The sequence below is a fragment of the Neofelis nebulosa genome, chromosome 1 (assembly GCF_028018385.1).
Source record: "Neofelis nebulosa isolate mNeoNeb1 chromosome 1, mNeoNeb1.pri, whole genome shotgun sequence".
Classification (NCBI taxonomy): Eukaryota; Metazoa; Chordata; class Mammalia; order Carnivora; family Felidae; genus Neofelis; species Neofelis nebulosa.
This window is the reverse complement of record NC_080782.1, coordinates 160,279,362-160,422,317: the sequence shown is the minus strand read 5'-3', so window position 1 is coordinate 160,422,317 and position 142,956 is coordinate 160,279,362. Positions and strand designations below refer to the sequence as shown.

The 142,956-nt window shown below is 48.7% G+C and overlaps 2 protein-coding genes across 4 annotated transcripts; one reads left to right on the top strand and one right to left on the bottom strand.

Moving 5' to 3' along the window:
• Positions 1–39,843: 39,843 nt before the first annotated feature.
• LOC131506651 (cytosolic 10-formyltetrahydrofolate dehydrogenase-like) lies at positions 39,844–79,017 on the bottom strand. 3 transcript variants are annotated; one of them, XR_009259099.1, is made up of 6 exons: positions 78,894–79,017; positions 65,232–65,362; positions 61,810–61,956; positions 56,313–56,420; positions 48,539–48,644; positions 39,844–42,252 (listed from the first exon to the last, which is right to left on the bottom strand). XR_009259099.1 is itself a non-coding variant. In XM_058720499.1 (3 exons), the coding sequence occupies exons 1-3, from the start codon at positions 51,839–51,841 to the stop codon at positions 42,181–42,183; spliced, it is 288 nt and encodes a 95-aa protein (XP_058576482.1). In that variant the 5' UTR covers positions 51,842–51,957; the 3' UTR covers positions 39,844–42,180. The 3 variants fall into 3 exon arrangements, 1 of the variants encoding a protein (XP_058576482.1); XR_009259109.1 differs by lacking the exons at positions 61,810–61,956; positions 65,232–65,362; positions 78,894–79,017 and adding an exon at positions 56,755–56,965; XM_058720499.1 differs by lacking the exons at positions 56,313–56,420; positions 61,810–61,956; positions 65,232–65,362; positions 78,894–79,017 and adding an exon at positions 51,732–51,957.
• A 2,951-nt stretch (positions 79,018–81,968) lies between these two features.
• On the top strand, positions 81,969–142,614 carry LOC131488423 (nuclear pore membrane glycoprotein 210-like). The gene is given in 33 exon segments (XM_058690292.1): positions 81,969–81,978; positions 82,156–82,262; positions 84,030–84,134; positions 84,217–84,318; positions 92,447–92,507; positions 92,510–92,574; positions 93,656–93,783; positions 93,873–94,008; positions 95,609–95,671; positions 95,839–96,018; positions 99,077–99,157; positions 100,231–100,362; positions 101,473–101,631; positions 104,698–104,789; positions 106,405–106,579; positions 107,999–108,174; positions 110,157–110,377; positions 111,603–111,739; positions 114,516–114,633; positions 115,656–115,802; positions 117,359–117,609; positions 118,597–118,813; positions 120,587–120,786; positions 129,412–129,437; positions 132,554–132,785; positions 132,817–133,013; positions 134,118–134,239; positions 134,450–134,535; positions 134,638–134,710; positions 138,533–138,598; positions 140,768–140,952; positions 142,119–142,167; positions 142,532–142,614. Coding segments are annotated over 33 exon segments (4,182 nt in total).
• The last annotated feature ends 342 nt before the right edge of the window (positions 142,615–142,956 follow it).

Below are 142,956 nucleotides of genomic sequence, written 5' to 3'. Positions count from 1 at the left end.
ATAAAAACCAAAGCACCAGAACCCTGTAAATCTATGGATTTTTTTTTTTTGAGCCATAAGAGAAAACATTTCACATTGCAAAATGAAATCCTAGGAGGTGCTCTAACCCTAAAATATTCACTTTAGGATGTGTGAAGTGTTTGCTTTAACCATGGAACTAAACCCCACTTGTTGCCAATGACAGGCAAAGAAGTCAGACTAGGGGATGATTGTGTAGTGCTCAAAGAGCAGGCAGGTCCAATACAATCAAAGGGATGCATGAATTCACGTAGATTAACTGATTTTTAAAAACAAAGTTGGCTAGATTTGTGTGTAGGGAGACATGTTTTAAAAATACATGCAGCCATCTTCTACAATCCAATTAATGGCAACAGCTTTATGCAAGGACGCTGAAGAGTAGGCTGGAAATATAAATGTCCCAAGAAGGAGGGCTCTGCAAACAGGGCTGCCTCAAGACAGCTTTGCTATATTCTCTCGGATCCAAAAAGGGAAGTTTTGTCAGGTCCTTCCCTCCATACACACACATCATTTGATTTGGATGTCACACGTATGATTACATTTAACTGGGAGGACCAGTGGAAAACCATAGCATTAACAACATAGTTTTTTGAGGAGAGATTCTTTCTGCCAAGTGCAAAGGAGATAATTCTGAAAGTGGTGAGCTAAGAACTGCTTTCAGCATTTTTTAAAATCTAGAGGTACCAAGATAAAAAATCTCTGCTCATTATGGCACTGCTTCTTAATAACCAAATCCGGGGAGTGACCTGGGTTTTCATCATTTGGGCTCCTGGTGGAAAAAAAATCATAGCCCATATAGAAGAGATTATCTGTTTACATAACTTATAGAAGTTAATGTCTGTGTGTGTCCATGTGCCCAGTTTCTGGAAGGTTACAGAAGAAGTAAACAGAAGTCATCTCTGGAGAATAGAACAGATTGGGGAAGGAATGTCTTTCCCTCTCCAGTTTACACCCTTTTGTCCTAGCTGAAATTTTATGCTAAGTATTACTTTTATAGTAGAAAAACTAGCCATGAACATATGTTTAAAAATCACTTTAAGAGCCCAGAGGCCAGGAATCCCAGAAAGCTCAGTCTCAGCCCTGCTCAGTCACCAGGAAGCTATAAAGCTAGAAACGCTCTACAGCTGTAACACTCCCTACAGTTTCCAGGGCCTACACTGCCTCCCTTTATTCCTGTAACACTGTCATAGGTGTCAAGACAAGACACTACTCTGATTTCACGCATAAAGAAATGGAGGTTCTGAAGACTAAATGTCCTGCCTGGGGCCATGGGGGCTACAGCTGGGGAAGCTGCACTTGAACCCAGGCCGACTGCCTCATTGCCATCCTGCCTTCATTCTGGAAACCTTGTGCAGGTCACGTCTGGGTCTTGGACCACCCATCAATAAAATGGAGACATTATCATAGGCATCCTTTCAACAAATAAGTAAATAGTAGCTTATTTTCCTAAAGACAAAACTGAACTCAGGTCAAGTAACTTCTTGTCCAGGGACAGACAGCACTTGAACCCAGAAGCCCTCTCACTCCGTTTCCTGGCTGCTATTCCAGACATCTCTCCCAATTGTCCCTTCCACCTAAAACAGGGCTGGTTTCAGGCGCCCAGATGTTCACAACAGTCTTGATTTTCAAAAATACGTGTCCTAGTACATTCATGGCAGGGACAAGGGCTGATAACCCATCCACAGAGTCACCCACTGTTAAAGCATTTGCCTAAAATCTGCTCCGTGCCCCAGAAGACCTCAAGCAATCTCAAGGATTCCAAGCTGCTCTGCAGGAAGGAAAAAATAAACTTCAGCTCTGCATAACACTGACAATTAGGGCAGAAACTTCCAAGGAAAGATTCTCAGGACTTTTCCCCAAAGTTGGAGCCTGCACATTCCTCCAGGAGATGCTGGGAGAATGATGGTCTCCCCCATTCCCCTGCCTGAGCTATGCCCTGATCTCCAGTGCCCACTCCAGCTGTGCAGAAACAGACTTGCCAGCCCTACCTGCCCTTCCCCACAGTGTGACAGGGAGAGAAGAGAAGTCCCTCCTAAGATATGGACTAGACGTGATCCGCGCAGGGATGGGAGACAGGCACTACAGTCGTACGGGCTCACTTTTAGCACATGCCATGAGAACAGCTATCAATGTGTGAAAAATACAGTATAAATGTAATTCCTCCTGCCCAGGAAAAGCAAAACCCCATCCAGAAGAGCCGGGAGGAGGAGTCCAACAGAATGGCCAATGCAGAGGGAAGTAGCTCCATCTGTAACCCTAACACACAGGGAGCTCACCCCAGGAACCTTTCACACTTGAGGCCTAGCTCCCTTGGGGCATCAGCCACTGGCCACAGCTCAGGAGCCTGTAATGGGCCTGGGGCCCTCACCCACACCCTGGGGCCAGCCGAGGGTCATCCCTGCAGGGCCCTCAGAGTCCTCTCCCAAGTGCCCTGCAATTGCTCTACAGTTTCCAATCAGTGCAAACTCAGTGTCCAGTTAATCTCTACAAAATCAAAATCTCTACTTGGCTCTATTCATGAGCAATCTTGTAGGGAAGCCCCCACATGGCCAGCTGAAATGCTGTGAACACACACAATGACCACGCACAATGTCTGGCTACACCAGTGACAGTGAATACCTAAGACTGGGACTAAGACATTCACTTGTATATGTGAGTTGTTTTGTTTCATTTCGTTTTGTTGTCCCCCCACTAAGATTTAAAGCCCAGATAGCCAAATAGTTTTGTGGAGACTGGTCATTGCTCCACATTCCTGTGGCATGTGGTTTCTGTCCAGGTCTGGAGTAGCAAATGGCAAACCTTTAGATTTCCAAATGGTGGCCAGCTTTATTAACAATATCCAAGTCCTTCTGAAGGAAGCCTGCTTTCCTCCACACAGGTTGGCCCTGCCAGGGCCAGCGACAGAAGCCAGAGATACCCAGGAACCCGTGAACTCAGAGGTGCCACATGAAGACTTCAGAAGAAAGTGCAGTGCAGGCTCCAAAGGGGCAGGTGGAATCTTGAACTCTAACTCACCAGGCACTTTCCATTCACTTTCCTCCTCATCATTTTCCTCCATTTGTGGATAGGTCCCCAGGGTCAGAGAGTTGCTGAGAATTAGGCTGGTTTTGGGGGTAATGCAGGAAAAGAAAAATGCCCACCAAAATATCAAGGTGAGGAAAGGCATTTGGGAAAAGGCGATCAATGACTTTTTATCCCACAACAGAAATTTTCCAAGCATCATTTTCCCCCCATCATTGAATGCAAATCCCCAAGACGTCTTTGTATTCTTGGAGCCCAGCTCTTTTAGGAGGACCCAACACCACAGAGTAGCCCTCCCAACGAAGAAATCCTCAGAATCCCACAGCCTCAGATCGCTGTGTGACTTACACTGTCAGGGCAAAGCTGTTGCATTAACTCCCACATGTCCCTTCCCAGCTTCTACATAGTCATGTACAACGTGACAGCCACACCATGAAAGCTGGAATCTGCTCTCCACAGAGGAGTAACTGCATCCCCACAAAATACAAAGGAAGTAGGCGAGACATGTCACCAAAGAAGAGAACCCCTTCTAACATAGCCATTTATTCTTTACACGTTAAAAAAAAAATGCTTATTTTTGTTTTTTTTTCTTTCCACAGAAAAACGCCATTTCCCTGAGCCAGCCAGACCTGACACATTAGTTTTTTTTTGAAATAACTCAAAAATCCAATGGAAGGCAGGAAAATGCCCCTGCAGAGGCCATGGCATAAAGATGCACAGAGCTCCAGAGGTCCTGGAGCTACCACTAAGCATCTTAGTCTTTGGTTCACATGCACAGCGCCACGCAGCCCTGGATAGACTCAGAAAAGCCACTTAGGATTCAATCTTGTTCCTTGCAACACTAGAGTGGGCGATTAAGAAGACACACATCAGAGCCAGAGGGAAGGGCTCTGTTCAGATCTTGATGCTGCCTCTTACTCTGTGATCTAGTTACTCCAACACACTGGGCCTCAGTTTCCTCAACTATAGAAATGGGGATGATAAGAGCATCTACCCCACAATATTGAAATGATTAGATAAATTTATAGAACATAGTTAATATACTTCTTGAGATATAGCAAGCATGATGTAAGTGTTGCTTATTATTTTTTTTAAATTAATGTTTATTTACTTTTGAGAGAGAGAGAGAGGCAGAGCATGAGTTGGGGGAGAGGGGACAGAGAAAGAGCGGGAGACACAGAATCCGAAACAGGCCGCAGTCTCTGAGCTGCATTGGCACAGAGCCCGATGTGGGGTTCGAACTCCCAAACCATGAGATCATGACCTGAGACGAAGTCAGATGCTCAACAGACTGAGCCACCCAGGTGCCCTAAGCACTGGCCATTATTAGCTAGAATTGCTTAATGCACTGAGGGCCTACTAAGGACTGAGAATACAAAAGCTTCTAAATTGCAATAATAACTCTATTCATAAATTTCTGACTCGGGTACTTGAAGGTTATTGGTGCTATGCATTATCAAAATATACTAGTGAGGCCTGCAAATTCTGTCGATTCGAAATGTGTACACCTAGATATTTTTTAAGGTGTACACCTAGACTTCCAGATGTGCTCACCCTTTGTTTTTCAGGATGTAAAACAAAATTCAAACACAGCATGTCTTATACGTGGATTGGCTTGATTCTGTGGTTTGGTCTCTTCTGGCAGATGCTGCATAGAGAAGGTGGGCATGTTCAAATGCCAGCTGCAGTCCCTGAAATCTTGAAAGACCTGTTCCAAGCCCTTAGGATCTAGCTCTCACTTACTGATCCATGAGACTGTGACAAATTGTGCTTCTTGATAGAACTGTATTCAAACCACCATAGTCCTTTGCATCTAGCCAGAACCTACATAACCAACAAATACACCGCTGCATTCATTTTCCTAGAGACCTGATATTTACTGTGCACCTACTATGAATGAGACGCCGTGCTAGACACTGATATACGTACACTCTCTGCCCCCACATAGCCATCCAGGCCGATTTTTTTAATCATGAAAATACACATAAAAGTATAAATTGAGATAAATGTATGAAGATAAAAACAGGGTTATGAAAGTTTATATGGAAGAGACATAATGGACACTGGCCTTAGCCAGTTCTCTGCTGGAGAAATGACATCCAAAGTGAGACCTCCAGTTTCTGGTAATGGTAGACTAGGTAATGGTAGTTGGGCCAACTGTACCACCAAAAATAATGAGCAGATTAAAAAAAATGTCAGATAAAATTATTCTTTAAACCACTGAAAAGTATAGGTGTGCCTGGGTGGCTCAATCAGGTAAGCATCCAACTCTTGATTTTCACTCAGGTCATGATCTCGTGGTCCATGAGATTGAGCCTGCATCGTCCGGCACTGTGCTGACAGCATGGAGCCTGCTTGGGATTCTGTCTCTCCCTCTCTCTTTGCCCCTACCCTGTTTGTGTGAGCAAGCGCTCTCTCTCTCTGTCTTTCTCTCTCTCAAAATAAATAAATATTTGAGACAAAAAATAAATAAATAAAGCATCAAAGTGTAGATGAGATAGTAGTGAAGAACTAGGGAAATTTCAGAGAAATAGGAACACAAGGAGCCACTTTTGCCCTGAGGGTATTTGCCAATTCTGAAAAATTTGTTGTTTACAAGCCACTCAATCTATGGTATTTTGTTATAGCAGCCCAAACAAACTAAGACAGAAATAGCAGACTTGATGGGATAAGACAGAGACTCCAGCCCTAAACTTGGCTTAAGTTGGCTCTGGATACGAGGCATTAAGCAGAAACAAATACTAGAGGAAGGCACCTTCGTAACAGGTCCCAAATACAAATCAGCACAAAAACCAAAGATAACTAAGTCCACAAGGAAAGAAGCACCATGAGTAAGAACTAGTTGAAAATAAAAATAATAAAAACAGAACTACAAAAACTTCAAGTATTGGAACTGTCAGACCATAAACTCTGCTTACAACATGGGAAGATTTTATTTTTTTTTTTTTAAATTTTTTTTTTCAACGTTTTTTATTTTATTTTTGGGACAGAGAGAGACAGAGCATGAACGGGGGAGGGGCAGAGAGAGAGGGAGACACAGAATCGGAAACAGGCTCCAGGCTCCGAGCCATCAGCCCAGAGCCTGACGCGGGGCTCGAACTCACGGACCGCGAGATCGTGACCTGGCTGAAGTCGGACGCTTAACCGACTGCGCCACCCAGGCGCCCAACATGGGAAGATTTTAAAAAGACCACTTGGAAAATATGTACCAGGAATAGGAAAACCAGTGACCTAAAAGATTTAAAGAAGAACCGAATAGAAATCTAGAAATTAATATAGTACCAACAATTCAAAACTCAAGATTTTAATACCAAAATAGATACAGTTGGGGAGAGATTTGAAAAATCAGACGAAATTATCCAGAGTACACCATTTAAAGCCAGAAAGGATGGAAAATACAGAAGACAGGATAGAGAATGCAGAGGAAGAGAAAATGAAGTGTTCTGTAATCAAGACCTCAGAAAGAGAAAAGGGGATGCCGTAGAGGTAATATGTGAAGAGATAAAGGCTGATCATTTTCCAGAATTTTTGTTTCTTTTTTTTAATCACAAAAATTTTTTTTACATTTATTTTTGAAAGTCAGAGCACAAGTCCGGGAGGGGCAGAGAGAGAAGCAGACACAGAATACAAAGCAGGCCCCAGGCTCTGAGCCATCAGCAAAGAGCGTGACGTGGGGCTTGAACTCACAAACCGTGAGATCATGACCTGAGCTGAAGTTGGACAATTAACCCACTGAGGTACCCACGTGCTCCTTTTTTAATTTTTTTAATATTTACTTTTTAATATAATTTTTGTCAAATTGGCTAACATACAGCGTGTAAAGTGTGCTCTTGGCTTTTAGGGTAGATTCCTGCAGTTCATCGCTTACATACAACAGCCAGTGCTCATCCCAACAAGTGCTCTCCTCAATGCCCATAACCCATTTTCCCCTCTCCACCACCACCCCCATCCAAGCAACCCTCAGTTTTTTCTCGGCATTTAAGAGTCTCTTTTTATTTTTGAGAGACAGAGCGTGAGCGGGGGAGGGGCAGAGAGAGAGGGAGACACAGAATCCAAAGAGCTGTCAGCACAGAGCCTGACACAGAGCTCGAAACTTGAGATCATGACCTGAGCCAAAGTCAGATGCCCAGCAGACTGAGCCACCCAAGTGCCCCTCCAGAGCTTTTGAAAGACATTAATAGGTAACTTTAAAACCTCATTCAGTTCTAAGAAGGAAAAATGAAAAGCCAAACCTTAACATAATACGATTAAAATGTACACCACTAAAGATAAGGAGAAAAATCTTAAAGGCATTCTGAAATAACGCCAAACATATTACCTTCAATAGTGACAGCCTGACGGGTATCCTCTCAGTGAGGACAATGCACGATAGTGGAATTTTTCCTTTAATGTGCCAAAAGAAAATAACTCCCTACCTAGAATTCTATACCAACGAAAGCAACAAAATCATCCAAGGATAAAGGTAATCAAAATATTTTTTTTAAAAACCAAGAGTGTTTGCCATCAGCATACTGAAATGTGAATTGTAAGGGCAATTTTAAAGGACGTACTTTAGGCAGAAGTATCCTAAATGATAGACTTGAAGTATAAGAAGGAACAAATGGCAAAGAAAGTGGTAAATATGCGGTACTATCAACAAAATATTGGCTATGTAAAACAATAACAATAATGTTTTATAGTCTCCTTTAATTAAAATTTTTATCATCAATAAATAGCATGTAAGATGAGCATGGGGAAAATAAATGTAATTATTCTAAGAGCCGTGTATTATCTGAAAAGAGGGTAAAAGTTTGATTAAACTTTAAAGTTTGAAAGTTTGAAAAATTAACTGTTAATTTCCAAGGTAATTACTAAGAGAAAAAGACATTTTGGAGTCATGCTCACATGTATCCCAAATGCAACTCCTTATCATCCTCACCACCATGATCCAGGCCACACCATTCCACTGCTGGCCTGACTCATGACTCTGGTTCTGCCTTTGCTCCTCTGCTTTCCACTCGTGCACGGCAGCCAGAAGGATCCTGTTAAAACCCAGATCACCTCTCCTCTGCTCAGAACATTCCAGGCTCCCCACGCTCCCCCCACCTTTCTTCAGGGCAAAGGCAAGAGTCCCAACTGTGATCTGCAAAGCCCTATGTAAGCTGACTCTCTGCTGCCCTCCGACCTTGCTTTTTATCCTTTGCCTCTTTATTCTCTCTGCTCCAGTCACACAGGCTCCCTTACAGTCTTTCCCTTGCTGTTCTCTCTGCCCAGAATGTTCTTCTTCCATTTCCGCAGAACTCATCCCCTGATTTCCTTCAGGAATGTACCCAAAGATCTCCCTGGTCCCCTAACATCTCAGGGTCTGCCACCCCCTAAAATTCATATCCCACTTTCTTAATGTTTTCTCCTTAGCAGTTACAATTAGGTAATGATCCCTCATCTTGTTCGTGGTCTGTCTCCCCCACCAGAATGTAAGTGCTTGAGGGCAGTGATTTTGTGTTTTGTCCAGGGTCCAGCCCCAGGGTCTACTACAGTGCCTGGAATAAGGTAGGTGGTCAAAACATCTGTGTAACAAGGGAAGGAGTTCTGCGGGTCACTGGTCTGGCTGGTCCAAGGTCTTCTGGTGGCCCCTTCTCCACTTGGTCACCAGACCCAGACAGCAAACATCTCAGGCCTAAGGGGACAATTCCAGCAAGGCATGATAAAGGCCCATCCCCATAGCTTGGGCACGGTCTTGGGAGGGGACTGCACAGACGTCCGCTCCTCACAAATGCCCCAGCTTCCACAGCTGCTGCTGTGCACCCTCATCTCTGCAAAGGAAAATACCCCCTGGGATGTCTTTAAAAACCAAGTCCCATGTAAACCCTTCAGCTGTTTACCTGAATTCCTTTTAATCTCCTATAGAGATGCCACTAAATAACCAGCTCTCAAGGACTCAGAGGGGGTGGGGAACACCAACTCCTCCTCAGAAAATGTTTTTATCACCCTGCTGCTGAGAAAACAGGATTTAATTTCCATCAAGAGAAGTACAAAGCAATAGAGAAATTATTCATATTTTTCCTCAGTGCTGGATTATCTAACCAGGGGTCTCAAAGCATTTAATCTCCAACAGGTAAAGGGTTTTACCCAGGCAAATGGACCTTCAGACAAAGATCTCGAGCCCCACTTGCAGGCTTGTGTGTGAACCTGCTGGACCTTCCATTTGACCTCATCGTGGAGGTCATGAAATACTCTCAAAGGCAGAGCCATTCACAAATGAGAACTTTCTCTTTTGGGGTAGGAGGTGGGGGGCAGAGAGGGTCTCTTCCATCTCTGTGGTTCATGGGATGTCTGCTGTCTCATTCCACATCCAATGGCATTACCTCTGAGAGGAGCAGGACACCCCAGTGGATCTCAAGACAAGAAGCACCTGGAAGGCCCTGAGGCACTCTACTCTCTGAGAAGTCCCTTGTACAATGTCCCAGACAACCGGGACCCCAGGTCCACTGTTTTCCCAAATGCTTCTGGGGATAGGACATTCACTCCCCGTCTTCTGGAAAGCCTGTTCTTCCTAAGTGCCATTGGTCCCCCCGGATTACTCTTTTCAAAGATCCTGGGTCTTTGTAATCACTGAGTGTTCACACTGTGCCCAGCACTTTACATAAGTTACCTCATTTAATTACTCTAGTCTGAGGAGAGAATTGCCATCCCCATTTTCAGATGGGGAAACGGAGGCTTCCACTACTTCCATCCCTTCCTAGTCGCTCTCCTTGTGACGTGGATTCTAATGCGGCATTTTATTTTAGGAACGCTGCAACCATGACTGTAATCTCTTTACCTCTTATTCTAGAAACACAGGCTAGCACATGTAAACACACTAAAGTCTTCAAAGACAGGGAGAAAAAAAAAAAAAAAAAAAAACCACAGCATGCTTAGCCTAAACACCAAGAAAGAATCTGAAGAAACTCAGGTTCATCACAATATCAAATAATGTGGCAGGTCAGCCTCTTAGCTGATATGACTCAAAATTAGATGCTGACCCTGTGCACCTTAAGTTCACCAAGGCCCTCTATCGTCTTTGAAATAGCTTTTAGAGTACTTTTAGTTTTATGGGAAAATTAAACAGGAAGTACAAAGTTCCGAAATACCCCCTGTCCCCAGAAACACAGTTTCCTCTCTTATTTACATCTTGTCTTAGTGTGGTACATTTGTTATAACTGATGAACCGATATTGATACATTAGCATCTACAGCTTCCTTTAGGGGTCACTCTGTATTATGTTCTATGGGTTTGGACAAATATATAGTGACACGTGTGCATCATTACTGTATACAAAAGAGTCCACCGCCCTAAAAACCCCCTGTGCTCTACCTGCTCATTCCTCCCTACCACCCCCCTCCACAACTCCACCCTCTGGGAACCGCTGATCCCAAATGACAAGAAACCCTGGAACTAATAAGCAATTAGAGCAAGGTTGCCTAATACAAGCAATTGCTTTCCTATATCCTAGCCATGAACGATTGGAACTTGAAATTAAAAACACATTAGCAAAAAACAAACAAAAACCAAAAAAATGCTCAGGTATAAACAGATATGAAGCTAACAAAATATTAACATGATGCATAGGAGGAAAACTATGAGCCTCTGATGAAAGAAATCAAAGATTTTCGTAAATGGCTATTCCTTCGTTGAACTTGAAGAGCAAATCCTCCAATCCCCTCTGTTACCCCGATCTCAAATTGTAGCAATAGTTAACAGACAAAATCTCCAAGCAGAGGTAGCCCCATGGATGTGCTGCTACAAAGTTCAGGCCCTCTGCCTACTGTGGGCTGTGGCAGGGAAAGAGGTGCCCAACGGCGAAGGCATGTAAAATACAAATAAGTTCTTAGTATGCATACGTCCCAAACATTGCATGGAACATATTGACACTAAAAAATTAGAAGGTAACTGTTAGTGTCAGGCGTTGTGCGGGGTAAAGATAGGAGTGAGAGTCAAAAACAATTTTTGCAGTATAAGGCCTTATTGGGAACTAAGGTTCCAGGCGAGGTTCCATGACTCAAGGAGGGAATCAGGGAAGTCTCACCCAGGTATGGTGGGGTAGGGTTTTTAAGCTGTAGCAGTTCCGGGTTTAGGCTCAGGTGGGTCTTTCTCTCCTGCCAGGTTGTGCTGTTGCTCGGTAATTGGTTGACCTTCAGTTGTTCTGGAGAGCCGCTGGGAGCTCTCTGTTGGGTTGTGCTGGCGCTCGGTGATTGGTTGCCCTTCAGTTTCTTCTGGCCCGCTGGCGATGTTTCTTCCTGTGTGCTGGCGAGAGGGCCGTCCCCCTCCAGGGACATCCTAACAGTAACTTGTACTAAAGCTAAATTTAAAATTTACCTGGGGCTCCCGTATGTTTATTTGCAGTATCTTGCAACCCTACTCCAAGGCCTCACTGAAGCCAGACTGGGGGTGGGAGGAAGGAAGACAAGGCAAAGTAACAAACCTGTTATTGTACCCAGTGCTTCATATTTTTCAAAGCTTTTTCAACTCTGTTTCTCCAGATTTGCTACATGTCTGAGAGGAAAACAAGACAACAATCTCCACCCTCATTAACCAGAGGAGAGGGGGAAGACAAGCACCAAGCAATGGAGCCAAGACTGTGAGAGTCAAGAACACAGCTGGCTCTCATTATGCCTTAGCGCACCTGTTCAATTAGTCCAGTGGTTGAAACGTGGGATCACCTGGCGAGCTGCCAAAAGCCCCTGAGGCTTGGGCCCCACTCCTAATGCCTGGGGATCTTTTAAAAAAACTTCATGATAGGGGTACCTGGATGGCTCAGTCCGTTGAATGTCTGAGTTTGGCTCAGGTTATGATCTCACAGTTCGTGGACTGGAGCCCCGCATCGGGCTCTGTGCTGACAGCCTAGAGCCTGCTTCGGATTCTGTGTCTCCCTCTCTCTCTGCCCCTCCCCTGCTCATGCTCTGTCTCTCTCCCTCAAAAATAAATAAACATTAAAAAAAAAAAAACTAAAACACTTCGTGGAGGAACTGCTTTTTTGGTTTTTAAAAATGTTTAGTTGAGGGGCGCCTGGGTGGCGCAGTCGGTTAAGCGTCCGACTTCAGCCAGGTCACGATCTCACGGTCCGTGAGTTCGAGCCCCGCGTCGGGCTCTGGGCTGATGGCTCAGAGCCTGGAGCCTGTTTCCAATTCTGTGTCTCCCTCTCTCTCTGTCCCTCCCCCGTTCATGCTCTGTCTCTCTCTGTCCCAAAAAATAAAATAAACGTTGAAAAAAAAAATCTTTAAAAAAAATAAAAAATAAAAAAAAAATAAAAATGTTTAGTTGATTTCAATCAAAAAGTCACAGGCAGCTGGTGGCTATATATTGAATACCACAGATCAATAATCTCACCCATTTCTCCCCACCACCATGTTTTTCATTTTTAAGTTTTTATTGAAATTCCAGTTAGTTAACATACTACCATGTTGTTTTAAAGCAAATCCCAAACATATTATTTAATCCATGTACCAGTATCTTTTAAAGCTTTCCAGATGATTTAACTGTGAAACCACGGTTGGAAACCAATCACTAGTCTATCAAATACTCAAAACTGTAACACTTCGTTTACTTAGGGGACTTTCAGCAACTTCACAACCTTGACAACCTGGTTCTATCCTTGAGTGCATATCCCATCACCTGATGAGCCCAGACTCCACTCCCAGAGATCTGGATTTGGGGAGATAACTTTTTCTCTCCCTCCTCCTCTTGCTCCTTCCCCATTTTCCCACAAGCTCGTTATGTGATTCTAATGTTCAGTCTGAATTGAGAAGCACTGCTTAAAAGTCTTTCTATATAAAGCATCTTCCACAGACCAGCCTCACCTGGAAGCTGGTTGAAAACAGCAGAATGTCGGGGCCAAACCCAGACCTTCTGAATCAGAATTTACATTTTAACAAGCTTCCCCAGATGCACACTGAACATGCACACTGAAGTTTAAGGAGTACTACTCTAAAGCAGTGGTTCTCAGAGTGTGGTCCCCTGACCAGGACCCTTGGGCTGCAAACTTGTTAACGGTATAAGTTCTGGAGCCTCATCCCAAGCCTACAGAATCAGAAACGCTGGGGGGCAGGCAGAGCAAGCTTTATTTGTACTTTCACCAGCCCTCCTGGTGATGCTGAGGCACATTCTAGTTCAAGACCCACTGCTCTGGAGTCTAGAACTTGGCTGTATTGCCCAAGCAGCAAGTACTGCTTACAAAAACAACACTTCACTTCAAAAGAGAAGCTGAAGCCATCCTTGGGCTTCTACACAAACAATTCTACATAAATTAAGATATCTCTTTTTAACTCTTTGACCTATGAAAACAAGGAGTGCAATTAAAAACAAAGCAACCTGGGATCCTTAGGAAAGTATAGGCCAATAACTGATGTTCCTAAAAGCATCCAAGATACTAAACATGTCGGTGATGTTCCATACATTCTCCTTGAGAAGGCACCCAAGTTTACATTTTAGAAATAGTTCTATTACAATGTTGTACATTTCTTCCAAGCAAAAAAGAATTGCTTAGAATAGTCTATTGTGTCACATAGTTCATTCCTAAAATGGAGACGTGGGGAGGGGCACAAGAAGAAAAGTCCTTCTAGGATGGCATGGGAGGACCCAACACCACTCTCCGGAGAAGCTCCTGTTAAGCTTTTTGAGGTCTTGAATTCTTCTGAGAATTGGAGCAAAAACCTTCTGCCTTTAAAATGCGTGTCCATGGGGCGCCTGGGTGGCGCAGTCGGTTAAGCGTCCGACTTCAGCCAGGTCACGATCTCGCGGTCCGTGAGTTCGAGCCCCGCGTCAGGCTCTGGGGTAGGCTGATGGCCCAGAGCCTGGAGCCCGTTTCCGATTCTGTGTCTCCCTCTCTCTCTGACCCTTCCCCGTTCATGCTATGTCTCTCTCTGTCCCAAAAATAAATAAAAAAAAAATAAAAAAAAAAAAAAAAAAAAAAAAATAAAATGCGTGTCCAGAATGTACATAAAATTTTTCACACAGTGTCAGAGGAGTCAAGGCCCCTAGGCCAATGGGTATGATGCTGAGGATGCCTATTCCGGTACAGAAAGCAGGCAGAGAGAAGAGAATGCAGCTGTCTCCGGGGGAGAACCATCAGACCCCTGCCAAATCCTAGCTTATTCTCTCACCAGCTAAACAACAATCAGAGATTCATATTCCACTGAAAAAGTGGGTGCAAGAAGGCCGGTTTTACTGCTGCCATCTACGAGTAAGGAAACTGAAATCCAGAACAGTGAGAGGCTAGTCTAGGTGGGCCAGTGACAGTCAAACTCGGGCTTTCCACTGGCCCATCTCCTGCATACTAGGATGCATGAACTCTGCCTTCCTCACAGCTCCAGGACTGCCAGGCACACCGGTCTCTCTCTCTTTACTGCCCACCTTTTAGAGCCCATCTCCCACACACAGTCACAGCCTGCCATCCATTACCCTTTGTCCCCTCCTGACCAGGGAAAGCCAATTTCTGCCTCCAAGCCTCTATTCCAAGCTGGGTAGGGTTGGCCAGCCCATCCTTGAAGCCTCAATGAATCCTGAACAGGAAGAAGTCTTAAATCAATGACACTCTGGTGCTGACTGTTGTAATGCCTTTTCCCACAACTAAAAGCATGAGATCCTTGCGAGTAGAGTCATGTGCCTCATCTCTGCATCCCCAGAGTTGGTCAATGAGCACTCAACCAACCGATGAGGCAGGGAGGTCAGACACCACTCCAGACTGTGGAGATGAATAATGGAGAAGACTTCAGGCCTTTGCAAGTGTTAGTTTACCCTGGTATTGTGTTTGCAGACAAGGCTGCCTCCAGGACTAAACTTTAATCCCCTGAGGACGCAGGTGAGTTTCCTACCTTTATGTGAGAAGTACCAAGGGCCATGTTGTATAGGTGTTATATATAGAGCGGGTGGCCTTAAGACCCTCCATTTTCCTGAAGAGTCAAGTTCTTCCAAACAAAGTAGCCATAGGGTCTAGGCTGAATGCTAATGAGATATCAGGAAATGGGGAGCCTAATCCTACACACCCGCCTTTCAGGAACCCCAAACACACATTAATGGGACAAACTGCAGGTCCGGCCGCCCTCTCCCACAGCCTCACAGCTCCTCAAACCACACACGCTGTCCCCAACTTCTCTCTTCTCCTCCAGCAGAGCCCCAGCAGGCTGCTCTTTGCAAAACTGTTCTCATCCATCACGCTCTGACCTGGGGTGGGAGGGTGCCTGTGTTTCCAGCACCAATGTTGCTTCTGAAGAGCTTGCGGAGGACATGGCATCTGGCAAGCTTGGAGCCCAGGGGCACACCACACAGGTGACTGTGAATGCATGTGAATGTGTGTGTACGTGAATGTGCACAAGCATGTACAAGCACAATTCTTGGGAGCTGGAACACAGTTGACTTTAGTAACTGGCTGCCTGCCCTGAGTCCTAGCAGCAAGCAAAGCCCTGGGTATTGCGCCCTTATTCCTATCACCTGTAAGGGGATGAGGTAGTATACGTTTCCCAGCACAGCAGCCCTTGGGAATGGGCCTCAGAGGTTGTGACTCAAGTTCAGCTCCAGGAGCACAGACAGCCCAAAACGCCAGGCAAAGAGATCCTTGCCCCTCAGGCTGCAACTTGATGTCTCCTCGTACAGTGTCACTTTCTCTCCTGACAGTCTATTTGAAGAGCAGTGATAACCGTGAAATAAGGCAGAGAACAACCTAAGAGAGGCCTAATGTATTGGTAAGCTGTGCAGTCAGAGAGTTCTGTGGGGCTTCAGAAATGAGGCCAAGCTGCACCTTGCGGAGGGGTCCCGGGGTGCTATGGCGGGGGCGGGGTGTGAAACTTGCAAATGTGACGGAGGAGGTAGTAGTCATGTATGCTAGGAGACAACATGGTGAGGAGTGCAGATGAGCAGATTACAAATATATTCTCAAGATAAAAAGGACATGGGGGCAGGAAAGAGTCCTTTTGCTCCCATTCCAACTTGTCAGAGGTAAAATTTTGTGTGTGTACACATACATGTCCAGCACATACATGTGTGTGTGTTTCTTTTTGCACGATCATACCATATCTATGATTTCAACTTACTTACTTTACTCAACCATTAGTTTTGAACATCTCTCCCTGTTAATATATAAAAATCAGCCTGAAAACTTGTAATGGTTGCTTATTCCATTACAGGAGGGTACGGAATGCCCCTTAGCTGTAGGATTTTTGTTTGTTTCCAATATTCTGCTATTTCAAATCCAGCAACTTGTCTTTGCCAGTGGGATAACCCTACAGAAGAATTTCTGGGTCAGGGGCAACTCCAAGTACATTCTTACCAACAGTTCAAATGGCACTTACTGAGCATTTGCTATGTGTACACAAGTGGTAAAATAAAACGGCTTTTAATGGCACTGAAAGTGAACTGATCCTGAGCTACTGACCCCAACAAGGAGGAGACCATTTATTGAGGGATGAGTTCAGGGCCTTTCTACTCTTTGTATATATTTTTCTATTGCATGCACATATATATTTTATTATAAATATTAAATGTGCATTCTAACATGTGAGTTATGAAACATCAGTGCATATCAGGTAATTACATGGCATATTTACCCCAATCTAGTACACATCATAAATTCTTTTCACTGTCTTCAGCACAACCCAGTGTGAGATTAAATTATGTGCAAAAAAAAATTTTAACCTTCACTTTTTTAGAATTCTCTCCCAGGGGTTTCAAGAATTGCCTGTGGGTGAGAACCAAATTAGTCTGTAGCCTCAAACCCACTCCCACCCCTCATACCACCCCAGCATGAAGGAACATTAACATCAGGCAATAGTTCAGCTTGCTGATTTTCCAGCTGGAAAACCAGTGAGTAGGAAGCAGGGCTCCGTACTTGGGTTCTGATTTCCTACAAAGCCAAATTTTCATTGCTCTCCCCACGCAGACCCTTTCTCTGCACCCACCCTTTGATCAAAAGTGAAAGTCACTGCCACAGCACACAAGCCTTGGCCTCAAAGATCCGTGTTACTCACTGGTTCCCAGAAAAGCACTTGTCTGGGACACGGCTTAAGGAGCAGCCAAGAAGAGTTCATTGATCTCTGTCTCCAGGGCTCAGTGGCTTTGGCACCAAGAGGGGCCAAGACTTTCCAGATGTTCCACGGAATGGCTGGACCAGCTCCAGGAAAGCCCTGCAGACCTACAAAGGGACGCCTGTTCCCCAAGTGTGCGCCATTCTAAATCACAAGCTCTCTATGGAGAGCGCCCTCCAAAGCAGGCAGGGCCTTCATAGAGAGGTCTGCAGGGTCCTCACTCCGTGTCCTGGGCCACCACCCAGCTCTGGAGCTCTGCCACTTCCATGACACCCCTCCCCCAGCATTCACATGCACAAACATTTCCCCCAAACTACCAGCTCTGGTTTCTATAGCAACAAAGCAAAAGCCAACAGGGTTTGAAAAAGCAGCACACTTGATGGCAACCATGCAGATGGGCAGAGAAAAAATCCTGGGAAACTCTGGCCTCTTCCTAGCAATCTGCCCTCAGAGGAGTGCCAGCCCACCAGGGGCCAGAGCTACAAATCTAAAAACTGAGCTCTCTGCTCCCAAGGGTGCAATTCCCTTCCTTTGGCTCCACCTACCCTCCCTGGAAGAAGAGGGCCAGAGAATACACCGAATAATGCCCTACACAAGTTGGAAAGTTATCTGAACAGGGAGAAAATCCTAAATACAGCATTGGGACGATCACACTGCGATGATACCATGACTGCTACGAATACCACTGGCTCAAACTCACTGCACATTTTTGAGCATGTAGTTTGTGCCAGGCACTAATCCAGATTGCCAGGAATGCAATGACAACCCAGCAAGATAAAATATTTGCCCTCTACAGCCTTTATGCTAGAAAAGCAAATAGATAACAAGTGAAAAAAAATGTCAATAATAATTTCAAAAGGCACCCAGTGCAATTAAAAAAAAAAAAGCAACTCAACAACAAAAAAGATTTCCAGAGAAGATGTTATGGTATAGAAATGAAGACTGTATGACAATGTAGAAAAAAGTACACTTTCCATCTATGTGTATGGTGCTTGACTTTCAAAGTGGGTTTTCATGCATATAAACCCCTCCCGCCGTCACTCTCTGTTAGTGAGTAGGATGGGAATGCATCAGGACGCTCACTTGATTGAGCAGAAACAGAAGCCCAACCGTGTGAAATGACATGTTCTAGGTCCACACGTTTCACTCCTAGGATCTCTATTTACCAGATGGCCATAGAGAGAATGTAAATATCAGCCTCATATAAACATTAGGGGAAGATATTGACAACAAATGTAACTGACTCTGAAGCTATAAGATTTAGAAAAAAGCTATGTAAAAGTTTAAAAAGTAACGAACAACTATCTTTCAGGAGTGATCAAAAACCTGTAGATACATAAAAAGTTTCTCAATATCACTAATAATCAGAGAAATACCAATTAAAACTCCGAGGAAGCATTCCCCACCATACTAGCAGAAATGTAAAAGTCTGATAATACCAACTATGAAGCTATAAAGCGATTGGAAACCGTAAACATATCTGGTGGTAGCAGCAACTGGCATGATAGTTTGAACAACAATTTATCATTACCTAGTAAAGTTGAACATACACAAAAATATTGAGCCATCATTTCCACACGAAAAGAAACCTAAAGAAACTGTAGAAGCAAGTATGCCCCAGAACACAGTATTGTCCCTGATAGCAAAAACTTAAAAACGACCCAGGTATCCTGAATAGAACACCTAAATGAATTTTAATATATTAATGTAATAGAATAAAAAATGAATGAACTACAGCCACCCACATCAATATGGATGAATCTCAAAAATATAACACTGCATGAACCACAAAAGAATTTACATAGGATGTTACCACTTAAATAAACCTTCAAAAGTAAGTAAAAACAGGGGTGCCTGGGTGGCTCAGTTGGTTAGGCGTCTGACTTCAGCTCAGGTCATGATTTCACGGCTCGTGAGTTTGAGCCCCACGTCGGGCTCTGTGCTGGCAACTCACAGCCTGGAGCCTGCTTCGGATTCTGTGTCTCCCTCTCTCTCTCTCCTCTTCCCCCACCACTCATGCTCTGTCTCTCTCTCTCAAAAATAAATAAACAGGAAAAAAAAAAAAAAAGAAAGAAAGAAATTTAAGTAGGTAAAAAAAAACACACAATGTATTATTTAAGGAAACATACATACAGGTGGTCAAATCATAAAGAAATGGGAGAAAACAACACACAATTCAGGACAGTAGTTACCTTTGGGGATAAATGGTGAAGACAAGATCAGCAAAGGGTCACAGGGGACTACAAAGGCACCAGAAATGTGCTTTTTCTCTATCTGGATCATAGGTACATATGACCCATGATATATAATATATAATTTCCAAATAAAAATAGTGGGAAGAGAGTAAAGGAGAGAGAGCGTGTAAGGCTGATTTAAATTAACCTCAAAGGAGAGATTGATACAAGGGAAACAGATCACAAGAGGGTCTTATTTCCTCCAGTCAAACCAAGAAATTATCATTTTTCATTTTCTAAGGCAAGACAGTCTGGTGAGGGCCTCGGGCAGTATGGGAAGGAAATTGAAAGTACTCTGGTTTGATTTATGTTCTAAAAAAATTAAAAATAAGAACAAAATAGGTCCTTCTGCAGTGCAAGCTAGGTCTTTCTAGTTCGCCTGGCAGTATAGTGGCTTCAAAGGCCATAATTACAGCCAGGGAGAAGTCCAGTGGCTAGACGGACATCTGTAATTAGGCAGGTGAAGTCTGCCTTACAGGCTCCAGGTGCTTGGCCGACAACCCTGCTGACCCCAAACCCACCTATGACAGGCAGTTCTCGGCATCCATACATTTCGCATTCTGACAACACACATGGATGCTCGGCTGACAGCTGGAAATCGCGTTTCACAGTGGTGTTCTCTGCCTGCCAAGCCACTGTGCCACCTTCAAGCCTTCACCATACTTTCCTGGACAACCGTCACTCATTAATTCATGCAACAAACATTTCCTAAGTATGCCTGGACTCTGGTGCTGTGTGAGGCCATGAAGGTAGAGCAGAGAACAAAACAGACATCGTCTCGGCCTCCATAGAACTTAGAGTCTAAAGAAAGTGATTTTGCAATTATCTTAATATTTTGCTGTTTCCTGCTTTTTTTGTTGTTAAATGAAAATAATAGTAAGAAAAAATGAGGATATTGGCCTTTGTGATAAGATACATCTTTTCTACTTCGGAGAATAGATTCTAATATAGCAAATCAGCAAAGGGTCCTCAGGGGGCTGCAAAGGGCCCTAGTTAGCCTCAGCTGGACCCTCCCAGCCTGTAAACAGGTCGACAGGTTGCCCAAATGACCAAGTGGGGAAGAATGCTGGAAATAGGATTAAAGACAGTATCTAAACAACAAGACACAATGAGAGCCATTTTATAATATATTTTTGTTCTCTGACATACGTAGAAAAATGCTGCTACAGACCACGTCAAAATAAATTACTGCCTATGCTTTGTTCTAATAGATTTATGGTTTTAGGTCTCAACATTTAGGTCTTTAATCCATTTGGAGTTTAGTGTTGTGCATGGTATAAGAAAATGGTCGAGTTTCTCCTGCATGTAGCTGTCCAGTTTTCCCAATATCATTCAAAAAATGATATTGAAAAGACTCTTTTCCCCACTACCTTCATCATAGATTAGTTGGCCATAAACATGTGAGTTTGTTTATGGGCTCTCTATTCTGTTCCATTGATCTCCATGTCTGTTTTTGTGCCAGCTCCGTATTGTTTTGATTACTACAGCTTTGTAATGTATCTTGATATCCGGGAGGGTGATACCTCCAGCTTTGTTCTTTCTCAAGATTGCTTTGGCTACTCAGGGTCTGCTGTGGTTTCATACAAAATTTAGGATTATTGGTTCTGATTCTGTGAAAAATGCTGTTGGCATCTTATAGGGATTGCACTGAACCTGCAGATTACTTTAGGTAGTGTGGACATTCTTTTTAATGTTTATTTATTTTTGAGAGAGAGAGAGAGAGAGAGAGAGAGAGAGAGAGAGAGAGAGAGAAATGGGGGACAGGCAGAGAGGGGGGGATACAGAGAATCCAAGGCAGACTCCAGGCTCTGAGCTGTCAGCACAGAGCCTGACACGGGGCTCAAACTCATGAACTGCAAGATCATGACCTGAGCAGAAGTCAGACCCTCAACCAGCTGAGCCACCCAGGTGCTCCAGTAGTGTGGATATTTTAACTGTATTAATTCTTCCAACCCATGAGCATGGAATATTTTTGCGTTTGTTTGTGTTGTGTTCAATTTCTCTCATCAGTGTTTACAGTTTTCAGAGTACAGAGCTATTATTTCCTGGTTAAAATAATTCCTAGGTATTTTATTCTTTTCAGTGCCACAGTAAATATTTTAACTCTCTGCAATGTAATCTCCCATTACAACATTAACTCAGTTATTCAAACTTTCACTATTTTCACCTCCAGACACCTTTTTAGAAGTGTGTACAAATTTAAGGACCTACCTACAAACATAGCTGTTGGTTCTCTGAGCATGAGGAAATTCAAGAGATACTTAGGATTTCATCTTTCTGTAAGGATTGGTCTTTTCTTTTCTTTTCCTTTTATTTCTTTATTTCCTTGTTTCTTTCTTTACTTCTTTCCTTTTATTTCTCTCTTTACTCCTCTATTTATTCCTTTCCTTACTTCTTTTTTTTAACAAAGGAATAGTTAGATATTCCATAAGTATCAAGAGGTTAAACCAGCAACACATGAAAGTTCTGAAGGTAAAATATCAAGCATTTAAAAATATATAGGTAAACGTTAAGGGGAAATGGGTCACGTGCCTTCCTGGTGCCTCAGCTCATACAGGCAATAAATTATTAATTGGAGTCTTCATACCAATACATCACAAACCATGGAGAGAATTTATCTACTCAAAATCAAACCATTTCTCAGGGCAAGAAGTTAAGTCAAGTCTAACCACAGGAACTTCCATTCTTCCTACATCTATAGCTCCTAGGCTTCTTAAATGTGAGGAGAAAGAAACTCTTTACTCACGGCACACATGAACTGATGCTGTTTCCCCAAAGCCTGAGGAGAAGATACCCTCAGCACGCATGAACTGATGATCTTTCCGCTGAGTCTAAGGAGAAACTCCTGATGCCCAGCACACATGATCTGGTGCTGTTTCCCTCAAGTCTGAGGAGAAACCCCTTACGCCAGCACAAATGAAATGACGCTGCTTCCCCTAAGTCCGAGAAGAAATTCCGTACCGGCAGCACCCATGAACTGATGCTGTTTCCCTCAAGTCTGAGGAGAAATTCATTACCCCCAGCACGCGTGAACTGATGCAGTTTCCCTTGAGTGTGAGGAGAAACTCCTTACCCCCAGCACACCTGACTTCCTACTATTTCCCTGACTCTGAGGAGAAACCCGTAGCCCAAGCACACAAACACTGAACCTGTTTCCCCTAAGTCTGAGGAGAAACTCCTTACCCCCACCACGCATGCACTGATGATCTTTCCCCTAAATCTGAGGGGAAACTCCATAATGCCCAGGACCTGTGTACTGATTCTGTTTTGCCTACGTCTGAGGAGAAACTCCTTACCCTCTGCCCACGTTAACTGATGCTTTTTCTATTAATTCTGAGGAGAAACTCCTGACCCATGGCACGCATGAACTGGTGCTCTTTCCCATAAGTCTGAGGCGAAACTCCTCACCCCAAGCACACATGAACGGATGCTATTTCACCTAAGTCTGAGGAGAAACTCTGCACTACTGGCTTCCTCAACTGATGCTGTCTCGCTTCTGTCTGAGGGGAATATCCTTACCCCAGGCACACTTGAACTGATGCTGTCTCACTCCATTCTGAGAAGAAATCCCTTACCCTCAGCACCCATGAAGTGATGCTGTTTCCCTTACGTCTGAGGAGCACGCATGACCTCATGCTGTATCCTTTATGTCTGAGGAGAAACTCCTTACCCCCAGCACCCATGAACTGATGCTCTTTCCCCGAAGTTTGAGGAGAATCTCCTTATACCCAGCACACATGCACACATGAACTGATTCTGTTTGCCTTAAGTGTGAGGAGAAATCCTTAGCCCCAACCACATGAACCGATGCTGTTTCCCCTAAGCATGAGGAGAAACTCCTTAACCCTGTACACATGAACTGGTTGCTTTCAGCCTTTCTTATTGCCAAGTAGCATTCCATTGTATATACAAACCAAATCTATTTTATCCATTCATTAGTGGATGCACATTTAGGCTCTTTCCATAATTTGGCTATTGCTGAATGTGCTTCTAGAAACCAAACCATGCCATCTGCAGCAAGATGGATGTAACTGAAGGGCATTATGCTCAGTGAAATAAGTCAGGCAGAGAAGGACCGATATCATATGTTTTCACTCATATGTGGATCTTGAGAAACTTAACAGAAAACCTTTGGGGACAGGAAGGGGGAAATGAGTTACTAACAGAGAACAGAGAAAAATTAAAGAATAAAAAAATAGTTTTAGACAGATTTCTTTTTCTTTGTATATAATACTATTTTGTTGTAAATGATAGGCACCCATAGATACACATTTAAGTAATCAATGATGAGGTTCTCCACCAGGGACACCTGTTATATTGATACATCCCTTCCTTATTTAAACCTAGCCCAGGAAAACTTTGTTTGCTGTTTTATTGTTGTTGTTTGTCTGTTTTCACAAGTGTAAGCCAAATATATTCAATAAACATGTTAAAATAATAGTTCTGTTTCCAAAAAACCATTGAAGTCAAAGTGTTTTAAATTAATTCTATTTGGATTTCAATCCATCTTTCTTTGTTTTTGAATCCAATTAATACTAATTTGTGTAAGGGGCCTGGTAAAACCAGAAATGCCCTTAACCCTTTCTATGTTGGGAAAACTTTGAAGTTTATGTCACTAAGACTGAGAGTCTTTAATTATAACACTGGGAAGTACAGGGGTTACACTGCAGTGATCAAGGCACTTGTCTTTCACCATCACCTTCTGTGCTCATGTAAGTACAGGGAGGGGAATTCTCATCCACCCACTGGGTCACACTCTGATTCCATATATTCAAGAAGGCAGGTATGCCAAGGGGAACCCTGAGGTGTGCTGTGTCCCAGAAATACACCTACCCTAACAATGTATTTTTCCCTCAGGGTTCCCATGCGCTAGATCTATGAAAAGAACAGAATCAGGGCCCAAGCCTGGCACAGAATGATTCAGTGAGAAGCCAAGACGTTCCCCATGCTGCCTCCAAGGCAATGATGGGGCTACAGAAGGGGAGTTTCAACTCAGTCCTACACACTGCCCACATACTTGGCCGGCCCCCGAGCCCAAGCTCTCAGCCTGAACTGCAACCTGAACCTCCCCTCATCTCAGGCATCCTGGGGAACCACTGCCTGCTGTTGCTTTGGATCATGTCTCCGCCCAGGACCTACCCTAACCAGAGCCTTGCCTCTGGCCTTAGGTGTCCCTCGTCCTAGCTCTGAGGAATCAATGGAATTGAGGCCCATGACCTCGCAAATCTTGTCAGGGAAGAAGGGGGAAGATCACCATGACATTTTCATGTATGGGATGGAGCTCCAGAAAGGGATCCCCAGCTAAAGCATAAGCCTTTCCCACAGGATCAACCAACGCCTGAACCCAAATCCTAAGGCTGACCGGCACCCTCACATTGCCCCCAACTCACCCTGCCCTGGAGATCACTGCACAGCTGGCTGTTTTCCCCTTGCCACCTCCGGGAACCGAACCCTAACCCCATGATGCCACTGCACATGCTCCTGCAGATAGGAAGAGAAAGACAAAGTCATTATTTCATCCCATGTAAATGTGAACTAAACACTTCTTTCAGATCCTCCATTCTTACTAAGGAGCTTCTATTACCATAGAGCAAAAGTCAAACTTATGAGATCTATTCAGAATTTAACCCAGAAATGACTTTCAGAAAATTTCTTTTCAGAAAGAGCTTTAAGCAGTAAAAGATAAATTCTAGATTCCTTTTGTCTATGTTCATGAATTTATTTCTTACTCAACTCTTTCCCTTACCATTTATGTAAAATGAGCTTTAGATTTCAAAAAAATGCAAAATTTTGATACCCAGTTGAAAAATACATTGATAATTAAAGACATCATAAATTAGTGCTTATAGGCACTGCATGAAAGGAAACTGGATAGTCAAACCTAATTCTGTAACCAGGCATAAACTGGTCACTTTGGGGAATAATGATTGAAAAAAAATGTCCTTTTATATTTCACTTTAATCCCCTATATTTTCAATGTTCTTAACATCAGCAAGTTGGCAATCCATAACCTGTATGCGTAAGTTCAAAGAGAGATGTCCTCCAGACATGGTCCCCTGTTTCACTGCTGGTCTAGAGAAGAAATAGGTGCAATAGCCAGAATACAGGATGAGTTGAGTGCTCAGAAAAAAATCACAGCATGGACATAGTAGGAGAAGGAAAGAACTCTTCTGACCTCTTACTCTAAAACATGATACAAATCCAGTTCCAGAATCAATTCCCTTAGTTAAAAGATGTACCGAAGGAACTGAGAATGTTGTAAGATGCTGTCCCATATTTGTAGGGCATTTCCTAAAATGATCCAATTAATATTAGCAGGGTCAGTTTATACTGAGAAGCTGGTGTCCTATACTGCATCCTGGCTTTGCACTTTCAGTCCAGGTAAAGTGGTCATGAAGCTTGTGGCCATGGTGTACTGGGAAACACATGTCTGGAACTTCATCACTGAAAACAGCTTAAGACAAAGTGCCCTCATTTCTCATCGACTGAGGCTACAGAACACCACCATGAGTTGGAGATATAAAGAAATTTAATATCTGAACTATCGAAGGGCCCATATAGTGGGAGAGGCAGATACATAAACAGATTGTTTTAAAAACACTGTGGTCAAAGGTAACACCCGAGAGTAAAAAGTTGCAAGGTAGCATAAGAAGTTGTTTTGAGAAATGACGAAATAACTCATGAAGCAGCAAAGGTTGAAAGTGGCTGCCTGTAGGAAAACATACTGTTGACTGTTGTAGACTGCTGACTGGTATTTTAAGGTTTGTGTACATGTAACTTTGATGACAAACACATAAAATTTGTTTCTTTTTCTTGGTTTCAACATCCCTGGGGGAAAAAAAAACACCCATCACCAACCCTTGATATACATTCTTTTATTTTTTTCTTCAAATTTCCTCAAAGGTGTTTTGTTCAATCCTTTGTGAAAACATACAGTGGCAACACAATGCACCCAATTTTTTAAAAATTTTTTTGAAATTTATTGTCAAATTGGTTCCCATACAACACCCAGTGCTCATCCCAAAAGATGCCCTCCTCAATACCCATCGCCCACCCTCCCCTCCCACCCACCCCCCATCAACCCTCAGTTTGTTCTCAGTTTTTAAGAGTCTCTTATGCTTTGGATCTCTCCCACTCTAACCTCTTTTTTTGTTTTATGTTTTCCTTCCCCTCCACCATGGGTTCCTGTTAAGTTTCTCAGGATCCACAGAAGAGTGAAAACATATGGTATCTGTCTTTCTCTGTATGGTTTATTTCACTTAGCATCAGACTCTCCAATTCCATCCATGTTGCTACAAAGGGCCATATTTCATTCCGTCTCATTGCCACGTAGTACTCCATTGTGTATATAAACCACAATTTCTTTATCCATTCATCAGTTGATGGACATTTAGGTTCTATCCATAATTTGGCTATTGTTGAGAGTGCTGCTATAAACATTGGGGTACAAGTGCCCCTATGCATCAGTACTCCTGTATCCCTTGGGTAAATTCCTAGCAGTGCTACTGCTGGGTCATAGGGTAGGTCTATTTTTAATTTTTTGAGGACCCTCCACACTGTTTTCCAGAGTGGCTGCACCTGTTTGCATTCCCACCAACAGTGCAAGAGGGTTCCCGTTTCTCCACATCCTCGCCAGCATCTATAGTTTCCTGATTTGTTCATTTTGGTATTCTGACTGGCGTCAGGTGGTATCTCAGTGTGGTTTTGATTTGTATTTCCCTGATGAGGAGTGACATTGAGCATCTTTTCATGTGCCTGTTGCCCATCTGGATGTCTTCTTTAGAGAAGTGTCTATTCATGTTTTCTGCCCATTTCTTCACTGGGTTATTTGTTCTTCGGGTGTGGAGTTTGGTGAGTTCTTTATAGATTTTGGATACTAGCCCTTTGTCCGATATGCCATTTTCAAACATCTTTTCCCATTCCGTTGGTTGTCTTTTAGTTTTGTTGGTTGCTTCCTTTGCTGTGCAGAAGCTTTTTTATCTTCATAAAGATAGTTCATTTTTGAACTATAAATGAACAGTAGTTCATTTTTGCTTTTTAATTCCCTTGCCTTTGGGGATGTGTCAAGTAAGAAATTTCTACGACTGAGGTCAGAGAGGTCTTTTCCTGCTTTCTCCTCTAGGGTTTTGATGGTTTCCTGTCTCACATTCAGGTCCTTTATCCATTTTGAGTTTATTTTTGTGAATGGTGTGAGAAAGTGGTCTAGTTTCAACCTTCTGCATGTTGCTGTCCAGTTCTCCCAGCACCATTTGTTAAAGAGACTGTCTTTTTTCCATTGGATGTTCTGTCCTTTGTCAAAGATTAGTTGGCCATACGTTTGTGGGTCTAGTTGTGGGGTATCTATTCTATTCCATTGGTCTGTGTGTCTCTTTTTGTGCCAATACCATGATGTCTTGATGATTACAGCTTTGTAGTAGAGGCTAAAGTCTGGGATTTTGATGCCTCCTGCTTTGGTCTTCTTCTTCAAAATTACTTTGGCTATTTGGGGCCTTTTGTGGTTCCATATGAATTTTAGGATGGCTTGTTCTAGTTTCGAGAAGAATGCTAGTGCAATTTTGATTGGGATTGCATTGAAAGTGTAGAGTGCTTTGGGTAGTATTGATATTTTGACAATATTTATTCTTCCAATCCATGAGTATGGAATATTTTTCCATTTCTTCATATCTGCTTCAATTTCCTTCATAAGCTTTCTATAGTTTTCAGCATACAGATCTTTTACATCTTTGGTTAGATTTATCCCTAGGTATTTTATGCTTCTTGGTGCAATTGTGAATGGGATCAGTTTCTTTATTTGTCTTTCTGTTGCTTCATTATTAGTGTATAAGAATTCAACTGATTTCTGTACATTGATTTTGTATCCTGCGACTTTGCTGAATTCATGTATCAGTTCTAGCAGACTTCTGGTAGAGTCTATCGGATTTTCCATGTATAATATCATGTCATCTGCAAAAAGTAAAGCTTGACTTCATCTTTACCAATTTTGATGCCTTTGATTTCCTTTTGTTGTCTGATTGCTGATGCTAGACCTTCCAACACTATGTTAAACAACAGCAGTGAGAGGGGACATCCCTGTCGTGTTCCTGATCTCAGGGAAAAAGCTCAGGGAAAAACATTGAGATAATGTTAGCTGTGGGCTTTTCATAAATGGCTTTTATGATGTTTAAGTATGTTCCTTGTACCCCGACTTTCTCGAGGGTTTTTTTAAAGAAATATTGCTGAATTTTGTCAAATGCCTTTTCTGCATCGATTGACAGGATCATATGGTTCTTATCTTTTCTTTTATTAATGTGATGTATCACTTTGATTGATTTGTGAATGTTGAACCAGCCCTGCATCCCAGGAATGAATCCCATTTGATCATGGTGAATAATTCTTTTTATATGCTGTTGAATTCGATTTGCTAGTATCTTATGGAGAATTGTTGCATCCATATTCATCAGGGATATTGGCCTGTAGTTCTCTTTTTTTACTCTGTCTCGTAAACGGTCTCGTAACGGTCTCTGTCTTGTTTAGGAATCAAAGTAATACTAGCTTCATAGAATGAGTCTGGAAGTTTTCCTTCCCTTTCTGTTTTTTGGAATAGCTTGAGAAGGATAGGTGTTATCTCTGCTTTAAACATCTGGTAGAACTCCCCTGGGAAGCCACCGGGTCCTGGACTCTTCTTTGTTGGGAGATTTTTGACAACTGATTCAATTTCTTCGCTGGTTATGGGTCTGTTCAAGCTTTCTATTTCCTCCTGATTGAGTTTTGCAAGTGTGTGGGTGTTTAGGAATTTGTCCATTTCTTCCCAGTTGTCCAGTTTGTTCGCATATAATTTTTCATAGTATTCCCTGATAATTACAATGCACCCAATTTACATGAATCAACACGTCAACAAATCGTCATACATGATTTTTGAACAAACAGTACTAAAGTAGCTCATATTCTGTTTAACTAAACTTATGGTGCTGCAACAAAGAAATAGCTAACATGAGAAAGAAGATTCCAGTTTCAATCTGAAGGAAGGTTATTTGTGACAAGTACCATGAAACAATGATTTTATCACATCACTATCTTAAAGAGTACCATTTTTCAGAAGTTACAAAGCACCAATACTCATGTAGAATAAGATCTTGAAAAGATATAAACTTAAGGCAAAAGGTCTCCATTTTTTGAAAATTAATTGTCTGAATGATTTGAATTTTTCTTTCAATAAATTAAAAGATCTTTCAACATGAAGGAAATATATACTATGTTCTGACACCTCAACTAATTCTGCAGACATTCAGCTCAGCTGAAAGCTTCTGTAGGACTACTTTCAAGACCAAAAAGTGGAAACCAACAATCAAAAGCCCTTTCAATACTCAAAGACAAGGACTCTGGATATGGGATCTAATGAATAAGAAAATTTAAGTATCACAATAAAATACTTTTTTAGAAAACAGAAAGGACTGGCAATATACAAGTTAGGAACAAAAGCATGTATATGTTTACCCCCACTCCCCAAATTGTTTAAATAAGCACTTGAATCCTATCAGCTAAAGTAACAAAGAAATTCTTTTTGGTGTGTGTGTGTGTGTGTGTGTGTGTGTGTGAGTGTGTGTGTGTAGTACTAGGTGGAAGATAAAACCACAATTCCGTTTAAGGAGTCAAGTTCTGTAATTCTAATTTGATCAAATGAGTCTGTTGTATTACGTGTTCATAATAAGAAAGTTATACATTAATTTGTACATTATATGATTTATTTTCTTCTTTTTCCTTGAAATCTATGATTAAAGGATAGCTTCAAATTATTTTGAAACTCACAGAGCAAAAATTATGTCAAATGGCTTTGTAGGAAAAAACAGCCCCTCTGAAAATAAGAGGTCTAAGTAATTATGTGCAAATAAAACTTCAAAATAAGGTAGCTGAAAATATATCCTTCTTAGAAGTGTCCCTTCTGTTGTCTCTATTTAGAATATAAATAATTTCAGTGGCCCAAACAGTAACTTTCTTTTTTTAAATATGAAGTTTATTGTCAAATTGGTTTCCAAACAACACCCAGAGCTCCTCCCAACAGGAGCCCTCCTCAATGCCCATCACCCAGCCTCCCCTCCTTCCAATCCCCCATCAATCCTCAGTTTGTTCTCAGTTTTTAAAAGTCCAAACAATAACTTTCACTTCACTTTTTCTTCTCCATGATGTTTACTCTTACAAGTAAGAGTAATTTTAGCATATGCTAAAAATAAAACTTATGATTCCTATATACTTATGCTATATTTCAGGTATGGAAGGCTGAACATAAGTAATTTCAACCTAGAACATTACTTGAACATCACAAAAGAAAAAAGAAGACAAAAAAGATTTCTCCTCACATCACTTGGACTACTAGACTATTCATAGAAAAAAAGCAAAATATAAAATATATAGTTTTCAGCAACATGTAATTATCCGGAAATAAAATTCACTAAATGAGATAAGACACCAGGATTATGAGTATGGAGTACTCAGAGTCGTTCAAAGCAGATGAGAAGACACTTTGGGGAAACGAAATCCATCCCAAACAATATAATTTTATCTCAACCCTCTAAACACCACAACTTCACCGCTTATACCATAAGCCTTCTCAACAGTTCCCATTTTCTTCTTCTCAAAAAAAAAAAAAAAAAAGGTTTTAGAGTCCTAATTTCCAAGTGACATTTCAACCCCCTTATTTTACCCTCATTCCATACTCCTGATTTATAAAAGACGCTAAAGTAATCATTTTCTTCACCTAAGCAGTTAGAAATGACCATGCATTGACTCAAAATTAAGGAATTAAAGTTAAAAAATCAACTGAAAATACACTTATTAACATTTATACTTTTATGTAGTAGGGACACCACATAATACCTCATTCTGATTAACCTCTGGCTCTTGAGATAGTGAGGTCAGAAAATTAAAATGAGTAATAGATATGTAAAATACTTGAAGTGTGCATCTATCTTGAATAGGATGAGTTAATAAAGTGACTGAAATTATGTGATTATAAATGTTTACTGTAAAACAGTACAAGATTGATGTTGTCAAATGGGGAAAAAAGAAAAATCTTTAACTTGACTAAATATCTTCAGTACTGTGGAAAAAGGTCTCAAGGTTGAATAGTAACTAGAGAACAACAGCCACAAAGGAAGACCCTTTCATGCATGCACACACATGAAATAACAAATAAGGAAACCCCAACTCAGTACAGTACATCAATGACTGATACTTAAATGATATTTTGATATCTAAAGAAAAGCTAAAATGTTGACTGCCATTGATAAAAAAGCATTTCACCAATTCATACAAATGATACTAAACATTTTTTAAAAGATGTCCTGTGAAAACCAAGCCACAATAAGTTACTGTTTTCCATTAAACATGCTGAATTATTTGACCCCATATTCCATACACTTTTATTGTGTTAAATCCTAACTGTTGTGACAGCATGCTTAGTAACTAGGGTACATTAGTTTACATCTTTTTATAGATAATCTAAGAGGGTTAATTTTTTGTGCTGACAACTCAGAGTCTGGAGCCTGCTTCAGAGTCTGTGTCTCCCTTTCTCTCACCTCTTCCCCACTCATCCACGCTCTCTCTCTCTTTTTCTCTGTCTCTGTGTCTATGTATCTCTCTCTCTCTCTGTCAAGAATAAACATAGGAAACTCAAAAAAGAAAAGAATGACTTTAACCAAGAAGATGAAGACCTCTGTACTTAAACCAAGAAATCAGTGGAGAAAGAATTTGGAGACAGAAATAAGCGGAAAGACATTCCATGCTAGTGGATCCCAAGAATTAAGATTGTCAAAATATTCACACTACTTAAAGCCATCTGCACATTCCCTAGGTACGATCCTTATCAAAGTTTAAGCACGTCTCCAAAACTAGAATAATCCTTCAATGTGGACAGAACCACAAAAGGCTCTGAATACCAAAGTCATTTTGAGAAGGAAGAACACAGTTGGATGCATCATGGTTTCTGATTTTAAACTAGATCTCAAAGCTACAATAACCCAAGCAGTACGGTATTGGGGTAAAAGCAGACACACAGATCATTGGAACAGAACTGAAGGGCCAGGAAGAAACCCACACATATGTAACCAATTAATTCACAACAAAAGAATCAAGAATATAACATGAGGAAAAGGCAATCTCCTCAATAGACGGTGTCAGAAACACTGGGCACAGAAAAACAACACGCACAGAAAAACAACTTGACGTCAATTTACACCACACACAGAAACAAATTCAAAATGTATTAAAGACTTAAGACCTAAAACCAGAAATATCCTGGATACAAACTTGGGCAGAAGGTGGGGTATCACACAACTACGTCCTACGTTAGGAGATTATAGGGAAGGCTTTGCAAAGCAGATCACTGCTCTCTGGCCTTGGTGCAAACAGCCAGCAGCAGTTCACTCACCTACTTGGTGTGTATCTGGGGGGCAGGCTAGACTTCACTGATCCAGTGGATGTGTATCTAGGGGTTGGGTTCTGCATGTGCTCACAAAGTCCTTAGAACATGTTGTCGCATGGAATATTTTATCCTATCTATATTTGGTTTTCACCATGTCTTCACTACGTTCTTTCCAATATGTGGCCCACTGACGTGTTGTACATTGTTTGTAGGCTTAATGAATATGGGAGCTTGAGAGCAGCTCACGGAGATGTCCCTTAAACTCCCTCTCTCTCTATGGGACGCCTGGGTGGCCCAGTCGGTCAAGCGTCCGACTTCAGCCAGGTCACGATCTCGCGGTCCATGAGGTCGAGCCCCGCGTCAGGCTCTGGGCTGATGGCTCGGAGCCTGGAGCCTGTTTCTGATTCTGTGTCTCCCTCTCTCTCTGCCCCTCCCCGGTTCATGCTCCGTCTCTCTCTGTCCCAAAAATAAATTAAAAACGTTGAAAAAAATAAATAAATAAACTCCCTCTCACCTCTCTTGACTTGCATGGAGTCTTAAGCAATCCTTTCTGCTCTCCTTGGCTCTGCTGGACAAACCCAAATGTCAAAACCACGAGGATGTTTTTCATCTCAGTCTAAACACTGAGTTTTTGGATTCGACACCAGAAGCCAAAGGTACGAAGGAAAAATAAAGAAGTGGGACTACATGAAACTAAATAAAAATGAGTTCTGCACAGCAAAAATATCTTCAAAGGAATGAAAAGGCAACATAGTTAATGGGAGAAAATACTTGCAAACTACATACATGGTAAAGGGATAATACACAAAAGATATGAAGAACTCCTATAGGACAACAATGCAAAAGCAAAGAGCAATGATGAAACTGGCAGAGTCCTCAAGAGGCATTTTTCCAATGAAGACATGCAGATGGCCACCACATACATGAAGAGATGTTCAATGTCACTCCACATTAGGGAAATGAAAAGCCAAAGCCAAAGAGATATCACCTGAAACCTGTCTGAATGATCTTATCAAAAAGACAAGAAATTACAAGGGTTGGGTAAACTGTGGAGGAAAGCGAATCATTGTGCTCTGTTGGTGGGATTGGAACTTGCTGCAGCAGCAGTCGAAAACAATATAAAGTTTCTTCAAAAAATTCAAACTAGAACATCCATATCATCCAGCAATTTCCCTCAATAACCCCCCTAGGTATTACTCAGAACACATGAAATCACTAACTCCCCAAAATACCTTCACACCTGTATTATGCCACATTGTTTTGAATGGCCTGGAGGGCATTATGCTAAGTGAAATACATCACACAGAGAAAGCCAAATACCAAATGCTCACACATATATGTAGAAACTGAAACAAAAATAAGAAAACAAAATACAAAAATCCTCAAAACATAATAAAACAAACTCATAAATACATAAAGATGATTGCAAAGGTGAGGGGCAGGAAGGAGGGAAATAGACAAAAGACATAAAGGGCAAAAGACATCAGCAAATAAAAAAAGACCATGTCAACAGGGAAATAGAGAGTAAATATGACTTCCATAGCTCAAATTCTAGCTTCCTCTATTTCAAAGACCTTAGTTCATTCCATTACATTCACCAGACCTACCTGAATAATAAGGAATTATGATGACTCAGAAGTTTTTGAAAGATGATTTCTTTACTTAGTATTTCATATCAAAGAGGACAGAGTGCTTAGATTACTAGCTATGTCAGATTTTCAATTATTTTTATGGTTTATTGAAGTATCATTATATCACAAAAATCTCCTTAGATCTAAGTGGACACTCTCATCAGTCAACATATGTACATACCACTAAAACAGTACAATAAAGGTAAGGTACATTGTCCATCACACAACAGTGAGTTTTTCCTCCTTGTTGTAGCGAGCATTTTGTGATGAAAACATTTCGGGTATCGAGCACATGTATCAAATTCCATGCGATGGGATATGAAGAATATAGCAATCATGGTAATCATGAAAATAACAATATTCAAGATAATCATAATCTCCTTAATTTCTGAGAGAGACAACTCACCCCCTGCCCCGCAAGGACAAAACAGATGCTTAGGAGCAGCTGCTGCTGAAAGTGGCCTACACCACACCATGTTACTGAAAACCTAAAGTACCAGTCATCTTGATATGTAAGTTTGTGAAAGCCTCTGCTCTTAGGCTTTTGCTTTCAGTGAGGTCATGGTGCTGCCTTCAGGATGTTTTCAACCTTTGAGACAATATTGGAACAGTCTATTGAAATGAGATATTCCCATGCAACAAAACAGTGTCTTTGGAAAGAACTGGGACCCTATCGTGGTCCAGACTACATACAGTCCACAGCACCACACACACACACACACACACACACACACACACACACCAACAACCTGGGAGAGGGAGAACCCATGGAATGAAAGAGCATTTTCTCAAGAGCTGATTTCAAAAGGAGGCTGAGAGGTAAGCAGTGCCTGCTGACATACACATGCACTGGTTTCTAGGACATGGTGGTCTCAGAGTCAATTCTCCCTCATGCTGCCTGGTGAGTCCCAGAGGAGATGTGATTCTTAAGGTATGAAACTCTTGGAACACGGGATGAATGCAAGAGAGGAGGTGCTCCACAGAAACATGAAGCACCACGCCTCCCAGATATGAAGAACAAAACCGACAAGTCTGCCTGGAACAAGGAGCTTTTCCACCCGCCTTCCTTGGGAGACTGCGAAGAAGACGTTCCCACCGAACATTTCCCAAAGATTATTTTGTGCTGAATCCCAAAAACCCAGTCCTCTCCAGCACACAACTCCAAGTACAAAAGAGTCTGGACACCCTCTAAAAGAACGAAGCTCCACTTGTTCATCGCCCATTTGCTTTGAGTTCAGTGATTGAATGCAAATTGCCTTCAGAAATGAAGAGCTCAAAGGGAGTTGCACAACCCCTAATTCAGACTCCATACCCCATAGTCCCATTAACTCCCATGTTAGAGGGCCGCCTTTAGCCAAAAGTGGGGTGGGATCTCCCTGCCCCATCAGAGGGTGCAACCTTGCTACCAGGGGTGGGGTGGGGCAGGGCAGGGGGTGTGGAGGGGGGAGGCAGGAGGCTTGTGTTGACCTGCCGCTTCCACTCTAAATGGCTTCAACAAGTTCCTTGGCCGGGCTCCAGCAACTCAAGCCCACCACCCTGACTCTCCCCGGAATGTTGCTCTGCAAACTGAGGTCCCTGCGCTTCATTTTCACAGGCAGGATTGTTTCATCCTGCTCATGACTGCGACTTCCCTGGCCCTGCCTTGACATTTTCTGACAACCGCAAGTCCACGCGTTCTTTCCGTTTGTTTGCACCTCCACCCTCCAGCCACCAACCCAGTCAGACCTCCAAGGGCACTCAGGGTGTCCCCTCTCTGTACCTGTGCTTCTCCCCACCACCGGAGCCTAACCCCCTACTCCATCTCGGACCCTCCTCCTCCAGGGAGCCAGGGTACAACCCATAAAGGTCACTCCTATGACCGCAGCCAGAAAGGAGCCCAAGAAGAACCCCGTAGCATGAGGGAGGGGGATGGGGATGAAAGGGGAAGACAGAGAGGGGCAGGGGGAAGGCCACATGGCACCTTGTCACTAGGATCCCTACCTTGGCAGCGCCGCGACTGAGGCAGGTCCTAGAGGGAGGCTGTGGGTCTCAGCTGCTCCACCTTTAGGCTTCTCCAGATGGTCTTTTGGGGGCACCTGGGGGCATTGCATCATGCTCAGCCCCTGGCAGTGTTGGTGCTCCAGGAGTGCAGCTGCAGCTGAGAGGCGCCTTTGGGAGCACGTCCTGGGACTTGGCCTCTGCCTCCAGGAGCAGCAGGAGCAGCAGGGCCACCACCCTCCGGGGCTGGAGGTTCATGGCTCCCAGTCCTCCCTGCAAGTGCCCCGCTACCGCTACCTCCACAGCTACCTGGACACAGGTGCCAGGCAGCAGCCATGTCCCTGGTGGGGGAGTGGGGTGGGCGAAAGCCCCTGGCTGGCAGAGAGACTTGGGAGCTTGGGGTGGCAGGTGGTCTGGGAGCCAGGATGCATAGCACAGCTGCACCCTCAGCCGCATCCCTCACCGGGCTCCGCCCCTGACCCATGCTCCTATGCGCACCCGTGGGCTCACTCCTGCACACCTCTTGGATCCAGGATCCAATTCCCTCCCCGCCTCCCCCACCCCCCGCGGGGGACACAGCTGCTGGGTGCCAGGGTCTGCAACACCGCACCTCTGTGCGCCCACCACGTGGTATGACTGCCTGCCCACCAGCCTGGCAGCCAGGAGCCAGAGAGAGGGCTCCAGAGACCAGGCTAGTGGGAGAGGGACTGTCAGGTGTCTCTTCCCCAGGTGGAGACCTCCCTGTCATCCCTGAAGAGACCCAGGAAGGTTTTGAAAAGCTGGTTTCACAGGGAGGTGGCTGTACATGAACTTAGCGCTCCCTCTTGCATCCTAGGCCTCTGTGTTTGTTCCTCAGTCTCCCTCAGGCTCCTGCTAACTGTGGACATCTGCAGCTGTGCACCCTCCCCACTCGTGACCCATGACTGAAAGGGCAGCCCTGAGGGACAGGGAGACACACTGGGAATACGAGACTCCTTCCACCTCCCTCCTCCTTGAAATGTCGGTGCTTTTCAGCTCTGCATGCCTTTCCCATGGCCCTACCTGGACTACACCACCATTGGTCCCACCCTCAAGTCCACTCTGCCATCGCTGACTTTGTCATGTCCTTCAACTCTGTGGAACTGCCTTTCCACCTCCACTACCTCCCAACCCCCATGTTTTCTTCACAGTGTGCCTCGGATCCCAACTCATCCGTGTGATTTTTCTTTTCTTTTTTTTTCAATTTCTTTTCAATGTTTATTTATTTTGGTGACAGAGAGAGACAGGGCATCCTACGTGCAATTTTTCAACAGGCATCTATTGAACGTGTAAGGTGTACCAGACCCTGATCTGGCGGGCCAGTGTGCAGAGGTGGGCAAGAAAACTTATGCCTGAGGTTTCAAGGGTAGCCACAGGACTACCATACAGGGTGAGGAGGAGTAGAGAGACCAAATAGTCAAGGGTTTATACGAAAGGAGCATCAAGGGCACGAACCTACGCAGCACTGGAAGGAGAGCAGGGAGTCATGGAAATATAGATCATTGAAGGCTAGTCCCAATCTCCAGCCTTCATCACATGTCCTCACCTGAGGACTTGCAAATAGGCACCCCCAGACTGGACCGGTTAGAAGCAGGACTTACAGGAAAAGCACAAAACTCGTCTGTGGACTTCATGGTCATGGTAAGGGCGCCATCACACAAGCCCACCAAGGGACTCTGGACTCTGGCAACTTGGACATACTGTGTACAATGAGGACCTGTTAGGACTCTTTCAAGTGCACCAGTGAAGAGAAAACTAAGCCACAAGCCTAGGAGAATAGAGATGCAAAACCTTTCTCCCCCCAGGGGCAATGTAAATGATCTCATGCTATACAAAAGCCAATGACCTCTGCTAGCATTAAAAACTTTACCAGTTTTCTGCCTCATTGATCAGTCTCATCCCAGAAGTGGACTCCTGCTTCATTGGCTCTATACACACCATTTGCCTGCATTCTCCTTGGAAGCAGCTTCCTACCTACCAGAACCCTGACGTGTGTCTCCATGTCATGGCACGTATTGAAATGTAAGTGAATGATGTTTCCATTTCATTTTGAACATTATGCTGATGCCTCCCTCCTGGCTCTGCATCTCCACTGAGAAGACTGTTTAGCTGAGTTTACTTTGTGTGTGTGTGTGTGTGTGTGTGTGTATACATATATATGTATATATGTTCTTTATCACTGTGTAGGGCTCCCTAGTGTGGATGGAATGCTTTGTTTATCCATTTGAGGGACATTTTGTTTGCTTTCAGTGGTTTGGCTATTACACATTACCCTGCAGTGAACATTTGTGCTCAGTGTTTTGTGGGATTTTAAGTTTCAATTCTCTGGGATAAATAAATGTCCAGGAACCTGACCGCTAGCTTGTAGGGTTTATGTTCAGCTATCAAACTGTCTTGCCAGAGTGGCTGTGCTATTTACATTCCCACCAGCAATGCATGAGAGAGCCGCCTCTTTCCAACATTTTATCTTTTCACTGTATTAGTTGAACTAGCTCTTCTAACAGGCAGGGAGTGATTACTCAGTCAGTTGTCATTTGTATTTACCTCATGGCTAGCGATGTAGAACATTTTCTCATGTGCTTATGCCACCTGTATGTTGTCTTTGCTGAAATGTTTCTTCATGTATTTTGTCCATTTCCCATTTGGAAAATGTTTTCCTTATTATTTTTTGTTATTTTTTGTTGCATTCTGAATTTTTTTATACTGTGTAGATACAAGTTCTTTTTGTCACATGTGTGGTTTGCAAACATGTTCGTCTAGTGTATAGCTTGCATTTTTATCATATTAACAGGATATTTTTTTAATGTTTACTAGTTTTTTTGAGAGAGAGACAGAGTGCAAGTGGGGGAGGGGCAGAAAGAGAGGGAGACACAGAACCTGAAGCAGGCTCCAGGCTCTGAGCTGTCAGCACAGAGACTGATGTAGGGTTCGAACACATGAACAAGGAGATCTTGACCTGAGTTAAAGTCGGACACTTAATGGACTGAGCCACTCAGGTGCCCCTACATTATTTTCAATATAATTTACATTATAGTATCATCATTATAATTATAATAATTATATTTATTATTTATATAATTAATAAAATTATAATATATGTTATATTGTTAGCTAACAAACAGGGTCTTTAAAAGAGCAAAATGTTCTCTCTCTCTGACCCTCCCCCGTTCATGTTCTGTCTCTCTCTGTCTCAAAAATAAATAAACGTTAAAAAAATTTTCAAAAATGGGGAACCTGGGTGACTCAGTCGGTTAAGCATCCGACTTCGGCTCAGGTCATGATCTTGCGGTTCTTGAGTTCAAGCCCCGGGTCGGGCTCTGTGCTGACAGCTCAGAGCCTGGAGCCTGTTTCAGATTCTGTGTCTCCATCTCTCTCTCTGACCCTCCCCCATTCATGTTCTGTCTCTCTCTGTCTCAAAAATAAATAAACGTTAAAAAAAATTAAAAAAAAGAGCAAAATGTTTAAATCTTGATAAAGTCCAATTCACCATGTATTTTAGTTTCTGAATCTTGCTTTATTGCAATGTGTAAAAATGCACTAAGTTTAAGCCAATGGATAAATATCCATAATGCACTTTCTTACAGTTTCTAGGGTAGAAATCCAACAAGGGCACCAGTGTGGTCACGTTCTGGGGAGACTCATCTTCTTGGCTTGCGGATGGCCACCTTCTGGCTTTGTGCTCACATGACCTCTCTCTGTATGTGTGCATGGAGAGAGTGTGCCAGCTCTCTGGCATCTCTCCTTGTAAGCATGCTAACCTCATCATGAGGGTCCTAAACTTGTGACCTAACATAACCTCATTATCTTCCAAGGCCCCACATGCAAGTTTATGGGGATAGAACTGGAAAATTGTGAATGGGGTGGGAGCATAGTGTAGTCCATAGCATGTTTCTTGGTGGACTTCTTGAGGTTTCAACTCTTTGGTATTTACGCATTTTCTTAGATCATTAGGTTCATATCTTTTGTCAAATTTGGCAAATCAGCCATGATTTCCTGAAACAATTTTTTTTTTATTTTTCTCTTGAAAAATATTTTTAGTCCCTACTTTTTTATATTTTCTCTTTCTGAGACTCCTGTGACATAAATATTAGTTTTATTCTTTGTGTTGTCTGTGTGTATGTTTGTATTTTAAAAATTGTAGTCATTATCCTTTTCAGTTGTAATTGTCCATTATGTACTTCTTTACACCTTTCTTCCTTTCCTGAGACTTATTCTCATTTGTTTCAAACACTTTTGTAATTGCTTGCCAAAGCATGTTTTTAATGATGTCTCCTTTCAAATCCATTGGGAATCCTAACTCTAGGTCATCATTGGCTTTGGGGGTCTGTGAATTGTGTGACATATTAAAGATGACATTTCTCTGGGGTTTATTTGGCGAGTGTTCTTAATTATTCACCTTTCATATTTAGGGTGTGTCATAAGACTCTGGATGTTCTTAAATCCGGTGTGTTAGCAAGTGGTGGGTCAATAAGACTGTGACTACCAAATGTAGCCCCAGTTCTGTGCCTAAACCAGAAGGAGCACAGTGAGCCCTGGCCAGACACAGCTGGGAAGATACAGGGCAGCAACCTGTGTGGAAAGTCACATCATCATGGCTTTCTTCTCTACAGGCAACGATGAGTGCATCGGGTAGCTAAAACACATTGTTTGCCAAATGTATTTCCAAAGATGGAAGGATAAGTACTTGTAAAGACCAAAAGTCTGGTTGACAGTGGGAATTATTGAGGAAAAGTGTGTTGTGTGTGTTGAGGGCATTTGAGAAGTTTAGTTTATTCTAGTAGAAGTAGGTAATGATGGGTTTTAATGGGATGGTTGTCGTTGATGTTGGGCTTGCTCAAAACTTACATCCAATTGGCTCCTCTTACTGGTGTCTTTAGCCTAAATATCATCCCTCCCAAGACCTGCCAAAGGGAGCCAGGTCAGATAGAGGAGTGAGCCCTGAACTGGTGTGCTGACTTGTATGAGACATGACACATCCACTCTAGCCACACTTCCTGAATGCCTGCTTGGGAATGAACTTTGCCTCATGCCCACACCACAGTGGAGTCACAGAGGAACATGCTGGTGGTCAGCTCATCTGGCAACCTCAAGGCCAGTCCCTCCCTCTCTCTGCATAAACTTGGGACAGGAGTGGGGTCCTCTGACATTCACCTTGGCACTCCATAGGAGATGTGGAACATTCACTATTAATCACAGGACCCGGGGTCTCATGTTCTTCCTTCAGGCATACACCCAAGACCATTCCCATCCCTAGTCCAGCCTTTTCTGGGGAGCATGCCCCATGTGCCTGTTTCCTGACAGGTTAATTCTTCCTCTCTTTAGGCAAAACCAGCATCTTCACTTACACTGGAGAACACAGCAACACAGAATGGCTGCAATAAGTTGACTTTTCAGATCACCCCAATTAGACAGGATGAGGGGAATATCCTTGTACCTCCCAATGTATGGATCAGTCATTTCAACCCAAATATCTCCCTACCAGAACTTTCCCCAATATTCCATCAGTCTGGCCCCAAAGATGGGGGAGCTCATTCATTATGGGCTAAGTAAAACATATCTTTGGGAAGTTTTTTTGTTTTTGTTTTTTGTTTTTTCCAAAATTAACCCTGACCCTTTCTTGCAAGGAGTCATTTTCCTGAAATGGAAGTGACGTCTATAACCACTTCTCAAAGTCAGATACTTCAGCTCCACATGGGAAACCTGAAGATGAGTTCAGCTTGTTCGTGCTGCACGCCCCTCGGTGTGGCAGCAATGGGAGGACCGGACTGCAGGGTGGAGGACCGGAGGGGCTGAGACAGGTACAGTTGAGCAATGGCCCCAATAGACTCACCAGAAACAGGGTTGTGAGTGTGTCACAGGACAGTGAAGCTGAAGGTGGACCATGATTGCATTGTAGAAACCTTTGTAGACATCTTCTTTCTTCTCTGAAAATGGAGAATGCACTGTGGAGTTATACAAATCCATAGAGATGTTCCCCTTCAGCAAATGGCTCACGAACCGTGAGATCATGACCTGAAGCCGACGTCGGACGCTTAACCGACAGAACCACCCAGGTGCCCCTAAAATGTAAACATCATTAATCACAATCCACTGTGATTCATTTTAGGAATGCATGGGTGGTTCACAATTCACAGGTAAAACAATTTTATAAATCATACTTAAAAAGATGAAGGGTAAATAGCATACGATCATCTCTATAGATGCAGACAAAGCATTTGACAAAATACATCATCTGTTCATTTTAACAACTCAACAAAGTGGGTTTAGAAAGTATATACCTTGGGGCACCTGGGTGGCTCAGTCAGTTAAGCATCCGACTTTGGCTCAGGTCATGATCTCACAGTTCGTGAGTTCGAGCCCCACATCAGGCTCTGTGCTGACAGCTCAGAGCCTGGAGCCTGCTTCACATTCTGTGTCTCCCTCTCTCTCGGCCCCTTCCCTGCTCATGTTCTCTCTCTGTCTCAAAAATAAATAAACATTAAAAAAATTAAAAAAAAAAGAAAGTATATACCTCAACATGAAAAAGGATAAAAATAAAACATGCTAACATACTCAATGGTGACAAAGTGAAAACCTTTCCTCTATGATCAGGAAGGAAGTACAGATATCAACTTTCACCATCTTTGTTCAACATAATACAAAAAGTGGTAAACATAGCAATAGGATAAGAAAAAAAAAAAAAAAGAAAAGTCATCCAACATGGTAAGGGAGAATGAAAACTTACTATTTGCAGATGATATGATACTATATACAAAACCTTAATTAATCTACCAAGAAACCACTGGAATTGAAAATTAATTCAATAAAGTTATACAATACACAATTATTATGCAGGAGTCTGTTCATTTCTATATTCGTGATGATGTAGCAAAAAGATAAAAAATCCCACCTACAATTGCTCCAAAAAGAAATTATAGCTGAAGACTTCCATAATCTGAGACATCCAAATCCAAAAGATATAGAGAACCCCATCAAATTCAACAAAACAAGCCAAAATCAAATACATATTGTAATACAATTTGTAAAATATAGAGATACTAAAAACATCTTGAAAGTAGAAGAAAAAAGAAATCCAAATTCTAAGGAAAGACAAATGATGTTAACAGCAGACGTCCCCCACAGAAACCAAGCCAGCCGAAAGGAGTGGCATGATATATTCAACACACTGAATGGGAGAAATGTGTAGCTGAGAATACTCTATACATGAAGGCTGTCATTCAGAATAGCAGAGATACATAGTTTCCCTGACAAACAACACTATATTCGTTCATGACCATTAAACCAGACCTTCAAGAAATAGTAAAAGGGAATTCTTTGAGTGAGAAAGACAAAAACAACAAAGACTAGAAGGAAAAAGAGAAAATCTCCGTAAGCAATGACAAAACAAACATGGCAGTAAATTAATAACTGTCAATAGTCACTCTGAATGTAGACTACATGCTCCAATCAAGAGACATAGGGTGTCAGAATGCATAAGGAAAACAACACCCGTGAATATGCTGCCTTTAAGAGAATCACTTTATACCTAAAGACACCTGCACACTGGAAGTGAAGGGATGGAGAGATATTTATCATGAAAATGGATGTCAAAAGAAAGCCAGAGGAGCAATACTTACATTAGAGAAACTAGATTTTAAACCAAAGGCTAACAAGAGATGAATAAGGTCGCTCTATCATAATAAAGAGGTCTAATTAACAAAAAGATCTAACAATTGTAAATATTTATGCCCAAATTGGAACACTCAAATACACAGAACAGTAACAAATACACAGGAAGTCATTAATAGTATTAACAGATGTTAATGCCACAATTACAGCTGTGGACAAATAATCTAAGCAGAAATCAACAAGGTAATACTTGCTATGAAAGACACACTGGACCAGATGGATTTAGCTGATATAGTCAGAACTATCCATATTAAAGAAGCAGACTACACAGTCTTTTCAAGTGCATATGGGACATTCTCCAGGGAGGATCACATACTAGGTCACAAATAAGGTCTCAATAAGTGCAAAAAGATTTAGATAATACTATGATTATTTTCTAACCACAATGCTATGAAACTGGAAGTCAGCCACAATATTTTTTTTGGAAAACCACAAATACGTGAATGTTAACATACTGCTAAAGAATAAATGGGCCAAATTAGAAATTTAAAAACATAATGAAAAATATATGGAAAGAAATAATAATGAGAACACAGCAGTCTAAAACCTTTGGGGGACACCTGGGTGGCTCAGTCGATTGAGCATCTGACTTCGGCTCAAGTCATGATCTCACAGTTCATGGGTTCGAGCCTCGCATCAGGCTCTGTGCTGACCACTTGCTCAGAGCCTGGAGCCTGCTTCAGATTCTGTGTCTCCTTGTCTCTCTGCCCCTCCCCCGCTCATGCTTTGGCTCACTCTGTTTCTCAAAAAAACTAAATAAATGTAAAAAAAAAATAAACCTTTGGGATGCAGCAAAAGCAGTCACAAGAATGAATGATGAGTTGAGGTGCCTGGGTGGCTCAGTTGGTTAAGAATCTGACTTCAGATCAGGTTGTGATCTTGCTGTTCATGAGTTTGAGCCCTGCATCTGGTTCTCTGCTGCCAAGCTCAGAGCCTGGAGTCTGCTTCAGATTCTACGTCTCCCTCTATCTCTGTCCCTCCCCTACTCACTCCTCTGTCTCTCTCTCAAAAGTAAATAAGCATTACATTTTTTTTTTAATTTTTTTTTTTAATTTTTTTTAACGTTTTTTATTTATTTTTGGGACAGAGAGAGACAGAGCATGAACGGGGGAGGGGCAGAGAGAGAGGGAGACACAGAATCGGAAACAGGCTCCAGGCTCCGAGCCATCAGCCCAGAGCCCGACGCGGGGCTCGAACTCACGGACCGCGAGATCGTGACCTGGCTGAAGTCGGACGCTTAACCGACTGCGCCACCCAGGCGCCCCGCATTACATTTTTTTTTAAAAAAGAATGAATGATGAGTGATTTTAGCATCTTTCCATGTGTTTGTTAGCTATCTCTATATCTTCTTCAGAAAATGGCTATTACTGCCTTGTGACCATTTTTAAGTTGATTATTTGTTTTTTGGTGTTCATTTTTATAGGTTTTTTTTTAATCCATTTTGGATACTAACCCTTTATCAGGTATGATGTTGGCAATGACTTCTCCCATTCTAAAGGTTGCCTTTTAGTTTTGTTGATAATTTAGTTCACTGCGCAGAAACATTTTATATACATGAATTCCCAATACTCTATTTTTTTTATTTCTCTAGCAAAAGAGACATGTCTATTATGACGTTGCTTCCAGAGGGGAAGATGGCGGTGTGGGAGGACACTGGGCTTACCACGTGCTGCTGATCGCTGAGATTCCACCCACATCTGCCTAAATAACCCAGAAACTGCCAAAAGACTAGCAGAACGGACTCTCCGGAGCCAAGTATAGACAAGAGGCCCACGGAAGAGGGTAGGAAGGGCAGAGAGGTGGTTCGCAATACACGGATTGGCGGGAGGGAGCCAGGGCAGTGGAGGGGCAGCCCGCCCTGCAAGGCAGAGCCCCCGAATTCTGGCTTGCAAAAGTGGAGGGGCTGGACTATGTGAGTTCTGACAGCCAGTGGGACTTAGCATCTGGAATGTTAAAAGTCAACAGCTCTGCTCTCAGAGAGGAGGGAGGGTGAGAGGACTCCAGGAGGGAGAGTTGTTGAGCCCAGGAAGACAGAGCTCAGCTCAGCAGGGAACAAAGGCACTGGCAAGTGCAATTTCCCTCTCCCATCCCCCAGCTGAAATTCCAAAGGGAACCAGTTTCCATCACTGAACTTGCTTGCAGCGGGCAAATGCCCAATGTTGTGCTTCTATGGATCCATCTCTCTCACTGGCCTGTCTCCCTCATGGTGCTCTAGGGCCCCTCCCACAGGGGACCACCGGTGGCAAAGCTAGCTAAGCCTGACCCTCCAGCCCCTGTGCACCTCGCAGATCCACCCCTTCTAATACGCCCTTGGCCAGTTCCCATCGAAGCAGCACCACAAGCCTGGCAGTGTGGATGTAGCCCAGACAAGGGCCACACTACTCCACAGTGAGTACTGCCCCTGGGAGAGGGGAAGATAAGATACACACAAGTCTGACTGTGGCCCAAGCAGTGGGCTGGGGGCAGACATCGGGTCTGACTGTGGCCCTGCCCACCAACACAAGTGACTCCAGACAGCACAGGGGAAGTGGCTGCAGTTTGGAGTCACCTCAGGGACTACCCAAAATGATGAAACGGAAGAATTCTTCTCAAAAGAAACCCCAGGAAGTAGCCACAGCTAATGAATTGATCAAAAGCGATTTAAGCAATATAACGAAAAAATAATTTAGAACAATAGTCATAAAATTAATCGCTGGCACTGAAAAAAGCATAGAGGACAGCAAAGAATCTATTGCTACAGAGATCAAGGGACTAAGAAATAGTCAGAAGGAGCTAAACAATACTATAAATGAGGTGCAAAATAAAATAGAGGTGGCCATAGCACGGATTGAAGAGGCAGAGGGGACAATAGGTGAATTAGAAGAGATAATTATGGAAAAAGAGAAAGCTGAGAAAAAGACAGATAAAAAAAATCCAGAAGTATGAGGGGAGAATTAGAGCACTAAGTGATGCAATCAAATGGAACAATATCCATATCAAAGGAATTCCAGAAGAAGAAGAAGAGAGCTACCCCAGGTAGCTTCCTCACAGCTCCAGGGGAAAGTGGGGAGTAAAGGTGCTCCCTCCTGTATCTTCTAGTGCCTTCTCCTAGCAGGCTCCAGGCCTGGCCCCTTCCTGAATGTTCATACCTACTTCACTCAGGGAGTGGAGTGATCCAGGACTGCCTGGAAGCACCTCAGTGCCAGGCAGTGCCAAGAGCTCCCTGATGGGTGTGAGATTCTAATTACCACCTCGTGGCTGGAGGCCGTTGCCCTCCTCAGCCCTGTGAGCAGTGGCTCCTCTTCTAACCCAGGTAATTTTCCTTGTAAAGGTTGGGTTGTGCCCCGCCACCCACGTGGTCTTAGGCTGAGCCACAAAATCTGTGGGGTGCTGGCCCTGGGAGGGCACGGGCCTACTACTGGGCCTTCTAGGGACAATTCCTGGATCTGTGCACAGCAAACCCCAATAATGCGAGAGGTTATGGGTCATCTCAGAGGGTTGTTGCCATGCTCAAATAAGCAAACGTGGGGCGCCTGGGTGGCTCAGTCGGTTAAGCGGCCGACTTCGGCTTAGGTCATGATCTGCCGGTCTGGAGTTCGAGCCCCGCGTTGGGCTCTGTGCTGACAGCTCAGAGCCTGGAGCCTGTTTCAGAGTCTGTGTCTCCCTCTCTCTGACCCTCCCCCGTTCATGCTCTGTCTCTCTCTGTCTCAAAAATAAATAAACATTAAAAAAAATCAAATAAGCAAACGTATGCAAACTTTTACTTTTCACGTAAGTTGTTATGGACTAAAATGCTGCCACAGGGTTAATACTGTAAATGCTAGCTGTCGCTATTGTTGGATTTTAAATTGTAATTTTCTTAGGTCCAAGTTGCCCCAAAGCAGCCAGAAGACCTCCTGAGCATGCTGTCCAGAGCCACATGATGGAGCATCTTGCCTTCAGTCCCTAACACCCCTGGGGGCAGGCAGGGGACAGGCTGTTACAGTCAGTATACAGGTGAAGAAGCTGAGGCTCGTGCAGGGGGTGTCCTCATCCCCAGGGGACGCTGCTCAGGCCCTTCCAGCCTGCCTGAGTGACCCTGACATCTACCTATGCAGCTTCTGTGTGAGGGGCTGGAGGGGGTGCAGGTGTACAAATCCCACCACTCCCTTGCTCCCTCCAGGACTTTCAGGCTCTGAAGCCAAATAAAGCACCAAAGCTCTCTCAGAGCCTGTGGCCTGGACAAGGGATACCAAACAGAGTTTCTCCTCTCCCAAATCCAGAGGGCTGGTGTCTATGGGAAAATCCCTAACTCTGCTCACCAAGTAGCTGCAGGTACACACACAGCTAACCTGACTCAGCCACCCCATGGTCGAGTGGACAGACACTGCATACAGCCCACACTGACCCCTGCTGCGTGCTGACTCTGCCACTGTGAGCGGAGCCCACGGAAGGCCAGCCCTCATCAGCAGTACCCTTCCTCCCTTGAGGAGGTACCAGTCCTGGGTGGGCAGAGGGCCCAACGGGGCACCTGTCTCCTCCTCTACAGTCCATAGGCCCCACCTGGAACACGCCCAGACCCACCTGGGCAGGCTTGATCGCCACTGTGTTCCCAGCAGCCAGGCAGTCAGCCGTCTTCCAGGAGAGCATCAGCAGGGGATAGTTCCAGGGTATGACGATGCCACAGACCCTGTGGTACAAAGAAGTGGGTCTTTGTCTCTCCATTCGGCCTGGGTGCCAGACTGCACCTGCCAGCTGCTTCGTCTCCCCAAGCCTGACCCCTTTTCCACTCCAAGCATCTTGATATGGTGCCCAAGGTCCCCCTGAGAGAGCTCATCCCTGGCCTTCCAGTCCCTGATGGGGCAGTATGTCCGGCGTGGCAATAGCCCCTCTTCCTGGCAGGGCACAATGCCAGGGAACATGGTTTCTCATTGCAACTGTCAGACCTGCCTAAGGACAGTCCAGTCGGGCATGACACCAGGCAGTGAGGGGTTGACAGCAGGCAGGGCCAGGGAGAAGGACAGGGATCACCCAGGTGGGCAGAGAGAATATGGGAGAGAGTTGGAAATGGGTGGGCCAGGAGGAAGTCAGCGAGAGTCCTCTTGGGTGAGGCCAGGGTGTAGTTCCATAGAGAAAAGGAAGCAGTCAGCTGAGAAGGCCTAACAAGGCTTGTCTGCTCTGCATTAAGAGATTGTACCCAGCATCTCTGTGCCCTCTTGGTCCCAGACAAAGCCTCTGGGTGAGCAATGTCTCCATCAAAGGGAAGCCCCTCATGGTCCTGGGGGGCCTAATGATGACACATGTGGTCCCAGCAGCCTGCTTTCCCCTGACTCCTGTAAAACACAGGGCACTGTCTTTATCAGTGTCAGACAATTAATGAGGCCATCCACACAGAATTGCTCAGGCTACCTAGCTTGATTTCTTCATCATATTAATGATCATAATCACCACAGAATGTTTCCCAAAAGATGACTTAGCTGAACCCAGGAAGGGGGAAGAGCGTGTGTGAAGGCTGAGGTTAGGACAATCTGGGGACCAGCACACCATCCTGGGAACAACAGGGTATACTCAGGGGTTTGGAGAGCCACTCCCCACCCCATGTACACCCAGCAGACCCAACAGGATGAGAAAGCAGAGGAAGCACGGTGAGAGTGTCTAGAGAAGAGGGTGAGGTCATCAGGATTGTGGGGGCTCCAAAGGAGAATGGACATAGGAAGTCCCACTGTCATGGCTGAACTGTACTCCCCAAAATTCACAGTTGAAATCCTAACTCCAGAACGTCCTTATTTGGAAATTAGGCCATCCCAGATGTAATTAGGTAAGACGAGGTCATACTGAAATAGGGTGTGTACCTAACCCAATAGGACTGATGTCCTTCAAAAAACAGCCATGTGAACAGACAGACATGCACAAGGAGGACACCAAGTGAACATGAGGGCAGAGATTGGGGAACACCCAAGACTGCCAGTAAGCCACCAGAAGCTGGGGGAGACGCCTGGAGCAGATTCTCCCACATACCCTCAGAAGAAACCAACACTCTGACACCTGAATCTGGAACTTCCAGCCCCAGAATGCTAAGGCAACAAATGTGTGTTGCTTGAGTCTCTTAGTTTCAGTACTTTGTTATGGCAACTCTAGCAGACACATAAACCCGCCCATATAGGGACAACTTTCCCAGTCCCCCAACTCCTGGGAGGTTCTGCATTAGTATCCTCCTCAGTCTGATGGGGACAGACTCCTCGGGAGGCATCTGCAAGAGCAGTGACCATGCATTTCCTGTGGCTGTCAGCCAGGTGGCCCCTGGTCCCCCTGCCCAGCCCTTCTCAGGCCTGCGCCCAAGGAAAGGGCTCCAAGCACATGGGCTATGCAGGGCTCTCACTCTACACTCTGACACCTGGGCAGGGGAGTTCCTTGTTGTGGGGCCTGTCCTGGTGCACTGTCTACATATTGTGTCCTCTGGGGGACAGGCTGGGTGGGGAGCCCTGCCCTGAGTCAGTGCCACATCCCACCCAGGCTGCCCCCTCTCTGGGAGCTACAGGACAGGGTTTTCCTGTATCCACAGCCCACTCTCCCAACAGGGGCTGCTCTCACCAGCAGACCTATCCTTCAGGACCTGGTGTGGTCATCTGTACTCATTTCTCTCAATGCAAATGACATCTGAACACATTCTCCTTCTGACACCCCCCCCACATTCCCAAAGAAGCTGAGTGCCCTTGAACACAATCCACAGGGATGTGAGGTCCCTGCTGGTGGATCCCAGAGGCCCCATGTTGTAAGGGGCACAGGGTAGGTGGGAATGCTTGCTGGGTGCTGACCACACTGGGCCTCTGGTGCACATTTGGTGATTTTAGAGGGCATTCGTCAGTGTGCTTCCCTCACACGAGTTTCTCCTGGAGCTGTTCCACGTGGTCCTCATAGCTCTCACTGTCCCATGCCTTCACACAGCCACACGCCATGCCCTGGTTAGGAGGCCGCAGAGTTCAGCATGGGTTGTGCAGGGGTTTGCTGTCAAGGCCCCAGAACAGCTTCTGTGAGTGCTTTTGGGTTTGTCTCCTTGAGCACCTGTGCCAGTGAGTCACCATAGTTGTGCCTGTGGCAGGGTACATTTGGAGACTGAAAAGTCACTGCCAAGTTGCCTTTCACAAAGGTGGACCCTCTGCTTCTCCCACCCCCCACAAGCAGTGTGAGGAGACTTCTCTCTCCCTAGGCCTTGGGACCATCTGATGGTGAGGCATAGCCCCTCACGTCTGGGTTTAACATCATTTCCCCAATTCCTACTTTTTTCTATGTTGATTGGGCAGGTGCCTGTCTACTGTTGAGCACTAGTTCCCATCCTTTGTCTATTTCTCTATTATTTTTACACTGCTCCTTGGTGCCCTGTAGTTCTTAATTTTATGCATATTCATTATTATAATCTTTGCACATAAAATTTTTCAGGTGTGCCCTCTGTTTCCCACTATGTCGCTGACTGATACACGGCTATTGTGGGGCTTAAGTAAAATTATACTCATAAGGTCATTGAAACAGTGCTTGGCACGGAGCAGGTACTTTAAATGTGAAAGCTGTCTTATTTGCTAGGATATAAGTCCCCCGAGGGCAGGCAATGCCATCAGTTTTGGTCATCGTTGTATATCCTGCGCCTGAAATGTATGGCATTTAGTAATCGGTGAATAAATAGTGTTTGATAGATGCGGAAAAAGGGGATGAACACTCACACTACAAATGGCGCAAAAAGTGCCTAGTGTGTGGTGAGTCTTTGCCTGGCGCTGTGATTCACCCAATAGGCTCCTTCCTGGTCAAGGCCAGGTTGTGGCTTGCTCTGGCCTGGTTGATGGGGATGGTGGAGCCCTGGAAGAAGCAAGGGGAGTCACTGGTAGGGGGCTCCATTGCTGCCTTCCCCTTTCCCCCTGGGCAGCCAGACTGTGCTTGGGGCTCAGAAAGGAACAGGGTCTTGTCTCCATCCTGAAATCTCCATGACCGAGACAGGTAGGAGACCCAAACCTTCCAGACAGAGGTATCTGAGGACTTCAGGTCCAGGTGGAGAAGGCAGCCATGAGGGGCAAGGTGCCTCCTGCACTGAGCCTGGCAAAATCCTCAGACAAGAAGCTGGTCTGGGTACAGGTAAGGCCTCTGGTTTTGAAACTGGTGCAGAGAAGGGAGGAGTTGGGGGGCCAAGCTGTCTCTGGAGGCTGTGCTGGCCCAGGAGGCCCCAGCTGGGGGTTGGCTCCAGCCAACAGTGATGCAGCAGCAGCAGGAGAAACAGATGTTAGGCCTGCCATAATACATGCACCTCTCAGCCCCATGGAGAGGATAAGAGGCATGGAGCCCATTCTGGCAGACCCCAGTGAACTTGTTGGTGATGGATATCTCTGGGGAAGGGTTGACCCATCCCTGCCTCTGGTGGGAAAACCTCTGAAAATGGCTCCCAAGGTCACATCCTGATCCCTAGTATCCAGGAGCTGTGGGCTACCCCTTCCGCAAACATGCAGAATGGCACAGTTGACCTGAGGATAGGGAGACGATGCAGATAACCCCAGCATGGCCTCAGGAGCCTCCATAAAGTCAGAGTTTTCTCCAGTTTAAGAGACTCAGAAGGACGCCAAACCTGAGAAAGGCAAGGGGATTGGGGGGCCAGAGCGAGGTCAGAGCAGGGCCTGCAATAGCCTCGGCCAGCAACCAGCAAGGACCTGGACCTTCAGTCGTACAACAACAGGAGCTGATTTCTGCCAACACCTGAACAGGCCTACAGGCAGGGTTTCCCCAGACCTCCAGATAAAGCCCAGCCTGGTTATACCTTGACACTGACCTTGTGAAATCCTGGCATGGAACCTAGCCAAGCCTGCCTGAATTTCCCATCTGCAGAAATGAGAGCTGATGGGTTGTTTTAAACCAATAAACTGGGGTCATCTGTTATGCAGCATGTAGGCTAACACACTGCCCTAGTTTCCTGCTGACCCCAGCCTGCCTGTGTGAGCTCTCACTTGGTGGGCAAGAGCTTCAGTCCCACGTGAATTTTGTCACACCAGCAAGCAAAGTAGTGGAAGGTCTGGATGGACATGACCAGGTGGGTCTTCAGGGCAAGTGTGTAGGCAGCATCTGCATCCAGAGCCTTGATGGTGGCCAGCTCTTCCTTATGCTCTTCCATGAGGTCCGCCAATGAGGTCAAGGGGTGGGGGAGGGGAGGGAGATTGGCTCAGGATGCGACCAGCCTTGCCTATTCTTTCAGGGCCCTTCGTCAATGAACAAGGGGCTCTGGCCTGCACAGCTAGCTCTGCCACACTCAGATGTGCTGACCTCAGTTTCCTGATCTATGAAATGGGACAGTAAGGTTTACTTTGCTGGATGGCTATGAGGATGATGCCCTTCTGTCCCTCTCTCCTCTCCTCTCTTTTCCTTTCTTCCTTTGTAAAATATGGATGGAGTAACTATTTTATAACGCACGTGATTCTGCAAAGCAGTCCCTCTGCCTCTGTAATAAGGAGGTCACCATCCAAAAAGGCCACCCTCTCTGTCTCTGGACAGCCTTGACCAGGGGACAGCATGTCCAGCTCAAGCACCAGCAGATCCAGTGGAGTGAGCCCCCAAGGATGGCATCTGTCGGGAGGTAGAGGGGGGATGATGGGAGAGATTCAAGGGAAGGTTCGTCTACACAGGCCTCCTGAAGTGTGAGCTCTATGAAATCCAGTTGCCCTCCTGTGATTCCGGTGGGTGTGCTTCTGTGGACAGCCTAGGAATTAGGACTGTGCCCCCTTCTCTGATATAACGGAGCCCAAAAAGCAGAGTGCCCAGGGGACAGGGTGTCCAGAGGAAGGTGGAGGCCACAGACCCAGAGCAGCTCTCAAACTTGTGCATGGGGGAGCTCTGGCCCAGAGATAAGTCTGGGACCAAAGACTGCTGACCAGCTCCTCTCTGCATTCAGCCATGGCATGGCCTAAACACCCCAAGTACACACTCACACTCCCTGGGAAGCCAACCCTAATTCCTGCCCACTCCTCACCAATAACATATCCCTCCAGTGTCCTGATAGCATCCTCTACCTTTCTTCAAACCTTGCATGACTGTTACAGATATTCACTTAGTTGAGCATTCCAGTATTATTTGCTTCTCCCTGAGGCCTGGGACAGGATTTGGTCCCCTGCTCCCTACTGGATCTGCTACACCCACGGGGCACACAGTCAGTATGTAGCATAAGGCTTGTGAGTGAAACTGTGGGCTGGACAGACACAAGCAATCTAGTGGCGTAGCCACACGGTTACCTCACACACAGTGACACACCCAGGTAATTTTCTAGTTAAGAATAGCAAAGGTGTAAATCACTTTTTGAGAAGCTTTATAGACCAAATAAGAAAAACACCATGTTGTGGCACTTCAAAGACCAGGGTTCTATCAACTAGAAAAACAGATGTGTCACAGGTATAAATCTGTATTATAAACAAGCCAAAGTTGGTCTTTGTGTATTGGCCTCTAGTTGTTCAAGTCTTCACTGCAGGGTGAGACCTGTCAGCTTAAATGCTTGCTGGATACCCATTTATGTCTCCAATTATTTTAAATGTAGTCCAAACAAGCAGACTTTAGCTGTTTAAAGTCTTCTTGCTTTGCATCACCCACTTGACAGCTATTATCGTTGGGAGAGATGGACTATGCATTTACAGCTGCTGCCTTCCCAGACCTCTGACCCAAAGATCACTGCTCTGCTGCTGAATAACTTTGCGAGGACTCGGGAGCCCGCCCTGTCTGATCACCCAACCTCCAAAAGTTCCTTTGCACCCTTCCCATTTTGAGTAGAGACCACCCCACTACCGTCTCTGGATGGTCTCCCACTAAGGGGATGTCGCATCCTGAAGCCTGTTGCGTGTTTCTACTTCTCATAGTCCTATCTTTTCCCTCGATCAGCCCCAAATACCTCCAATTCTTCCAGACAATGTCACTTGCACGTGATGTGGCCATCTCATAAAGCCCTGAAGTAACTATCACCTGAGCACACCATTCGGGAGGCTCAACGAGAACTGAGTAGGATTGTTCACTGTCAACTTTGTTGAGCTGTACCTTTGCCTCCAGCATCCTGTCTACAGAAAGCACCAGGGGGGAAGGCATTGAAGCAACCACCATCATCCCAGAGGTCCTCAGGACAGTCATGAGGAATGGCAAGTGTGGGGTGCCACACAGGCTCAGCCTCACTCCCATCAACCTGGGCCACCACCAGATTCTTGTCTGTGAACCTAAGGAAGTGTCTAAACAAAAGGTGACAGCTTCCTACAGACTCTGCCACCAGCTCTTGGTGGCCCCACTCTGGCAGCTGTGGACACTGGCCTCTAGGTTCCTGAGAGGATCTATCTTCTCCTTCAATGGTTCTTGGGGCCTGTCTCGTGACTTTCTCTAACCACTTTTCTGGATTTTTCTTCCTAGTATCTCTCACAATTGCATAATGTCTCAACCCTCTAATGTATTCTGTATTCCATAATATGTATCCATGGTGGTCTAGTTTCCTCATTGAACCAGGGGCTGCTCCCTTCTGAGCCAGCAATGGGCGAACCTCCACCATGGGGACTGGGAGGTCGAATGAGGCAGCAAGGCCAGCACCCTGCTTGTTACCACAGGCACGGTACACCCTCCCTGCCCAAGGGCCCAGCACCCAGGCAACCCTGTCCACACAGCTTCCCTTCAGGGATTCCCCAAACAGGCCTCAAAGTGGTAGCAGCTCATGTTTCTGCCTGACGATCCCCTTGTTTGTGTCCCCACACCCGGTCTACCCCTTTGTCAATTATTTTCTTTAAACTCCCTTCAACTGACCCATTTGAGCGTGCTGTTTTTTGCAGCCCCTGAGGGATGCTATACGTAGGGCAAAACGGAAAACTGAGTAGGCACCTGTAGGAGTAAGTGTTGTTTCAGGTAGGTGTGTGTTTGTGTGTGTGTGCGTGCGTGTGTGTGTGTGAGTATGATATGCGCATACTGGGTCATGACATGAAAAGGTCAAGGTCCAGAAAATCTGACAAACATGGGATTCAAGGAAGAGTTCCCAACAGTGGGGTGTCACATATTCAAGAAGGGAACGCCCATGCTGAGATTATTGTTGACACGTGGAGGGGGAAGGAATGGCTTCATTTCTTGCATGGGGATGTTAGCTCTGGTCCCAGTCTCTGAAGCAGGCTCCAGACCTTTGGAATCCTCCCTCCTCCCAGCTCCAGCTCCCCTCTGGGCCATTCCTGTGGAGGGAGTGTAAACTGACTGCAACCATTCTGTGTGCAAGTAGAGGCTCCCTAAGCCAGGATCCCAGACAACAAGTGGAGTAGATGAGAGAGGAGGCCTTGGAGGGGGAAGGTGGAGGGAGAGCAGGAGGGAGTGCAGGAAGTGTACTCACACATCCATCCGTTGGGTTGACGGTCTCCTAGGTCTTGGCACCCCAAACACATCCCCAGTGAAGAGCTGTGGGCATCTGGAGGGTCAGCTTTTTCACCACCTTTTCCACCTGGGAAGGGAATTTTTGCACAGATTCAGTGCAGTGTGGAGTCTTCACAAGGTGCATTAGTGACAGATATGAACCCACAGAGAGACACAGGAAACACAAACAGATATCCACTCATGCACACACGTGCACGCACACACACACACAGAGCCAAGGGGCCAGGGCTCAAGGCCCCTTGGCCTTGTCAGGTCTCTTTAGCCAAATCCAGTCCTGCTGCCCTCCTTATCCCAGGGAGATATTATGTAGGCAGCGGTGGCAGCTGAGCAATAAGAAGCGATGATGAGCATGGAATCTGAGGTCAGGCTGCTTGGGCTGCAACCCCTGTCCTGCCACTTACCCGCTGTGTGATCTCAGACTGGTTGCTAGGCATCTGCAAGTAGGAAGTGCCAGTTGGCAGACAGACACTTGTGAGTCACCAGACATGACACCAACTCCATCGCTCACTTCCCTGTAGACCTGAAATTCCAGACGGAATGGCATCCTCTGAAACACCATCTGTCTCCTGAAATCTGTTCATCAGTCATCTGACCACAATCCTAAGGCCAACCTGGTATCCATCCTGGCCACCTACACTTTCTTCATCAGCTTTTGATCCAAACAAACTATCCCAAATTTAATTCCTATAGCAGCTCGTAGCCTGCCAAGACACCTCAGGATGATTTTTCAAGAGTTTCTTTTAAAAATATGCTTGCAGGGGTGCTTGGGTGATCTCAAGATTCGGGAGTTCGCACCCTGCATTGGGCTCTCCACGGTCCACACAGAATCTACTTCAGATACTCTGCCACCTGCCTCTTTGTCCCTCCCCACATACTCTCTCTCTCTAAAAATTGAATACAACACTTAAAAATTAAAAATAAGTTTGCAATTATACCATCACACTTCCATATATGCAAGTTGAATGTATAAGATCACTTGTTTCCCTTATTGGGAAAATGTTCTCAATTACTCATTCTCTGTCTCTTTCTCTCCTTCTCTTTCCATATAGCTACCTCCCTCTCTCCCTTTCTCTCTTTCTTTTGACATTTCAACAAAAAGAATTTAATGCATGCAGTTGGTTGCACAGGTGATGAAAGAGCTGAGAAGCTATGAGTCAAACCAGAGATTAATAACAGCAGGAAGCCCCTGCCATTACTAGACTAAAAGGACAAATGGAGGAAGTGGTGGTCCCAGAACTAGGGTTTAGGGTCCGCCAGCAAAACTAGAATACTGGAAGGGTGATCTGGCGGAGGCTGGAGCCACAGCAGCAAGGAGGAAACTGCTTGGAAAAAACACCATAGGACACAGAGGGTAGGAAGTACTCTGTAAATGCCAGTTCTTAATATCCTACTCTCATATCTTTGGGGGTCAGACTTTGTCCCATAGACAACAATTTCCTCTGTTGCATTTGCCTAACTGTGCTGGCAGCCTCAGGCTATCAGAGTTACCAGGGAGAGTTTGGGATATTGAAGGTGGGCTCTTGAGTGCCCTGGATTCTGGGATGCTCAGTTTTTCCCCATGTGTCATTGAGATCACGGATGTGAGTGTTTGAGAGGTCTGCAGGGCCAAGCCCACGTGGAGGGGCCCAGGACTCACAGAGTCAATGATGCACTCGCTCTCTTTGTTGTCCCCTTGTAGCTTCCTCACTAATAGTTGGATGAAGTCCCCCAAAGGTTGTTGCCACATAAACATCCTCATTTTCTAATTCCAGTTCATAACACATCTCCTTCATTTCCTCAACCAGTCTGGAGAAAAGAAGATGGGAAAGTGGGTGCATGGAAGAGGCTTGGCAGACCTGCATCATTCTAGCGGCAGAGGTTATGGTGCCAAACATTTATCCAGAAGGAAACTTCATCTCCACAACCAAACTGTCGGTGTTAATCTTGAACTGGGGTTAAGAGCCCAGTCCATGGATTCACAAGGCCCTAGTTTCAACCTATGGCTCCACTACTTACTAATACATGACCTTGAACAAGTGGAAAACTCCGAGCTTTAGTTTCTTCACCTGCAAAACTGCAATAATAGCTCCTCTACTATTTTCTGATAAGTAAATGAGATAATCTACATTTTGAGAATAATCAATAGGAGATTAAGAATAGACACTGAAAGATATGTTAAAAGAATGAAAAGGTTGACACTCCTCAGCGGCTCAGGAGGTTAAGAGTTCAACTCTTGATTTAGGCTCAGGTCATGATCCCAGGGTCATGGCATAGAGCTCCACACTGAGTTCTGCACTGAGCGTGGAGCCTGCTTAAAATTCTGTTTCTCCCCCTCCACCCCTCTCCTCCAATCTCTCATTCTCTCACTCTCTAAAAAATAATAATAATAAAAAGAATGAAAAGGCAAACCACAGATTAGGGGAAAATATTTCCAAATAAAATACCTAATAAAGGAGTTTTACTCAGAATATATAAAGATGTCTCAACTTTCAATACTAAGAAAAAAACAAACAATCCAAGTAAAAATGGGCAAAAGATTGAACCGATCCTTTGCCAAAGAAGAAATGCAGATGGAAAAGGCATATGAAAATATGTTCAACATCACAAGTTATTAGGGAAATGCAAATTAAAATGACAATGGGATATGTCTACACAATTACCACAATATCTAAAATTAAAGTCTGACTATATGTATCACTGGTAAAGATACAGAGCAACTGATCTCTCACACACTTCTGGTGGGATTGTTTAAAATGGTACTTTGGGGGGCGCCTGGGTGGCTCAGTCGGTGAAGCCTCCGACTTCAGCTCAGGTCACGATCTCACTGTCCTTGAGTTCGAGCCCCGCGTCGGGCTCTGGGCTGATGGCTCAGAGCCTGGAGCCTGCTTCCGATTCTGTGTCTCCCTCTCTCTCTGCCCCTCCCCCGTTCATGCTCTGTCTCTCTCTGTCTCAAAAATAAATAAACCTTAAAAAAAAAATTTAAATGGTACTTTGGAAACCATGCTGTGGAGCAGTTTGGCAGTTTCCTAAAAATTAAACATGTACTTCCCATTTCACTCCCAGATATCTACTCAAGAGAAGTAAAAACCTACCTACAGAAAGAAAATGGTAGAGTAGGAAACTCCAAAGATCCATTCCTCCACATAAACAGGTATTGAACTGGCATAATTGTCCTGAATCAAATGTTCTGGAACTCTACGAGTAAGTCAAACATTTCAAACACCCAGGGAAGAAGATGATGAAGAGGCTGGTAAATGTTAGCAAATTTCAGCATTTGGTGGGGTGTTACTCCCCATCCTCCTGGTAGGAGGCATTGGGGGAAGCTGAACTTGCTCCTGGTACAGCTTTCTGGAGCCAGGGTGGGCAGTAAGGACCTTCCCCTCCCTACATCTAGATTGTGTGTTCTTCGGGCCGATGCTCCTTTTGATCACTGAGGGGCCAGCACAAAAACTGGCAGCCACAGTTTTAACCCTCAAAGACTGGAGAAGCTCCCAGGAGATTTAAAAAGGCAGTACTTTCCCCCTGCTCTTTTGGGAGTCTGACATTTAAGAAAACTGTTTTTAGGCCACTGGCTGATCACAGAGATAACAGAAAGTAAACTTCAATTACTACATACAATGAGGAATTGACACTTTACAAAAAAAGAAAAGAAAAGAAAAGAAAGAACAAGTTTGGAAAAGTCACAAATGGATAAACTCAACCCTTCACAAGCAAGACTTAGCAATCACCGAAGGCTGAGAGGATTACTTTTTCAGAATTACACGACACTCAAAATGTCCAGTTTTGAACAAAAAATAGTAAAACACACAAAGAAACAGGCAAATACAGCTGATTTTCAGGAAAAATGTAAGAATTTAGAAACAATCATCCTCTAGGAAGACTAAATATTAGACTTATTTGTCAAAGATGCTAAATCAACTCTCTTAAAGATGTACAATGAATTTAAAGGAAACCTTGGACAAAGAACTAAAGGGAATAAGGAAAATAATGTAAGAAAAACATGAGAATATCAATAAAGACATAGGAAATTTAATAATAAACCAAACAAATTCTCAAGCTGAGTACAATAGCTACAACTAAACACTCAGTAGAGAGGTTCAGTATCAGATTTGAGCAAGCAGAAGAAAGGATTGGTGAACTTGAAATTATCCAGTCTGAAGAGAAGAAGGAAAAAAAGGATGAATAAAAATGAACAGTCTGTGGGACATCATCAAAGTCATCAACATTCTCATTTTAGGAGTTCCAAAGAAGAGGAGAGATAGAAAGGGCAGATAAAATATTTGAAGAAATCACGTTCCAAAAGTTCTCAAGTCTGAGGAAATACATGAATGTATACATCCAAGAAGATCAATCAATTCCAAGGAGGATAAACTCGAAGAGATTTACACCATGACACATTTTACAGTCAACTTGTTGAAACCCAAAGAAGGAATTTAGAAAGCAGGAAGAGAAAACTAATTCATCACCTACAAAGGATCCTCCCTAAAATGAAGAGCTGATTTCCCTTGGGGTGCCTGGGTGGCTCAGACGCTTGAGCACTGAGTCTGGCCCAGGTCAGGATCTCATGGCTGTGGATTTGAGCCCCATATCAGGATCTGCATTGACAGTGTAGAGCCTGCTTGAGATTCTGTCTCTTTCCCTCTCTCTCTGCCCCTCTCCCACTACCAGTTTCTCTCAAAAATAAAATTTTAAGAACGTTTAAAAAGTTATTAATACAAAAAAAAAGGAGCACTAAAGAGAATTTCTTGGGCTAAAATGAAAGGACACTAAAGAGTATAACTCCAAGTCATAAGAAAAAAGGTAAGGTTACCATAAGAACACTGGTAAAGGTAACCACAGGGGTAAATATGAAAGCCAGTATTAGTGTACTTTTGGTATCGTTTGCAACTTCTCTCTTTTTCCTATATAATAGCCAAATGCAGAACACAATTATTTTAAATCAATATTAATGGCTATGAAATGCATAAAGATTAATCTGTGACAACACTAGTTGGGGTAGGAATAGAGACATACAGGATCAGAGTATACACTATTGAAACTAAATCAGCATTATGTAAATTACACTCTTATATGTTAATTGTAATAACTTTTAAAAAAAGGAATCAAAGTGGTATAGTACCCAGAAAAGGGAGGGCAGTAATAAAGAAACTGAGGAACAGAAAGCATAAAAGATGTACTAAAAACAAACAGGTAAAGAGAAGTAAATCCTTCTTTATTACCAAACTTGTTAAATGAAAATATAACCCTCTTATTAAAACATAAATTGAAATGTGGGATAAAATACATCCTCCATCCAGATGCTAGACATTCACTTTAGATGTAAGTACACACAACAAATTGAAAGTAAAAAGATGGAAAATGTATCTCATGCAAAGAGTAACCAAAAGACAGCTGGGTTTCTATATTACTATCAGAAAAAAATAGACTTTAGGGGCGCCTGGGTGGCTCAGTCGGTTGAGCATCTGACTTCGACTCACGTCATGCTCTCGGGATCCATGAGTTCGAGTCCCACTCGGGCTCTGTGCTGACAGCTCGGAGACTGGAGCTTGGAGCCTGGAGCCTGCTTCAGATTCTGTGTGTGTCTCTCTGCGCCCCTCCCCCACTCATGCTCGTGCTCTCTCTCTCTTTCTGTCAAAAATAAATAAATATTAAACATATTTTTAAAAAGGAAAAAGAAAAAAATAGACTCTAAATCAAAACAGGTTATGAGAAACAGAGACTATTAATAAAATGTTCAACACAACAAAAGGATATAACAATTATAAACATACAGGCACCAACAACACAGCCCCCAATATATATATATAGCAAAACCTGAAGGAGAAATAAACTTTTCTACAAGAGTAGTTGGAGACTAAAATTGCCTAACTTTCAATAATGGATGCAACAACCAGAGAGATGAGAAATAAAGAAACAGAGGAATTAAACAATGCTATAAACCAATTGTATACATACAGAACCAACATATACAGAATACTCAACCCAAGAAGAGAAGAATTCACATTCTTCTCAAGAAAACATGGAATATTCTCCAGGATACTATTTGTTAGGCTATACAATAAGTCTTTTTGCTGTGGTTTTTTTATTTGTTTGTTTATTTTTCTGAGAGAGAGAGAGAGAGAGAGAGAGAGAGAGAGAGCAGGGAAGGAGCAGAGAGAGAGACACACACAGAATCTGTAAAAGGCTCCAGGCTCTGAGCTGTCAGCACAGAGCCCGACATGGTGCTCAAAGCCACCAATCGAGTGATCATGACCTGAGCCAAAGTGACATGCCTAACCACCTGAACCACCCAGGTTCCCCAGGCTACACAATAAGTCTTAATACATTTTAAAAGATTCCAAACTTATACAACATCTTTTCTGATCTCAGTGGAACACAGCTAGAAATCAGTTGCCAAAGAAAAATTGGAAAATTCACAAATAGGTAGACATTGAATGGCACATGCTTAAACAACCAATGGGTGAAAGAAGAAATCACAAGGAAAATGAAAATGCCTTTAGTCAAAGACAAACAAAAACACAACATACCAAAACTCATGGGCTTAACAAAGGTAGTGCAGGGAAATCTGTATCTGTAAATGCATACACTGAAAAAGATCTCAAGTCAATACCGTAATTGTACATCTTAAGGAATTTTTTAAAAGGGTAACCTAAACTCAAAACTAGTAGAAGGAAGGAAATAATAAAGATTAGAGCAGATACAGATAAAAGAGAGAATAAGAGGACAATACAGAAAATCACTGAAACCAAAGTTGGTTCCTTGAAAAAAAAATCAACAAAACTGACAAACAGGACTGACCAAAAAAAGAAAAACAGAAAAATACTTAAATTACTAGAATCAGAAATGAAAGTGATTATACCAATTATACATAAATAAAAAGGATAAGAGAATACTGTGATAAATTATACACCAAAAATTTGATTACCTAGGTGAAATGGACAAATTGCTAGAAACATGCAATCAACATAAACTAACTCATGAAGAAGTAAAAAATCTGAATAGACCCATAAATAGTAAAGAGATTAAATCAATAATCACAAAACCCCCAACAAAGAAAAGCCTGGGGCTGAATGACTTCACCAATCCTTCTCAAAATCATCCCTCCCATAAAAACTCTTTGAAGAAGAATGAATATGTCCCGATTAATTCGATGAGGTCAAAAATACCCTGATACCAATGCCAGAAAAAGACACTATAAGGAAAGAAAACTCCAGGCCAATATTCCTGATGAATAAAAATGCAAAAAAACCTCCATAAAATACTAGCAAGCTGAATTCACTGTGAACAAGTGGAATTCTCAGTTGCAAGGATGGTTTACCTTATGGTCAACAGGGCAAGGTTTCAGTTATACATGATGAACAAGTTCTGGAGGTCTAATGTGCATCAGATTGACTATAGTTAATAATATTCTATCGCGTACTAGAAATTTGCCTTAAGAGTAGCTCTCAGGAGCCCCTGGGTGGCTAAGTCGATTAAGTGTCCGACTTCAGCTCAAGTCATGTTCTCTCAGTTCATGAGTTCAAGTCCCACATCGGGCTCAGAGCCTAGAGCTTGCTTCAGATTCATTTCCCTCTTTCTCTACCCCTCTCTTGCTTATGCTCTGTCTCTCTTTGTGTCTCAAAAATAAATAAATGGTAAAAAAATTTTAAAAAGAGTAGTTCTCAGATGCTCTCACTGCCAAAAAATAAAAGTAACTATGTGAGATGGACATGTTAATTGGTTTGATTGTAATAATCATTTAACTATATATATATGTATATATATATATGTAACTATATATATAACTATATATATAGCTATATATATTTATATATATATATAACATAACTATGTATGTATGTAAATATATCTCAAAGTATACTATTTTATACCTTAAATATTTACATTTTATTAAATAAAGTAAAAATAATAAAATGACTTTTAAGCTATGAAGCAAGAAAAGGCAGTAATGGAGGAAGAAAGACTTATTTGCTTACATAAGAAGCACAACTGGGTTCTGTCCTCAGTGCCTCTTGCATGGTCAGATAAAATTATCCCCAGGTTTTTGATTTAAGGTAGAAATCAGTTAGCTACAGCCTATTTTTATAAATAAAGTTTGATTGGAACACACACATGCAAAGATTTAACATCCTCCCCACTGCCCCCCCTCAAAAAAAAACCCCGGCATATTATATATTTAAAAAAGAAAAAAACTTGACATATTATTGGTGCTAAAAAGCAAACACCACAGTGTTTCAGGGTATAAAAGCAATATGTGAAAATCAGTAGCATTTCTATACAGTAGAAATGAACACTACAAAAATGGAATTAAGGAAACAATTTCACTTACAATCGCATCAAAAGGAATAAAATAGCAATAAAGTACCAAGGAGACAACAGAGTTGTGCACTGAGAACTATAATGTATTGCTGAAGGAAATTTTAAAAGGCCTGAATAAAATGAAAAAAAAAAATCTTCATTTCCCTCAATTAGAAGATTTAATATTGTTCGGACGAACCACTACGCAAAGTGATCTTCAGTTTCAACGATACCTCTATTAAAATCTGAACATGTTTGCTGGTTTTCTTTTGTTTTCCTTTGTTTTGTTTTTACGTACCCAGGCCCCCACTGATCCCCCAAGACAGCTCACAGAACTCATGAAATAGTCATAGTTGTCGCTAAGATTTATTACACGGAAAGGAAATAAGGGAAAAATAGCAAAAGAAGTAGGCATAAGATCAAAGCCAGGAGGAAGCCAGGTGCCAGGTGCCAAGGACTGTCTCCCAGTGGAGTCACAAAGGCCATGCTTACTTCTTCCAGCAATGAATTGTGACAACACAGGTCTTTACACCGTGTCCCCAGAGACTCAGCACCTTAAGGTGCCTTCTAGCCATCTAGACACCCGCTGCCTTGTACTTACCAAAACGACTCCCCAATGCAAGGCAAGTGCTCAGCATAAGCCACGTTGATTGCGTGATTTAGAGGCGATTGATTGTAGACTTCCAAATTTTGGTCCAGCATGTAAAGAGTTTGGAGGTCATCACTCCCATTCTCACAAAAAGAAAAAAAAAAAAAAAACTTGAAATCAAAACTCTTCTAGGATCCACAAGAGAATTGAGGTCACAGGGCAGAGTGCTGCCCCCAACACTGGAGTGGCACACAGAGAGAAACACAGCTTACTTGAGCAGAAAGACACAAGTAGGAGTTGCTGACAGGAACACTTTAAACCGTAATTCAAGAGTTGCTGGAGGCACCATGTGAACTAATTGGGAATTAAAATTATTGAGAACCAAATAAAAGTAAGTTGAGAACTAGTTGAGAATTAAAAACTCCTGGAGATCTGGTCTTATGGGGGACCCACACTTTTGTGAGTTTTACCTCCAGTAGTCGCAAATCAGGTTCTCATGTGAAAGATGGGAGGAAAATCCCTTACTGCTTCTGGCAAGTGGAGGGGAAAGTAACCATTATGAAATACCCCCCAACAGCGTTATGCTCTTAACAAAGCCTGCCCTCAAGAGAAACTATTTTATTGGAAGTTAACAAACCTGAGGGAAGGGTAATACCTATCTGTGGCCCTCTCCACATTTCCTGAAACCCCAGAATAGAGAACTGAAATAAAGATACTTGTGAAGGTCATATCCCAGGGGTACAGGCTAACTAAAAGACTGGCCTAATCATACAACTATCCAAGGTTTCCTTTCCCATCACATCTTAACACTGTATCAAGAGCACTCCTGCAAAATAATAGGGGGTTATTGTGAAAAGAAGGAAGCTTCTCTTTAATTAGTCTCTAGGAAGACCCAAAGACAACAGGGAACACAAAAACAAAGATGCCCCCACAGCATTCTGCTCTTAACAAGGCCTGCCCTCAAGAGAAACTTTTTTTTTGGAAGGCAACAAATGTGAGCGAAGGGTAATACCCACCTCTGGCCCTCTATACCTTCCCTGCAATACCAGAACAGAGAACTGAAAGACACTTGTGAAGGTCATATCCCAGGGGTACAGGCTCACTGAAAGACTGAGACCTAATCATACAACCACCCAAGGTTTCCTTTCCCACCACATCTTAACACTGTATGAAGAGCACTCGTGCAAAATAATAGGTGGTTATTGTGAAAAGAAGGCAGCTTCTCTTTAATTCGTCTCTAGGAAAACCCAAAGACAACAGAGAACACCAAAACAAAGATGCTGACAACAGAGAACACCAAAACAAAGATGCTAGAAGTTTTATTCTTTGACACCTACAGCTATAACACAGCCTAACCCCTAACCAGATAAACATAAAACTTCACACTAAAGGCCTATGTACTCTAGTTTCTATTACTCAATATTGTACATCCCCCTTTCAACAGAAAAATACAAGCCATGCTAAAAGTAAAAATAAACAGTCAGAAGGGACCAAGAAAGGATAAGACCCAGACTCAGATATGGCACATTTTGGGAATATTATATGGGGGAGTTAAAGATTAATATATGCAATATGATAAGGGCTTTAATGGGAAAAGTGGACAATGTGCAAGAAAGCAGTAGCAATGTAAGCAGGGAGATGGAAACTTTAAGAAAGAATTAAAAGGAAATGCTAGAAATAAAAAGTATAGTAACAAATGAGGAATGTCTTTAAGGGTTCATCAGTAGACTGGACAGAAGGAAGAAAAGGATCAGTAAGTGTGAAGGCAAGTCAACAGGAACTTCTAAAACCAAAACACAAAATGAAGAATGAATGAAAAAGAGCAGAATGTCCAAAACTGTAAGACAATTACTAAAGGAATAACATAAATATAATTAGAATATTGGAAGGAAAGGTGAGACAGGAATCACAGAAATATGTGAAGTAATAATTTCTGAGACTTTTCCAAAATCAAAGAGAGACACTAAATCACAGATACAGGAAGCTCAAGAAACACCAAATACTATTTAAAAAAAAAAACTCCATATATACATAAGCACATCATATTCAAAGTGTAGAAAATCAAAGATAAAGAGAAACTCTGGTAAGAAATGAGAGGAAGAAGTGTCTTACTTATAGAAGAACAGGGTGATATTTACATTGGACTTCTCTTCAGAAACCATGCCAGTAAGAAGAGAATGGAGTGAACTATCTAGCGTATTGAAAGAAGTTAACATAGGGGCGCCTGGGTGGCGCAGTCGGTTAAGCGTCCGACTTCAGCCAGGTCACGATCTCGCGGTCTGTGAGTTCGAGCCCCGCGTCGGGCTCTGGGCTGATGGCTCGGAGCCTGGAGCCTGTTTCCAATTCTGTGTCTCCCTCTCTCTGCCCCTCCCCCGTTCATGCTCTGTCTCTCTCTGTCCCAAAAATAAATAAAAAACGTTGAAAAAAATTTTTTTTAAAAAAAAGAAAGAAGTTAACATAGAATTCTGTATCCAGAAAAAAAATATTCTTTTTTTTAGATGTTTATTCATTTATTTTGAGACAAAGAGTTCACACATATGAGCAGGGGAGATGCAGAGAGAGAGAGAGAGAGAATCCCAAGCAGTCTCTGGACTATCAGTGTGAAGGCAGACATGGGGCTAAGTCTCATGAAACCATGAGATCATGATCTGAATCAAAATCAAGAGTCAGACGCTTAACCAAATGAGTCACCAGGCACCCTGACAGCAAAATTATTCTTAAAAAGAGAAAGAAGGGGTAAGTGAGTGGCTCAGTCAGTTAAGGTTCTGACTCTTGGTTTTGGCTCAGGTCATGATCTCATGCTTAGGAAGACTGAGCCCTGCAATGGGCTCTCTGCTCTCAGCATGGAGCCTGCTTTGGGATATTCATTCTCTCTCTCTCTCTCTCTCTCTCTCTCTCTCTCTCTCTCTCTCTCTCTGTCCCTGGCCAGTTATTGCTCTATCTCTCTCTCTCAAAATAAAAATTAAAAACAAAACTTTAAAAAATGCTTTTCAGGGGCGCCTGGGTGGCTCAGTCGGTTAAGCGGCCTACTTCGGCTCAGGTCATGATATCGCGGTCCGTGAGTTCGAGACCCGCGTCAGGCTCTGTGCTGACAGCTCAGAGCCTGGAGCCTGTTTCAGATTCTGTGTCTCCCTGTCTCTGACCCTCCCCCATTCATGCTCTGTCTATGTCTCAAAAATAAATGAACGTTAAAAAAAATTTAATAAAAGAAAAAAAAATGCTTTTAAGTGAAATAAAAATAGACTTTCTCAGAAAAACAAAAATTGAGGAAATTTGTTGACATTACTTGCTTTGTCTTGGAGCCCCTCACACCCTCACGACGATACACACAGATATACTAGATATAGAGGGGGGAATAAATATACATAAATGTGTGTGTGTGTGTGTGTGTATATATATATATATATACACATATATATATATGGATAGATAGATCCACATGGGTATATATACAGAGTGATAACTATAGATCTATTTTCTTCTCTGTCATCTGGGAGAGCCAAGAAACAAAAATACATGAGTAGAGAGGAGCACACTTTTCACCCATATCTTGGTTTCTAATTCCATTCTTCAATAAAAGGAAGCAAGGGTCCTAGGAGAAATGCCTGATTCCAGGGCTATGGCAGGGAATATACAAGAACATCTTGTAGTGTCACAAAGAAAGAAGAGCTTGGAAAAGGATGGGGGACATGTCAAAGGTATACAAGACACAACTGAAAGAGCTTTCACTAGACAAAGCTTAAACAATCTGAGGGGGGAAATCCATAAATTAGTATTGGATTTAAGCCAAGAATAAGACATATTTAGAGCTCCATACTGATATAAATAAATGACTTAATAAATGAATAAGTAAATGGGAGAAAAGAGACAACTCTCCATGTAGGAAATTTTTAAATAATTTAGGTAAATACTCTATTTTCAGGAGCCTTGAACATGGGCTGCAGAGAGTAGCTTCCTTCCAAAGAATACAGTATGGAAATGTGAGGAAAAGAGTCGGTTCACAGTAGAGACACCTTCCAAAGAATACAGTATGGAAATGTGAGGAAAAGAGTCAGTTCACAGTAGAGACACCGACAAGCATGAACTCAGCCAGGTGATTATGGTCACTATCAACAGTGATACATCGTGTTGATAGCATGCTCCCTTGATATGTGAGGAGAATGACACTTCATCTCTGTTATTTCCTCAAACCCATACCCCTTTCTAATTATGACGGAACACATCAGATAAATCTCCACTGAGGGATAGTTTTAAAGGGGGCCAAGATGGCTGAACAGCATGGATGTTCTCAGCTTCTGAAACGCAGCTACATCATCTCCAAACCATTTTGCATACCCAGGAAATTGATCTGAGGATTGACATTAACAATCTGCATAACTTGGCCTCAGAATTCAGCAGGAATGTGCTCTGGAGAGGTGAACTGGGAGAGAGAAGCCATGGAGGGTAAGGAGCTGTTTTTGCAGCAAGAGGACAGAGAAGGGGGGGGAGGGTGTGGTACAAAGGGAGAGTACAGGAAAAGCACTCCCCACAAAAGTAGCTGGACAGAAAGAGAAAGAGTAGAAACAGTCACAATGGACTGAACAAGAAATCTGTTCCCCAAAACCACTGACAGTGATAAAGGAGATGGTTTCAATACCGTTAGGACTCTATAAACAGGGGAGTGCAAAGTCAGAAATTCTGGAGCTCAATACCAGGTGGTTCTCTGGTGAGGAAGCAAGGCAAATCCTCAGAAGCACGCAGTGAGATCCAAGGGGTCCATAGGTCACATGGGGAGAAACCCTTCCCCTGCATGGAGGTCATTTTTTATTTTATTTTTTGAAGGTTTGATTTTTTATTTTTTTTAATATTTATTAATTTATTGTCAAATTGGTTTCCATACTACACCCAGTGCTCATCCCAGCAAGTGCCCTCCTCCCTGCCCATCACCCACTTTCCCCTCTCCCCCACACCCCCATCTACCCTTCGTGTGTTCTCAGTCCTTAAGAGTCTCTTATGGTCTTCCTCCCTTCCTCTCTGTTACTTTTTTTCCACTTCCCCTCCCCCATGTTCTTCTGTGAAGTTTCTCAAGATCCATATAGGAGTGAAAACATATGGCATCTGTCTTTCTTTACCTGGCTTATTTCACTTAGCAAAATACCCTCTAGTTTCATCCACATTGCTGCAAATGGCCAGATTTAATTCTTTCTCACTTCCAAGTCATATTCCATTGTATATATAAACCACATCTTCTTTGTCCATTCACCAGTGGTTGGACTAGGATCTTTCCATAATGTGGCTATTGTTGAAAGTGCTGCTATAAACATTGGGGTACAAGTGCCCCTATACATTAGCACTCCTGTATCCTTTGGGCAGATTCCTAGCAGTGTCATTGCTGGGCGATAGGGTAGTTCTATTTTTAATTTTTGGACTCAACTCCACACTGTTTTCCAGAGTGACTGCACCAGTCTGCATTCCCACCAACAGTGCAAGACAGTTCCCTTTTCTCCACGTCCTCACCAGTACCTATAGTGTACTGATCTGTCCCTTTTAGCCACCCTGACTGGCGTGAGATAACATCTCATTGTAGTTTTGATTTGTATTTCCCTGATGATGAGTGACGTTGAGATCTTTTCATGTGTCTGATGGTCATCAGTGTGTCTTCGTTGAAAAAGTGTCCATTCATGTCTTCTGCCCATTTCTTCATTGGATTCTTTGTTTTTTGGGTGTGGAGTTTGGTGAGCTCTTTGGAGGTACCAGATACTAGTCCTTTATCCAATATGTCATTTGCAAATATCTTTTCCCATTCCATCCTTTGCTTTTTAGTTTTGTTGATTGCTTCCTTTGTAGTGCAGAAGCTACTCATCTGGATGTGGTCCCAATAGTTCATTTTTGCTTTTCATCCCCTTGCCTTTGGAGATGTGTCAAGTAAGAAATTGTTATGGCTGAGGTCAAAGAGGGTTTTTTTTCCTGCCTTCTCCTCTAGAGTTTTGATGGTTTCCTGTCTCACATTCGGGTCCTTCGTCCTTTTGGAGTTTATTTTTGTGAGTGGTGTAAGAAAGTGGTCTAATTTCATTCTTCTGCATGTTCCTCTCCAGTTCTCCCAGCACCATTTGTTAAAGAGACTGTCTTACTCATTTCTCCTCTTTCCTGCTTTGTCAAAGATTAGTTGGCATACATTTGTGGGTCCAATTTTGGGGTCTGTATTCTATTCTATTGGTCTATGTGTCTGTTTATGTGCCAATACCATACTGTCTTGATGATTATAGCTTTGTAACAGAGGCTAAAGTCTGGGATTGTGATGCCTCCCACTTTGGTTTTCTTCTTCAATATTACTTTGGCTATTCGGGGTCTTTTGTGGTTACATACAAATATTAGGATTGTTTGTTCTAGCTTTGAGAAGAAATCTGGTGTGGCAAGGTCAGCAATGCAGTGTGCAGGAGGAAAAGGTGGTCCTTTAGATCACCAGGTTTAGAAAGAATGCGTGGCCTGGCAACTTGAGGGACAATAAGAAATGAAAATGAAATAGGTCAGCTTGTGTTCACAGCTTAGCATTGCATTTTAATTAAAACACAAAATCATAATCTTTTTTTTTCCCCCTTGTGGTCCAGCATGTTAACTGGTGGATTACTCCAGCTCACCCAGGGGATGGATTTGGGGGATGAGGTCAGCATGTGATACATTCCGCCTCCTTGTTAGGTTCACTGAGAGCCAGTGCAGTCCTTCCAACCGTGGTATTCCTTAGCTCCTGAGGAAGAACAGTCCAGAGTCATTTCCTCCATCCAAATCTGGCTGCAATGCCTGATCCCGCACAACCACTGCAGGCTTCTTCCGAGGGGTCTGAATTGAGAAAATTCTCCGGAATGCATGGAAGTTGTGAGTTTGGGTCCAGAACACTGCAAAAAAAAAAAAAAAAAAAAAATGAATGCCACCACAAAGCGGCTCAAATGAATCTTTTGGTTTCCTAATGGGTATGAAAGTCATGACTAGACTGGAGTCTATCATGCACAATAGCATTATGTTGAAAAAATAATGTACATACCATAATTAAGAAGCACTTTACACTCGTTAACATATTTTAATATATTCATTTTACTCTTGAAAGAGAGATGGAGCATGAGTGGGGAAGTGACACAGAGAGAGGGAGACACAGAATCCGAAGCAGGCTCCTGGCTCTGAGCCATCAGCACAGAGCCCAACACTGGGCTCGAACCCAGGAGCTGTGAGATTATGACCTGACCTGAAGTACATGCTTAACCACCTGAGCCAACCAGGTGCCCCTTAAAAAACACGTTCTTTTTAGAAAAAAATGCTAACCTTCACCTGAGCTTTCAGCAATAGGTAATCACTGATTGTAGATCACCAGAGCAGATATAATAATGAAAAGAATATAGTAAGGGGCAAAAGTTAGCAGAGACCTGGAGGCAGCAAATGCTCTAGGAAAAGTGGCCCCCATAGACTTGCTCTACTCACGGTTCCTACAAACCCTCAATTTGCACAAAACGTAGTGTCTTCAAAGATCAAGAAAGCAAAGCACAATAAAATGAGGTAGGTGTTTCCTGGGTAAATTGGAGGGGGAGGAGTTGTCTACTTCCTTGTTTGGTTACTTCAGGCCCAATAAGGTGGAGGCACATCTCTGCCGATGTCTCCTGCATCTGCTCTCAGGGTATGGGGTCACCATGGGAAAGAGAGAAAGTGGGGGGAGATGAGTGGGGTTATTCTGGAGCTGGGGTGCAGGGAGAGGAAGAATTCCCAGTAGGTAACTACATACTTGACCACTGGCTGTCCTTCTGGCCCATTTTTGCTTGTATCATGTCCTCCTCATTTATATGGGTCCTATGAAGACACTTCTTTCACATCGCGAGTGGCCAGCACAGATGCATGGGCACTCTGAGGGACAAGGGATTTTGCAAGTGTTTCTTTTGTAAGCTCCCAGTCTAAGCTTGGGTCGGCCGAGACAAGTGAGACATTAGGTGCCTTCTTAAGGTGAGATCCTTAGTTGCAGGCAGGGCACAGCTGAGATCCCCTCTTCTGTGAACTGAGTTGTGTTGCCCACAAGCACCTGTGTTGGAGCCCCAGCCCCCCCCCCCCACAGGGAAGGTATTAGGAGGCAGGGCCTTGGAGAGGTGGTTAGGGTGGAGCCCATGGGATCAGCAGCCTTATGAAGTCAGTACACAGCTTGCTCTTTTGATTTCTCTTTCTCAGCTGTGTGAGCTTTCCCCAGAACCCAAGCATGCCAGCATGCTGGCATCCTGGTCTCAGACTCTCAATATCCAGACAGTAGGACACCTTTCCCCCAAAACCAGAGGACCCTACCTCTGTCAGGTCCTAGAGAAATAATTTAGCTAAAGGACAAGTGAGGTGAGACCACAGACCACACAGAAGCTGCATGGGTGGGCAGGATATTGCTTCTGCCTGACCTCTTCCTCCAGCTTTTGTGGGATGAGGACTGTCTGACATCTTGTGTGGGCTACCATGGGGAGCATTTCTGCCGCCTGCTGAGTCAGCAAGAAATCTTGCAGCAGGATAGGGTGTGCACTGCTTCAGAGACCAGCCCCTTCACTGTCTGATGATCCCACAAATTAGAAAGGTCTTCCTTGTTCCAAGTCTTAGGTTCCAGGTACTCACCTGATGCACAAAGATCAGAATCACACTTTGGCAATTCCAAGTGTCAGGTGCTATCTCGAATCCCCAAAACCCTATGGCTCACATGATTACCCCTTACAGCCCTTGGTACAGATGACATATCCAAAGCATGTAATAGGTTAAAATTGATCCCAAGCTGTGTGGCTTGTAAGTGACTGCCAGGCAGCCAGGCTTCTGGTGGTGCTCCCATTCTGGACTGGGGTGAGTACCAGATGACCAAGGACTCTTAGCTGCTTCCTCCTAGCAGGCCCATTTGGTTTTACTTCCCTCCTCTGCATAAGATACAAAAGGGGCAACAGTAAAAAGTGACCGTTAAACAAGAGGAGATATGTCAATTCTAGGCATGAAAACATATCCAGGGGAACATGGGTGGCTCAGTCAGTTAAGTATCCGACTTCGGCTCAAGTCATGATCTCGTGGTTCATGGGTTTGAGCCCCACATTGGGCTCTGTACTGACAGCACTGAGCCTGATTTGAATCATCTGTCTTCCCTTCTCTCTGCCCCTCCCTCTCCCTCTCCCTTCCCCTCCCCCTCTTTCTCTCTCTCTCTCTCTCTCTCTCTCTCTGAAAACTAAACACGCCAAAAATAAAAACACACCTAGCATTAGGAATCATTCATGTGCTGGCAAAGGAAAGTCACATGTGTTGGGATCTGTGTGCTGTATGGAGACAGGACTCAAAGAGAACTCCAGATGGGTCACAGACCTGTATAGGAGAAATCACACCAGGCCAGCTGAACAGGCAAGTGAGACTTTATTCAAGACTCCTGCAACAGGGAAGAGAGAGAGAGAACTTTACTCTGAATACAAGATGGGTTTTACAGCCACAGGCAGGGAAAGGGAGTGGATGGAATATTACCCAAGACTGGGCCTCCTGGGTGGCTTCTGACATCGGCTCAGGTCATGATCTCACAGTTCGTGGATTCAAGCCCTGTGTCGGCTGTGTGCTGACAGCTCAGAGCCTGGAGCCTGCTTCGGATTCTGACTCTCTCTCCCTCTGCCCCTCTCCAGGTCATGCTCTAACTCTCTTTCAATAAGGAAATAAATAAATAAGTATTTGAAAAGTTAAAAGGAAAATGATCCAGGTCAACCTGAGGGGCACTTCCGTCACTGGCCCGTGTGTCAACTGGACCAAATACATCATCTTCATGTCCAAGGACCCTGCCCCTGGGAAGGGATTTTATTCCAATATTCCCATTTCACTATCAAGGAGCTCTTTAAAGAACAAAGAAGCTGTGGAAGCAGAGGGTAGTCTTCATTCTGTAGGTCATCAAAGGCAGTCTAGGGTAGATAACTGTCACCACACACACCCTTGCTGTGTGCCTGGATTTTCCCATGTCATTTATGGGGCATGACTCAGCTGTGCACTTCGGTGTTCATTGTATGGAGTGAATGAGCCGAGATGCTGCTTCTTTCTCTCTAAGCGATTTGCCTTCAGGAACTCCAGAGAAACAGAACCAATAGGAAATCGTCTATCTATCTATCATCTATCTATCTATCTATCTATCTATCTATCTATCTATCATCTATCTATCTATCTATCTATCTATCTATCCATCCATCCATCTATCCGTCCATCATCTATCTATTATCTATAACCTATCTTATCTAGCTTCCTATCACCTTTCTATCACATATCTATCAATCTAGCTAGCTAGCTCTCATCCTCCTGTCACCTATCTTTCTTATTCTTCTATCTATCATCAATTATCTATCATCTTATCTATATATCTAGTATCTATCTATGTATATATTATCTATCTATCTATCTATCTATCTATCTATCTATCTCTCTATCTATCTATCATCTATCTATTGGAGAGATTCCTTTAAAATAATGTTTCTTGGGGCTGTGGAAGTTTGGTGAGTCCTACGGTTGAAGGGGAAGGCTTGCTGGCTAAGGACTCAAGAGAAAGTTGAAGTTCAAATTGGAAGGCTTTCCAGCATGGAACTGGGAAGAGCCAGTGTTACAGATGGAACCCAAGGGTACTCTGCTGGAGAGAGCCTCATGGCCTGTGAGAGTTTGGCCTTTTACACAGGCCTTCAACTGATTAGATGGGGTCCACCCACATTGGGAAGAACAGTGTGCTTGACTCAATGTCCACTGATTTCACTGATAATCTCATCTAAGTAACATTCGCAGTGAAACATTCACAATGATGTTTGAACAATTATCTGGCCACTTGGCCCAGATAAATTAAAAGCAATCAACCACACTGTTTCCTAGAGCATGACTGTTCCAATTGGAGCGACTTCTCCTTTGCTCCCTCTTGGCTTGGCATCCCTCTGGATCCATTTACTTTGGGGACCTTGTGAACACGCTGCATTATTGATATATTCTTCTGATTTTCCTCTCCTTGATTTAGCTCCCATGCAATGAGTCCCCACAGCAGAGAATGGATTTTGCAAAAATGCAATCATGTAGAATGAAATCTGTTCCCCTGGCATGCAAGTATTCTCTTTATGGCCTGTGTCTGAGGCCATTGAAACTCTGGCCACATTTGGGATTTCCATACCTCCCTCTCCCACCTCCTTGTCTGATGCACACAGTGACTTTTGTGCCTCGGTGACCCAACTTTTCTTGGCAGATTGACAATATTTTACTCATCGTTCTGTACTCTGAATGTCTGTGTTCCCACAAATTCATCCATTGAGATGATAACCCCCAAGAAGATGATGTTAGGAGGAAGGGGCTTTGAGAAATTAGTAGGTCATGAAAGTGAAGCCCTCATCAATGAGATTAGTGCCCACTTCAGAGAGGTTCCTGAGAGATCCCTTGTCCCTTCCACCGTGTGAAGACACAGCACGTAGATAGTCATCAGTGCCTTGAAAGAGGGCTCTCAGAAGAACCTGACCATACCACAACCGGATGTCACATTTCCAGCCTCCAGAACTCTAAGAAATAAGCTGATTTTGTTCCTAAGCTATGCAGTCTGTGGGCCAGGAACTGAATTGGTGCTCATGGCCACCTGAGATTTTTTCAGGGAGGAAGCCAGAAGTTTGTCCTGACAAATACAAGGCTGTATGGCTCTGCAGAAGTTCATCATGAGCCCAGACCTCAGCCTTTCAGAAACGCTTGGCCACACCCTGGAGCCAAATGCTATGCCTGACCAGAACACTAACACACACCCTCAACTCACTCCTCTGGGAAGGTTAATCCCTACATGGCTGTTATTTCTGAGGCTATGTCCTCCAGTGGCTTGATCCTAACCCCACCCATGGTTTTGGCCCTCAGGGGCACACCCACTAGGTCTCATCAAAGAACTGAATCAGGACCCATGCCAGGCACACAATGATTCAGTGAGAAGCCCAGAAGTTCTTCATGTCACGTGCAAGGCAATGATGGGCTAGTAAATCTTTTTTTTTTTTCAACGTTTTTAATTTATTTTTGGGACAGAGAGAGACAGAGCATGAACGGGGGAGGGGCAGAGAGAGAGGGAGACACAGAATCGGAAACAGGCTCCAGGCTCCGAGCCATCAGCCCAGAGCCTGACGCGGGGCTCGAACTCACGGACCGCGAGATCGTGACCTGGCTGAAGTCGGACGCTTAACCGACTGCGCCACCCAGGCGCCCCAGTAAATCTTTACTAGACATTGCAGAGGAGATACCAAAATAATACCAACACAATATTCATGAATCACAGTCAACCGAAGGGTGCTTGGGTGGCCCAGTTGGTTAAGTGTAGGACTCTTGATCTTGGCTCAGGTCATGAAATCAGGGTGTGTGAGATTGAGTCTCGTGTGGGGACAGCACAGAACCTGCATGGGATTCTGTGTCTCTGCCCCTCCCCTGCTCACACTCTCTCTCTCTCTCTCTCTCTCTCTCAGGTGTGACCAGACAGTTTGAAGGAATGAAGCCCCAGGAAACAGCAGCCAGATACCTTGCTTGCAAGATTCCCAGCAGCCCATTCAGGTGAGTGAAAGACCCACTTCTGGGAAAGTGCCAGAACCTCGGGATATTTTGGAGACCTTGAGAAGAAAAGAGTTAACCCAAATCAGTGGGAACTGCAGGCAACGTCTGATGGCAAATATCTGGCTTGGCCTCTGCCCTTGAGGAGCTGTTAGAAATTAATCTGAGATTTCATAGGATAAGTTCCAGCAAAGTGGGTTGAAAATAGCCTACATGATCGAGGGCTATCCTTGCTGCACTTATGTAAAGAACCAGGACAAGAATCGTGAAAATACACTTACTTTGCAAACAAATTAGTCTCACTTGCACCACAGTTGGAAGTAAGGGGAATAATTTAGGTTTTCGTAGTTGTGATTTCAGCATTTACCATGACCTGAGTAGTTGCAAATAGAGTTTCTTGTGTACAGACCTTCCTACAGTTGCTGTAAAGAAAACCCTCAATTGACAGAGACAGACAGGATGAGTGGACACAGTACCATGGTCCTCAGTCCCCACAGGCAGGACGGGGATCCCAGAAAATGGAATTCAAGTCATGACAGAGTGAGTTTGGAGACCATTAGCATGCATATTTGGGGTGGTTAACTTAAGAGAACAATGAAGATTCACCACACAGTTGTGTGGACGTTGGATTCTAAACCTGTTCGCTGTGAACTGTTTGCTATAAACTATGTGAGGGCTGGATCCTTCCACGCTCTTGCAACATCTCACAAAAAGTCTCCAAACCCACGTGTGCAATTTTCTCCTATTTCTGATTTGGAATCACTGAGGACTAAACTGGCCTTTTCCCAAAGCCATGCAGGCTGAGGTGGGACAACAAGAGGCTTCCAAACCAACATCTAGGAATTTCCACCTGCTGCCTTCAGAACTCAGAACTGGGGTTATAATCTGCCCCAATCTTTAACCTTTGTCCTTTTGTTTCCACGGAAACACCCCTTAACATCCTGATACAAACACGTACACCCCAACTTTGGTGCACCTGAACCCCCACCTCCTGAAATGAGGCACAACCACAGGGCGCTGACCTCTTTGTAGGACTAAATAACCTGACTTGATGACAAACGAAACACCACGACTGCAGGGCATGTCCAACCCTGTTTACACCACATCTCCCAGGGCCTGTGAGCCTCGGGTCACTGACCTCACCTCCAGTTTCTCAACTGGGACAGGAAGGCTGGGCCACAGGGGAGAAAGAGCCAGGCTCTGCGCTGAAAGAGGACGCTCAAGATGCCGTCGTGTGTTGTCCCTGCACTGCGGGATCCAAGATGGCCCCTGGGGGAGGAAGGGAGGAGGGCCAGGTGAGAGCCACCAGGTGATTGGACACCTGGTTAGGATCAATATGAGAGGCTCTTGGTGACTGGGCAAGTGAGCAAGATACGTTGAGAACTTCCTCTTGATTGGATACAGGAGTGACACCAAGATAAGAGCCACCTGGTGATTGGACACAGCAGCGAGCCCATCCTGAGACAGTAGGAGATAGAAACGGGAGGTCCACTGTAAGTGGGGAAGCGCTTATAGAAGAACTTGAACAAAGAGTCTGGGTCTTCTTAAGAATGTATATGAGGGGGAGTCAAGCTCCTTCTTCCCCCGCCTTGCCAGAAATTGCTCTCTGGGACTGCCACGGAGGCGGGGGCGGGGGGGTGGGGGGAGGGGTGGGCGGTCCCTGCTCTGCTCCCTGTCACTGCTCGTCAGCAAGCCAGGTCCAGGCTGCTCTGCCTGCTGAGGAGCCTGACACCCTTGCAGGTTGAGGCCTGATCAGGCCGCTGCGCCCCACCCGCAGTCTTGGTGCTACTGTGGGTGGGGGCTGCTGGTTCTAGCGGCCCCTGGTAAAACAGCCCCAAGGAGCCCATGGAGGTGCTGAACACAGCACCGGGCATGCGTGCAACTTCATGTACAACCTGTACTCCACTGAGAGGAGCTGGCTGCTCAAGGAGCCACACCCCCTCCATTCCATTACCACCGCCCAGGAAAAATTGGAAGCGCCATCACCCACAACAGGATAACTGAGATAGGTATTCATCCACATTGCAATATCTTTCATAGTGCTTGGCTTCTTGGATAATGCGAATACGATTGTTGCAGGCATATTGAGATGTCTATTGGAATTTGGGGGGAATATCAACTATGGCAGCTGCTGCTTTGGGAAATCTTGTGTCAGATTTATCTGGACTAGAATTTGCAGGCCCAGTTGAAGCTTTTGCTTTCAGATTAGGCTTGTCAGTTCCTGATTTTACAACAAAACAAGTGGACACGTGGCAAATACGTGTTCGTGGAAACATGGCAAAGCTGTTGGTGTGAGTATTCTAGGAATGTTTCCTTTGTTTTTCTTTGGAAGAGGTGAAGAAGATTAAAAACTGGAAAAGAAAAATTAACCCTCTTAGATTATCTATAAAAAGATGTAAACTAATGTACCCTAGTTGCTAAGCATGCTGTCACAACAGTTAGGATTTAACACAATAAAAGTGTATGGATATGGGATCAAATAATTCAGCATGTTTAATGGAAAACAGTAACTTATTGTGGCTTGGTTTTCACAGGACATCTTTTAAAAAAATGCGCACGACCGCCCGTGTCCCTGCCTGCACGTTTGTTACAGTGAGCCGACCTCTTGCAAATGGTCTCATACGACCCTTGGTTAAAACAGAGTCCTGGGAGGTGGGCCCTGTTGTGACTCCCACTGGCTTGCCTGGGGTGGTGACAGGCCGAGCTTCCAGGCCAGGCAGGGGGACGCGGATGCCTATATACCTAGGGTCCCTGCTTCACTACCTGCCCCACCTGCCCCCTTGCCAGGAGGCGGGGAGGGTGGGGGATGAAGCAGCGTCTGGGAGGAAGGAGGGCGACTTGGCTTGGGTTGCCCAGGGCGGGTTTGCCTGGGGAGCAAGAGGTAATGGTAGAGTGGTTAATAATTCAGGGTTTGGAGCCGAACCCTGAAGGGTGTGCCACTCATTCTCGGAGTTGCCTTTTATTTGTTCCTTTTCTTCCCTGGGACTCTGCTTCCTCACCCTTTATGTATGGACGACAGCTCCCATCTCATTGGGATATTTAAGGATCAGGTGAGAACTTGGCTCTGCAAGGAGCCTTGCAAGCCAAATGGCTCTGGAACATTTTGGAGGCTGTAACTGGCGTTCCTATGAAACCCAGGTGGGGGCAGCCTTCCTCTTGGAGGGTTGGAGGGGCTCGGTGGGGCAAGGAGGAGGTAGCAAGGATTTGGAAAGGTGAGGCCAAGAGAGGAAGGAGAGAGCAGCCTGGCTGGGGGAGGGCTCTAGGGCGGGGTGTCTTGACCTTGGCACTCCTGACCTTTGGGGCCAGATCCTTACTTCTTGAGGGCTGTCCTGTGCGTTAGAGGGTGTTAGGCAGCATCCCTGACCTCTACCCACTAGATGCTGTTGCACCCCCACCCAGCTATAAAAATCAAAAAGGCTTTCAGATATCGCCAAGGCCTCCTTGAAAGGGCAAACCGGTCCCCCCTAAAGGACCACGGGGTGGACTAAGACACCAGGTTGGACGAGCCTATGAAGCATCTTGACCGCTGCACAGCAGTAGTTAGTGACTTGCCCCCCTCCATCGCCAGGATGCCGGGAGCCCTTCCGAAGGCAGTCAGCCAGGTTCAGGGTGCACCGCATGGTCAAGAGTGGCTGTGTCCAGGCCTGGGCTTGGCCACGACATCTGACTTTTGCTTCTCGCAGGTTCCAGTCTCCAGCCACCGCAACCCCCTGCTGGACCTGGCCGCCTACGACCAGCAGGGCCGCAGATTCGACAACTTCAGCTCTCTGAACATCCAGTGGGAGTCGACCAGGCCGTCGCTGGCCAGCATCAACCTTGACCTGCCCATGCAGCTGGTGGCCCGGGACGATGGGAGCAGCCAGAAGAAGTTGCACGGTGAGCTGGGTGGTGAGCCCGACGACCCAGGTCAGAAGGACAGGGTGTCGTGAAACCCCAGACAGACGAGAGGGGTGCTGAGGAGGGCTGGCGGCTACTGGGGGCTTTCGTCGGGGACTCCCCTTTATCCAGAACGGAAGGGAAGCAAGTTCACTCCTCTGCTTTGATCCTGCACAGACGTTCTGTGAGGCAGGAACTGGAATCTCTATTTCAGGGATGGGGACACGGGCTCAGGGTGCACAGCAGGTGTGTCTCCCATCCCCGGTTGTACGGATCAGCCAGCCTCTGGGACCCGTGCTGCTCTGAGTCATGCTGCCTTCACAGACCCCTCGGCAGCCACACATGGAGTCCTGTGCAGCTCCCCGAAGCTGCACCGTGGGCCTTTTGCTCAGGGCCCGCTAACTCTTATGGTGCATGCAGTTTAAACAGACTCAGTGATGTATGTTTAGGACTATGGAGATTTAAGACTGCAAATCACAGGGAGGCAGGGGGCAAAACCCGACACCCGTTTTCCTCTCCCGGGACTCAGGTTTGCAGACCATCTCAGTGCACGAGGCGTCGGGAACCACAGCCATCTCCGCCACCGCGACTGGCTACCAGCAGTCCCACCTCAGCACGGCCAGAGTGGTGCAGCCGGTGCGTTCCCAGGCCCGCCGGTGGCGGGGAGGCCCCCGCGTCTGCCTGCATCCTGTCTGGCCTCCCAGTGTCCTGAGTCCCTTTGCTGGGTCGCACCCTCTGTTCACTAACCCATCCCTGAATCGAGCGCCTTCCCTCTGGCTTCTGGCCGCCAGTACCCCTGCCCCACACGCCTGGCATTCAGGCAGTCTGGCCCTGTCACCTCGAGGCCCCGGCGCACAGCTTTGGGAGCCCTCAGCCTCGTCTGTCCAGCCTGTTTCCCCCCGCCCCCCACCCGTGGCCCTGACCTCAGACCCCGTCCGAGGTTGTGCCCAGGTGGCTCGGGCTTCTGTGCCTTTGCAGCTCCAGTCCCCGCTGCCTGGAATGCTGTCCCCTCACTCCCTTACTTCCTGTTTGTTAGGCTCAGCCACAGTGTCAGCCTCTGGGAAGCAGTCCCTGAACCCTGGGCACACAGTAGCTGCCCAAGGCCTCAGATCCCCCTGTGCGCCCCCTGGTATGGTACAGACATCCCCGCACATACAGACTGTTGCCATCGTCTGCATACGCTTGGGTCAAGGCCCGCTGACCCGAGCCTCCCCACCCCAGCATCTCATGGGCCCCCCGCAGAGGCACTGCTCCTGGGTGGCAAATGGGTGCATGGAAGGGCTCCCCAAGAGCAGTCCTGCTGAATGATACCCACACCAACGTGGGTTTTGAGTAGGGTGAAGGCAGCAGATAATGGCTGGAAGGAGAGGGTAGGATGGGGTTCCAAGGGACCCTAAGTTCCAGCAGACGGGGCTTGAAATTGTCTCCCGGGTAGGGGGGGAGCAAGGGGGTGGAGACCCCAGTGGGAGCGGCACTGAGGCTGGCCCTGAAGGAGCACACCTGTACACCCCTGGTGGCTTCAGCCCGAGGTCGTCTGTCCCCACCTGCACAGGGAGTCCCTTGGCTGTGGGTGGCCTCGCGGGCCTCCCCCTCCAGGGCATCTGCACTTAGCCTCGTTGGCCTGTGGGCTTTTCTCTAGCAGTACTGCTCACGCCTTCACTTCTGGGTGTCTGCTCATTTGAGAGTCCCCCCCCTACCCCCCTCGCGCCTACCTGGCCCTTCGTCGCCTTCACAACCTGTCCTACGCGCTGACACAGGCCATTGGTTTCCTGTCCCTTATAATGTAATCCTGTCATTGGATTAAATCGGCATCATTGCCTGAGGACCGCTGTCGAACCCCCAGGGCTAGCACAGGGCTGGGCGGGGACGGGTGCTGAAGCAGGTGAGTACAGGGCCGGGTTGGGTCCAGCAGTCTCCCTGGAAGGACAGGCAGCAGCTTCGCATACGGATACGGGCAGCACCCAGGGGAGTAAGGGCTGTGCTGCATCCCCCATGAGCCCCCCGTGAGGACGCCTCCACGCCCCCTCCTCTCAGCACCTATATGCTGTTTGCCCGTGTCCCCGTCCCTCACACAGGGCACTGCAGCAGGTCATCTGCTGTGCACCCCCACTTTCCTGGAGTGCGTGGGAATCACCACTCTCAGGGGGCCGGGCCACCTGGGGTGGGGCACCGGCCTTGGCAGAATTCTGGTTGCCTCAAAGGAATGTGTCCTCTAAGCTGGGCTTGAAACATGATGGTTTTACTGGGGCTTATATCCCCAACATAATGAGTGCCCTGGGGTGACGCCAGGACCTGGGGTCTCTATGCTCCTTCAGGGCAGGGGTCGGTGGGGGGGGCGACCCGCAGACTGGCCAGGGTTGGGCCGTTGCCTATGGATCTAATAGCACTGCCTCACCCCTTCAGCACGACCCTCTCACGCCTGTGTCGGCCTCCATAGAACTCATCCTGGTGGAGGACGTGAGGGTGAGCCCGGAAGAGGGGACCATCTACAACCACCCCCATGCGCAGGTACGGTCCCTTCCACCTGCCACCTGGGCGTGACCCACGGGGGGGCCTCGCCTTCGACACCCAGGCCCACCCTTCCTTGCAGGCTGAGCTGCACATCAGAGAAGGCTCTGGCTACTTCTTCCTCAACACCAGCACCACAGACATCATCAAGGTGACCTACCAGGAGGCCAGGGGCGTGGCCACGGTGAGTACGGGCCCACCTCCACCGTCCTTGTCATCCCTCGTCCGGTGGCCTTGTGGTTATCAGATTGGTTGTGTCAGAAGCAGGTGCTCAATCGCAGCAGATGCGACTTGTAACGTCTTTAGAGTCTCTGACTCATTGTTCGCGAAACTTCCATCATTTGTGACTTTTGTTCCTTCTCTGCAAACTACCCACACTCTTAGTTAGCTAAGGGTTTCCTGTCAATCAGTCTGTGAATTAAAACATTATCATATAAACACAAGTCTGACCACCGTAAGGAAGATTGCTTTTTTTAAAACAAAGTTTACTGATTTATTTTGAAAGAGGGAGAGAGAAGAGAGAGTGGGAAACAGGCTCTGTACTGTTAGCACAGAGGCCAACACGGGGCTCGATCCCACGAACTGTGAGATCGTGACCTGAGCCGAAATTAAGAGTTGGACGCTGAACCGACTGAGCCGCCCCAGGCCCCCCAGGAAGATTGCTTTTGAAAGATGTATCTGCTTTTTGTGTTTTTCCATATTCCTTTCTTGACCTTCTTCCTATTCTTGCAAATATTGACTTAGCTGTGCCTGTGATATGGAAGAATTTAGTATTCTGCTTTGGTCAGCGGTTACACCCTTAGTTTCCACCCCCCCCCCCTCCGTGTTGCTCTGTAGGCTGGCTGATTATTTCTATGCTGTCATTTGTACTTAGCCATTCTCTCTTTGTAGAGCATTTCGGTTGTTTAAATCTCTCTCTCTCTCTTTTTTTAAATAGCCGTATAGTTGTAACAAAGGGTAAAAACAAACGCCAGTATCCTAAATGTCTGCATATCTGCACAATGAGTTATTTTTGCAGTTACGAAAACCGAACTTCCTTTAAAATAAACTCACTACGGAATGTGTCAGAGAACGTATCAGACCACTACCAGAAGTCATAAATGTAGGCGGCCAAGAACAAAGACATGACACCTAAGTCGTGTCATTAAATTGCCACTGTGCTGTTGCCTTTGGGCGGCTCCAGAGGTCCTTTTCTCGGTTTGCATTCACTGACCATCTTGACACGGGTGTCACGAAATTATTTGCCTCTGGAGTGGGATAGGTGGAAAGTAAATGAGGGACATGAGCAGGGTTTCCCATGAGGAACGTACCTGGAAGTGTGGGAGAGGCTTAGTTTCAGTGTCAGAGAGTAGTAGGGGGTGGTGGGGACTGTGGCAGAGTGGAAAGCAGAGACTGTGTCTAAGGGACAGCTGCGGTGTGCCTCTAGTGGCCTTTTGTTATTTTTAAAAAGGTTTTTATTTTTGTTTTTGAGAGAGAGAGAAAGCACACAAGGGGGGGTGAGGGGCAGAGGAGGAGAGAGAGAGAGAATGAATGAATGAATGAATGAATCCCAAGCAGGCTCCATGATCAGTGCAGAGCCCAGGGCAGGGCTCCATCCCACAACCCCGGGATTATGAGCTGAGCTGAAATCAAGAGTCCAACGCTCAACCACCTGAGCCACCCAGGCATCCCTTTCTGTTGGTTTTTAACAACAGCTTAATATTGTGGTATAATTCCTATGCCATACCGTCCACCTATTTAAAGTGTGCGATTCAGTGGTGTCTAATACATTCCTAGGCAGGTGCAGCCATGACCACAGTCAGTTCTGGGGCGTTTTCATCACCTCAAACAGAAACCCCGGACGGTTGAGCCATCTCCTCCCTGCTTTTACACACACACACACACACACACACACACACACACACACAAGAGTGTTGGACTTTGTCAAATGCTCTGTGTCTCTTGAAATATTGATGTGGGTTTTTGTTTTTTATTCTGTTGATATGATGAATGGTGTTAGTTGCCTTTCAGATGTTAAACCAACCTTGCATTCTTGGGACAAGCGCTACTTGATCGTGACATATAGTTCTTTTTATATGGAACTGGGCTAATATTTTGGCGTGCTAATATTTGGCGGGTTTGTGTCGTTAAGAGTCGTAAGAGATGCTGGTCCGTGCTTTTCTCTTCTGTGATTTCTTTGTCCAGTTTGGGTATCAGGGTAACATTGGCCTCACCGAATGGCTTAGAAGTGTTCCTTCTTATTTTTGGAACAGTTTATGTAGACTTGGTAATAATTACTCTTTTAAAAAAAAATAAATGTTTATCCATTTTAGAAAGAGAGAGCAGGGGAGGCGCAGAGCAAGAGAGGGACAGGGGATCTGAAGCGGGCTCTGAGCTGACAGCAAGTGAGCCCCATGTGGGACTCAAACTCATAAACTGTGAAGTCATGACCTGAGCCAAAGTCGGACGCTCAGCTGACTGAACCACCCAGGCGCCCAGCTAATAATTACTCTTAAATGTCTGGTAGGATTAACCGGTGAAGCCACTGGGCCATCATCTTTCCTTCGTGGGTAGTTTTTTGATTATAAATTCAGTCTCTTCGTTTGTTATCGGCCTATTCACATTGTTTCTTTCTGAGTCAGTTTTGGTGGCTTGGGTCTTTTGAGGACAGTTGAGGTTTTTCTTTGTTTTTGTTATTTGTTTTTACATTTTTTTACATTCTTCCAGTGGTCGGCCTTGGTCTTTACCTGTCTGTGGAAAGGACGCTTTTCCCTGGTATGGCCCTTCAGTGAAGGGTGAGGAAACACGTCATAATGTTCCTGTTCCTCTCAGAGGCACAGTCTCACATGGCAGGACCTGTGAGGTGTGTGGCCGTAAATCAGAACAAGAAAACACGATCTCTCAGCACCTGGGAATAAATGTGTGCTGCTAGAAGCCCGAGATCATAGGAAGCTGTCCCCTGAGCATTTTTGTTCCCTTTATGAAAGAAAGAATAATTCCCTGGCCATCCCTCCTGCCATGTAAATGAGTGTTTGTTGTCACATCCTTCATATTAAAAGGAAAAGCTCAAATCGTAAATAATTCTGACTGCTTGAGATATGCCTTGCTTTGCTTTACTTCTGGAAATTAAAAATAACTCCCCTGTTATCAGGAAGAGGGAAGTTTCAGGGCCCCTGGGTGGCTCAGTCAGTTGAGTGTCCAACTTTGGCTCAAGTGTCGTAGTTCACTAGTTCGAGCCCCACGTCGGGCTTTGTGCTGGCAGTTCAGAGCCTGGAGCTTGCTTCAGATTCTGTGTCTCCCTGTCTATCTCTGCCCCTCCCCCACTCGTGCTCGCTCGCTCTCTCTCTTTCTCAAAAATAAACATTTAAAAAAATGAAGAAGAGGGAAGTTGCAGTTCAGAAAAATGTGCACAGTGCCAACAATACTTGGGGACCCCTTTACTCATATTTACCTCGCACCATACGTTTTGAGTAAGTCCTGAGGATAAACCTACAGCCAGAGAGAGAACTTTCCTCCAAGAACAACTGCTTTGAAGAGCCCGTGTTGGACTGGGCTGCCTCTGTAGGTAGTGAGTGCCCCGTCTCTGGAGGCAACCAAATGGGAGCTGGGACCCTTGTCTGGAAGACTAGAGATGGGATTTCAGCATCAGAGGCAAGTTTCCCCAGGCGACCTGTGAGCCCCTGTTCAGTCCTACAATTCTGCAGTTCCCTGTGCAGTCCCCCTCAGCAACAGATGCTAGGCTTCTCGAATCAAGACAAATATTAATGTCCCCATTTTACAGATGGTTCTAGTAGAGCTATAGCCCTTCTCTCTTGCCTGTGGACTGGCCCTTTGCTCGCATGTCTCATTGCTTCGTGGCCCTTATGGAATGGGACACGGTGCCCAGTGCAGACATCCCACAGGACAAGCCTAGCACACTATGGACGTACCAGCAGCAGCCCGTGTGACAGGCCCTACAAGAGTCGCTTTTGCCCCAGAAGGTGTCCTGAAGGCACCTTGAGCCCTGGTGTCTCTGCTTCCCATCACCTGTGCAGAGACCTCTGCACCTTGAGGTAGAGACTGGGATCCGGTTCCCCCTTGCCTCTTCTGTAACCTTCCAGGGAAGTTTTTCATGGAGCGTTGACAATCTGTGACAGATCCTAGCAGCTTCTCTCAGACGGTTGTTTCTGAAGGACGTTTACACATTTCTTTGGCATTTTCCAGCTGCTAATTAGCAACATTCTCATTTCCCTTAATCACAGAGACAAGAAAGCCCACAGGAGTTTTTCAGTTAGCTCATAGAAAATGTTTCTTTCTTGGGGCGCCTGAGTGGCTCGGTCGGTTAAGTGTCCGACTTCGGCTCAGGTCATGATCTCATGGTCCGTGAGTTCAAGCCCTGCGTCGGGCTCTGTGCTGACAGCTCAGAGCCTGGAGCCTGTTTCAGATTCTGTGTCTCCCTCTCTCTCTGCCCCTCCCCTGTTCATGCTCTGTCTCTCTGTCTCAAAAATAAATAAACGTTAAAAAAAAAATTAAAAAAAAAAAAAAGAAAATGTTTCTTTCTTTCCTATTGATACACATTCGGGATGCAAGAATGGCTTCTGGGTGTTTCGGCTTCTGAGCGTCTGTCTCTGGAAGGCAGCCGCGGAGCTCACGCACCGGGCCCATTGTGGAGGCTATTATGTCCCCACAATGCATGGAGGGCTGTGCGGAATTCTGCTCACACCCCCTAAAACTCTGCAAGGGGCCTTCATTTCAGTTTTGGCTGGGTTGCCCCTAGGAGTGTTTACCCGAGTTAAACTTAGGGTTTCTTTCTTCTCACCGATTCTTTATGTTTCAAACCAAGTCGTTCCAACAGAAGGATCTTATAATCATGCGATTATAAGAGCAGCAGGGAAGGCCCTACTGTGCGCCAAGCACTTTGTACCTGTAACTAACGCATTCATCTCTCAAAGATTGGTGGCTGTCATGTGCCTGGTCCCGGTCCAGGCACTGGGAGTCCGTGGGGAACACCTCATGAGCCACAGTGTTTCTGCCCATTTCCTTGGTCCCGTGATGCATAGCCGATCATGGTGACATTGTACGTCTGTGGAAGCGCGTCAGGAAGGAAGATGAGGCGGGTAGCAGGTGCGAGCCTTAGGGTTTGAACTTGGGTGTGTCCTGCTTTCCCCCTGAGTGTGACCCGTGGACAGAGGTACCCGTCCCAGTCCTGGCCCTGCAGGAAGGCATAGGGCTGGCTGGGGTCCCTGGCTGGATTTCCACCCAGCATCCAAGCCAGGGTTCTTCTCGGTGTCTGTGATCTTCATGGGCTCGTGGTCACCCCCTCGGGGTCTCGATGGCATCCAGTCGGGGGCACAGACCCCAGTGCTTGCGTGGCACGGCCTGACCCACCGCACAACATTGACAAGCACGCTATATAATAGGAAGCGGGAGCTGATGGCTCCTGTGACGTGTGGAAATATTTATACGGTCCTTACTCTTCTGTGAATGCTACCTATCAAGGGACAAGTCTGAAGTGTGTGGGGGCCCAGGGAAGCGAGGAACCGGGATGATGCGGGCAGACCCTCGGGGCCTGACGGGGGCCAGTAGACGTCACGGCTCCAGCCCACTCACGAGCTGCCTCCGGTGCCACTGACAGTGTCTTACTGAGCAGTAATGCATTCATTGCCTCTGAAGAGATGACAGGACTTTCCTCTGGGCTCAGTGTTCGCTGAAGTTCTCAGGTGGCACCTTCAACACTTGGAAATTAGAATTCGCTCTGGGCTTGGATTTTTCTCCTCCTCCTCTCCTTCATACTCGTGCCTCAATGTCGGTCAAGAAGCAAGTGGACCCGGAATGCCTGCAGAAACAGACGTGCACAGTCTAGAGTTTGCAGTGAGGCAGGCCCCCACTCTGCCTCCAGCTGCCTGGCATGTCCCCCCGCTTCCCCCAGAGCAGCTTCTTCGTCTCCCAAGGGGCCTGGTGAACTCTCTCCCTTAGAGCTTTGTTCGGGAGGGGGGGGGGGGTGGTGAGGCGAGCTGATGGGTGCCAGCAGGCAGGCCGGCCGGCCAGGCCACGCAGTATCTCCGTGTCTGTCACCCGGAAGGTGGCCGGACCTCCAGCCTCTGGGAAATCAAGCGGAAGACGAATAACTCAGGCACACCTCATCCGGGTTGATGTGCCCTTGAGCTCAATGACACCGGCAGGGTTTCCAGCTTGGCCGAGCTTGCTAATGGGGCTGGGGCCTGCCTCAGCTCTGGCCTTTTCCGGCCGGCCCCGCCCTCCTCCCCTGCCCCCAGTTCCATTTTGGTTGCTCTGGCAGAGTGTGGCAGAAGGAGCCCTGAGCTGGGAGCTTGGGCACCTGGGTTCTCTCCCCAGTGCTGCCCCTCCAAGGCTGGGTGCCCATCCTGAGTGGGCCTCAGTTTCCCCATATGTGCATTGAAGGAGTTGGATCACAGCACTTCCCAAAGAGATGAGGGTACATGGGGTTTGCAGACTTTTTTTTTTTTTTCCCTAGAATTTCTAGGTTTTAGCAAAGCTAAAAGTAAAGCTAAGGAAGCAAGCTGGAAAGTCAGGTTTCTTTGGTGTAACTGCAGTGACCTAGAGCTGTGATCCTGGATCTTGACCTGATTGGTACATGTTTATTGGTACTGTGCTGGGTGCCAGGCTCAGCCCTGAGGCTACAGCTGGCGAGAAGACAGCCTGAGGGAGGATGGACACTAGACCACGGTCTCCATCATGGCCAAATTATATGCAGTAAAGCTGCACTAGGAGAAGTGAACAGAGGTAGCTCTTAGCTGTCTGGTCAGGGAAGACTTTTCTGAGGAAGGATGCTTGAACAGGGGCCTGAAGGATGAGCAGGAGCCAGCAGGTGAAGACAGGGTGCAGGGGAAGAACCCCAGATCATTAAGATGGACTGTGTGGTCTGCAGGCAGGCAGGCAGGCAGGTGCTAGCTGGCTTTGGAGAACAGAGCAGAACTGTGGCTGGAGCCTGACAGTGGTGAGGGATCATGGTTTACAGTGACATTAGAGCCATGGGCAAGGGCCAGCTCATGCCAGGTTCTTCCAGGATGGGCTAAGGATTTGGACTCACTCTCTGGGCAGTCTTTGAAGGATTTAGAAAAAAAAAATTTTGAGTGCTTATTTATTTTTTGAGAGAGACAGAGTGTGAGCAAGGAAGGGGCAGAGAGAGAGGAAGACACAGAATCCGAAACAGGCTCCAGGCTCTGATCTGTCAGCACAGAGCCTGACGGGGGGCTCAACCCCACAAACCGTGAGATCATGACCTGAGCGAGAAGTCAGACACGTAACCAGCTGAGCCGCCCAGGTGCCCCGTTTTTTGAAGGATTTTAACCTGGATATGATGTGATCATTTTTGGCTATCTCATTAGGGTCAGAAATCTGCTTTTTATTTCCCCCACTGGTTCTTGATATTGAAATCCTAGCTTTGCAAGCACTGAACCATTCACTGTCAACATCCCCTGCCCCCCATGAATGTAACACCACAAGCTGCAGGCAGCAAAGCCAGGGTTAGAGACAGGAAGCGCCGCTCTGGATTCACCCACCAGCTCTGTGGCGTACCCCACTTGCCCAACCCCCAGACCACGTAGTTGAGATACATGCCTTAACAATACAACATGTCACTACAAGTGCATCTACAGTGTGGGAGAGTGATTACGGTGCAGTTTATTTGGGGAGAGATGCTTCTGAACGTGTGGTCGCAGGAAGCAGATAGGGAAAGAAGGAGGTTTAAAATTGGGGGTGGGGGGTCTTTGCAGTGAAGACCGGAACACAGTAACCCGGGTGTGTCCATCTCCTCGGAATGTTCACCAGGTCTGTACGTCAAGCACGGCTGAGGCAGAGATGAATGAGACTCACAGAGCTAAACCTTGAGACTGTGGTGGCCTCTATGGTCTCTTTGCAGGTTCTGAGATTCTGCAAGGTCAGGTTAGGACTTCCGAGTGAGAGGTTTGTTTGGAAAGGAGCTATGTCATGCATGACACTCTTCCGTCACCAGAGCTGCAGAGGCAGTGGCCTGCACAGAAGCTGGGAAATCCCGGGTTGGAATCCTCATTCTGCCTCCGAATTGCTCTGTGCCCCGTGGCCATCGACTGCCCTGCTTTAAGCAGCTTCCGTTTTCTCCTTCTCATAAATTGGAGTAAATGCTCTCGGAGATCCATCCCAGTTTTACCATTTTACATTTCAAGCACTTCCCCTGGTCGGCAGTGGGGGCTCATGGCGAGGGGTGGGCAGGGCAATGCTTGGGTTAGGATCTTCCTCTGAGCCCTGGCCCAGCCGTCTCCTGGAGATGGTGTCCCATGGGCAATGGGCCGATGCCATGAGCGGCTGCAGGACTGAGCCCCACTCCAACCTTCCAGGTGTTCCCTTTGCTCCCGGGCGTGTCGACCGTCATGATCCATGACCTGTGCCTGGCCTTCCCAGCCCGGCGAAGGCCGATGTCTACGTCTCGGACATTCAGGAGCTGTACGTCCGTGTGGTTGACAAGGTCAGTAGCCACTCCCTAAAAGGCCCCTCGCTGCTGATTCACAGAGGCTGGGAGAGCGGTGTTTCTGTGGGAGTTATCTTCCTCGTGCCCTGTTTCTGAGTCCCTGTACCCAGCTCCGCCTGCCCCCTACCCCCACCCCGCCAAGTTGCTTTGAGCTTATGATGTTGTCTCACCTCTGTCACTCCGCGTGTGTGATGTCAAGCAACCTCTGAGGTTATACTTCTTCCTGCCAGTTGACATCGGGAAAGCTCAATTGCGAATCCCGCCCGACGTCGTCTCCTCGTGAGCCCCGACTTGGGGATTCTCGGTCTCTAGCTGGTGTAGTTACTAACTGGCCAGGCATACCCCTTGCTGATGGTGAATTTTCTCCCTAGTGTGAGGGTTTTGGAATCTCATCAGCAAATGAGTAAAATGAGCTATGCCAAGTGCTTTTGCAAAAGGAATGCGTAATAGGTCTAGGCTTTTCTTTAACGTAAACAGGGAATTTTTATTACTGCAAATACCTGAAGGAGCTGCAGCCAGGCTTATAGAGGGCTGCTGTCAGGTTCCTATCTTCCTGACTGGAGAGAATGGTTAGTAATTAAAAGGGGAATGTTCGAGCAGCTTAGAGTGCTTGAAAAGCCACTATTCTCTCACACCGCCTCATATGTTCCTTCTGTGGTTTTACTTCCACTGGTAATTTGCTGATGAGAGTTCTACTTCTTCACTAAGCATTTCTGACTCTTGGTATCTTAAAGTTCTTACTGTACATATTATATGGTGCCAGATGTGAGCTGTTCAGTCAGTAAGCACTTATGGAACTCCTACTGTATGCCATTCTGGCTGTGTCTTTTCACTCTAACTAGATTCTTAATTCTTTAAGAGCGGAGAGCGTCATTTTTGCATTTAAGGATCCCCAAAGCTCTTTGTGTGCAGTAGGCACTTAATTAATTTTCATCTGTTGATTGGCTGATTGTCTGGAGTTCAAGCTAGGTCTGTGGGTTTAAGGTTGACGATGCTTTCACAGAAAGCCTTAGGGTACAGTAGGTGATGAAACTGGTCATTCAAAGGCTACCCTGAGTTTCTGTCCCCTATGATGCAGGTGGAGATTGGAAAGACGGTCAAGGCATATGTCCGGGTGCTGGACTTTCACACGAAGGCTTTCCTGGCCAAATACTTTGCCTTCATGGACCTGAAGCTCTGAGCAGCCTCCCAGATCATTACATTGGTGTGAGTCCTCCTAGGGGTCAGAGGAAGGCATCACAGGGACAGGACTGGCAGGTCCAGGGGAGAGGTCCCAGCCCTTCCCTCTGTTCCAGGGCCCTCGATGAAGCCCTTGATAACTATACCACCACGTTCCGCGTCCACGGTGTGGCCATTGGCCAGACCAGCCTCACCGCAACCGTGAGTGATAAAGCTGGACAGCGAATCAACTCAGCCCCGCAGCAGATTGAGGTAAAGCTGTTTCCCTTCCCACCTTCCTGTGTGGGATCAGTCCTGCCCTTACTGCATGCGTGCACGGGGTGGGAAGTGTGTCATTTCTGTGGCGGGCCAGGGAGTTATGGGGGTAGCCCAGGAAGCTGCCGTGGAGAAACCAGGTTAAAATCTATACCCTGCAATGTCCCCTGATTAAAAGGGAGCCATCACCAGTCCCAGGGATCTGGGGAGGCAGCTCCAGAGGGAGGGATCTGAGTGGCTTTTACCTCCTTCTGGGACAGAGTGGGCAGGATGTGGCTCAGAGAAAGGGAGCCGCTCGTCACACAGCCGGGGAGTGGAAGAACACTCTTGAAACCCTTTGGTGCCAGAAGGGAGCGGCTGGGTAGAAGCCGTGGGCAGATTTAGGCTCCTGTGTGGAAGCCCATCTTGACAGTCGGTCTGAACCCGCCCTTAGAAGCAGTGGGCTTTTGTCGTGAGCTCCTGGAGCAAGCAGGTCCTGAGTGAGGGAGCTCTGGGGCACCCCGCAGTCATCTCAGTGTGTGACTTGGGACTCGTCTTGTGGCATTAGGTGTTCACACAAGCCTCCCAGTCCCCGCTGGCCAAAATTTCCCGGCCAAGTTTTTCCATCAGCTGCTTGTCTCCTGCCAGCGTCCTCCACGGGTCTCGTCCACCCAGGGGCGGATAGACTTTATATTAAACTGTGCCGGAGCTGGTGGTTCTGGTTCGTGCCTCTAGAAGGAAGGGCTCCTTTCTTCTGGTGAAGAAGAATTCATTTCTGCCATAAATAGCTCAGCCCTGCGGAGACTAATCCTGATGCACAAAGCAGCCCCTCGGCCGACCGACCGCCACACCCCTTCACTGCACAGGCTCTTCCTGTGCTCCTGCCGGGCGGGCACTGTGGGGGGGTGCAGGACGATGGTGTTGGGCTTCTTTGTGCTGCAGAGACCAGGACATCCTTGTCCTTGACCCCCCACACCCCTCTTTCTTCATCTGAGAAGTTTTGAGGGCATCGAAGTAGAGCACTATTCTCAGGCAATTTATCAGTAGAAATTGGAGAAGTTCAGCGAAATGGAACATCTTGAAGGCACTGGAATGTAAACCTTGACGTGCATCAGAATCCCCTGGAAGACTTGTTAACATATAGATTTCAGGACTCCCCCCGCCCCCCACCGCCCTGCCTCATTCTGGTTTCATAGACCGGGGTGGGCTGGAGAATGTGTATTTCTAACGATTGCCCGGTGACCCTGGTGCTGCTGGTCAGGGGACCGTGCCATGAGAACCACTGCTCTACGCAGGGGTCTCACGTGAATAAAATTGTCTTTGTTTTCATGGGGTTTCACATCTGGTGAAATGAAGCATCGTTGTAAACAACAGAACATGCCCCTGAGAACCACAGATCCTCAGGCCCATGGGCGGGCTGAAATCCTGGGGGGGGGGGGGGCGCTCAGCCCCCCCCCCCCCCGAGCTGGTCAGGACCCCAGGCCCTCGCCAGTCCCTTCTAACAGAGGAGGGATGTCCAGGCACCGTGCCTCCCTGAAAATATTCAGGGGTGAATTCTGCCCAGCTGTGCGAGCTTGGAACACGATGGCCCCCTTCTCTCTTGTGTCTCCACACGCAGGTCTTTCCCCCGTTTAGGTTGATACCCAGGAAGGTGACGCTGATCATTGGGACAATGATGCAGGTAGGAACCAAAGGCCGCGTGCTCGCCCACCCCCACCCGTGGCCCCTGCCTAGCTCCAGGCTTGCCTGCCCTCCTGGGCGCCAGAGGGCTAAGATGGGGCGCTCCGGGCCCTGAGCTCTGAGGATGAGGCGGAGGCTGATGGGCACTGCTATTTCCCCCTACGCCAGATCACCTCGGAGGGTGGCCCCCAGCCCCAGTCCAACATCCTCTTCTCCATCAGCAATGAGACCGTTGCCGTGGTAAACAGTGCCGGGCTGGTGCGGGGGCTGGCCGTCGGCAATGGCACCGTGTCTGGGGTCGTGCAGGCCGTGGACGCTGAGACTGGCAAGCTTGTCATCGTGTCTCAGGTAACGAGCGTGGGCTCCACTGGACGTGGGTGCTTCCGAAGCCTCCCTGGGCATGAGCCCTCTAAGTGCTGGGGTGCACTGTGCCCCTCAAGAGCTGGGGTGCTGGTCAGCTGGGATGGGGAGGAAGTCTGTTAACTGGGTTCTGGCTCTGCTCATGAGGACCACCCCTCTCTGAGGGTCCTGCTTCTGCCCTCTGAGTCCACAGCCCCTGTCTGCCACCTGACCACCCACCAGGGCCAGCCTAGCCAACTTGGGACCCCAAGATCGCTCAGAATTCTCCAGACTGAGTCTCCCCAAGTGCTCTTTTTTTTTTTTTTAATGTTTGTTTTTGAGAGAGAGAGAGCACATAAGTGGTGGAGGGGGGGAGAGAGAGAGAGAGAGAGAGAGAGAGAGAGGATCCAAAGCAGGCTCTGTGCTGACAGCATAGAGCCCAACATGGGATTTGAACTCACAAACCGTGAGACCATAACCTGGGCTGAAGTCGGACGCTTAACTGACTGAGCCACCCAGGCGCCCCTCCACAGCTGCTCCTTAAGGGACAGAGCCTGGTCTTCAACCCCGTCCCTGCCCTGGGGACATTCTAGTGCATGATGGTCACGCAGCCTGCAGCCCTCTAGTTCTCTCAGCACCCCTGCCCCAGGGTGTCTACGGCTACCCTGTTTCCAGACGACGGTCCTGAGGCACAGCTAGTGGGCCAGGGCTTGGGGACATTCTGATGGAAAAGGGGTTACTGTTAGTTCCGACACGCTTCGTGGATCGCAGTGTGTGTTTTCAGGGGCGTGGGTAGCCAGGCTGCTCTAAGCATGTGGACGATCGGACATCAGTAGTGTTTCAGACCCAGAGTTCTATTTCCAGGAGAAAAGGAGACCCTGAATCACGCAGCAATGAACTTAAGTTATCCCCCAAGCCTCTCGGCTGGACTCGGGGACTTTTGCTAAGCGCTTTTCTGGATCAGCGGAGACAATGGAAGGCCGAGCTAGGGGAGTCCTCCCCCCAGGAGGGTCTTCCTGCCCCTCATTAGTGGCACTGACACTAGGCGGGTGAAAGTCGGTTTCTAAGTCCGATAGTTTCCCTTGTTTCCCAGGGGGTGGAGACCTCACCGGGGTCCGGAAGGGAGACGGGAGATGGTTTCCACCTCCTGAGCAGGGCTCAGAGTGCTTGGATTCTCCCTGACGGTGCCCTGTGGAAGCGTCTCAGGGGAGACTGCAGCGTGGACATGACCGTGCCAGAAATCTGGGCTCTAAGAAGAGCATTGTTTTGTGTAACGTGACTGTGGACGGCCTTTGCAGAACCCTGTCACCCTGCTCCTTGTCCAGCATTCAGGGCCCCCTGGAAGGAGTCCATGAGCTCCCATGAGCTCATAGCATCTGAACACAGGTCACCCAAGGGAGCTGGCTCTGTGCACTGCCCTGGAGATGTGCCCTTCTTCCCTGCAGCTGACTTTGATCTGACATTGAGTTCATTGATTTACTCCTGTTTGCCCGAGTTTCAGTGTCTCTGCAAGTAACCGGTTAAGCCACAAAGTCCTTTTGCATCGTGGAGGTAGATGCCCTGATTGTACCTATTGATTTTTATAAAGACAAAGTGTCGGGAACGTGAAATCTGCCCTGTGGCATACAGCAGGATTCAGATAGACGTCTTGGAGGAGAAGATGAAGGACCAACGAGGCCTCGCCTTTTTTTTTTTTCTTTTCTTCTGAAGAAAGGATTAGGGCTTCGGGAACCAGCCTATTTTTCTCCCCCCTGGGGGCCCAGGTGGCTGAGATGGCAGCTGGCTGAACTATGGCCAGAGGAGCTGACGGCCATGCATTTCCCTCCCAGCCACTTCTCTCTCTCTTTTCTTTAAATAATTTTTTTTTTGAGAGATAAAGTGTGCAATGAGGGGAGGAGCAGAGGGAGAGAGAGAGAGAGAGAGAGAGAGAGAGAGAGAGAGAGAGAGAGTCCAAGCAGGCTCCCCACTGTCTGTATGGAGCCCAATGTGGGGCCTGAACCCATCAACCGTGAGATCATGACCCGAGCCGAAACCAAGAGTCGGACGCTCAATTGACTGAGCCACCCAGGCATCCCACTTCTCTTTGTGGTCTGACCTCGCTGGGCCACCTCTCTCCGTGTGTCTCTCATCGGGTGGGGTGGGAGAGGAACTGGGGGAGGGTCTGGCACCCCTGGGCAGGTGGAGTGACTTTGCCAGCAGTTCCATCTGAAATCCATCTCCTAGAGCCCCGGCAGGCAGTGGTTCAGCCTGAGGCCCACGTGTCCACAAAGTGTAGGGGGTTCTGCTCAGTAGCTCCAGATCATAGAATAGGCACCCGTGGCCAAAGCATGGGCCAGGACTGGCAAAGGGAGACTGGGCAGTGAAAGGGACAAAGGCAAGGAAGAGAAGGAAGAGGATGGATGTTTATTGAGTACCTACTATATGCCAGGCATTAGCCTGGATCACAAGACACAGGGTGGGCTCAGTATATAAAAAAGGCTTAAGGGTTTTAGTAGCCTGGGCTCAACAGAGTCAATAGCACTATAAAGAAGCCAGATAAGGTTAATCTTTGACCAGATTAACAAGAGTATAGACTTCAGAATGAAGGAAAATATACAGTCGGCTCTAACCAGACTCTATCTGTATCCCGCATTTGTCCCAACACCCTGATCATTGACGGAGAGTAACACATTAGATTTAGGGTCGGGAGCATCTGGACTCCTGTCTTGTGAGGGCCACCCAACCTAGAGAAGAACAGTGTCCGGTCACTGCCCCCTAGTCTCTCTGGTGCTGACCCAGAACAACTCCATCTAATAGGTCTGCAGGCTCAGAGGACAAGGCTGGGAGCCCCAAGGGAACGGGAGGAACAGTGGCCAGATCTGTGTGGGGTGAGCCACCCACAAAACCAGGCTGCCTTGGGAAGAGGAGGGTGATGCTGGACATCCGTGAGCACCTTCCAGCCATGCAGCTCCCAAGCTGGCCTTGGCAAGAGCCTCCCTGTTTGGAGGGGTCCCTTGGTGAAACACCTGTTGTTGGCTGATAGTACCCCTCTGCCCCAGCCAGCCTGAGCCCAAAGCCCTTTCCCTAGGACCTCATGGAGGTGGAGGTGCTGCTTCTCCAGGCGGTGAGGATCCGTGCCCCCATCACTCGGATGAGGACGGGAACCCAGGTGAGACGGGGACCCCTCCAGCACCTGCTGCCGGTGTCGCTGTCTGAGCAGCCCCCTGGCGGGTCTCAGGCTCCGAGTTCTGGTTCAGGCTGAGCTTGTGGGGAGTGGAAGTTGCTGCTAGGTCGCTGTTTCCTCTCCTGCTCAACCCCTGCTTATCTCTGGGGTCAGACTGAGCTTTAGGACGGAGCCCTACCGTTTCCTGCTCTAGGCCTCGCAGGCATTCTGTGTGTTCTCGCTCCCGGTGCAAAGCCCTCGTGGGCATAGCATTTACCCCTCTCCAGTTCTGGGTCCCCCTCCCTCAGCACAGTTATTGAGTGATGCCTGTGTCTCCCTCCCCCGAGTCTGTCACCCTTCCACACCTGGAATAGCACCTGGCAGGGAACAGGAGCCAACGCTTGGATAGCAGGACCTCAGGGCTTTCTGTGCGGTGACTCATTGGACACTCATCAACAAGCTGTGAGGTGGCTCCTGGTGTCAGTCTCTATGTTACGGGTGGGGAAATGAAAGCCTAGAAAGCTTATGGCCTCTGCCCAAGGTCACATGGCTAGTAAGTGCCAGAACTGGAAGTTGACCTAGGCGGCCTGGCATGGAGTCCATTCTTCCCGTTAGCGGTATTGCCTCCCCTGGTGGGCACTCAGGAAGCACGGGTTGAGGGAGCCCGTGAACCCCACCTGTGCCCATTCCATGTGAGCAGGGAGCCCCTGCTAGATTGAGAGAGGAGCAGAGGCACGGATGGCAGGGTGGCCTGGGCTGGGCTGGCCGGGGGGCTGCAGGCCCCCTGGAGCTGTAGGGGGCCACGTCACCAAGGGGGTCTGTCAGCCAAGGTGAGACGCCGTGCACAGCTCAAGAAGGACCGTGTGCGGAGGGGCTGGCTCTGTCTCTTGTTTGATCATTTGCTATTTCACCAGAGCTTCTCGCCCCTGTGCCAGGCCCTTCTCTGGTTAGGGAAGAAGGGCCCCCATTGCACAAAGGAGACAGGAAAGCGCCTGGGCTTGGAGGTGCCCAGGGCTTGGGGGGGGGGCACTCTTGGCGGTGGGACTCTGCTGGTCACAGGCCTGGCTTCTCTCCTGCAGATGCCTGTTTACATCACTGGGATCACCAACAGCCAGAACCCTTTTTCCTTTGGCAATGCCGTGCCGGGCCTGACCTTCCACTGGTCTGTCACCAAGCGGGACATCCTGGACATCCGGGGGCGGCACCAGGAGGTAACCCCCCCCCCCAGGGTCCCCTGCCCCCTGCATGCACCGGCGTCCGGAGCCGGGAGGGTTCTCCCCACGTTTCTGCACGTGAGCTCTGCCCGCTCCCTCCCAGGCTGGTCCTGGCCCTGTCCTGCTCTCTCTCAGGGCTCGTTGGGACACCTTCTCCCAGATCCTGCCACCGCACTGTCCACCCCCCACCCCCAGTGACCTGCCTCCGTTCCCAGTCCTCTCGTGACCAGGAATATGGGCTCCTAGCTCTCCCTCCTTCCCGGTCCCGGACTGCCTGCAACCCTTTCCACTTTAAGCACATTCTTGCTAAGTGCCAGAGAGGGGCGTCGCGGGTAACCCGCTTCAGAAGGCAGCCTTGTGGGGAAGTCACAAAAGTTCCAGGCCGTCACAGGGTCTTGGTCAGGGCCCCTACTCTGTACTTCTGACCTTCTTTCTGAGGCCATGCCTCACAGCCCTGGGGCTTTTTCCAGATTTACCCCAGAGGGCAACCACCCCCACCCCCCTCCCCTTAGCCCTTCTTAGAGGGACCCTGGCCTCTCCTCAGACCTCAGAGCTGGACGAGTAGTTATAACCCCCTCGTTGTGTTGACGAGCCCATACGGAAGGGACATGCCTGTCTGGCCCAGGGAGCCAGTGGGGAAATGGGACAATGGGACCAGGTTCCAGCCCTGGTGACTCTAGTCTGCCCTCCCTGGGTCATACAGGACTCGAGTGTGGGGTGGTTTTGAGAGGTTTCTTCTTGCCTTGTCTGTGCATGGTGGGGAGGGTCCTGTCTCCAGTGCCAGGGGCTTCCTCAGACTGTTCCCATAACACGGACATCCCAGAATAGAGGGTCCCTTCGCGGAAAACTGCCAGGTCTAGCAAATACCTCTCGGTTCATCACCCACCCCACATGCTAAGGGCTCTGAGAAGCTCTGCCCGCCTAGGTTGGGCCAACATCCCCAACATGCACCCATGAACCTCGTGAAACTCCGCCTCCCGCACCCGTGACGGGTTAGCGGGCCCTGGCTGGAGCGGTGAGGCAACGGCCTTTGAGAACAGGCAGGTGGATGTCGGGGGGACTGGAGCCCCTGGCCCTCCCTGAGAACCTATTTGGTGTCCATCCCAGGCTTCGCTCTGGCTCCCGTCACAGTACAACTTTGCCATGAACGTGCACGGCCGGGTGAAAGGCCGGACCGGGCTGAGGGTGGTGGTCAAGGCTCTGGACCCCGCTGCTGGACAGCTGCACGGCCTCGCCAAAGAGCTCACTGACGAGATCCAAATCCAGGTGAAGGACAGGTGGGCAGAAGCCGCCGTCAGAGGGAGAGGAGGTGCCAACCCAGCAGCCTCTCCCCCCGGGGACCATTCGGGGGCACATCAGCCCTTCTGCCACCCCACACCTGAGGAGTTCTCGGGCTGCAGGGGAGCCCGCAGATGGGGCTGCCTGAGGGCATAGGGTGGGGGCGGGTGGCTGGCAGTCCAGGAGGTCCGAAATAGCTTGATGTATTCCCTAAAGAGCGGGTAATCCTGAGCTGGGAGTCTGAGGCACCTTCATGGTAGAAAGAAGCCAGAGAACTGTCTGAGTGGGGCATTAATTGAATTGTCTGTGTTTATTTCGCAAACACTCACAGACCACTTACCAGAGGCGGACTTGCCATTCCCCAGTCCCCAGTGTTGCCTCACCCGTGAAGTGCCTCCCGAAGCCTATGGGGCAGGCGCTGTGGGCCTTGCTGCTTGATGATGAGCCCGAGGCCTTAGAGGGGAGGGGTCAGAGTGTGTCCCCAGGTTGCAGTGAGTGGGTGGTGGGTCCTGAAAGGCCTGGAGGGCTGTGCTGTGTGTACGGCCTGGGAGACGGTGTGACCCATCGATTCACAGATGGAAACCGAGCCTCAGAGAGGGAGGGGGCCTGCTCCAAGCCTCCAGAGGAGCCCTACTGAGTCAGGACCAGGAGCTCAGCAGTTTTTCTCCCACCCAGGCCTCAGTGCCTGCATCTCTCTCTCCAGTCTGCCCTCCTCCCTCCCCTGACTATCGGAGCCCCTCAGTGAAACTAAGGATCTGGGACCCAATAACTTCTGGGATACCTTAAATGGCAAAGAAAAATTGGGGGTACTTGGGTGGCTCAGTCAGTTAAGCGTCCGACTTGAGCTCAGGTCATGATCTCACGGTTTGTGGGTTCAAGCGCTGCGTCAGGCTCTGAGCTAACAGCCCAGAGCCTGGAGCCTTCTTCGTATTCTGTGTCTCCCGCTCTGTCTGCCCCTCTCCCACTCATGCTCTGTCTCTCTCTCTCAAAAATAAACGTTAAAAAAATTGCAAGAAAAAATTGAAAGCAGCTCCTGAACGTGAGAAAAGAAACAGATCAGGTCCCCTCTTCAAGAAGAAATAAAGCATTTTCTAACCTAGGTGCCTACCTAGTCAGGGGTAAAGATTTTCAAAGAAAGAAACTGTCATTTACCAACCCCCCTCACCTCGGGCCGCACATGTGTGCATGCACACACACACAGACACAAACACACACAGACACGTAACATACATACGCATGCAGAGACACAGACACGTATGTATACACAGATAAATACAAACACAGACACGTGCAAATAGATGTTCTTCCCAGTTAAAAATGAAAGCATGTCTGGCACCTCCTCATTGGATAAAGACGGGGCTTTGCAGCCTTCGAATTCTGTGACCTTGCATGAGTCACTGAGCATCTTTGTGCCTCAGTTTCCCTAGCTGATAGCAGTTGGAGGTTTGGGTATGTCAGAGACTTAGCGATGCTGGATCCAGCCCACAGATGTATTTGATTTGGCTCATTCTGTGCTCTGAAACCATTTTTATTTGTTGCGAACATTGAAAAATAGGAAGATGTATAAAAATCCAATAGGCAGCTTGTCCTGAAGATACATGGCATTTTTCCACATGTGCCCAAATCAGCAGGAGATGGGAAGCAGCCCCTCCTGGCCCCATTGCCCCCCGCTTCTCCCCGATGGTGAGACCACCTGTCAGTTGCCATTGACCGTGGTGCTTGCATTATTCCTTTTCTTAAACTTGAGTTAACAGGAAAGTAATATCTCTCTTGCACCTTAATTTACCTCTAAAGAGGGACAATAGGGGCGCCTGGGTGGCTCAGTCACTTAAGCATCTGACTTCGGCTCAGGTCGCGATCTTGCAGTTCGTGAGTTCAAGCCCTGCGTCGGGCTCTGTGCCGACAGCTCGGAGCCTGGAGCCTGCTTCGGATTCCGTCTCCCTCTCTCTCTGCCCCTCCCCTGCTCATGCTTTGTCCCTCTCTGTCTTTCCCTGAGAAATAAACATTAAAAAAAATAAAATAAAGAGGGACAATAAAGAATATGCATTTAAGACAAATAGGAAGTAGGAGGAGACATTTTTGCATGTACTTCCTGTGCAGTGCATGCATCCGAGTCAAAATCAGGCTGCTCCACTCTGGGTGCCACCTGCCTAGTGGAAGGACTCCCCTGATGCCAGAAGCCCATCTAGCTCCCAAGGTCATTTATCATTCACCATTTCGGAAGTGCTGCCACGCACATTGCTACTGGAATCCTGCGGCTCTTTGAGACAGACATGGCAAGGATTATTAGTTTTAGACCCATTTTACAGATGAAGAAATCTAGACTTACATATACGATCAGAACATAGCAGTGCTGGGAGGGAGGGAGTTTTCTTGGAAAACCGAGCCCTTGGGATCCAGCCAGTCTGATCAGATCGGAAGCCAGTGGGGAGCTCAGAGCTGTGCTCAGCATCCAGACCCGGGTGCCAAGGAAGGTCCTTCCAAGGGTTCCTAGAGAAAGGGACTTGGAAGGGTGGTGGGCAGTTAGGGTGCATGTAGGGAGGGGTCTGGAGTTACCATAAGTGCAGCAACCATGGGCTGGGGAGCCGTCGAGGGCCCCGGGGCTCCTGGGGAGCGATGATCAGATTCACTCGGACATTACCAGGTTTATCATCTGCCCTGGTTCGCCAACATGCCCCGTACCCACACTGTGCGGATCCCGCAGGACCGTGGCAGGAGGGAGTGAGATGGGGGTTATTCTGAGATGGGCACACTGAGGAGCAGCTGAGCAAGACCCTGGGTCCTGTAACTCTCTACGCTGCCTTCTGTGCCCAGAGAGATGTCCCCACCACCGGGAGTCTAGGGAGGGGCCCGTGCTTCCTGGCTCCGTGAAGCAGATGCCGTCGGGGCCTCTCTTAAAAGTCAGCCCTCCCCGTCCCATCCCCAGCCACCTGACAGGTGCTGGCAACAGTGATCCTCCTGTCTCCACCCCGTTGGTCTCCCTCCCTGGAGGGGAGCTGGTGCCTGGCCGTGACTCCAGTCGCATGACAGGAAACAAAACTCCCTCCATTCTAGGTATTCGAAAAGCTGCTGCTGCTGAGCCCTGAAATAGAAGCAGAGCAAATATTAATGTCGCCCAACTCGTTTATAAAGCTTCCGACAAACAGGTACGTGACTCAGCGCTTGTTTGCAGCTGGGCTGAGACGCTGCGCTCGGCACCCGACGGCTCATTTGTCAAAGTTGTCAGGAGCCGCGGGTGCTTCAAGCGAACGGCATCTTCCTGGGCTTGAAGTGGGTGCGGCTTCTGCATTTCCCCCTCTCTCCGCCATGGATGGCGTCTTCTGCTGTTCCGAATCACGTGTTCCCAAGGGTCCTTCTTATCTTCCCCGTAGCCTCGAAAGGTTTTAATGCCCACTGCTCAAACCCGCTACCTTAAAGGGAAAGAAGTGCTACCTTGGAAGAGTTAAATTTTCAAATGCCCCTTTGTCTTCAAGGCTTGCTGTTCAGTGTGAATAATTCCTGACCCAGCAGCATGGGCATCACCTGGGAGCCGGTTAAAATGCAGACCCCGGGCCCCACCCCAGACCTGCACGTAACAAGACCCCCACTCGATGGGGATGCACATCGTTGTCTACAAGGCACAGGTGTAAAACACGTCTGCCAATGTCATTCCCACCTTGCATTCAAATGGGGCGCCTTTGGTGGCAATGACTTGCACGTGACCTACAGTTGCACGGTGGGGGAGGGGCTGTAAGGACCACAGGAGTGCTCGCGTGTTCCGTGGAGCGCACACATGTGGTGGTCATTCGTGCACGTGTCTAGATGCCAGGCTGTGTGCTAGGCTCTTGGAACAGGTGCATGACGTGCTGGTGGGGAAGCGAGAAGTACGGCACGAGAAGGGGACAACGAAACAAGGTATAACGGTTAAGCCAAGGCCCAAAGAAGGGCCTTCTGTGCAAGGATTTAGGGGAGGCCTGTCTGAGATAGTGAGGCTTGAGCTATTAAAGGATGAAGAGGAATTCTGCAGGTTCCCAGCAAGGGGTTACCGATGGGGGAGAAAGTTGAAGCAGAAGCAGTAACATTTACTTTAAGGTCATCTGAGGAGGGTCTGTCGGCCTGCACGCAAAGAGCACGGGGAGGGGGACAGGCCCTGGGGGCTGAACACCTTTGCTCCCTGCTGTTTCTTTGTTCTGTAGTAAGCCTGAAAGAGAGTATGAAACACTGAGATGTGTCTCCCACCCAGCCCAAACCACTTTCTGAGCCAGCAGCCCATTTTCATCCCGTTCCCTGCCCTTGGAAACAGGACAGGGCAACACCATTGCTTCCCTTTCACAGCTGGGGAGACCGAGGCCAAGAGAGGAGGCAAGCAGCTGTTTGCGGGGCATTGGGACTGCACTCAGCTTCTGCCTGGCGATGGTCTTTCACTGTGCCAGGCTGCCTTATGGCAGCAAATGGGGAAGTTTGCCCCAGAAACGATCTTTGACAGCATATGTCCCATGCAGCTGATGAGAGGAGCTCAGGCCTCAGCCTCTTCTCCCAGAAGCAGCGCCCTCTTTGGAACCATCGGTTTTGCAAATTAAGTTTCCCGTGGGTGACTGATGAGGCTGAAGTTGAGCTGAGCACCCAGGTCCTAATGCACAGTGGGGCTAAGATCAGGCCTTTTCCTTCTCCCAGGAGCCATCGGGAAGCCCAGATGGCTGGATCTCAGGGCAGGGATTTCGGGCCCCTTGCTGTGACCGGCTCCCAGACTCTGAAAAACCGAGTCTGTTTTTTTTTCCAAAGGGACGGAGCAGCATCTCTGAGCTGCCGCGTCCTGGACGGGCCGGAGAAGGTTCCTGTCGTGCATGTTGACGAGAAAGGCTGCCTGACGTCAGGGTCCGTGATTGGGATGTCCACAATCCAAGTGACTTCCCAAGAGCCTTTTGGGGCCAACCAGACCATCCTCTTTGCTGTAAAGGTAGGTTCATGCTTTCCTGCTTTTTGGAGTAATAAAAGCAATCGTGTCGAGGTAAAAAAAAAAAAAATCTCCCCTCGCAGGTATAAAATAGATCTATCACCTTCCAGCTGAGAAATTGTAGGTAAGAATTTATTGAAGAATAACTTGGGAGCAGAGGTCCTAGCTGAAAAGTTCTAGCATCTTCTAGATGTCAGAGCGGAAGATCCTTGGAGATGGATTGCAGTGGCCTCATTTCATAGATGGGGAAACTGAGGCCCAGCGAGGCCCGTGATTTGCTGGGACCAGCACCCATGTCCTGACTGGGCAGCCGGCACCTGGAACGTGATAGGTGCCTATGCACATTGACTGCATGTGCTGGGCACCCGACACAGAAATGGTTGCATTATACACGTGGCAGCATGTGCAGTTCAGTGACCCATTTTACAGGCAAGGACACTGGGACTCACCATGGAAATGACTTGCTCAGTGAGTCACTTCAGTGGTGGAGAGTCAGGGTCTGGTCAGCCGGAGTCAGGTCGTGTCATCCGGCCGCATCACGGCGCTTCCCATGTCCCTCTGCCCTCCGTGCTCCGTGGTGACGGGGACTTTCTCCTCCTCGAGCATCCTCGGGTCGGGTCCCCGGAATTTCCTTCCACTATCTCGTCATAGCCACTTTCTGAATCCTGGGTGACAGACAAGATACATGACTTCACGTTTGAGATTTTGCCATGGTCACAGATCTGTTTCCTTAATTAATGTCTTTTTGTGTCCGTAATTAATGCCTGGCAGGGAACCTTCAGCCTGGTTTTTGAGTCGGTGAAAGCAGCTTCCTGCTCATCCTACCTCAGCAAGTATGTACTGAGCACCAGCTGAGTAGAGGTCGCTGCACCCGCCGATCTTTATCCAAGAAATTGGGTCTTCTGAGCGGAGCTAACTTTCTGGCCAGGATAGATTTTACCCGGAGTTGGAGGGCCAGGGCTGCTCTCCCTGGAGCTTGGGTTTCTGGGCTCTGGGATTCTTTCCCTGGAGCACCTGTCAGCACGTCGTGGCTCCTGGTTAATACTTCCTCTGCCGTCCAAGTGGGCATTACTTCCACTTTAAACACCCGGAGAGCCAGGTTTTCGAAGGAAACCGAACATCGAAAGCCCAGGGGAAATTTTTGCCAATGTGAATAACGATCTAATTTTTCAAAGTCATGGGTTTTGACTCTTGTAGATTGGGGGGTTTTCTTCTAGTGAGGCCCGCCCACTGTGTGGGAAGGTGGGATTCTTGTCGCTAGGTTGGGACGCTTAGCGGACCAAGGCCTTTTCTCTTTCCATGACCCCTGAGTCGATCAGCCTCCCGATCCCTCCCGAGGCGGGCCCCACTGGGGGCAAGTGACTCCTCCCTGGGAGGCTGGTCCCCAGGGCAGTCATCACCACACCTGCTCACTGTCCCCAGGTATCTCCTGTGTCTTACCTGAGGCTCTCCATGAGCCCCACCCTGCACACCCAGAACAAGGAGGCTCTGGCAGCCCTGCCTTTGGGAATGACCGTGACCTTCACCGTCCACTTCCACGACAACTCCAGAGATACCTTCCATGCTCACAATTGGGTCCTCAGCTTTGCGACTAACAGGTAGGATGTGGGTGATGCTCATCTCCCCCGTGAAGATGTGTGTCAGTTGTACTTGGATTTGATGTATGGGGGTGGCTGAGTCCACTAGACCCTCCGTGCCACTGGAAGGAGAGCTTTGTTCCCTGCAGTCTTGAGGAGGGAGCGTGTCGTGCTTGCAGGACCACAGGGGGAGCACTGGGCTTGGGCAGGAGGCAGCGGTGAGGGGAAGGCAGGGCACAGAGCCTGTACTACCTCGTGGCGGGAAGCTGTTGGCGATATCCCGTGGCGGGCCGGAGGTGAGACACAGGTGTTGGGGTTTGTGATAAACTTTGGTGTACCCGTGAAAGCCGACTGCAGGGGAGACGTAGCCACCCTGGCCATTGCACTGGCCCTGTGATCAGCGGACGCAAATCAGTGATCACAGACTTTATAAAAGTTGGTCAGAGCAAGGCACACACATTCCAATGCTCTGGTGCCGGGGAGGAAGGGGTCTGACCTTCACTGCATCCCCTTGTGGGTGTACAGGCCTTTCCACGTGACATCTCGCTGACTCCTCACTGCCGCCTGTTTGTAGAGGCCCAGAGAGGTCAAACCACTTGCTCAGGGTCACGCGGGGTTTGAACACCAGGCTCCACATGAGGTTCATTTTGGCTGGCCCTGTAAATACCCCAACAACCTGGGGTTTCTCTTTAATGTTTATTTTTGAGAGACAGAGCGTGAGTGCGGAGGGGCAGAGAGAGGGGGACACAGAATCCGAAGCAGGCTCCAGGCTCCGAGCTGTCAGCACAGAGCCCGAAGCGGGGCTTGAACTCACAAACCGGGAGATCATGACCTGAGCTGAAGTGGGACGCTTAACCCACTGAGCCACCCAGGGGCCCCACCATCAGTCTGTTTTAATTAGACCTCCAGGCGATTCTAAAGGTTGAGAACTACTGCCCCGGGGGCATGCAGACTAGCTCAGAGGAGGAGAGAGAAGCATCAGGCATAGGAAGAAGAACGGCTTGGGCAGGGGTTCTAGGGCCTATGGGGGGGCAGAAGATTGTATTCAGGTGTGGGTGACCATTGCAACTTGGCCTCCTCACAGGCCTGCTTAGCGCGCCCAGGGCCAGGCGTAGGGGGGCTTAGCATGGTGGGGGAACTGGGGCTTGGAGTTGGAGCCCGTTCAAGCCCTAGCTCTGGCCTTTGTGGCACCTTCCCAAACAAGGCGGCTCACCACTCCAGGCCTCTGTTTCCACACCTGTCATGCGGGGAACATGCCTAATCCTCGGGGCCGGCAGCTGAAGCCATAGTCGTGAAGGCGTCTGGCAAATTGTGGAGCTCTTTGCACATTGTACGGGCCATCCATGAGTCTGGGATCTAGGCCACCCTGGAGGAAATGGAGCCAGCTCCTCCCAGCCCCTCAGCTACCCCACAGAAGTCCCGCCAGCCCTTGAGCCTCTCTCCTAGAGACCAGCGGGAGCTCCGAAGAGAGACGGCGTGGCGGAGGAGACGAAGCCAGAGACCCTACCCCTCAGACCTGCCGGTCTGGGCCTTTCCACCAGAGCGACATTGGCTGGTGTTGACCAAGCACTCACTGTGCCAGGCACTGGTCTCGGTGCTTTATAGCTACTGACCTGGTTTAGCGCTTACATCCAGCCCTGGACGTGGGTACATATTATCCCCGTTTTACCCATGAGGAAGTGGGCAGAGGCCATGCCTCCTGAGAATGTCCTTGTTCCCTGTTGGGAAGGGACCAGCAAGCATCTGGAAGCTCGCCTTGCCCTCTGACCTCAGCTTTCCCTCCTGGGACGTGGGGCATGTGCTGTGGGCCACGGGCTCCTCCCCGGGGGAGATGAGATGAGACCAGGTTTGGGCAGCTGCTTGGTAAACTTAAGCTGGAGGGACGCCCTGGAGCCACCGTTAGCAAGAAGCTTCGCCCAGCAGAGGACTCAACTACGTTTCTCCCTCCGGAGTTGGGGGCTCTTTCCTGAGACTGAGAGCCCGCATCCCCCTCCTGTGCCTAGAGACGAGTTCGTGCAGATTGGGAAGGGCGTCGCCAACAACACCTGCATCGTCCGGACCATCAGCGTGGGCCTGACGCTGCTCAGCGTGCGGGACACGGAGCACGTCGGCCTGTCCGACTTCGTCCCGTTGCCCGTCCTACAGGCCATCTCCCCGGAGCTGTCCGGAGTGGTGGTGGTGGGGGACGTCCTCTGTCTGGCCACAGTTCTGGTTGGCCTGGAAAGTGAGAGAGAGAGAGAGAGATACTGGCCGGGGTGGGTGTGAGGGGCTTCCTTTTGAGTCCGGGGCAGCCCCAAAGGTGGGAGCGGGCTCCTGTCGTGGGGGTGAGACAAGCAGGGCTGGCATGACGTTCAAGAGCAGGAGTCAGAAAACCACAGGCCAAATCCAGCATGCTGTCTCTTTTTGCAAACACAAGTGCCTGGGAACTCTGGCACACCCTCATTTACATGTTGTCAGGGGCCGTTTTTACCCTCCAACTGCCGGGTTTGAGCGCTGGCATCAGAGACCTCTGGGCCCGCACGGCCCAACAGATGTGCCATCTGGCCCTTTGTGGAGGAGGCTGGCCAACCCGTGCACTCGTATGGCTCTGTCCGCTAGAAGTTTCTAGCACTGTGGAAACATCCCGTATCTACACTGTCTGCCACGGGGCACTCACGATCCAGTACTCTAAATGTGGCTAATGCAACCGAGGAGCTATGTGTTTCATTTTAATTCATCTGGTGGCTAGTGGTTACCATGTATCGCCAACAGCCTACATCTGGAAGGAAATGTAAGGAGAGAACAGCTATCGGGCCTGTTCCCATGCCACCTGTAGATTCACCACCTATGTTACTCAACTTCTTTTTTCAATTTGACTCCCTGGTTTTTTTTTTTTTTTTTTTACCTAATTAAATTCATTTCAAAAAGACATTCAACACTGCCCTTAAAAGAAAGCAAATACAATTTGCCAGAAATAGAACGTGGCTGTTGAGTTATTTTGTTGTATCTGTTATATAATGCAATTGGCTTTTAACTGAGAAACGCTCTTGAACCTGACACTTGCTTTGTTTGCACAAAGGGGTTGATAAACAGTCAGGGGTGGGCAGGGGTGGTGCGTGGGGAGGTTCGGCACCCGGGTCATCCCGGGACAAGGAAGTGATCAAGAGATTCCAAGCAGGGAAGCACTGGAGTGAACATAGGGCCAGAGGTTCGGTCTGGGCAGGGTCACAGCCGGGCAGAGAGCAGGTGTGCTCCGGGGGGCCGCAGCCAGGAGCCAGGGGAGGTGAGGGGCGGGGGCGAGAGCCAGGGTGCAGAGGCCAGTGGCGTGGATTCTACCCTGAGGGTGATGAGTGAGCTCCCCCGGGAGCAGGGTGGAGCATGGTGGTGGGGCAGTGTCACCCAGATGACAGGGCTGGGCGGGAATGGCAGACGTGGGAAAGATGAGTGACAGCCAGGGCTTTCTCTCCCAGGCCTCTCCGGAACCTGGAGCTCTTCAGCTCACAGCATCCTCCGCATCGACCCCAGGACGGGCGTGGCTGTGGCCCAAGAGGCGGGATCTGTGACGGTTTACTATGAGATTGCTGGGCACCTGAGAACCTACAAGGAGGTAGGGCTTCGGGGCATACGTGGCTCACCCTCTTGGGGTAGAAGCCTCGGCTTTCTATCCTGAATGGCACCCTTCCCTTAAAAAAAAAGAAGCACCAGCACCCTGCTAGGCAGTCAGGATCCGGAGTCGTGAGTCTGGGGTCTGCTCCCCACTTCCTCCGGGATTGGAACAGGTGCCCTTTCCTTCCCAGGCCCCTGCCTCCCACGCTCAAAATGGTGTCATGACAAGGGCTGACCTCCTGGGGCCGCCCCCCAGCTCCCACGCACGCTGGCGTAAGGGCACGAGTGTCCCCTGTGGGCGCTTCCCCAGGAGTCTCGGGGCGGGCGGGCCGGCGTGGCCATTTGGCATCACCGGCAAAGTCACTTTTTGAGTCTTTCTGGAGGTGAACAAAACCGTTCTCTCTTCTATTTATCTCCAGCTGAGAATGAATCAATGAGCAGCGTCTGGCTGCGTTCCAAACGTGTCTCATTTTAGAGCCAGCGTGCACGTGATCGAATCCAGCAGTTTAACCTAATAGCTTGCATATTTAGTGCCAGGGCTCTGCAGTGGGTGAGCGGATTGCAGATAGAGGCACCTTGTGACTAATAAAGCTGTGCTCTCCCAGGAGGAGCCGCGGAGAGTGGGCAGGGGCGGGTGGGAGGGGGGCTGGAGGAGAGGGCACAGCGTAGGCAAAAGTGTGCAGGGCTCAAGAGTCGAGCCCTGATGGCTGGAACATAGGCAGTGGGGGGAGTGTGGAGGCTGGCGTTGCAGTCAGATCGTGTGATGCACATTGTGTTCTGGGTAGTTCCTGGTTAAGCACGTGAGCTCTGGGGCCAGGCTGCCTGGGTTCAAATCCCAGCCAGGCCACTGAGAGGCTGTGTGGCATTGGATAAGTTATTTCACCTCTCTGTGTCTGTAAAATGGAGGTAAGAGGGCCAAGAGGATTAAGAGTTAACCTATGTGAAGCACTTAGAATGGTACTCAGCACCTAGCAAATGTTCAGTAGGTATTAGCTGCACCTGTTACTATTCCGGAGCAAAGAGGAGAAGCTTATGCCAGACCCAGTAGGGATTTATCAGGGTTTTGGGTTTTTTTTTATTTTATTTTATTTTATTTTATTTTTAATTTTGTAAAAAAAATTTTATGTTTATTTATTTGGAGGGAGGGACAGAGAGAGGGGGTGACACAGAATCTGAAACAGGCTCTAGGCTCTGAGCTGTTAGCACGGGGCCCGATGCAGGGCTTGAACCCAAGAACCGTGAGATCATGACCTGAGCCAAAGTCAGACGCTTAACTGACTGAGCCACCCAGGCATCCCTATCAGAATTTTTTTTTTTTTAAGTAAAGAGTGATCCCAATCAGAGGTAATGTTTGGAATGAGTATCCAGTGCCTGGTGGAGTCTAAGAGCCCAAGAGATGGGGAGTAGCTGCAGGGGTAGTGAGCCAGGAGACAGGATGGGCACTCTGCTGGCCCTGTTGGGTGGGCAGAAACTAAGGGAAGGTCATCAGAGCTTGGTGACCATTTGGAAGTAGGGGTTGAGGGAGAACCCTTTGGGGGATGACCTCCCCGGCATCCGGACTGAGTGACAAGGTGGATGTCGGTCCTTTGCCCTGATGGCAGTAGGGGGTTGCAGAAGGAGGGGCCGGCACTGGGGAAAGATGATGAGTGGATGGAGGCGTGGCCAGTTGGAGGCCTTTGCAGCTCCTCTAGGTGAGGCCTGTGATGAGGCGGCAGGTGTTTCTGGAGCTCCAAGACAGCAAGCTGGAGATGGGGTGGGAGTCCACAGCACAGACGTGGTTCTGGAAGACCTGAGAGTGGACGGGTGCACATACATGCAGCACATACCACAGCAAGGCCTTGGGCCCCCTCTGCCAGGTGTGGGGGGAGGAGGCAGAGGAAGCAGGGACAAGATGGCAGGCAGCCAGGAGTACAGGAGAAGGTGGGAAGAACCAGGGCCCGGATGTGAGTGCCCACCAGCGAGCGTGGAGGTGATGGGGCCAGCCTGATGGCCTGCCTGTGCTCTTGTGTCAGCCACAGGAGCTGCCTGGGCTTTGGGGAGGAGTGAGACCCCATCCCTGCTCTTTACAAGATCACGTCCCGCTAGAAATCCTGTGGGAGGCAGGAAGTGCTCAGCGCCTGCCCAGAGGTGGGAGGACAGGCTGCCGGCTGGAGGGGACCATGCTGGAGCTGGGCCTGCGAGGGCCAATGGGGTCAGGCTCTGTGGGGGGAGGGGGGAGGGTGATCCCAGCTTAAGAGGGGCGCACGACTGGCATGTTTGGGTGCAGCCAGTGCAGGCTGGGCCAAAGGGAGTGAGCAGGGGAAAGTCTGGGAAGACTGGAGTCTGGAGGGGCGTTCAATACCCAAGCTATGTGAGTTGCCTTTTGGTCAAGTTGATTTATTTTGAATAAATGACGGTAAAGTAAAATGGCTCCTTCTCTCATTGCTGAAAGACTAATTAAGCAAACTGATGAACAGAGAAGTGATCTGCCGCTGTCCCAGGAGCCAAACCCCACAGCCCACCCCGGACTGAATGCATTCACACCTGCTGTTCAGCACCGCACTCTGCTGTTAGGAAAAGCAGCTCGTTCAGAGGGAGGCAGAGTCTGACCGGCCTGGGGTCTAAGCCCAGATCTGCCACATCTGGCCAAGTCTCAAAAAGACGTGGAGCCTCAGTTTTGTCCCCTGTGCAATGGGCAGTGCCTGCATCCCGGGCAACGGGGTGAGGTCACAAAAATGCCCGTCACTGAGCCCACACGTGGTCGGTGCTCAGTGCAGCTGCCTCGGCTCCCTCCCCAGATAGCGATCGGTGTCCCTCAAAGGATCGTGGCCCATTCCGTCCGCCCAGGCCAGACCAGCTTCCAGGAGGCCTCCAAAGTGACCGTCACCTTGGGAGACAGAGGCTCTAACCTGAGAGGTAAAGAGTGAGGGGCTTGCTTGGTCTGGGGAGGGGCCCCGCCAGTCCAGTCGCAGGAGCAGGGAGGAGGCTCCCCGTGGCCCTGCTTAACCTCACGCCAAAGGCAGAGAGAGCATTTAACCCCTGCTGGCCCATTCCTTCCAGCTTTTTCGAAATCCGAGTGTTCTTTCTAAAAGAGCCCAGCACCCAGAAGCTGCCTGTGTCTGAGCTGGAAGTGCCACTTCAGCCCCAGGGCAGCCGAGTAAAGAAAGCCCCAGTTGACTGCTGGTAATCCCAAGAAAGTAATGATTTAGCAGGCCTCGCCGCCGATTTTGATTTTTGTGATTACCTTTTCCAAGTCATGCATAGAACATCCGACCCTGGCCCTGCCCGTGACAGCCCTGGACAGCAACTGCCAGAAGTAAATACATCGATGTGGGCTGGTTTGGTGTTTTTTGTTTTTGTTTTTGTTTTAAACCACGTACCCAGTGGAATTAAATACCACTGTTCTTGTTCTGATTGATGACGTAGCTTTTCTGCATCATATAACCTCTCTTTTCCTACCTCAGGGCACGGGGCCAATACTGCACAATTGCCGAGATGATACTCAGTGTATTAGTGGGAAACTGTTGCCCTCCTGAAGTCGAGAAATAAATTGCCCATTTTCCCCCTGCCGACAGGAACAGACGATGTGCATTAGTGGGCCCGACCCATCTGCTATGCTGCGGGACGCAGGCTCTGTAGCCCAAATGCTGAAATTCTGATCTGAAATTGCCCACGATGCGGAATGACCCTCCTCCCCCATAGAATTCTCCCCAGCTCTTATAAACCGTGGTGCTGTCACGAAGCTTTGGGCAGCCCTCGGGGGGCCCTGTGTGGAAGGAATGTGGGGCGTTTCACGGCCCGGCTAGCCTGCACCTGGCCTGCTCTTGCTCCCTCGTTTCGGGGCTCTAACAGACGGATGCAGAAGCCTGTGCAGGGGGGCCGGGGTGGGGCGCCTAGTAGGTCTGGCCCATGCCCTTCTCACCCCTTCCCCTCTCCAGGTGAGTGCTCTCCCTCCCAGATGGAAACCATTGAGACTCTGCACCCAGAATCCCTCATTAGCTGCCACCTCCAGTTCAAGCAAGATGCCTTCGATTTCCCAGCGCGTGACGTTTTCACGGCAGAACCAGGATTTGACGCCACCCTGGGTACGTTTGCAGGGGTTTGCATGGGACGACTGGCTTGCATGGAAGGTTCCTGTTGGCGTGCCGGGCTCACGGCAGCCATCTGTCCGGAAGGGCCATGTCTGTCAGGAGCCCAGCCTGGCGGTCGATGCCACCACTCTGGCCTGTCATTCATTTTGGCCGCCGGGCGGGGTTGGCAGTCCAATGCTGGGCGCTGGCTGTCCTCGGCACCCACCTACATGCAGCAGGCAGGACACATTTCAGAGTTGGAAAGGCCGGGGTTAGGTCCCTTTCTGCTCTTCCTGCCTCAGGGCCAGTGGGTGTTAAGGCTGCCTCCCTCTGTGAAATGGGAAGGATGATGCCTTAGAGCTGAGCGGTGCAAGCGAGAGCTGGGCAGAAGGGCCCTCGTTAACTAGCCAAGGGCCCCACAGTGTGTCCAAACAGAACTTCCACTGCCCCTGATGCCCGCGCCACGGGCTGGAGTGACTGCCTGGCCCCGGGCATGCCGGCCACGTGGTGCGGAGTGTCTGAGAAGGGGGGTGCCCACGTGGGGTGCTTCGAGGGTTCAGTAGGATAGTTCCTGCCATATGCTGAGCACAGTGCCCAGCATATACTATCGAGTCCTCGACAGTAGCTGCCCAGTGTCATTATGATAATGAGTGTCGATGAGCATTCGGACCATTCTTCAGTTCCTTCCAAGAACATGCAGCCCGGTCTTAATTAGGAGGCGTTAGCGAGGGCACAACACCAGACCATAATAAGCCCAGCCTGCAGCTTGCCATGGCCCGGGGTCAGCACCCAGGCCGCTGCCTAAGATGCAGGAGGTATGTCCTCAGGGCACCTGTGTGGGGCCCAAGTGCAGGGACAGAACAGGTATTTGATGGTCCCGTGCCCTGTTTATTGGCTAATGCAGCCCCGTGAGGGGGTGTGAAGTTATTCCCACTTGATCCGAGAAAACCAGGCCAGCAAGGAGGCTGACTCACCCAGGGGCACTTGGCTGGCAAGGGCACGGAGGGGACTCCAGCCCAGGCATCCGGGTTCCAGGTACTTTCCAGGGCATTGCTCAACAGTGTGCATTGAACGCATTTATCTACCCAGGGCCAGGCGTGGAGGGTCCAACAAACACCAAGGTAGCCCCAATCCACACCTTCACAGGACTTCCTGCTGTTATCTGGGGCCACGGGCCATCCTGGGAGTCCGCTCCAGCTCAGCCTGTAGCTCAGCATCGGGTCACGGTATCCGTTCATTATTTACTCACCCCCATCCTGAGAGCCAGGATGGCTAGGCCCTGAAGTGCAGAGCTGGCCCAGACGTTCCTTCCCCAGGCAACGTCAATGCAGTGGGGATCTGGCGAGCAGAGGATTCTGAGGAGTGAGCGAGAGTGCTGGTCACAGAAAGGGTGTCCAAGCTGGATCAGGGGTGCTGAAGAGGGACGTCCCTGGAGGTCCCTGGAGGAGGTGACGCCTCACCTGGGCTCTGAAGGATGCGTAGGAGTTTTGCAGTTAGAAGAGCAAGGAGAGAGTGCAGCGTCCGGGCGTGGGTGGGAGAGGGGACAACTCAGAGCTTGCTTGTCTCCACAGGCCGGTACTTCTGCTCAGTCACGATGCACAGGCTGACGGACAAGCAGCTGAAACACCTCAGCATGAAGAAGACAGCGCTGCTGGTCACCGCCTCCATCCCCGGCAGCCACATCTCTGGCGAGCACGTTGGTGCCGAGGTGCCCTTCAGCCCAGGGCTTTACACTGACCAGGCTGAAATCCTTTTGAGCAACCACTTCACCAGCTCTGAGGTCAAGGTCTTTGGTACCGTGGAGATTCTCGAGAACCTGGAGGTGAGTGGCGTCCATGCATGAGCCGGGGGCCTTGGAAAGGACCGGAAGGCAGGGAAGACGAGGTGAAACGTGGAAGTCGTGGACCACCTCTCTTTAAAAGTGAAAAAAAGATTTTTTAAACGTAGATACCCTTAACCTTTTCTTTTCCCCCATACCATTATCTGTGAGCTTGTATCATTGAATTAGTTACTGGGAATGCTGCCGGACTTCCCCAACCAGGAGCTCGGTATGCGAGGGCAGTACTTAGCACAGAGCGTACCTAGCACATAGTATGTGCTCAGTGAACACTTAGTATGTTCAGTGAATGAAGTCAGTGCAGGAACGTACACTGACATGGGGGAGGAAGAAACGCTATAATCCCTAACTTATCACCGATGCCCGCGCAACTGGGGACGAGTCCCTAGCCCTGGGCCTCAGTGTCCCCATCTGCTGAATGCCGGGTGAACGATGTCCTAGGTCCCGCAGCCCAGCAGGCCGGTAAGAGATCTGGGGTGATGTGACAAAGGGGTTTTTGGCTCCTCCGTTTGCCGTATCCCTGGTCTCACTGCAGCAAACGTGGACGTGGATGAACGTTCTTGGAGCGAGACGGCGATGAATTCATTGCTGCTGATGGAGGGTCTGCCAGTCCAGGGGTTGAGCTGCTGGCGATCGGCCATTAACAGAGCTCCAGGCTGCTGCCTTGGAAAGTTGGCGTTTGGTGGTAGTTCATGTTGGTTTAGCGTTTTTTTAAAGAGCACTTGATTAGAATTCAATGATATTGATTTGTCCTTTCCTTAAAAACACTCCCAAGTGTAGACAGTATGCTCCTTCCCTGACTTTGCAGATTTCACGCTGTCACTTAGAAGTACCCAGGCGTCATCGCCTACCTAGGAAGGTGGACCAGGGAAGGGTCCCCACCCCTACCGTCTGGGCCCCAGAGGGAAGCACAGCATGTCAGGTGGAAGCGGGGGTGGGGGTGCCGCTCTCCAGCTGCATTGTCTCTCCCAGGTGAAATCAGGGTCCCCGGCTGTGCTGGCCTTTGAGAAGGAAAAGTCTTTGGGGCTCCCCAGCTTCATCACATACACAGTCGGCATCTCGGATCCCACAGCTGGCAGTCAGGGGCCTCTGTCCACCGCCCTGACCTTCTCCAGCCCCATGACTAACCAAGCCCTCACCATTCCGGTCACCGTGGCCTTTGTGATGGATCGCCGAGGGCCTGGTCCTCGTGAGTCATGGGATGGGACACCGCTGGGATGGACCTGGGCGAGGAGGGCCGGTCCGGGTGGTCTTGGCTGTGGGTGGAAATCTGGGCAGGAGAGCAGGAGGGGGGCGGGTCAAGACCTGGAGGACTCAGAAATGCAGATTGTCCCACAAAGTGGATTTGGCCCATTCGGGTAGCTAGAGGGATCCTGTTGAAATGTGACTGGATTGTACCCCCTCCTCTGCTCAACACTGCTTTGGCGCCCACCTCCCCTGGGGGATAAAGCCCAAGCCTCTCCAGTGTCTTGAAAGGCCGGCCCCACATAATCTGCCTCCCCAAAGCATTGATGACTTGTCTCCCCGCTTGGGCACCTTGCTACAGCCACGCTGGCCTTCTTCCTACTTTGGGAACACGTGCAACTCCCAGCTAAGCCCTTGGCATACACTGTTCCCTCTGCCTGGGACGCCTCTCTCCCCGATAGCCCCTTGGCCACATCCCCACCTCAGTCAAACCCGCCTTTCCTCACACATTCCCTGCTCAGATATTAGGAAATTCTGAACCTTACTCCCACGTAAATCCTTCTCCTTCTTCCATAGCCCTGTTCCCCACTGTCAGCCTAGGGAATAATTACTACAACTAATTATAATTTCCGCTGGTCTTCCCCAACTAATTATAATTTCCGCTGGTCTTCCCCAACTGGGAGCTGAGTACTGCATGTGGGGACAGCACTTAGAACAGGGCCTACCTAGCATATACAGTAGGTGCTCAGTAACGGATGCTTCATTTATCCCACAGTCGTGTACGAGCACCTGTTGCACAGCAGCGTGTGTGCTGGGCAGATGCCTGAGAAGCCCTCACCTCAAACAGGGCATGGACTATTACAGACGCAGCGAGAAAGGAATGATCCTAAACATGGGGCTCAAGAAGTGGGGGGCACACGGAGCGGGTGATTTTACACTTGCTGGCCTGAGGGTGTGGTTCAAAGGGACTGCTTCCTTCAGGTCTGGAAGGATGAGTAGCCAGGGGGAGGGCCGAGCAGTCAGAAGGGCCCTGGGGTGAGGTGCAGGGTGAGGGGGCGGGCCACGAGGAGCCTTGAACCCCCGGCCAGGGGCTTGGGCTTTTTCTTGAGAGCAGGGAAGTGGCCTGGTCAGGTCTGGAGAGGAACAGCCTGAGGGGTTAAGGCCAATGTCAGGGGCACTTGAAGAGGCCACCTCTTTCCCCCCATCAAGCAGGGATGTGTCCTGACTCAGGACAGCCCATTTAGGGGAGGAGGAGGGGCCCAGGATGAGGCAGAGGGAGATGCAAGAGGAAGCCACAGTCTGGGCCACCCCGAGGCAGGGCCCCAAAGGAGGAGTGGCTTTGGGACAGCTGATGCCGGGCTCCCGTGGTGCATGGGGCTCAGTTCTGAGGGCGGCAACATCCCTGTCCAGAGCCTCTGCCCAACCCTGACCTCCGTTTTCATGACGGCAGCTCCTGGCTTGACATCTTCCACACTGCCTTGCCTTTCCGGGCACGTGGCTGACTCCCGGGCCACCCTTACCCTCCGAACTCCCCCAGACAGCTCTGCTCTTCCCTGGAATGGGTATGGAAACTGAACCCTCCTCCCAGCAGGGCCTCGGGTGGACGCAGGTTGGTTCAAGTGGCCCAAGATGGAATAGGACGGATCGCTGGAGTGACAGCCCCATAGGACCGGCTGCTGCCCCAGGCCTCAGGCAGGCCGCCTCACCCTCCAGCCACGCACAGACGCAAGGGGACTCCATGCGGCCGTTTGGTAACTTGTCTTTCCATTGACTACAGATGGAGCCAGCCTTTTCCAGCACTTCCTGGATTCCTACCAGGTCATGTTCTTCACACTTTTTGCCCTGCTGGCTGGGACTGCTGTCATGATCATAAGTGAGGCGGGCTGCATTGTGTCCCCTGGGCTGCCCCCCACCCCTGACCCCAACTCTAACCAGCCATGTTGTCTTGCAGCCTACCACACAGTCTCTCTCCCACAGGCAATGGGGAGCCATGGATGGTGCTTGAGCAGGAGCCTGATATGTTTGGGCTAATAAGGGTATCCTAGGGGTGAATGTGAGGGTTGAATCGCTTTGGTGGTAGCTGGCGGGATGACTGGTGAATCAAGGGAGTGGATGGGCTGTAACTGGGGAAAACACTATCTTGCCTGTGCCCCTTTCTCTTCCCCAGGCTTCTACTTCTGGTCCTTTCTGTCTAGTCCCCTCCTCTGTCCAGGGCTCAGTGTCCCCCTCAGTTCTGATCAGGTGCTCCCAGTTCTGCAGTGCTGAGGGTCCAGTGAAGGAGTAGCCCCAGTGCCCAGGCCCCAGGCTGCCTTCTGAGCCAGGTCCTCAGGCAGCACATTTGCTGTCCTCAAGGGGCTGCCCTGTCCTCCGCAGCAGAGAGGTTAGACGGCAGAAGGATAACTGAGCTGGGCTGGACAGGCCAGCAGGCCAGCTCCCCGCCAAACCCTGGCCCCATTTACCCAATAATGACCACTGTGAGGGGCTGAAGCCCCTGGCTCTCCTTGCCTGATTCTGGACATCTGAGAGAGAGACAGAGAGAGAGAGAGAGAGAGAGAGAGAGAGAGAGACTAGCCCTTAGATTGAGAGCATGGGCGTCACCTGGAGCCCCGCCCCAGACCTGCTGGATCAGAACCTGTGCTTCAAAGAGACCCCCCGGGGACTCGTATGCACTTTTCTAATTACCGAGTAATCTGAGCTAGTTGAAGCAGAAACTATAGATAAGCAAGAAGAAAAGAAACATCCCCTCACAGCCCCTCTGCTGATTGCATTTCGATTTCCTGTTCTTCCTTCCAAGATTTTTTTCTTTTATATAAATGCCTACAGAAAAATTGTGTTTCTTGCAAAAGCATCAGCAAGCAGTAGAGATTTTGTAACCTATGTTCTTCATGCATGTAAATATATCACAGGCATCTTGCCACGTCGGCAAGTGTGGGTCTGTATCCATTAGTGATTCATTAATGTAAACATCCTTTCAACAAATATTGAGCACCCACTGTGTGCCAGGCGCTGCGCTAGATGGGGAAGTGAAACAGATCAGTTCCTACCTTTGTGGAGCTTACGGTCCAATCGGGGAAAAAGATAAACCAAGAATCACACCAATCAATCCAGGGACCACGGCGCGTATGACGGGTTCCTGGGAGGCCCACGTTATTGCGGGATGTGATCTGGGCAGGGAGGGCCCCCACAAGGAAGTGAGGACTGGGTTGGGATTTGAGGAGTGAGTGGTAGTGACCCAGGCAAGGAAGGGAGGGAAGAGTGATCCGGGCAGGGGGAACAGCGTGAGCAAAGGCTCTAGCTGGAGGGGATGTGGCTATTGTGGCTGACGGAGAACAGGACAAAAACGGCACAAGAGAAACAGCTGATGCAGGCAGATAGATGGAGCACAAGTCAGAAAACCAGTCCCTGGGGAGTGGGCAGCAGCTGGTCTCCGATGTTTTATTTATCATTCTAAAAAAAAATTTCTTAATGTTCATTTTTGAGGGAGTGAGTGGGGGAGGGGCAGAGAGTGAGGGAGACACAGAATCCGAAGCAGGCTCCAGGCTCCGAGCTGTCAGCACAGAGCCCGGTGTGGGCTCGAACCCACGGACCGCGAGATCACGACCTGAGCAGAAGTCGGACACTTAACTGACTGAGCCACCCGGCTGCCCCTATACCATTTTCTTGTTATAAATGTTTCCACTGTTTTGCTGGTCCCCGAAATGTGCATCCTCATTCGTCTCTGTGCACTTGTCTGATTATTTCCCTAGGATAACTTTCTTTTAAAAAAACTGTTTTAATGTTTGTCTTTCAGAGCGAGGGCATGCAAGCAGGAGAGGGGCAGAGAGAGGGAGGCAGAGGATCTAAAGCGGGCTCCACACTGACAGCAGAGAACCCGACGTGGGGCTCGGACTCAACAAACAGTGAGATCATGACCTGAGCCGAAGGCAGATGCTTAACCAACTGAGCCACCCAGGTGCCCCTCCCTAGGATACCTTTCTAACTATGGGCATGGGCTTTCCTCTGGGTGGGTATTGAGAGTTGTTGAGCCAAAATCCCAACCTGGATGTAATTTCTGGAAGCCCCTCCATGAACCAGCTGCCCCAACTCAGTGGCTGTCCCTGTTCCAGTTCGACCGGGGGAGTCAGCTCCAGGTGGCCGGGGACAGCCCGAGATGGGAACCAAAGTCCTGCTGAGGACAGAAGGGACAGAAGCAACTGAGGTTCCCTGCTGATGGGAGGGGTAGTGCTCACAGTCCTGAACTTCTATTACCCTCTCAGCCCGGTCTGCACTGGGTGCTGGGGCCCTGGGAGGCCTCCGGCCCACTTCTGCCCTTCCAGAGCTCATGGTCTAGCACGGAGAGAGCCCAGGCTTGGACCAGGGCCAGAGTGGGAGAAGTCCTGAGGAAGCCCCGGAGGAGGCCCCAGCCTAGTGCTAGGACGGAGGGGATGGTCAGGGAGGGCTGCCTGGAAGAGGGGACGCTTGTCAGACATCTCGATGAAATAGTAAAATATTTTCTGGTAAACAAGAGAAAGAAGGGTCCCCAAGAAGAGGGGCGGCAGTTGCTAAGTTGACGGGGACAAGACAGGGGATTGCGTGGGCGCTGGGTGGGCGATGGTGGGGGAAGAGAAGTGTCTGGCTGAGGTCAGGAGGGTGTTGAGGTTCTGCGGCGGGGGGCGGGGCTTCTGGGAGTCTGCTGTAAACACGTAAGAGAATGAAGCCAGGCGCTGGGCCGGGCCGCTGTTTTCCACGTGCAGGCTCTGGAATCAGGAGGCCCGGCTTTAGATTCTGACTCCACTTCTCCTGAGCTCTGTGACTATGAGCAAGCGGCTGAATCTCTCTGTGTCTCCGTTGCCTCCCCTGGGAAATAGAAGCAGTAGTGGTGCCTCCGTCACCTGGGCTGATTTGAGGTTAAATGAGTCAACCGATGGAAAGTACTGGGCGGAATTGCTGGCCTACAAAGGGCCAGCTGGAGGCCAAGGACATATCGGTCACCCCCCTGCTCGGGTTTCCGGTGCTACAGTGTAGACGAAACGAAAGCTCCTTGCAAGGGGGGGTAACTTGTACATACTGAACAACATCCAAGATGCAGGCGTGTGCCCGGCCCCCTGCTGGGCAGACTCACTTCTCCCGTGGAGCTGACGCCGTGGGGGGAGAGACAGAAAAACACAGACACGTAAGATCACCTCAGAGATCATGCTGAACGCTCCAAGAGGCGTAAGACCGGATCGCGGAAGAGAGGACGATGGCAGTGACGGTGGGATAGTGCTCCAGTCTGGTGGTCAGGGAGGATTTCCGCAGCAGTGACGTTTGAGTTGAGGAATCTGCAAAGATGGGGCAGGAAGAGTGTTCCGGACTGCAGGAACAGCACGTGCAAAGGCCCTGAAGTGGGAATGCTAGCGGGTGTGATCGTGGAATAGCATGGGGACAGTGTGGCTGGAATAGGGCTGCCAGATTTAGCAAATACAAACATAGAGCCCCCAGTTACATTTCTGAAATGAGAATTTCAGATAAACGGCAAAAGAGCTTTTAGTATAAGCATGTCCCCAAATGTGGCACAGGGCATCCTCATACTAAAAAATCATTTGGTCTTCTTGGGAGATCCCAATGTAGCTGGGCGCCCTGTATTTCCTCTGGCAATCCTAGGCTGGGGGGGAGGGGCAGGAGGGAGAGTTGGAAGAGAGAAGTCAGCAGCAGAGGCTTGGCGGGCCTGGGGAGGTGGCTGGGTTTTATTCTTAGGGTCATGGTTAACAGGGACCGTGGCCTCCAGCCCCCAGCCTGGCCCAGGTGCTAACTGGGTGGGCGTTCTTCACTTAATGGAGGACGCATCTGTCGGGGACCCCAGAACAAGGGATTCAAGTCGCCCACGTTACCAAGAGCCCTCCAGAAGATGATTCATCCCAAGTACCAGACAAGAGAGCTAGGGCCGCACGTGGTCTCTGGAGGCGAAAACATCCCTTGTAGAAGCGACAGGGAGGGTCAGAGGTAGTACGGGACTGATGTTAAAATTAGAACAACCGTGTTCTCTTAATTAGAAATGCAGGCGGTGCCACATGAATCCGTAATGGGCTTCCTGGCAGACTTCTGGAAGGAGGGGAGGCTGGATGGGGTCAGCCGCGTACATATTCATGAGGATCCAGGAGAGGGTCCCTGGGGGACGTAGGCCTGCCTGCTTGCAGGAGAGGCACAGCGGGGAGGCGTGGGTGCTAATCCCTGCTCTGCCACCGACGGGGTGAGCCTCCGTGACCTCATGCCTGCCTTGCTGTCTCCGAGCCTCCGTTTCCCCATGTGTACAGGAGGGACCCTGCACTGGGGGGAGATGGAGGGAGGAATCGAGTTCAGGATGAGATACTAAGAGATGAGCACTGGAGGGAGGCAGTGACTCTGAGCGACCACCCAGCAGAATCAGGGACTGTCATGTGGGCTCTGCTGAGCTCGCAGACTCTCGGCTTGCTGGGCGAATGAATGAATGGGTGAATGAATGAATGCAAGCGGACTCCTTGACAAACCTCTTCCTTTGTGTGGGCAGGCCTATCTTAAGGCTTCTGCCAGGTCCTGTTTGGCCCATCCACACCACATCACGTCAAACGTATTAAAAGGCACCCACATGCCTCATTAAATAGAATTTATATATAACTGTATCAGAGCTGAGTTGAAATGCCATTGACTAGTTGACTAATGTTACGTTCTCTGGACATTTAATTAAACATTCATTCATTTTGACGTGTTTGTCAGTGTGTTTCTTTCCTCCCTTCCCCACTCCCCTTCTCAAACATATTCATGGGCCCCTGAGAGGCTCCTGGCTGAAGACGCCTAGGGGAGAAGGCCTTGTCTCAGGGCCTCAGGCTTCCTGTCTGTAAAAGGGCAGAGATACGCATGCCTCCCATGGTGGGTGTTGTTAAAGCTGTTCCCCCTCAGATTTATTGCAGCAATGGCAACTCTAAGTCCCTCCCAGGGCGACACTGTGCTGGGCAACTCACGTCTTCCTTCCTTCCTTCCTTCCTTCCTTCCTTCTCCCCTCCCCCCTCTCTCTTTGTTGTTTATTTTGAGAGAGAAAGAGAGAGAGCACATGAGAGCACAAGCCGGGAAAGGGCAGAGAGAGAGAATCCCAAGCAGGCTCCTCACTGTCAGCGCAGAGCCCGACGTGGGGCTCGATCCCATGAACCATGAGATCATGACCTGGGCCGAAGTCAAGAGTCAGATGCTCAACTGACTGAGCCACTTGAGCGCCCCTATTTCCTCATTTGATTGTATGGCCTCCACCAGCTCTCAGAAGTAGATATTCTTATGTCCATTTTACAGATGAAAGACGGAGATTTGGGGTGGGGTTAGGACCAGCCCTGCGGGGCCCTCATACACCTGAGACCAAGTCCCCAAGGGTCGTTTGAGATGCGGACAAAAGCACACCAAACAGCATAGGGTCATAGGGAGAGAAAGGTCTCTCTTCTTCAGTCCCTCTGATTATATGAAGGGAAGGGCTCAGCTATGTGCTACTGGGCCTTTAACACCTCTCTAGCCCTTGTTAATCTAGAAAGAACAGCCATCAACTCACAGTGTAGAATGACAACACCTTCTATCCAGATACTAACATTTTTTCCATCCTGTTGTATTATATAGATAAACTTCTAATTATGGCAAGTGCTACAAAGCTTTATTTCAAAAAGTTTCTTAATGTTTATTTATTTTTGAGAGAGAGCACGAGTGGGGGAAGGGCAGAGAGAGAGGGAGACACAGACTCCGAAGCAGGCTCCAGGGTCTGAGCTGTCAGCACAGAGCCCGACGCGGGGCTCGAACTCACAGCCCGTGAGACCACAGCCTCAGCCAAAGTTGGACACTTAACCAACTGAGCCACCCACGTGCCCCAACAAAGCTTTATTGCAGACTAAATATGTTTCGGTAACAAAACTTTTAAATTAAAAGTATTTTGTTAAGAAAAGTAAATCAAAGAAAAAAATCAAGAATGCATTTAGGAGTATCTGGTGATGGCAAAATTCACAAAGGCAGCATTAATGACCAAATTTGGGGTTACGTTGAGGGTGGGCTGCGTGTCCTCGGACAAGCCACACCCCCTCTCTGGGCCTCTTCATTTGTCATAAAGGGATTGTTTGCCTAGACAGGCGTCAGTGCTAACAATGTAATTCTGAAGATTCCTTTTTCTGAAGGGAAGATCAAAGGCTTCCATTTAGGCCCAGCAGACAGTGGACCAGGGGCACTTGGAACAGGCCTGAGTCCTGATACTATGCTCTGTGCTCACACACTCCAGGAGCTTGGCACTGGGGGTGTCAGACCTCGGGAGGGTCTTCAATCCTACTTGTTGTGGGCAGCTGCTCCCAGGGGCCCTGAAAGCAGTTACCTGTTTGTGAAAGGCGGGACAGCTGAGGGATGAGCACCCTTCTGATTTGCAGAAAAATGATGACTGACAAGGTGACTGCATCCACCAGCGGGCCCTCATCTGGGCTGACCACAAAGTGCTCCCCAGCCCCCCACCGGGCAGGGCCAAATGGCCAAGTTTGAGGATTGGAGGTCTGGAACATCAGCACAGGTGAGGCAGGGGGGCGGGGGGGGCAGGAGGCGGGAGCTCCAACCTGGAGGGGGTCTTGCGATGCCTTTCCTCTTGTAAATACAGGCAGCTGGGCATGGGGACAGTCCTGAGAGTCTCAGCCTTTTAATAAGGGAGTTGAAAACATTAATGTTTATTGCACTTGTTGATCTGTTTGGACTCATTTGGCCACCTTAGTTTATGTTTTTAATTATAATTTCATTGTTTCATTTGTAAACCGATCAAACTGGTTTTGTTCCATTTCTCCCCCCTACTGCTTTGAAAATCATGCCTTCTCTCTCTATTTTTCTAATGGCTACTTTGATATTTTTAACATACATACTTAGTTTCCTAATCATGCTTACTGTTTAGTGGTGTCTCTATTCCAACTCCATCGTGGTGACACTGACAAATCAGAGTGTGGAGTGCGGAGATCAGAGTGTGGAGCAGGGGACGATGTTACAACATCTACCATGTGCCAGGTTCTTTCTAAGCGTTTCCATACGTGACCCCATTTTGCCGTCAGAGCAGCCTGGAAAGGGGGCTTAGTCTGCCCATTTACAGATGAGGAACGTAAAGTTTAAAGAGACAGTTGAGAGAAGAGAGTTACCTTGGGTTAAATAGCAAGTTGGTGGCCAAACGGAATTTCTGAGTCCTGATCCACCATTTTTTGTTTGTCTGCCTGTCTGTACTTTCTCCTACTTGTCTGTGCTTAATAAAGGGTCAGGCAAAGCAGAGAGTGAAGACAGAAATGCCAGGGGTAGGGATGAGGATGTGCAGGGGGAGGATGGAGCTTCCTCCCTGATCATCTGGCCCCTAATTCCTGCCAGCGAGGGTTCAGGGAACCAGGGAGCCCAGCAGAGCTCTGGGAAGGATCCCTGTGCTGATTCGGGTCTGCACTAGGAGCTCAGGGACTGCCCCTGCCTCGTAACACTGCAGGCTTCTCGGTCACTTATTCCCTCCTCCATGCATTCGTTCATTCGTTTGTTCATTCGTTCGTTCTTTATTCATCACATATCTCCTGAGCCCTTCTTTGTGGCAGGATGTGGGAGTGGAGGTACAGGGATTCATCATACATGGTTCCAGCCTGCAGAATGTGGTGGAAATGACAGACAGATGTGCATAGAGAATGTAATGCCCTGAGATTTTTTGTTTTCTGTCAGTTAATTATTATGGCTGTGTTTTGAAAAGGCAATACATGTGCGAATGGAAAACGATATCCGACCTCTACGAAAGTCTGTAGGGTCAGTCTTCTTCCTGCTGCTAGGCTCTCAACACTTTGTAAAATGGTAAAATATACATGAGGAAGTAGAAGAATTCAGAGGCATCACTTTCAGCACTATCTGGAGTGTATCCTTCTGGAAATAGTCTATACATATTCAAGCACTCAATCTGCATATCCCTTCCTATCGTCACACTGGTAGAAACATCCGTGTCTACCGTTCCTGTGCCCAACTTTTGTCACTCCCTCTGTCCTGAGGTCACTCTCGTCAATCCATAGGGAGCCACCCAATGTCCTCTAAGGCCGCAGAAGGTCCTCAGAGCAGACTCTCCATGATTCCTTTGAGCACGCGAGTGAGTTTATCATGGGCTAGGCTTCTAATACTGGAGCTTTCGGGTCAAAGGGTGCGTGCATTTGACATCTGGAGGACAGTTCGATTCTCCAGTTGTCCCTCGAGGAGCTTGTGCCAATTGTCACTCCAGCAGTGACTAAGAGTTAGTGCTTGTTTCTCTACAGCCCCATCAAACTGGTAAAGACCATCTTTTAAATATCACAAAGAACCAAAAGGAGCCTTCAAGTGGGCCAGGGAAGAAGTCTGAGAGGGCTTCTGGAGGGAGGAGTCACTTGGATTGGGTCTTGTAGGATGGGTAGGAATTTGCCAGTCTGGGGAGTACGGGAAAGGGAAAGGAGTATCTGGGAGAAGGAACAGCATGTGCAAAAAAGCAAAGGCATTAGAGCATGTGACGTGTCTAATGTGAGGAAATGCAGAATGGTAGAGTGGAGAGGAGGGAATGTGGGTGTCCAGAAATGGGGGGGGCACTGGTAGCTGTACCTTGACCCCTTTTCTCTGTCCCCTCTATGATAGAGTATGAAAGAAGGCTTCACTTCAAGGTGAGGTCTTGTGAAATAATAAACCACTGGAAATGGTGCAGGGTGGGGGGAAACCATGTATATAGAGCCTGGAGTTTAAGGACAAAACCCTCTGCCTCTAACCTGCTGGGTGGCGTTGGGCAAGTGACTCTTGTCATGGGTTTCAACCTCATCATCCGTACCCAGGAATCCATGCTGGGCTTGTTGGCACGGCCCCAGCTCGGGGTGAAGGGAAGGTGGCTGGAGCCAGGGTTTAGCAGGCAGTTGCTGTCCTGGCATGCGGGGACTTCAGCTCTCCTCAGGCTCCACTCATCTTGCCTCCACCTCCAGAGCCCTCTGTGCTCTTCCCATGGCCTTCTACAGTGAGACTCAACTTACCAAGCAGACACTGCGTGTTTCAGCAGGTCCGCTAGCTCCTCACGCTTGCCGGGAGTGGGAAGATCGGAAGGGAGCCCCATGACACAGTGTCCCCCCGGGTAGGCAGACGGCCGCAGTAGCACCTAACGTCATAGTCACCGACATCAATGGAGGGCATGTGATGGCACATGGAAGGCGACAGCTACAACAGAGATTGGTCCTGCCGAGGAGGGGCTGGTTTACGATGCCATCAAGGGGCCCTGGCCGCTGGGGTGTCCTGAGAAAAAGCCCCTTCCCTCATCCCACCACAGTCCTGGCTTCAAGCTGCAGGAAGAGATGGGTGTGCCCTTGAAATGAAATGTAAGCCTCACTTACGGAGCCCCTGTTGCGCACCTGGTGCCACGTAAGCCACAATTACACCAACGGCCTGATGCTGCCCCCTTCTTGTCTCCACACCCTTGGCGGTGCACGGCATCTCCCATCCAGGGGCTTCCTTTGAACCTGGCTCGACTCAGGACTTTGGCCAACAGAATGTGTCCAAGTGACAGGCCAGCAATGCTATTTCTTCAACAGGAACACAATGATCTGCGGCTCCTCTGGGCCAGGCCTCTGGCGGGAGGTTGCAGATGTGCACTGGGGTCAGGCAGGACGGGTCTCCCCCACGGTCACATCGATGTCCCCAACTGGGCAGGGGTTCTGGGAGGGATTCATGCTGAGCCTGGAGAAACTGGTTACCCACCCCTGGCTCCCCACCCCACCACCCTGCACCGCATGGGGACTCTGGAAGAACGGTCAGTCTTCTTAACTAAAGCCATTCTAGTAAATAATCATTTTTTTTTTCCTTTTAGCAGCTTCATCAAGGTTCAATTAACATACCACACAGTTCACCCTTTAAAAGTATACAACTCAACAACTTTCAGTACAGTCAGGGAGTTTTACAAACACCATCACAGTCCATTTCAGGACATTTTCTTTACCCCATAAAGAATTCTTCACCTACCCACTACCCCCAGCCCAGCCCTTAAGTGACCACAGATCTGCTTTCTGTTTCTGTGGATTTACCTGTTCTGGGAATTGTGCATAAATGGAATCATACAATACATAGTCTTTTGTGCATGACTCCTTCCACTTAGCATAACGTTTGGAAGATTTATCCATATTAGAGCACATGTCAGTATTCTATTCCATTTTATTACCAAATAATACTCATGGTATGGATATACCATTGTTATGTATCCATTGTTCAATTGACGGACCTTTGGATTTATGTATAAGATTTTGTGTGAATGTATGTTTTCAGTTCTCCCGGCTGTACACTTAGGAGTGGAATTTCGGGGTCATATGGCTTCAATGTTTGAGGAACTGCCAGATTATTTTCCAAAGCAGCCATACCATATTACATTCCCACCAGCAGTGTCTGAGTGTTCAATTTCTCTACATCCTTGCCAACACTTATTATTTTTTGTATTATTAATGTTAGCCAACCTACGGGCTAAATTAATTTTAGCCACACCCACAAGGTGTGAAGGGATATCTCAGTGGTTTCGATTTGCGTTTTCCTGAGGGCTACTGAAAGTGAGCATCTTTTCATGTGCTTATTATATCTGCTTGGGGAGAAATGTCTATTCAGATCCTTTACCCATTTTACATCGGGGTTATCCCGCCTTTTTAGTTATTGAGCTATAAAAGCTCTTTAGATATTCTAGATACAAGTCTCTCATCAAATATATGATCAGCAAAAACTCTTTTTCCCTGTTCTGTAGGTTGTCAATTCCAGTTTCTTGACTGGTGTCCTTTGAAGCACAAACGTTTTTGATTTCGGTGATACTCAACTGATCTGCTTTTCCTTTGGTTGCTTACGGTTTGGGTGTCATTTATAAGTCGCCGTGGTGTTGATTTGCATTTCTCTAATGACTAATGATGTTGAGTATCTTTTTTTTAAGGTTTATTTTTGAGGGGGGGAGAAGGAGAGAGAGGGAGAGGGAGAGGGAAAGACTGAGAAAGGGAGGGAGGGAGGGAGAGAGAGAGAGAGAGAGAATGATCGGGGTAGAGATCGGAGAGAGAATTATCTCTCTCCAGGCAGAGAGAGAGGAAGACACAGAATCTGAAGCAGGCTCCAGGCTCTGAGCTGTCAGCACAGAGCCCTACATGGGGCTCGAACTCATGAACTGTGAGATGATGACCTGAGCTGAAGTCAGATGCTTAACCACTTGAGCCACCCAGGTGCCCCTTGGGCATCTTTTTATGGGCTTATTTGCCACTGGTTTGTCTTCTTTGGTAAAATGTCTGTTTAAATCTTATGATGCATTTTATATTGGGTTGACATCTTGGAGGCATCAGGGCCACCAACCCGTTAGAACGCAGAATGGACGGTCTAGGAAACTTGTAGAGGTCTGCAACCAAACAAACCCGGCGCTTAGGAGATCGATGTTTTTTAAAAATTCAAAGTTCTTCTGAATTTATTAACTATTTTTCTACTCACCCTGAAAATCGTTTGCTGATGGCAATATGAAGATATATTTTGCCGAATTTCTTTTTAAATTAAATGTATACATCAGAGCGGCTGGGAGGCGGCGGGTGATGAGGCGGTAGTGGTTCGCGCGGGGGGCGCGGGGGCGCGGGGGCGCGGGGGCGCGGGGCCGCGGGGGCGCGGGGCCGCGGGGGCGCGGGGCCGCGGGGGCGCGGGGGCGCGGGGGCGCGGGGGCGCGGGGGCGCGGGGCCCTCCCTCCCGCCTCCTCCCGCGCCGGCCGCTCCGGATCCCTCTCCCCCTCGCGTCGCAGCCGGCACTTTGCAAAACTCCTCGCTTGCCCGCGGCGGCCGCAGCGCCGCGCCGCCGCGCCCCCCGGGCCGAGCCCCGCGCCGCGCCGCGCCGAGCCACCGTCCCCGCCGCGCAGCCATGGCCGCCCCGCCGCCGCCGCCGCCCCGCCGCCCGCTGGCCTGAGGCGCTGCCGGCCGCCGGGCGGGGGCCATGACCAGCGCCGCCGAGCCCCCCGGCATGGCGGCCGAGTACCTGTAGGAGCTGACCCGGATCGTCGCGGCGCAGCAGGAGCTGCTGGCGCGCCGGCGGCGGCGCATCGAGGAGCTGGAGCGCCAAGTGGCGCGGCTGAGCCGCGAGGACGCCGACCTGCTGGAGCGGCACCGGCGGCACCTGGCCGCGTGCGCTCGCCGCCCGGACCCCAGCCCTGGCGCCGGCCCGCAGCCGCTCAGCGTCATCCCGGAGCTCGGCTGCCGCCGCGACAAGTAAGCAGGCACCGGGGGCGGCGGGCGTGTCGAGGGTGCGCGAACTTCTTGGGGAGGGGGGCCCGCTCCCCTCGGGGCTGGGCGGGGAGTTGGGCGGAGGCGGGGAGAAGCCAGTCCAGAGGGCGCGCCGGTGGACCCCAGACCCGGGGCTGGAGCTGGGGCGGGGACCGGGTTCCCTGGGAAAGAGGTTCTGGGGCGCTGCCTGGCGCTTCCACCCGCCCGCTCTCCGAGGACGGACGGCTCCGGACTCGGGCTCCAGCGACCCCCGAGGCTCGGTGGCGGGATCGGCCTCGCTACGGGGTGCTTGCTGTCCGCGCGCAGAACTGGGCCTCTGGGTTGTGGGGCCAGAACTCCTGACCCTGAGAGCCCGAGACCCAGTGGGAAGGGGGTGCGGGAGGCGCAGATCCCGCCCTCGAGCGGGCCTGGGTCACTCGCGTCTCTGTCCCTCCGGGAGGGACCGTATACTCCCTCTAGCCGGAGATGAGCGAGTCTCTTCCCTCTGGACGCCTCCGTCTCCTCCTTCGCGGCCCGGGGGTTATACCCCGCCCGCCTCACCCTGGGATTACCCCTGGCTATTTCAGACCAAGGATTAAGCAGGGGGACAGGATGGGGGCGGGATTGCCCGGCCGCGCTGGCCCCAGGCGTCCTGGGGTGAGCTCACAGCTTGCGTGAAGCAGCCCGTTCGCTTTCCAGGGTTGCCCAAGTCGGGTGCGGGGCTCCTCTCCGCAGAAGTCCGGGTGCCTTTCTGGGGAGAGACAGGGGGCACGGGGGCTTCAGGTGACTCCAGAGTTGGATTCCGGGGTGCTGTGAGCCTGTCTGCCCTCTCCGTCCTTCTGTCTTTGGGACCACCTGGCCACACTCCATGGTTTGGACCCGGGGCAGAGGAGAAAAACACTGTGTTGGGCGGGGTGGGGGGGACGGAGGGAGGAAGGAGGATAGTGATCAGTAGCTTCAGGAAAGGTTTCCTGGGAGGCTGGGGGTAGGCAGGGATGATGGGGGAGGAGTTGACCCTGACTCCCAAATCCAGTTGGGGGTGGGGGGGAGGGGCTCCTGATTCCCAGAGTCCAGGTACAGCCATCTCAGACCTGGTATCTCCCCCACCAGGAGCAGCTGTGCCAGGCTGTGGTGGTGGGACAGAGGACCCCTGCCTGTCACCCTGCTTCCTGCACCGGTTCTGGGCAGTGCTTCTGGGCTTTCGTGGGCCCTGAAGAAGGAGGGCTGTGAGGGTGAGGTCAGGGCGTGGGTCAGCCTCATGGCTCTGGGGTGGCAGGCCCACTAGCAAACTCCTGCTTTCTCTTTATCCTGGGAAGGTTTCGTGAGGCGCGTGGATAGCTCCTAGCTGGTGTCAGCGAGAGAAAGCAGAGACCCTGCTCCCTCCGTGCGCCCCACCCCTGGCTCTCTGGTGTCACTCAGGTGTCACTCAGTCCCTCCCACAGTGGCTGTGGGTTACTTGGTGCTATTGCAGGAGATCGAGCCCCGCACCCTCCTGCAGGGACTGAAAGAGAAGCTGGGGATGGCCCAGGTGAGGTCCTCAGCAGCTCAGGGAGGCGACACACAAGGGCAGGGACGCACGGTCCACTTTCACAGGCAACAGTGACACACGCTGTTGGCAAATGCCTCCCAGCACCGTCCTGGGGAATGCATTCCTTTCTTCTCTTCAGAGTCACCTCTGGTGACCAAGAGGGAGGATGGAGACTGTGAGTCCTGCTTGCTGTGGGGAATCCCCAGCATTGCATCTGGGCGGTGGCCTTGGAGGGGGGAGCTGGGGATGTGGGTGTGGGGTTTATTTCACAAGTCCCCAGCTCTGTCACACTGGCTTCCCTCCACTGAGATACAGCCAGAGCCTGTGATGGCATCCCCTTTCAGAGGAACCGCAACCAGTCAAGTTCTAAGTCAACTTGCATGTGCACACCAAGTGCCTGGGGATCCTGCTAAAATCCAGATTCTGACCAGTAGGCCCAGGGCAGGCACACAAGCTCCCAGGAGCTGTGGATGCTGCTGGCCCCCAGAACGCACCGTGACAAACGAGACTGTGTGGCACCAGCATATTAACAGAACAGTTTGGTCCGTCGAGATGGAGCGCGCCGGCCCATTTCTAGCATCCACTGCATGTCCCAGCCTTTTGGGAGGCCGCCTCCATCCCTTCATAGGAGGCTCTTGGGGGGACGTGGTATCATACGTGCCTTCTCACACCCTTGGGATTCTGGGTCACTGGACCGTGTAGGGGGAGTGAGCTGAGGGCTGCTTTTCCACACCTGGTTTTGACGTGCCCACCCACTGTCCATCTATGTAGCAAAATGATCTATGCCTGAGGAGCATGGTTTCACCAACCCCCTTGAGAGCAGCCAACTTTTATGAAGTGTCTACTGTGTGCAGAACTGTTAGTGATGTGCTTGGAGACACAAAGGCAAGGGCAGAGAACAGAGGAAGAGGAGAAGGGGACACGTGCAGACTTGGGACCGATGGCCGGCTCTCAGCCAGTGACCATGGGACAAGTCATGCCTCCTCATTTAGCCTCAGGGTTTTTTTTTTGTTTTTTTGTTTTTGTTTTTGTTTTTGTTTTTGTTTTTAATGCACACAAAGCAGGGACGATCACAGCTGCCTCCCATACTTTTTCTGAGGGTTAAGGGAGGATAATGGGCATGGAGGAAACTGGCATACAGTAGGTGCCTAATGCATTTCAGATTCTTCCTTTGTCCATCGGTTTCTCTGTTCTTTGGGGCCCACGGTGCCCTGGCAGGAGGTGAGTGAACTTCCTGACAACCTGCCTGAGACCCCCTGGGGCCCGGTGCAGGGGGTGTGGAGCTAGAACGGCTGTCCAGAACTCGAGGGCAACTTGGGGTTGGCCACCTGGGATGGAGCAGGGAACACCTGCGCGTGAGCTTCCCGAGGCGACGGGCAGTGCAAGACCACAGCGTCGGGATGACTTCCTGCTGGGGCACTTGGCTCCACCTTCTCCCAGTGCTGGTGCACCCACCAGTGGGCACTGCCCGTGCCGGCTCCCAGGCCCTCCTGCCTGCAGACAGGGGTCCTTGTAGGCAAGGGTGCACAGAGCGTGTCAGGCTAAGGCACGCCTGGCTACCCATTTCTTCAGCAGCCGCCAGCTGCTCTGGCTGGAGTCAGGAGCCCTTTGGCCCCCGCCACCACGTGGACAGGCTGCACCTACGTATCCAGAAGGGAGAACAGATAGATGCAGGGGAGAGACCACTGAAAAGGCTCATCCTGGGACAACAGTGATCTCGTACCACCTCTCCCGAGCGTGGTAGATACTCTCAAACCCCAAACTTGAAACCCTTCCTCGGAAGTCCTCTGCTGGAAGATACCATCGTGAGTTTCTCAAGTTTGGGGACAACGGGAAGATGACAGGAAAAAAAAGAGGGTAACTTTGTTTCCGTTGGATTATTTAGTTGACGTTTTTCTGACATCAGAATTCATATCCAGTGTTTAGCGGGCTACGTTCTCATGATGTTTCTAGGACTGTTCCCTCCCGCTAGAGATTGGGGTACATAATAGACACTCAATAGATACCTGTTGAGTGGATGAAGGTAGGCAGGATTGATTAGAACTGCTGTGTTTTCCTTTCCAAAGTCAGCTTGAACTTGAGCCGGCCCCACTGACACGGAGCCAGATCTCTGGTCAGCAGGGATGAGTGCATTATGGCTACATGCACTGAAGGCCTCCCATGTGCCCCGCACTGCTGCGGGCGTGTGCATGTGTCAGTGCGCTGCAAGGGCACGGCGCTACCACGAGGCAGGAACGGCTGCTGCTCCCATTTTATGGATGCGGAGACTGAAGCTCAGAGGTCATGTGACTTACTCAGGTTCTCTCACCCCCTAGTAACGGAGCCGGGATTGGGGCTCAGGTGGCCTGGCTCTAGCCCCCTGCTCTCACCCACCCCCCAACAGCCCTCCCTGCTGCAGAATGATCAGGCGACCCTCCCCCTGCCGGGATCCTGCGTGACTCCTAGTGCCAGAGGAAGCCCAGCATACGTGGCTTTTGTCCTGCCGTGTGGGATCCCATCACCGAGTCCGGGCCCTCAGCATCACCCGAGGTGGCAGTGAGTGGGGCAAGGGTTGAGCGTGGTGACCCCTCCCAGCCTCCGATCTTCCAGAGTCTCCCAGCAGACGTAAACACCAGCCTGCAGAGGTTGGAGAGAGGGCCCTGTGAAGCGGCCTCCCTCGCTTCCCCGTCCCCTCCGGCCCTCAAGAGCTGTCACATCACTCCAAGAGGACGTTTTGCTGAAGCTCTGAGTTGGTGACTCACTCTGGGGGAGGCTTCCAGTGGCATTCAGTCTCTGTTGACTTACCAAACGAGCGCTCTCCCCGGGTCTGTGGTGACATTCGTGGTGATGGTGGTGTAGCAGTTCAGAGGGAAGCTTAAGGGTGGCCAGCGGAGAGAGGGGGTGGCAGGCAAGAAGTCACTGACGCAAGAAGCTGTACTCGGGAGGGTCCCGGCAAGACGCCTCTGAAAGCATGCCGTTCTGTTCTTCAGGGTAGCTGGAAGTACCAGACCTGAGCTTCAGGGTCTGAAGCCCCGAGAACCTTCTGTCCCTGTCTCCTTTCCCCCCTCTTAGCAGAGAGTGGGAACTGCGTACGGGCTGAGAGAGGCCTCAAGGGTTTTCCTGATCTGAGAGGGCGGCGGAGAAGGTGGCCGAGGGAGACACTGTGTTCACGGCTTCGTGAAAGAATGTTCTTGTTCTCCCGGCCAAGATAAAGCCGAGTACCCAGTGCCGGGGAGGATGTCCCCCGGCCAGCACGAGCTAGAACATGCTCAGAGAAGCTTGTCCTGGTTGGGCAAAATGCATTCAGCTCCGAGGGCGCGGGGTGAGGCGCTCTGATTTTTCCAGCAGATGGTAGAATCCGCAGAAAGATGAGGAAGAGCGTTTCTCTGAAGTTCTCCCCCAGCCGTCTGACAAGCTAAGCAAATTATTATTTTACAGCCTGGAAGATAAATCGTGAAAAGCTTCTTTATCTGGCTAGGCTTGGGAAAAAACAGGGAGCAGTGCCGTGCGTGTTCTCGTTCCCATGTCTGTTTCCCCCTCGGCTCTCTGGGTTCAGGCCTCCCGGAGCCTGTAGAGATCTCGGGGCTGTGCCGTGGGGGGGGGGGGGGGGGGTGAGCATCGGGAACTTGGGGGCATCAGCATTTTTTGTCATCTGGGTGGCTACTAGTCAGCTGTTTTGTCTGTGACAGTGTTTTGACAGCTGATCGTGGTTTTTGTTCTTTGCTTGCTGTTTGTGTAAGAAAGAGCGACGCTTTGCCTAACTTGGGAAGGGCACCATTCTGAGCTTGTCAGGGTAAGTGTCATCTGAATAATTGCCACAGAGCAGCAGAAAAAACAAACAAACAAACAAACAAACACAGACAAGCTGGGTGTTCAGCAAGAACTGGGGTGGGGAAAGTGCACTGACCTAATTGAAGCAGAACAGAAGCGGCGGATGAGGCCGAGAGGCGGTCCGGGGTCGCACTCATGGCCTGGAAGTAATCTGGGCCTCGACCTTGCCACTCCCCACCCGGTGCAGACCCAGGCCAGGCCGTGGCTGACACGGGCCCGGCTGTGAACCAGACTTGGCTGAGTGGCAACATCAGTGAGTGGCCTTTGGAGTCTGAATCCTGAGCCTCCGTAGGGTTTATATTTCCAGGAGGATATGCCAGACCAGTTATTGTAAACGCCGAGTGCTTCTGTTTTAAAAGGTGAGGAGCTGCAGCCTTGAGTTTTTCCAATGTGTCCCCAACCCCAGCTGCCCTGGCCTTGCTCTCAGGACCCTCTAGGCCGCCCAGTGACCAACACCTGAGCAGTTAAACCCTGCTCCAGTAGCCAGGGTGCAGGAACCCCGTCCTGCCTCCGCCACCTCCCAGCAGCGCAGGCTTTCCAAGTAAGGCAAAGCGTTGCCCTTGGCCTCCTGAGGCTGAGTATCTCCCTCCTCTCCCATGTAAAGTGGGGGAGGGCTGCTTCTGTTTGGTAAGATCAGAGTCAGCTGATAGCTGGTAGCTCCAGGGGCAAGAACAGCTAGCATACTGAGAATGCTTTTGAGGGTTGTTTTCCCTAACGTTTTATTACGAAAATTTTCAAATATGCAGAGAAATGGAAAGAACCGTACAAGGCAGAACACCCTCTCAGCTTCCGCAATCGTAGTTTGTTGTACTCTCCGCCGTATTACATGCCTGTCCGTTCTTGAGGGTATTTGGAACCATGCTGATGGAGAAGGAACATTTATGGAGCGCCTGTTGTATACCAGGAACAGGCTGAACAGTGCACACGTGCTTTGCAGTCTGCATGTCCTTTCATTCGTGAACTGTCGAACACTCGGGCACCTGAGCCCGATTCTTGTCCTTGATCCGGGCAGCGCCCCCACTGCCTCTACTTGGACACCCTTGAACAGGGACATAAGCCTGTGAAGAAGGTTGTGGAGATATCGGGCCGGGTAGGAAGTGGGGTCTAGTGGTGTGGCGCCCTAGAGCAGGAAGCAGATGGCCGCCCTCGGGCATCAACAGAGGCTTCCTGGAGGAGGTGACATTTGAGCTAGAAAGAGAAGGAGGAGGATGATATCAAGCCAGGGACACAGCACATGTAAAAGGGGAGGCGAGAGGCACCTGGCAGGTTTGGAGGGTAGGAGGTGCTATATGGCCACGCCAGGCCTGTGAGTGGGAACAGCTGGGCCAGGTGAGGTCCAGACAGGCAGGGACCAGCCCCGGGGCACCTGCTTAGGGCCTAGATTTCAGCCGGGTAGTGGGGGTGGGCTGGTGAACAAGACCGGCTCCCCCCTGCCAAGCTGTGCGTGCCGTGTCTGAGCCCTGCGTGTGAAATGCTTGCCTTTCCTTCTGGGAGGAGGCGAGATTCACAGAGCAGCAGGACAGAAACCCTGGGTTATTTTGCGCCTAACCTTAGAATACTCGATTGTAGTCAAACCGCGGTAATAACTGAGCCTGTTCCTCTGTGTCTCCATTGACGCACCAAGCCTGTGACAGCCGTGAGCTGTTGACATCCCATTTTGCAGATATGAAAACTGAGGCTCAGGGAGTTCTGAAGCAGGTTGTGCGCCATCACCCAGTGGCAGAGGCCAGGTTCCCACGCAGGTCTGTCTGCCGCCAGAGCTCACGCAGCTCACGGAGCCACACTGTGTGCCTTTGAAGCCGTTCGCTGCTCTGAGTAAGTGTTTTGTGAAACGTGTGCAGCTATTTCCAGATCTGTATGGCCGGTTCACCCAGACCACCCAGAATTAACTCCAGCATGGTCACCCGCCCAGGGGACGGCTATGGCTTTTCCCTCTAGGTGTCAGAATCGGCCTCTCGTTGTTGTGGTCCCCTTGGAGAATTTGTTTCGCCGCCAGGAGCCCAAATCCCTTTTTGGCAAAATTTTGATGGAGGCCTGCCGCTGGCGGGGTGGTCGTGGACAGCAGGTGCACATGTGCGGGGGAAGGGTCTCTCTAAGCTGTCAGGCGCCACCCAGCCCGTGCCGGGCATTCCGCTGTGAGTTGGCTTCACTTCCCCACTCGGAACATGCGGGCATTTGCTAGCCTGCTGGAGAGCTCTTCGTGAAGCAGCCTCGGGCCTCTCTCCATGTGTTCATTCATCAGGACACACTGGGACGCTTGGTCGTACGGTAGGGTGGACATATGTGCCCCTCTTCTGGCTCTGCTCCCTCCCCTTGTTGATTTGAATGGCCTGCTTGCTCTGAGGCAGCCCTTGCATGAAGAGTGTCAGGCCTTCTGGGGAGTCAAGGCACCTGGGCCTGGCCCCCCTCACCTCAACCACAGGGAAGCGGGCTTCCGAGGAAGGTGTCCTGGATTGGCAGATCCGGAGGAGCCTCGCGGCAGGTCATTTGCAACCTGCCTGTGAAGTGTCTGATGTCGCAGACTTAGATGCGGTGCTGCATGAGACCCCACTGCCTGCCCGGATGGTCTCAGTGCTCACACAGAAAGTCCTCAGCCCGTGTCCAGAGGTACGGGGGAGGGGGCAGCTGCTAGGGAGCCTTGCAGAGACATCCTCGAGTGCATGAGTGTGGATTATTCGGGGACAGGTTGCAAGGGTCTCTGGACAGCCTGAAACTGAACGTGAATGGGCCGGTGGTCCATGTGGTCAACTTGGGGGTAAGAATCTGATAGGGTCCTGGCCAGGGCACCAAGCTCTTCTTCCTGTCCCCGGGCCTGTGAAATGAACCTCTCTGAGCCTCGGCTTCGTTTTCTCCAACAGGGGAGAGTGGATCCAGGGGGACGACTGGATTTCCCTTTTGGGGTTGCCCTCAGAGGGGAGGGTGCCTGGCATGGCCAAGATGCAATGAAGAGACAGGTGTATCTGGAACAGAGTGAGCAAGGGGACAACAAGGGAGAGAAGGGGTACGGGACGCACAGCAGTGGGCAGGGCGAGCAGGGCTGGAGAGTCCCAGAGGGACTTTGGGAGACAGGCGTCCCTGGGGGGTGCCTCCCAGAGGAGGGCCAGGACTGGACTCAGGTGTGGATGGGACCCCTGTCCCCGGCGGAAGCAGGGGCCAGCGAGTAGGAGGCTTCAGGAGACGCTACAGGACTGGGGGCATGGGGTGCTGGTGGAGCTAAGCAGAAACACGTGGGTTGTGGATAAAAGGAACGTGGTCCCATCCTTTCCCCTCACCCAACAACTACCTGTCCAGATGGGAAGGAGAGAGCGTTGCTTAAGCAGGAGAAAAGCCTCCAGATGGCAGAGTGCATGTAGGTGTTTGTTGCCTGCAGTGCTCTTGGACAGGGGAGTGAGTGGGGGCCGGCTGACGTCCCTGGACCCTGCCTCCAGCCCGCCCCTCTCACTCACCCCTCTGGAGAAGCAGCCCATGCAGGGACACTCAGCTCCCCCAGGGTGGCTGGTCTAGATAGCTCCTGGTTGGGGCACACACATAGTACATGCTCATACGCAGGACAGGCACTGTGGGACCAGGCCACCCCCTCCACTATGATCTGGCTGTACTGCCTCTGGCCGGTTACTCAGCCTCTCTGGGTCTCAGTGTTTTCACTTGTAAAACGGGGTTATAAAATATCACCTCCCTCCGAGAGGGGCTGTGAGGATAAATCTGTATTACGGGTGAAGCACATTGCCCCTCATCCTTGCCAGCTTTTGTCGCTGCTGTTCCCTCTTACCTAGGCGGAGAAGAAATTTGATGTTCGAGAAAAGTCGCGGGATTTAGGATCCAGTGAGTGGGTTTTGGCGTTTATCTCTCTATCGTCTGTCTGACTTCTGCACATTTAATGTAGCCGATCACAAACCCAAGCCTTTGTAAGAGAGGCCGTGGCCATCCCTGTAACCCACAGTGAAAGGGGAAACTTAGGTTATTTCAACAGAATGGAGGCCTCCCCACAAAAAGCAGAGGCATCTGGAATGCTCTGCCTGCCCCCACCCTCCCCAGCCCATTATAGGCTCACAACTCTGTCTAGACTTCTTTGAGGCTTTACTGTCACCCAGTTGAGCACCTCTAAACTTTGAGGTACATAAGATACTCCACACCCACAAGGGGTGTCCGGGTAGCTGATCAGCCCCCACTCCATGCCCACCCATAGGCCAACCTGCCCCCTTCCTGGCGCCCACTGTGCCACCATACTGGGGCCTCACCACTACCAACTTTTTCCCATTTAGCGGGTGATCCTGCAGGACTGCAGTGAGGACAAGATGAAACAGGAAAAGCGAAGGCATTCTGAAAGCCGTAACCCGTTGTATGAATGAATGTCTCCTCACCCCGAGATGGAATGTGAGGGATTGTCATTGCCACCCTCCGTCGACAATGAGTAATAGTAGTGACAGCTGACTTGTTTATTACACACACTTACTACAGCTCTGGGAGGTACCACTGTCGTACAGGTGGGGAAACTGAGGCACAGAGAGGCGAGGGTGGCGGGGAAGGTTGTGGTTTGAGCAAGGATGAGCCAAGCACATTCCCCCGAGAGCTATCATCTAGACATCGGTAGGGGGCTCTTTAAATTTCAGC

Bases quoted from the DNA above. Each gene is read 5' to 3' on its own strand.
- LOC131506651 (XM_058720499.1), bottom strand. From the start codon at position 51,841: ATGGAGCCCCCTACCAGTGACTCCCCTTGCTTCTTCCAGGGCTCCACC. The intron at 48,645-51,731 runs GTGAATCACAGC...TTTGTACCACAG, and splicing joins ACCAGGAAGGAGCCTATTGG to GGTCTGTGGCATCGTCATAC. The intron at 42,253-48,538 runs GTGGGTCTGGGC...CTCCATTTTCAG, and splicing joins TGGCGATCAAGCCTGCCCAG to AGAAGAAAGAAGATGTCTAC.